The sequence below is a fragment of the Girardinichthys multiradiatus genome, chromosome 3, assembly GCF_021462225.1.
Source record: "Girardinichthys multiradiatus isolate DD_20200921_A chromosome 3, DD_fGirMul_XY1, whole genome shotgun sequence".
Classification (NCBI taxonomy): Eukaryota; Metazoa; Chordata; class Actinopteri; order Cyprinodontiformes; family Goodeidae; genus Girardinichthys; species Girardinichthys multiradiatus.
Window position 1 is genome coordinate 10,744,889 of NC_061796.1, and position 144,179 is coordinate 10,889,067.

General features: G+C 38.3%; 1 protein-coding gene and 1 pseudogene across 1 annotated transcript; both read left to right on the top strand.

Annotated features, from left to right (window-relative positions):
• The first annotated feature begins 7,967 nt into the window (after positions 1–7,967).
• Positions 7,968–86,489, top strand: LOC124865581 (annotated as a pseudogene).
• A 1,233-nt stretch (positions 86,490–87,722) lies between these two features.
• irx1a (iroquois homeobox 1a) lies at positions 87,723–92,189 on the top strand. Its single transcript, XM_047359143.1, has 4 exons — positions 87,723–88,362; positions 89,392–90,487; positions 90,766–90,832; positions 91,661–92,189. Exons 1-4 carry the CDS (start codon positions 88,117–88,119, stop codon positions 91,734–91,736), a joined length of 1,485 nt encoding a protein of 494 aa, XP_047215099.1. The 5' UTR covers positions 87,723–88,116; the 3' UTR covers positions 91,737–92,189.
• Positions 92,190–144,179: the final 51,990 nt, after the last annotated feature.

Sequence of the window (144,179 nt, forward strand, 5' to 3'; positions counted from 1 at the left end):
TGCAGACTCTTTGGTATTTTTGAATCTTTCTTCCTGAAAGTCAGAGATACATATAGAAAACGCAGTCTGCTGTTTAAATGCAGTCATATTAAATAAATTAGGATATTTAAAAACTGTCCATCCATTTCAGAAGCTTAATTTACTAGTTTAAACCCTTTACATAGATTAATTACCAACACATTGATGTTTTCAAGCCTTTATTACACTTGCAGCTAATGAAAACATGACATTTAAAATTAGAATATTACATCAGACCAATAAAAATAAATAATACAGATAATTTGGGTTTAATGAAATGTGTGTTTTATACCTGCTCAAAGGTTGTTATTTAAAAAAAGTTACTTTTAATGTAACAAACCTCTAATTTACTGAATATGATTCTAGTTATCATGGGAAAAAATCCAAACAAACTGAGTTCATGAAACATAAATGAAGACAGATCTGTGGTGGTGTTTTTCAACAAGCAATGGGCTGGGCATCTGTAGTTCTACATTACCAGTTTGCCCAACTCAACCTGGTCGTATCTCTATGATTGAGGCTTTTGGTATGCTGGCAGTATCCAGGCTGCAATCAACATCTGCTAATTTCTGTCTATTAACCGTATTGTCGTAACACACGATCACGATGTTTTGTTTGTACGGCGGAACGGAGACTTATGACCCTAATCCATCATCTGCTTGTCATATTTTTTGCGTTGTCTGTGCAGTTCCCTGCTGCCCAAAGCGAGCACATTACAAGGCCCAGTTTAAGTTATTGGCCAGCTGCTACAGCCGTGCCCAGCTGAAGAGGTCATTGTGTTTCTCTCAGTGTTTTTTTTCTCCCCACTTTCCTCCCAGAATATCACACTATAGCACAGCAATGCCAAGGATAATACAAACCGTATGTCCTGTGAAGCTATCGTTTGCATGCTCCGTGGCTGAATATTTTAGCAGGCACCACATCCTTCTCCTTTCACATAGACAAATGGATAGAGTGAAAACTGAAGTCTTCTTCACTGCTTTTGGGTTGGAGCAAGTCTTATTTAAATTCATACTATATTGGTTTAACTACAGACAACTTCTGCCACGCAGACATGCACAGGCACAACATACATACATGGAACCAATTTTACAATTTCATGCACACACAAGTATCATGCAGTAGCTCGGAAATTTCATATTACATTTGCTAATGGTGTGTTTTGTTTTGTTTGTCACTGTTGCTGTTTCCTTCACTCCCAATACCCAATTTTAATTTTCCTTTTTGTACTTCCAATCTGTCTTTGTCCAGTTTGCTGTCTTAACCAGATACAGCCTGTTGTGCAACAGGGGGATAAACTCATTTTCCTTCTTTTAGAGAGACAATATGTTCATGACACTTCAAGGCAACCACTTCAACTGTTTCCCCAAGCATCCAGGACATTACATAAAATAAATAAATACATGAAATCAGATGTTTATAAAAAAAATAGTGAAATATTGATAATCAATTTTTTTTTTTTTTTACAATTATAGCAAAATATAATTTATTCAGAGCATTCAGCCCTGTACGCTGTCCTTTATACACCTCACCTATTCTGTAGAGCACATCTAACAATGCAAGGCAGCCAAACGAACATGCTGTTTGCCTGTTTGTGAGAGTAGTGGCCTTGTGATTAGACAGCAGGGCATTTGTGTTCCGGAGAGGCCACTAGTACCCTGGTTCAAATCCCACAGCCTGCCCTCTGGGACCCTGAGCAAGACCCTTAGCCCCTGAATGCTCCTTGGGCACCGCACAATGGCAGCCCACTGCTCCCTAAGGGACGGGTTAAATTCAAAGGACAATTTCGTTGGAATGTAGACTTGCAATGACAAATAATAAACATTTTAATTATAAGCTGCTAAGACAGGACACAGCAAACAAAAAATAAGAGAGTGCCTTTAAAATAATTTTTCAGTTATCTCCTTTTTTGTCATCCTTACCCCTTTTGTAAAACAAATCTGAAACTGACACTGCAAGGCTGTTAGAACCATCATAACATAAGAAAGAAATAAATAAAGAAAGAAAGAAAGAAAGAAAGAAAGAAGCATTAAAAGCTTTATCTGAAATATGTTTTGTACAAAATAGTAAAATGTTTAAAATTCATATTCTTCTGTATTATTTAATTAATTTGAAATATTCTGAAAATCTTTGTTATTGTCATTTTGAGACAGAAAATATTTTGTACAAATTAAACTGTGTTTTTCAACAACCATGTGATAAAACTGTAAATATGTGGTAAAAAAAACAAACAAAAAACAATTCATGATAAATATCCTGGGATTTCTGCCAATTGTAAGCAGCACAGACTCAAAACCTCTGCCCATTATGAAATGAATGGGTTTAGAATAAATGTCCTCTTGAGGACAGTCGATGCATATCACCGCAGAGAGCATTTCCTTTTCCCAGCTCGACATCGTGTTGATAGACAGAGGCAGTATTTCTTCTTGTTAAGAAAGGGCCTTGTTTACTCTGCAGGTAACGATCCAAATCCAGCAGACATTTGCCCCACAGGAAGGGGTGCGCTCACTCAAGTTTGTCATTTCATTTCTACTGTGAAATCCATTAAGTCCATACACTGCAGCTCCATTTTTTTATGCTTGTACAATATTTATCTTTCCTTTTTTTCAGAATCTTCTTCAAAGAACAAAAGTTTCCAATCATCGATTTACATGTTAAACCCCCTTGATGAGATCATTTGTTTCATAAATGTACATCACAGTAGAGGTATTTCCAAAGTACCACAGCAAGTACAGATTAAGCAATGCTGATGTTAAATCCACAAGTGTTTTACATGATAGCATTTGCCTCTCTGGGTAGAAATATTAATAAGATTTTCACACGTTACTCCCATTTGCAGTTTGGGTTATTTGTCTCTTTCGTGTTCCTTTTCCCTCCATCGGGCAGGTTTCTGGTTAGTCATGTGAAATTAATCTGAGGGAAAGTAAACAGTGGAGCCTAACAACCAATACAGTTAATTGTCTTAGTGCTTTTCTGGCTGGCCGCTTGCTAACAGCTGGTCGAACTGGCTCATGGCACCACTTCAGCCAGCCTTTGAGATAATAACTTTTGCATCTGCCAAAGAAGTGGCTGTTACTGCCCACAGAATTTACAACTCACAAGTGGAAACACAGACTCCGACAGAATTTTCTATGCACGGGTCTTTGAATTTTATTAATGTAATGCAAACATAGTCCTTCCAACGCATTAAATTGTTGATGCTATGTGAATACACTCTGGAATTGCAGATCCTCATTAACATTATTTGCATGTTAATCTGCATCTTTTTAATTAGTGATATTATTTATGCACATAATTTTCGCCTGGTGATGCCAAGTTGCAGGCACATTAATTAATCTACAGAGATGCCAAACAGTTTTTCCTCCACTTTTATTTGTCTACATCATGTTATCAATATAAGGGGAAGATGGCAGAAAACGGATCAAAATTGCCTAAAAAATGAATGAAAATAAAAAGAAAAGATAGACAAAAAGTCCTTTTTGTTTTCATAATTTATATTGTAATATCAGCCACATGTCACGTGAGGACCTTTTTCCCCTCTCTTCCCCTTCTCTTCCCTCTGAGATCGGTTATTCAGTTACACTACCTTGATGTATTATTAAAATCCATAATGGACTCCTGAGGCTTCCCTTGCTTCGCTTCTTCATTTACAGAACATAGTCAGTGTTATTCTAATATCTCTACAACACAGTCATGCATAGGCAATGAGACCCCAACCCCAACACCACCACATACCAGGCCTCCCCCATGAGATCATCCACCTCTCCACACAACGATCAGATAAATACTTCAACAAGATTCACAAAAAAGTCCCAAGATTAGAACCAAGTCATACTACTTGGAGCTAAGCAAAACAATACTTGCAGACTACTTTCTTTAAATCAATATTTTATAGATTTTAAAGATTGCCACTCATATTTTTTTATTTGTTTTTTATGTATGCATTCCAATATTAAAGTGTGACAAATGGTAGCACAATATTTCAACCTGGAAAGACTCACAAAGAGAAGACAGGGATGCAATTAGAAAAGTTTATTAGTATATGTTTATTTCTTTAACGCTCAGACCCCGGTGGAAGACACAAATGCTGAGGATGACATACGCTTGAATGAACATCTTAGGGTTAGAATTAAAGGTGTTTTCCCCCCTGGGATCCGATCATGGTGGTGGAGTGGAGGCCTGAGGAGATTTGGAAGGAGTTTGAAAGCCAGATGGTGAAGATGGGGCGGAGGAGGGTTAAAGTTCAGCTGAAGAACAGAGGGTTCCATGGATGAAGATCCTTGAAGGATGATTGGCCAGGGAGAAAAGCGGACTTGATGCTGATTGGTGGAGCAGAGCCGCATGGAGGAGTAATTAGACGAAGCTGGAGGTGATGGTGAGTCTTCCATGTTGAATTTTCGTTTAAACTCCATTAGTCATTAAATCATTTTAAAACTGTAACTTTTAAACTATTACTAAACCCTTATTTTACCCTTTAGATACAATTTGAAACATTTAACCATATGTATTTTTAAGGGGTAGGGCATCCCAGTTGTTTATGTGGAGTAGGGTGACCAGATGTCCTGATTTGCAGGTGTAAGCTGCAACAGTGGTGGGTCTGGAGGGAAAGATTGCGTTTTCAAAGTGAAAGTACAGACACTGCTTTATCCTTAGGGCAAAGGCAAGAACGTACATGTTAAGTAAATATTAAACGTTTGGTGCAAGTAGGCTACTTCTCTATGTAATTCCACTTTATGCAACTGGCTTGTGAAACCTTAGAAAAAACATCTAAATTCCTATTCCTACATATTTAAACCTAAACAAAAGTAACACAATAGTCACTTTCCCTGTTAACTAGTTACTTTTATAGTTGAATAACTCAGTTAGTAACTCAGTTACCTTTTGGGAGAATTAACTGGTAGCTATAACTAATTACTTTTTTAAAGTAATATGCCCAACACTGATAATAATTTAGTCTTAAATTCTGCTACTTGTATCTGAACCGGGAAAACATATTCGCATTTTCACTATAAATAGATTAGCGCATCATAGCCATTTTTTATGAATGCAAAATTGTACTTGGCCCCTGCTGTAGAATGTAGAACATAGGACTCTGGCGGGTTCAAAATAAAACTTTGTTGAGGAAATCATACAACTATAGATTGGAAAAGTATATTTAAAAAAAAAAAAAAAAGGTGTCATTAAAGTGTTCAATAATCTATTTCTTCTGTTTAAAATTACTCTCCTATTGAGTGTGGCCATTGGTCTATTGTGGATAATTAGAGGTGGAAGCTAAGTAGGGCTTAATTTCCTTAGCCGCTTCCGCATGGGATTGTGCAAAAGCAGCTTTTTAGACTCGTTTTAAAAAAGTTAATGAGCATTAACATTAGGGTGAACTTATTTGTATGTAAACCCCTTACTTTGTAGCTCTGTTAGCTCATTTTATGAGTTCCTTCAATACGAGAAGAAGGAAAGGTGGGTCAATAAATAAAGTGTTTGTGAAAATCATGTAAAAAGTACTTCTTAAATTCAGGTTACGCTATACTTTAAAAAAATAATTCATTCAATTTCCATACATCCTTAATCCTGTGGAGAGTCTTGGGAGGACTGGTTCAGCAGTAGGTGAGCTATCGAGTTGGTCTAAACCCTGGACAGATCGCTAGCTCATCACCAGGCTAAAAACAATGATAACACAAATAACCACTCACAAATAAGCAAATATGCACAATGTTGGACTGTGGTAGGAAACTGAAGCACACAGAAAAGCTCCTTGAATGCAGAGGGACATTATATTTTATTCTCCACAGAGAAAAGGCAGCATTTAAAGACGGAGCTTTGTTGCTTTAAGCCAACAGCACTATGCACTACATTTCTATATCTACGTTTTACACAGTATTCCATTAAAACTTTATAATATGTTTACTTAGACATTTAATTTGTGGCCTGGTGAGAATGTAAGTTTCAATTACAATTAGCAGACCTTTTAAAAAAAAGTCACCTTTGGGCTGATATTCACAAATTACTTAAAATGGATGCATAAATTTGGCTTCTGATATTTAATGGTCTCTAACAATAAATTTTAGATTTTACAGCATCTGAGATCTTGTAGCACAGGACGACAAAACACAATTTCCATGGTTGGATCAGTTTCAGAATGACCACAAAGTATTTGTTCATGGTTTGCATTATAAAATATGTAAACTGTAAAGTTAAAATGCCTTTTTGCAGTCATGAACCACTGTATTTATGAAAGAGGAAAGAAGAAATGTTAACCTTTGGAAGTCTAATGAAGTGACAACTTTAGGTCTTAACATGAATGATTACCCTGATCAAATCTCATCTCAGTCCCTCAATTCGTAACAGCTCCTCATCTTGCCAATGCATGTAGTTATGCTGTTATGATAATACCGGGACTAAGCTCTCAACTTCAAAAGGCATTTCTTTTGTGCAGTCAGTATCCAAAGACAATGAAGTTAGTGACAGCGCTGAGGCAAATCCTTCTGAGGGGTTTGTCTGGAATTTACAAGCTAACAATGCCAGTGGCACAACTGATACTGCAGGTAATTTGGCATATCATGTCCAGGAACCAGATACTTAGGAAGGAGAAATAAAAAAAAGACAGAGGGAAAGGAAGATATCTGGTGGGAAAAAGGCAGACTAAAATCTTGGCATTCCAGTGACCATTCACATGAAACCGATAAGTCTGAAAAGCCAAAGGACTCCCATTTTTCTTCCACTTGTCTCCACCCCAGAGGGGCTGATGAAAGTCTCTTTTGTCTCTCGAACGTCTGGCTGTTGTGTTAAATTGTGGTATAATTGATATGTGGTGAAGGTGTCTCATACCTGACTGTGATTTAAACAAAGATCAAACGTCATCACATAAATTGCTAAATAGCTACGGACAGGTGCAAGACTCCTACGCTTTTGCAACATGGAGTATGCGTGAGAAAAAAGCAAATGTGCTGATTTTTTCTACTGGCTTTGGAACTGTAGATCATGGCCCATTCAGAGTTTTAATCTTTTCCAATTGTCAAACTACTTACCGTATATTCTCTATGTATATTAACATTGTCATAAAAATATTGTCAGGCTGTGGAAAGTCTTTGAGGTTTCAATTATATCTTTCTAGTGTTCCCATTCAAGAATAGCTTTTCACCAAGTCCCGTCAAAATATCCCTGATGAATAATCAGTGTAGTCATATCAGCCTCATGACCTCAAAAGGTTCTGCACAATTTACGTTTGTCTAAGTACTGGTCAATACATTTGAAAGTTTCTCATACAGGAATGATCCTATCTTGCTAATTTAGGAATTCAGTCAATAAAATGATCCATGATCCATTGATAAATATGTGAAAACCCTCCTGTTGTCCTCGGGTCAAAATGACCTGTGTTAAAACCCTCCAAAAATCCACTAAATGCTATTTTTTTTTATTGAAATTTTATGACTTTTCCTAGATTGGCCCCAACAATAGAAAGAGTGAAATGTTGCTTTTATTCACATTTCCATATAAGCTGTACAAAAAAAGGTACAAAGGTGGTCTTCGGGTCAAAATGACCCGTGAGACAAATAGAGTTGAAATCAAGGTCACAGAGTTATTTACAAACAACAGAATGTTACAATGTTTTAGATGTGTCTTAGATCAATCAGTAGCAGAAGTAAACAAGGCAAATCAGGTGGTGTTCTCGCAGGCTTCAGAAGACCACTTGTTTATTTCCAGAGGTTATAAAGGTGCTGCAGATAACAGGACCCTGAATTCTGTCTGTGCTGAAGCCATGAGTGTGTGTTATATTGCTGAAGAAGCTGTAGAGCTGATTTTCTCATATGTGATTCAGAAGAGGAAGTGGAGGATGTATCCGAAGAAGAAGATGGGAAGGAACACAACCCAGAGCAAGATGAATCATCTTCAGAAGAAGAAGAAAACCCTGAAGCTGAAAGAGAGACTTTCCTTTCAAAAAATGGCAAAATAGCATGGTCCTCGGTCCTCAACTGCATATTACCAACACGGCAGGCATGCAGAACAAAAACATCATAAAAATGACCCCAGGACCCACAAGGTATGCCGTTTCTCATGCCCATGATATTGTCTCTACATTCTATCTGTTTATCACACCAGCAATAGAAAAAATAATCCTGGGAATGACTAATCTGGAGGGTTTTCGCAAATATGGAGACAGCTGGAAAAAGATGGATGAGATTGACCTGCAGGCCTACTTAGGGCTGTGCTAATCTTAGCAGGTGTATACAGGTCCCGAGGTGAGGCTGCAGGTAGTCTATGGGATGTTGAGAGTGGAAGGCCAATATTCCGAGCCACAATGCCACTCAAAGTCTTTCACACCTCCTCAAGACTGCTACGATTTGATGACCGTGAGTCAAGACCAGCAAGACGTGTGACAGACAAACTTGCAGCCATAAGAGAGGTATGGGACAAGTGAGTGGAGCGGCTGCCCTACCTCTACAATCCAGGGCCTGACATAACAGTGGATGAACAACTGGTTCCATTTAGATGTAATCTGTTTTCATATTTGTAATAAAAGTGATTTTCACTATTGATTTATTTGACTGTTTTCTGTGACACTGATACTAATCACTGATGCTAATGTCTTTTGTCCAAAGGTCGTCGTCCTTTCCGGCAGTATATGCCCAGCAAGCCAGCAAAATATGGGATCAAGTCATGGGTGGCTTGCGATGCCAAATCAAGCTATGCTTGGAAAATGCAAGTCTATACTGGGAAGCCGACCAGTGGATGCCCAGAGAAGAACCAGGGGATGCGAGTTGTGCTTGATGTGACAGAGGGACTGAGGGGTCACAATGTGACATGTGACAATTTCTTTACCTCTTATGAACTCGGACAGCAGGTCCTGAAGAGGAAGATCACCATGGTTGGTACAGTTCGAAAGAATAAGCCTGAGCTCCCACCTGCACTGCTTGCGTCAAAGGAGAGAGAGGTCTTCTCCTCAAAGTTTGCCTTCACGCCCAACACCACTCTAGTTTCCTACCTCCCAAAGAAACACAAGAATGTTGTTCTTCTGAGCACACTGCACACAGACGGTGACATTAGTGATCGTGAGGACAGGAAGCCATCCTAGACTACAACTGCAACAAAGGAGGTGTGGACAACCTGGATAAGGTGATTGGAACATATAGCTGCAGAGGAATGACTGCCCGCTGGCCCCTGGTCATCTTCCACAACATCATTGATGTTTCCTCCTACAATGCCTTTGTGATTTAGAGAGAGATCAACCCAACCTGGATGTCTCATAAGCAGAACAAGAGGAGGTTGTTCCTGGAGCAGCTAGGAAAGGCACTTGTAACTCCACTCATTGAAAGAAGGAAGCATGTCCCCCACACAGAACCCTCAGCAGCAGTTGTGAAAGCTATTCAGAGTGCAGGAGCTCGTGTCGTGATCAACCTGAGGATCCATCTACCACAGCCACTTCCCCAGCTAGGGCAAGTAAGAGGAAGAGATGTCAGTTCTGCCCTCAAAAGAAGGACTGTAAAACACATACTGTGTGCTGCAGGTGTAAGAAATATATCTGCAAGGGCTGTGCACTTGTATACTGCCCTACATGTGCTAATTAGTTGAATGGGTTATGTTATTTTTCATATTTTTGTATTATACATTGTCTTAAATTGTTCACTGGAGAAAAAAAAAGAAACTGAGTCATTGGGATGAATAAAAATGTATTCAAAACTCCTTTTTGCACATTTTGTTTTTCTTTTCTTAAGCTATAGAAATTCAAGTGAAGAGGGAAAACTCAAGTATTCACACATTTTGAGCTCAATGACAATATGCAAGATGAAATTTAGTGTTTAAAATTCAATTAAGCTGTTTATATTGGGGGTTTAGTGAAGACGGGTCATTTTGACCCAGAGGACACAGGGTGTATACAGAAAATGAGGACAACAGGAGGGTTAAATTCTAAAATATAAACCTGGGTTTTTATTTTTTAGACTGACTACACATTGAAACAATGAATGTGAAGATGCTTCGAAGATGTGTTTTTTTATTTTTTTATTTTTATTCTCTCAGTAGTAAACTGAAAGCAATTCAAATAGATAAAATACATTTATGCGATTGGATGTCTAAAATTATGTATCTTTGCGTTATCCCAAATACCCTTTTGATTGGTTGAGTAGCTCCTCATGATGAGTCTTTCCCCAGAAGCTACAACTTTTGGTGAGCTGTAATAATCTCATACTCAAACTGAGATAGGCGACGAACCTCTATCAGCAAGAAAAGTCTCTACCAACCAGAAGCCTCATAACCCTGTCAAGATTCTCAACTTTGCTTTCTTTTGTCTACTTTTTGTGGGACATTGCTGAAAAGATTGTTTGACTTTCCTCCACAGCTTTAATATAGTAACTCTGTTTAAGTGCATCAGCAGGTTCTGAATCTAAAGTTAGGAGCCTCCCAACATCCAAAAGCCACTACATGGAGATACCTTTATTGCTTGACTTTTTAAGAGCGACCTCTGAGTAGACAAAGCTATTGTTCAAGCAGAACAGCCAGCTGTCTCTGCAGATAAGAATAGACAGAGGCCACAAAACCAAGCAAAGAGATGATAAACTCCTGCATCCGACCTACAGCAGACACCCTTGTTTCCTGTTCTATTGGTTCTGGTGTAGGAAGCTGACAGATCAAAGGTAGTTTCAAAACTTTGAATTCCTCCTCTTTCCATTTCCCATTGTATTGTATATTAGGTAGCAGAACATGGAATTGTAAGCTGTAAAACTCCTTTCTTTAAGCTCCCAATAGACTGGTGAATTTAGGATTAAGTGTTCCCTCTTAGCTGTAGTATTATTCAGACTAGCTTGTATCTTTTAATTTCTTTCTTTTTACATAGTTAAGGGGACATGTGCTTTTAAATCCTTCCTTTCCACACTTAAATTATTCAGTTGTGGTCTATATACAGCAGAACTGCAATGCTTTGGTCTGAAATCCTTGTTATTGTAGCCCCACAGGCCTCTCTTTAACCCCTGCTCTGAGGTGCATCTGAGAACAACTAGTTTTGGCACGGTCTCTTTAAATGCTGTTGAGGTGCTTCACACCCGGCCCCCCTCCAGGTCAAGGTGTGCTCCACTTTAACCTGTTCGGCCATTTTTGTAGTTTGATAACAATCATCTACCGCTGGAGAAACAAGACAAAAACGGGAAACACAATGCAAAACTTTATATAATAATACAATTCAAAAAATGCAGTACAGTTATGTCCACAAGGAGCTAAAAACGAACAAACAGCACTAACATAAGCAGAAGGCACAGTGCTACTGCCATCAAAACAATGGCCAGGATGTCATATCAACGCACAAAAAATTAATGTCTAAAATAACGTTTGCTGTCATTTTAGCCTTATTTGCAGATTACCACTTTACTGTGTCCGTCATTTCCATAGGCACAAGGAACTGATCCATCAATCAGATGAAGTCTTTCAGCGAATCCTTCTTGATTCTAGTGAAGGTTGCTGAAGCACTTGTCCTTAAAGTGGAGAAATATGAATTTCTCCCCTCATGGGGGTACATTTCAATGAAAAATAAAATTTAACCAGGCACTTCGAAGAGGTTCTGATGCTGGTGGACGATGTAATGAATTGTGTGGGTTAATAAGCCCATCAACCCAACTGAACTCATCCTCTTTCACCGTGGGAATACTTGTTCTGGGACTACAAAATCACAGTGAGAAATAAATATGGCGGATACGTAAAACTGATCAGCTAGAAGTCCATGACCGCATTTAGTTGTTTTGCAGCAAACACTGTGACATAACAGTTGGAAAAACGTAACAGATTAAAGAGAAAACTGAACAGACTGAAAAATATGACCCAAGCAGAATATAAAGATATCTTTGCAACACCTGGATAGACAAAATTAACCTTTTTCCAAGTACATAACAAAATGTATTTAAAGGCTAAAAAAGTGGATTTTGCATGATATGTCCCCTGTAAGTCATTAGAAAATTGAAAGTTTGAGCAGAAAAAAGTTTAATGTTTTTACATTTTACGTTATTATAGTTTCAGGTAGCTTAGTAATGCTTTTTAAAATGCACTATAAATGAAAAAAAAATTACATAGATGCCACTTCGTCCAATACCAAAGTAAATATAAAGCCATTTGCAATTATTAAAGAAAATTATTGAAGAAATTGAAACCTCCCCTTTGAGTACTTTTAAATTTCTTCAGCAGATATTCTTGCAGTAATCATTGCTTTGGACATGAAGATGTCCTTTTGACCTTAGTGACAGACAGAAGTCTAGTCTCCACATTATGACTAACAGGCTTAATTTCCCATGTCAGGGGAGGGCTCTAAATAGGTTTTTAATCCTAAACTAACTGTGCTACACATTGCACATAGTGTTTAGGTGAAAAGTTCTTTCTACCACCCTATTATACTGAGGTAAGTTGGTCTGTAACCTGAATCACTGGAAAAATAATGCGCTAAGCCCCTGGTACTGTATAGGCGTTACACTGCAACAATGTGTTTCTTGTTTCTGTTGATGCCTCGGACTCCTCTTTGATGCGGCTCTGAAATGACTGAGTGCCATAGGCTATTTTCTCCCTGTTGGAGCAACTCAATAGCTGGTCTGTCTAGCCTGTTTGTTTTCAGCTAATTGACTCAAGATCTAATAAGTTAGTGATGATGTATGTCAAGTCACCCATGACCCCTGCTGAAGAAATATTATGTTGTACTAAAAGGAGTTCAGAGAAGAGGTAAGGTGCCTCTTTGTTAGCCCAGTCTCTGAGACAACTGCCTGGCTCAAATAATGATGAAATTAGACCACGAGAGAATAAAAATTGAGTCATTATGCAAAGCATTTAGAACTTGAAAAGGGAAACTTAAAAGTTTAGGTGGAGGATGGCAAAGCAGTTTGTCAATCTGTCATTACAGATTAAAAAGTAGTAAAATCGCAAGTGCTCATGACTTTTTTGTCTTTCAGCTTTAACTGTATTTATTTTCTCTTCTTTTTTTCTATTTACTCATTATATTTTGTTACCTTTGTTGAAAACTGTAATACATGGGCAGTTCTGGGTTTTCTAAGTGAGGTTATGTTAAAAAAGTTAAAAACAGTTAATATCTTAACAGCAGTATAATTCTCTTGACATTTTCTTTTAGGCCCTTTCCACAATAACCCTGATTTTTTTTCAAAACAGTATTGATGCTCCCTCTGCACCTCCTGTCCACACTTGAATAGTGTTTCAGTAAAAAATTAAATAAAAATAGACAGCGACACAGTTTTTATGTGTTGATCCACATTAGTGAATTTGTCCAGACTCTTTCTTCATTAAACTCAAGATGCCACTTGAAGAAGTTATTAGCAGTGATAAAATAATAGAGTGTCAAAAAATTAGCTTCAGTTCTTTAGGGACAATCTTTTCCTTAGATATGCTTTAACCATGCTCAGGATCTTCTTCTGGTCAATCCTGATGTCGTCAAAGACAAAAAGCAGACCTCTATTATCTTAACACAACTCCACTCTCAAAAACCTTAGTGCTAGGACTAGTGCTGATGCTATTTATTAACCTCTAAGCTATTGCTATGTTTGCATTGGATGGTTAATTAGAAAGAATCCAATGATTATTCACACAGTTTTGAAGGAAGAAGTTGGTGTACTGCCTGTTACCTTTTTAAGTGAAGTGAGACCTGAAAACAGAATACGTAAAACAGCAGTAGTATGATAGGTGTTTAACTGAACACTGTTTTATTAACCTTTAAACCATCATAATGTTTGCATTGAATAATAATCTACAGAGAAATCAACTGTTATTTTCACAGGAAATGGACATAGGAGGCAGTGCTTCCCAATGATCTTTCGGTGTGAATCACGGATTGAGAACGGTACATGGTAGTTTAGATTGCCTAACAGATAAGCAGGCATTGTAAAAATCCATAAAATAGCTTTCACCTTAAATTGCTATAGTTTTGATTTTTACATTACTTTGCTTCATTTTTCTATCAGATAGTTACTCTGACTGGATTCTGACAGTATGTCACAAATAAAGATCATTTAATAGCCCACTGCCTAATCCTTCCTTGTCTCTGTAAATAACTTTAGTTTTTACTTCCTTTTTTAACCCAGATTGTAATATAGTGTTTGCAAATGCATGGTAGCTACATAATCTGCAGGGGGGGGGGGGTTTTCAGCAAAAGTAAAACAATATAATCCCGTTGAATAAAGCATAACAAATGTTGTTGCTTCAAATTAAACCTACATTATGTACATGAAGTAGATATTTGACTTATAGTAAGAAATCATAAAACTTTACAGACTGTTGTTAATCAAGGGAAAACAAAACAAACACTGTGTAAAATGGTGCAATGGTTGATGTGCTGACCATGTGTGGCTTTTGCATTTTGATTGCATATATCTCTGTGGGAGTATTCATTTTTCCCTGGCCAAGTATCTATGATTCCCCACCTCCTCCTCTTTTATTTTCCGAAAGACAGACAGCAGTCCAAGCCAAAAAGCCATTTCACCTGCATTAATACACAATGAATAATTTATAAATCCCAATTATTTGGTATCATTTATGCAAGGAGTGTCACACAAGGCATACATAAAGCATTAAGGATGGTTAACCCGTAAAGGAATGGGAGACTAGGAGAAGAGTGGAAGGTCACACCTGAACGTCAGGTTGCTGTTAGTTTTTGTTTTGTCTTTTTTTTCTGCTCTACAGCAGCTCACTCAGGGTCCACAGTTCCGCATTGAGAAAGTAGCTCATCAGCAAGCACATATAATTTTCCACATTACTTAAAGTGTGAGTACAACTTCACACATAAAGCACTTCTCTGTAATATGACTACATTTTATAAGGAAAGAGAGAAATGTAAGAAGGAAGAAAGAGAATACATTAAAACATCAGCCATCTTTATAAATATCTTCTTTCTATATCGTTTTGCTATAAATTCAGATTCAAACTGCCCTTGCCTGACTACCACTACTCGATTTTGCTGTGATCTCCTTATCTAAACAAATGCAATTACTGTTGGGTTAGCAGTGGTGCTTCCCAGGAGATGGACTGTCCCCCCTTGTCGCTGACTATCTCCCCCCCTAATCCTGTCTTAGAAGGGTCTCTGTTAACAGGGATAAGGCATTGGCCTGGTATCCTAGGCTAGTAAGCTAAAGCTTATGTACAAAATGCTATTCAAGAGTCAGTGCCTGGAGCTATTGGAACTGCGTAGATGTCCATATCATTCAGCCAGCCTAAATACGCAGGAATTTAGCCATGGCTAAATCTTGCAGACTGACGTGGACATGTTCGCTGATAAGAACTGGGGCCTGATGCAGAAGTCTTATTTGGCATCAAATTGATGTGTTATAGAGTCTGGAACATGAAGATCTGTTCTTGTCCAATAACAAATCCATAAACTCTCCAGCAAACATGCTTCTACTGCTGAAATCCCCCTGCTTTACCCTGCTACCAATCATCTTGCTTATTCAATATAGGCCACTGCATCAACTGAGCTTATATATGTAATGCTACATACAGTATGTCTGCAACAATTTGCGCTCAAACTATTGTTTCTGCTTTTGTTGAAAGTTGGCCCTGTGTAAGCAAACGGAACACCATGCTTTGCTTATAGCATTGCATGAAAGTTAAGCGCATTGCAGTATATGAGTGCCTGTCTTTAACAGTTGGCTGAAAGTTAAATCATTATGGAAGGTCATATTATTGACCCTAAGCTTTTATGGCAAAGGAAAGAGCTTGACACAAAACCTCAGTCAATTTAGCCTTCCTGGTGTGAACAAAATACTTCTCAGTTTCACACATTTGGACGGATTAAGCTTTTAACACTTGGTGAAATCCAGCACTTATCCTACAAACACTTGGGAAGTATATGTAACAGTGGATCTATATTAAGTGTGACTGACCAAGCTCCTTGGGACCGGAAAAGGCAGCACATCTGTTCTACCGAGTAATGACTTTGAACAATAGTCACAGGCTTGGTTTTCAATGATAAATAGTCAGTAAATGACCAGTTTAAAATTTTAGCAATGGCTTCCTGCAAAATTCACAAGAAGGCAGTAAATCAACTTATTACTAAAGTCTGAGCATCACAAATGTAGCTGTAGTCTCTGAAACCACTTCTATAATGAAAGCCATGTAATTTGATACACTGAGCTCACCACCCATGTTGAAAGCAGCTATAATGTACCACAACAGACAGGAGCAGCTTTGTATGTTTGTCGCTCACATTCCTGCATATTTTATCACACACTCAGAGAGTGAATTAATATCACACTCTTTTGATGAGAGATGCAGCACAAACATTAGTGATACAGGGAGATAGGGAGATGGCCTGTAACATGCTGGCTGCATTTGTAGATATGTGACCTTCATTTGGTGTTTCACAGGGCTGGTAAATAATAACACCAAGAGTTAATGGATTTCATATGCTCTTCAGTCTCACTGCTGCAGTCACCTCATGCAACAGTGCATTCTGTCTCAACTGCGAGGAATGAGAGAAGTCTGCCAATCACCTTACATATCCTGCATTAAGGTTTAAATTAAATGTGGAAACATGCACACAAACATGGTCTAAAACTGAAACACCTGGTTTTAGACCACAATAATTTATTAGTATGGTGTAGGGCCTCCATTTACAGCCAATACAGCATCAATTTGTCTTGGGAATGACATATACAAGTCCTGCACAGTGGTCAGAGGGATTTTAAGCCATTCTTTTTGCAGGATAGTGGCCAGGTCACTACGTGATACTGGTGGAGGAAAACGTTTCCTGACTCGCTCCTCCAAAACACCCCAAAGTGGCTCAATATGTAGATCTGGTGACTGTGCAGGCCATGGGAGATGTTCAACTTCACTTTCATGTTCATCAAACCAATCTTTCACCAGTCTTGCTGTGTGTATTGGTACATTGTCATCCTGATACACGGCACCGCCTTCAGGATACAATGTTTGAACCATTGGATGCACATGGTCCTCAAGAATGGTTCGGTAGTCCTTGGCAGTGACGCGCCCATCTAGCACAAGTATTGGACCAAGGGAATGCCATGATATGGCAGCCCAAACCATCACTGATCCACCCCCATGCTTCACTCTGGGCATCCAACAGTCTGGGTGGTATGTTTCTTTGTGTTAAGGTTAGCCAGATATAGGACCCCAGAATGCAGACGAGCAGGCAGCATGATGGTAAGTGAAAAAAGGTTTAATTACGAAAACTCACATTCAGCAGGAGGCAGGAACAAAACAAACGGGCAGGCAAGACAGGCATGGCAAGATCAAAAAGACAAGACTAGGTTTGCGAACAAGACATGAGCATGAGAATGAGAAATGTTTCCGCGACGACTAACTGAACAGGTGTGTTTAAATGGAGCATGGTACAGGTGGAAAACAACACTAATTAACATGGTGCAGGTGAACTGAATAAACCTAATTGACAGACAGAACAAAATGTGGCTGCGGCAAAAACAGAGACTCTAATATACAAACAAAACATGAACAAGACTAAAACATGACCAGAAAAATAATAAACAAATGCATGATTCAAAATCTAAGAAGAATAATAACAAAAGAACGATTCAAAACATTAACTGTGAAAAACTTAAGAAAAAACCAGAAACCAAAAACCAAACAACCCCAAATCATAACACTTTGGGGCTTCTCCACACCATAACTCTCCCGGATGTGGGGAAAACAGTAAAGGTGGACTCATCAGAGAACAATACATGTTTCACATTGTCCACAGCCCAAGATTTGCGCTCCTTGCACCATTGAAAGCGACGTTTGGCATTGGCATGAGTGACCACAGGTTTGGCTATAGCAGCCCGGCCGTGTATATTGACCCTGTGGAGCTCCCGACGGACAGTTCTGGTGGAAACAGGAGAGTTGAGGTGCACATTTAATTCTGCCGTGATTTGGGCAGCCGTGGTTTTATGTTTTTTGGATACAATCCGGGTTAGCACCCGAACATCCCTTTCCTCTTGCGTCCATAGTTAATCCTGTTGGATGTGGTTCATCCTTCTTGGTGGTATGCTGACATTACCCTGGATACCGTGGTTGTTGATACATCACAAAGACTTGCTGTCTTGGTCACAGATGCGCCAGCAAGACGTGCACCAACAATTTGTCCTCTTTTGAACTCTGGTATGTCACCCATAATGTTGTGTGCATTTCAATATTTTGAGCAAAACTGTGCTCTCACCCTGCTAATTGAATCTTCACACTCTGCTCTTACTGGTGCAATGTGCAATCAATGAAGACTGGCTACCAGGCTGGTCCAATTTAGCCATGAAACCTCCCACACTAAAATGACAGGTGTTTCACTTTCATTGTCCAACCCCTGTATATGTATAAATTCACTGTTTACATTTCAGATCCGTATCTGTTAGAAAGAGTTGATCCAAGAGGCTTAAATAATTTTCCATTTGAGGACAAATTCACTAAAATGTTGGCATACAATTAACACAATTAGGACTTGTCAGTATAGATCAACTAAAATTAGGCAGCTTCTCTTTCTATCTCAATATTTTACCAATAGCTTTCTATAAGAAAGTTTAGCCTGTCAAAGCATCTAATTTGAATTTCAAATATTAAACTCATCCATTTTATTGGGTTTTTTCTCCCAGGCCTTAAAAACAGCAAATATCAAACCACTGTTTAAAAAGAATAATCTGAAAGTGTAATTTGCAATACTCCAGGCCCACTTTAAATCTCCCATTTACCAGTAAAGTTATTTAAAATAGCTTTGTTTCTAAATACCTTCTTAACATTGAAAAGCCGCAATGACGTCTTCCAGTCAGGTTTCTGTGCCACAGTACAAAGACTGCCCTTGACAAGGTGTTCAATGACATCTGGATAAATGCAGACTGTGAAAGAACCGCATTTCTGGTATTATTGGACTTCAGCGCAGCATTCAACACTGTTGATTATGGTATATTACCAGAGCGACTGGAGGGATGGGTCAGTCTTTCTGGTACAGCATTTGGCTGGTTTTAGTCTTACTTGAAGGACATGGACTTTTTTGTGTCAGTAGGTAACTTTGCATCAGACTTGACAAAACTATAAGTTACCATAACTACTCAGATGACTCAGAGCTCTAAATTACAATGTCACCAGGTGACTGTGAACCTATTCCCAGTTTTAAAGTCCTTACACTGACTCCCTGTATCTCAGATAATAGACTTATGCTTATGTTATTTCACTGAATGTCTTAGCATCACAATACCTTAAATATTTATTGCTGTTGTATCAACCTTCCAGACCACTCAGGTCTTCTGGTTCAAGTCTACTCTGCATCCCCAGAATCAGAACCAAACATGGTTAAGCAACTTGTGTTTCTTGTGCTCCACTAACCTGGAACAAACTTCCAGAAAACTGCCAAAATGCTTAATCCCCGAGTTATTAAAATTAAGATTAAACACCCAGTTGTTTAGAGTTGCTTTTGATTGTTCTGTTTGGAATATTTGGCATGTAGTCCATTTTTTCTGTACTTTCCTTTACTTCTCTTTATCGTGACACTGCTATGTAAAGCACTTTGAACTGCCTTGTTGCTGAAATGTGCTATACAAATAAACTTGCCTTGCCTTGACTATTGGAGCTACCAGTATAACATTGCTCTTCTTAATGTTTGCTACATGTTGGGTTGAGATTAAAATATAAATAATTATTTACTGATGATAAGGGCTACTCCACTAATGAATTGCATGTTTGTGGATGTAGCTATATGAATTTATAATGATATTCGTAAATCAATTTCTCTCATAACTTATCTCAAGAGTGAATATGTTCATTTTCAGTGATGCTACTGTATCCTACACTACAAAAAGCACAATGTTTCTGCATATTTCTCAAGATTCATGTATTTTTAGTGCAAAGATTAATACTTCAAATAAAAGTGAAAAGACTTATAAGAGACAACACAAACAGTAACAGCGAACAAACAAGCCAAACAACATTCTAATATACACATTACTTATTAAAGAAAAAATGATAATTAAGAAAATGAACACTCAAAAATATAATTTTAACATTTTTTACTCTGACTTAATTGTTTTACTCTTAACTTAAATTAGGAAAAGAGGAAAAGAGGTTGCCCCATTTTTAAAACTTGAATAGAATCTAGAATCTTTGGCATCAGGCATTGTCACCAGCACCAGAGAATATCCTCAGCAGAATACAACAAAGCCCCTTACTTGGGGTCTGAGAAACATGCTGTTTCATCTATCACAGAAGAGCTCTCAGGTCTTGTCTTTGCACAAACTGCTTTCATATCAGCATGAGGTCAGAGGGCAATGGATTTATGGATAATTCCAATTTGGATGATGACATATTGCTAACACGAGAAGTAAAGAAATATGAGTAACTTACACAGTTAAGCATCGCATGTCTCCATAAGGAGTGGAGTGCAATGCCGAAAAACAGGACATTTAGTTGAATCTGGGAACTGATCAACTCCCTTTCTTGGTCAAGATGCAAGCATATTGGACAGTTGTTTTATTTTGAACAATTTTATAGTGTGCCATCATTAAAACGTCTATCATGAGTTAGGATTTTTTGGTTTTGGTGCGCTACCCCAACATCGTATGTGCTCTCAATCTTGCCAACCCTTTGAAAACCTTCTACAGCTGCCCCTGGTGGTGGAAAACAGGGACTATGTACAGGTCCTTCTCAAAACATTAGCATATTGTGATGAAGTTCATTATTTTCCATAATGTCATGATGAAAATTTAACATTCATATATTTTAGATTCATTGCACACTAACTGAAATATTTCAAGTCTTTTATTGTCTTAATACAGATGATTTTGGCATACAGCTCATAAAAACCCAAAATTCCTATCTCACAAAATTAGCATATCATTAAAAGGGTCTCTAAATGAGCTATGAACCTAATCATCTGAATCAACGAGTTAACTCTAAACACCTGCAAAAGATTCCTGAGGCCTTTAAAACTCCCAGCCTGGTTCATCACTCAAAACCCCAATCATGGGTAAGACTGCCGACCTGACTGCTGTCCAGAAGGCCACTATTGACACCCTCAAGCAAGAGGGTAAGACACAGAAATAAATTTCTGAACGAATAGGCTGTTCCCAGAGTGCTGTATCAAGGCACCTCAGTGGGAAGTCTGTGGGAAGGAAAAAGTGTGGCAGAAAACGCTGCACAACGAGAAGAGGTGACCGGACCCTGAGGAAGATTGTGGAGAAGGGCCGATTCCAGACCTTGGGGGACCTGCGGAAGCAGTGGACTGAGTCTGGAGTAGAAACATCCAGAGCCACCGTGCACAGGCGTGTGCAGGAAATGGGCTACAGGTGCCGCATTCCCCAGACCTGGGCTACAGAGAAGCAGCACTGGACTGTTGCTCAGTGGTCCAAAGTACTTTTTTCGGATGAAAGCAAATTCTGCATGTCATTCGGAAATCAAGGTGCCAGAGACTGGAGGAAGACTGGGGAGAAGGAAATGCCAAAATGCCAGAAGTCCAGTGTCAAGTACCCACAGTCAGTGATGGTCTGGGGTGCCGTGTCAGCTGCTGGTGTTGGTCCACTGTGTTTTATCAAGGGCAGGGTCAATGCAGCTAGCTATCAGGAGATTTTGGAGCACTTCATGCTTCCATCTGCTGAAAAGCTTTATGGAGATGAAGATTTCATTTTTCAGCACGACCTGGCACCTGCTCACAGTACCAAAACCACTGGTAAATGGTTTACTGACCATGGTATCACTGTGCTCAATTGGCCTGCCAACTCTCCTGACCTGAACCCCATAGAGAATCTGTGGGATATTGTGAAGAGAACGTTGAGAGACTCAAGACCCAACACTCTGGATGAGCTAAAGGCCGCTATCGAAGCATCCTGGGCCTCCATAAGACCTCAGCAGTGCCACAGGCTGATTGCCTCCATGCCACGCCGCATTGAAGCAGTCATTTCTACAAAAGGATTCCCGACCAAGTATTGAGTGCATAACTGTACATGATTATTTGAAGGTTGACGTTTTTTGTATTAAAAACACTTTTCTTTTATTGGTCGGATGAAATATGCTAATTTTGTGAGATAGGAATTTTGGGTTTTCATGAGCTGTATGCCAAAATCATCCGTATTAAGACAATAAAAGACCTGAAATATTTCAGTTAATGTGCAATGAATCTAAAATATATGAATATTAAATTTTCATCATTACATTATAGAAAATAATGAACTTTATCACAATATGCTAATTTTTTGAGAAGGACCTGTATATATTCATGTACCAGATAAGCATTGTAAATGGACTTAATATGTGACTTGCAATGTGATTTACATCAGACAATGCAAATTATATACTATCGGATGGACAGCTTTGAACACAAAGTTTAACAAAGACATTAAAGATGGATAGCTGGGTTTTTGACTTAAGCTAAACTGCATCAATCTTTAAATGTAAGACTCAAATTCCAGTGCAGTTTCTGGATTTCCAGGCTATATTCCAGGCTATTTTTTTGTTTTTTTTTGTTTGATGCCAGCACAAAACTTGTAATCTGATAGGTTGATTAGGCAATTAGTTACTGTTTTTTTTATTTATAATTTAAGGAAGTTTTGTTTCAAAAGGACTTCTCTCAAAGCAACTTATTTTGGAGATACTGAGTGCCAGCATGTGTCTCATTGTGGTTAAGTGTTCCAGTTTCCTCCATCAGGCCAAAACCTTTTAACCTTTGCATGGCCTCTTCACATCTATTTCTCTCTTTCCCCTCTCCATCATATGCTGCCTCGGCCTGCTGCGCTGTAAGTGTATTCCACATCTGACTGAATTATTGCCTAGCTGTTAGTTTTTTGGCTGCCAGTCCTATTTGAGCTACATGAGATTTGCATTACACTCATTTCAGCCGCCTGCCAAAATATTTCACATTACTTTCAGCTGGACGTGTGAATTATTGTTCAAATTTGATGAGCTTAGTAATGCAAATAAAGGTCACATCAGAATTTCCAGATGTTTCTGTGTAGGCAGACTTGAGTACATTTGAAAAACAGGGATCCTGTTCAAACAGCAATGTGTTGTGATTCTGCCGAACTAAACTCATCTGTCAAAATGTGTGTTGTCGAATGGCCACTGAGAGGGAGAGAGAGAGAGGATTTGAATTGGAAGAGCCTCTGTCAAACCACAGTTTAGCTCTGTTTATCCCTTGTGTTTACATTCCCTGAAAAAGGTCGTTGATTTAAAAAAAAAAAAAAAAAAAAGCGAAACACTCAAACCTGCTCAGAGCGGAGCCTCTTTATCTCGTCCCAACATTCCAGTGGGGCTTGAGTGGAGTAGCAGGCAGAAAACTAGCAAGACACAAGTAGGGAGGGGAGGGAGGCAGGCATAAAATCTGCATGCTGGAAGAAACAAGATGGACATAAAAGATGGACTAAATTGCAGAGAGGACTTTTCTTGTCAAAGGCTAATGGAAACATTTCCACACAACACAGAGAGGGAATGGAGGCTTCATTATCACAGCAAAGCAGACTGAGCTGGCAGTCATTCTAGAGAAGAGCTGAGATGTGCACAGTGGCCCAGCTTAGTGCCCTCAGCCAGACCCTCAGGCCTCTACCTGAATAATCTGTGTCAACAGGTTCCAGAATGCCCATAAGAATCATACAAACAGAAAAATACAAAATAATTATCCTCCTGTTTTATTATTGTTTTCCTACTTTTTTTTATTCTTCACTTGAACCTTTTAATTAAGCAACAACCCCCATAAAACTGAAGATTTCTATAGACTATTGACAGCTCATGTGCTGTTTGCCAAGGGGGGTTTGTAGGAAAATGTCAAAGTAAAACCCCCTGCTTTGATTTAAATCTCACCTTGTGCCCTCTAACCCCTAACCCTCAAAATTACAAATACAGACAATAAAGTACCTTGCATAGTTATTATTATGCTTTCAGTTATAGTCATGTAGGATTTAATGAGATGGCCTAACACAAAGTAACACAAGTGTGAAATGGACAGAAAAGGAACCAGGGTTTTCTCAATTAGTCGACACCAAAAATCTAGAAATTGTGCTTTGCATTTGTATTGAGCCCCCTTTACTCTGACACCAATAAATAGACAATCCAGAGACCCATATGACCTTCAGAAACCTGATTAGTAAATAGAGTCCACCTGTGTGTAAATAAATCTCAGTTACCAGTTGTTCTGTGAAAGACTCAGAGATCTGTCAGATAAGGTTATTGAACAACCAGTATCACTGGGACCAAGAAACATTTCAGACAGGTGAGGGATAAAGCAGCGGGGACATTTTATTATGGGTTAGGTTATATAACAATAGTCAAATATCAATTAACTCTTGGTATTATGGCAAACCAACCAAGACATTGCCATTTGCCTAAATTAATGGACTGTGCATAGAGAACATCAAGCAGAGAAGCAACCAAAAAGCCCATGATAACTCTAGAGGAGCCACAGAGATCCACAGCTCAGGTGGGAGGAGACGAGACCGAAATATAAATTTTTTGTCTTTGATGCATAAATGTTATTTTTGGCTTAGATCCAAGAGTGTGCATCACTCTGAACACATCATCAACATGGGGAATAATATGGGAGCATCACTGTTGTGGGAATAGTTTCCCTCAAAAGAAACAAGGAAACTGTTCAATGTTGAAGGTAAGCTGGATGGAGCTAAATACAGGACAGTTCTGGAAGACTTGAGACTGGGATGGAGCTGCATTGATGCAAAATATACACCCAGAGCTAAAATGGAATGTTTTAGATGAAAGCACATTTATGTATTAAAACTCGCAGTAGTCAGTAGTCAAAGTATTTCTATCTAAGGAAACCTAGCAGATTGCATTCAGTCAGTGACTTGCATCATTCACTCCTCCTGGATGAGCATGTAGCAACAGTGGACAGTCGCTTGTATAGACTTTACAGCAATCTCTCATACTGAGCATGTATGTAGCAACAGTGGAGAGGAAAACCCCCTTTTAACATGACAAAACCTCCAACAGAGCCAAGCTCAGTGTGAGCGTCCATCTGCCATGACTGACTGGGATTTTAGAGACATAGAAGCACTGATATAGGAGTACTTTCAATGTGAAAGAAAAGTAAAACTTTATTGATAGTAGCTCCTTCAGTGGCTTCATCTAGGAGAGAAAGACGGCTAAACTAATTAACTCTAAGCCAGTTTTCAAATCTAGAGTATGAAAGAGCACATACAGTTAGTCACGGTAAAAGCTCAGCCAGAAGCTATGTCTAGGAGAGATAGGGTTAAACACTGAAATGGACCCTGCCCAAATTCAACCAAGCTTGTTCTATAGTGGACGGGCAAACATTTCAGTCTGAGGACGTGCATAGCTGGTTGACACATTCTACCAATCTACTTTTTAGATCCACCTGATTACAAGTTTACATTGCACTTTTTAAAATTTTTATTCTAAAGAATATTGACAGTTAAGTCACAGTTATGAGCTTCCAATGTGCCATAAATAGGAAAATATTGAAGAGGTAATAATATTTTAGCAATTAACAGACAAAGGCAAATATAAAATAAACTTATAATCTTGCAGAAAAAAAAAAAATATGTGGAATCAAGTTCAGTTTCTGTTTATTGTCAATATTTGTACTGGCTGAGCCAAACTTGCTAAACTTACACCAGAGCTATGTCAAAGTGAATATACTGATTTTTCCACACCAAAACCCATGTCCCATGAGGCCCAAGAGAGATTGATTTGATGGTAGCATTTTTACTGACAATTGCTCAAGGCAAACTTCGGTTTGTGTGCTCTCTGACACCTTACATAGCCTGAGGATGCCACGGAGCCACACAGACTATTAGGGCCAAGCTGGATTCATCGTTTCCTGATAAGTAACCGGGAGAGAAAAAATGTGGAGATAAAAGAAGGTGATGAAGGACAAGATGACTTCTCAAATCTCTGGCTGCCATTTCATGTCGAAAAGAACCATGGCACACTCACGAATTAAATGGGATGCACTCCAATAAGAAAAAAGAGAGCAGACTATATCGTGCCCTATAATCAAAAACAATCTGCATGCAAAATGGTAAACAACCAAGTTCAATGAGAGAAATGAAGGAGAAGCCAATCTGACGACTTGTTCATCTCATGTGCCAGTCTTCCTCTGGAAATCATCCATTTATAATAAGGCCAGTTAATAAATGTTTTAGTAAAAATATTGCATAATTCATTTTGGCAGGCCTAGTTTTAATTGACTTATTGCTGAATTGTTCTGAAGATCAAAAGCATGATTAAAGCAATGTATATATTAATGCTGTGAGGTTTTTCCCCTAACACCATGTTTCAAAGAACATGAGAGAAGAAATACGTTGCGAAATGTGATCAATTATTCATCAAGATAATCAGTTAAGTGATAGATAGAAAGATCAGCTTTGACAATGGTGATGTAAATGGTCCATGTTTATGAAGCACTTTTCTAGTTTTGTTGACCACTCAAAGCGCGTTCAAAATATTTAGTCTCTGAAGTGTTGTTACACAGTCTTTTTAAGGCTATACAGAGACACTAATCACTGGATAGGCAGGCATACTTGGGAAGAGTGTCTGGACCAAGGGCACCTACTGCTTTTCCCCTGAATCACACCCTAGACAATCAAATTTTTAAGGAAAACATTAAAAATATGCACATTTTAGATAGGTATTTTAAATTGTAAATATATTAATCAACGATGGATAAATTCTGACATTGACTATTTCCTTTGGTAATAAATCCAACCAAGAAATTGTTTCAGATTGATCTGAAGGTGTTCAGAAAGCTATTTTTATTATTATTTTTCAATATCCAGCAAATAATGATATTTTTGGGTAGGTTTTTGAAGAATAAAACACTTCCTAGCTGAAAAAAACCTTCTTATGCTTTTCTTACAAATCAGTTCTTAGTTTTTGCTTCTTCTTAACATAGCAGGCAAAAATGGATGACTTTGTAAAAGAAAGAGATAAGGTGCAGGTTTGAAACTAACACTAAGGAGGACCACTGCAGTACAGTAACAACTGCAGTTATAAAACTATATCCTAATTAATCAGGTTTGCTGGGTATTTGAAATAATCTTGTTGTTTTAAAAGTATATTAAGATGCTTAATATACTTGTACAAATGTTAAATGTATGTTATTGTGACAATATTTTGTGCATCCATTTGATTAATAATATTAATACATGTTGTGTGTAAAGTTTCAGTCAATATAAAACAGAATAGACAGAACCTAAGCAACTTATTTCAGTGGATAATTTATATAATTTGAGTGAAGTGGTCATAGCAATGAGTTAAAATTAAATTTTGGGGAGAAAATAAATGTTAAACATTGGTTGAAATTTAATAAGTCAAAATGTATTTGGTTGTTAGACATATATATTTTTCTATTTAGAAATATTGGTTTTATTCTATCAAACAAGCTGTATGAAAAACACTACATCAGTGTTATTAGTTAATTTCTAATAGTTAGCTTTGCAAGAGCAGCAGCTCCAGAAATGTCAAAAATGCTTCATAAATATTGAACAACTAAGAAAGATTCAAATTTTTATACAGCACCAATTTCAGATGTGCTTCTCTTAAAATTTATTAATAAAAGGATATATTCACGGAAGTAGTCATAGAAGTGCTTTACAGTTTTTTCTTTAAAAATGCAACTGTGTTATGGAGCAGCAAAAACTGATAAGAAAACATTCACACTTCACAGACAATTTGACACCTAATTATACTAGTCTCTAAAAAGGTCTGTGTGTGTGTGTGTGTGTGTGTGTGTGTGTGTGTGTGTGTGTGTGTGTGTTCACTCTGAGTTCACACAGTCTCACAGCTATAATTATCTTGTCTTAGTATCTGACAGTATTTTGTTTGACCTAGATACTGTGGGGATTCCACACGTCCTCCAACAGCTTACATATGAACTGGTAGCTTTTTCTATTAATCTTACAAAAGACTTGACATTACCTCACAGGTTTAGCTTTAACAGGTTTTTGTCAGTGTCTGACATGCCACTTTGTCCTGAACTTGCTTGTAATTTCTCAAAAGTGGTTGCATCACTGAGCACTTTTGGTTTGAAGGTTTTGATTTATTTGAATTTGAGGCAATGTTTTTGTCAAAAAGTCATCACCTGAAATTGCAAATTCTGCCTTGTCTGTTGCTGTGCTGCTTTTCTGATTACCTTCAGGAGGCAGGGCCAGCTCAAGGTTGACTTAGGCTCAAAGCAGCATTTACCTTGTGAACTTACCTTGCAGATAAGATACTACAGAACTACTTTTTATGTGTTTGCTTATAGAGAATTTTACTCATGAGCCACCAATGCACTCTCCGAATAAACTGAAAATAATTTCAGTCAATTTACAATATTGTTGAAATAAGAAACATTTAAAATGAAATATTTGTGAATGTTGAAAGCAGAAAATAAACTGTGAATTTTGGGTTAACTTCAGACTTATTCATTCCCTCTGACAAGTACATATGGATAATCGTTGATTACTTGCTGAGATTTATTTGCAAACAGTTACAGTCAGAATAAAATGTGATCGCAGGTCATTAGGAAGCAATAGAAAGAACGATTAAACTGCAGTCGTAGCAAAGCTTATACTTCTACTACCAAAACAATCAAACATTTAATGCATGCTATATTAATGGATATGACAGCAATAACTATGCAGGAACCTTCATCTTTTATCTTTTAATATCCTATACATACATTTTGTAATGACAGCATATAGCTGTTGTGACTAAATAAAGTGTATTTTAAATTTTCTACCCATTTTGTCCAATTAATTCAAAGAAAAATATTTTGTTTTCTGTATTCATTTACTTCTCGAACAAATAATATTTACCCAAGGAGGCAAATGGGGTGGTGGTATATAGCTGACTACAACACAGATAGGTGATTAAAAGGCATGATTGTCGTTAGACATTAACTACCTTTACATAAAATGTCCTGTCTGGAAATTAATACCTTATAAGGATTTTTTGTGGAGTTGTTTTCCTTTTTTACTTTCATACTTTCATACTACTTATGAGCAAACACTGAAATCAAAAGGTATTTTCATCTGAATCTGTTGCAGCATTATAACCATCACTTGGTCCCATTAATCCCATATCAGGAGACAGAGGTAACATTTCCAAGAGGGTAACCCAGGCATCCATCTCCCCAATGACAATGGGTTACTTCCTCTGTATTGGTGCTCAGTCACTGCCTCTAGCAGAGGAGTTCAAGTGTCAAGGTGTCTTCTTCAGCACTGATGGTTGGATGGATTGGTAGATGGATAGTGGATCTGGGGGCCTCGTCTGCCGTAATGAGGGCAATGATAAGGTCTGTTGTAGTGAAGAAAAAAACTAAGCCAAAAAAAAAGGCATTGATTGATCTGTCCATCCATCCTCACCTATGGTCATGAGATAGGTATCATGGTTACAAGAAGGAGATGCTGGATACAAGCAGTTTAACTGAGCTTTTGCATTAGGTGGCTGGTCTACGCCTTAGAGATAGCATAAGGAGCTTTCTTACTATGGGATTAGCCCTAAGAAGAGCCACTGCTCTTTCGAAATGGGAGAGTCATCTGAGGTGTTTGGGGCATTTGATCAGAATGCCTAGGCGGGACTCCCTTTAGAGGTTTTGTGGGCATGTCCCACTGGGAGGAGAGCCCAGGGCAGACCAAGAACTGGCTAGAGAGATTAAATGAAGAAATTAATTTGGTGATTGACAAAATAACATGTTAATATATAACTCACCAGTACTCAACTGCTGGAGCTTGAAATTCACCATATTTTGCTGAATACCTGGCTGTATTTATGTAAGGATTATAGACTGCTCAAAAAAATAAAGGGAACACTCAAATAACACATCCTAGATCTGAATGAATGAAATATTCTTTTTGAATACTTTGTTCTGTACAAAGTTGAATGTGCTGACAACAAAATCAAACAAAAATCATCAGTGGAAATCAAATTTATTAACCAATGGAGGCCTGGATTTGGAGTCACACACAAAATGAAAGTGGAAAAACACACTACAGGCTGATACAACTTTGATGTAATGTCCTTAAAACAAGTTAAAATGAGGCTCAGTATTGTGTGTGGCCTCTACGTGCCTGTATGACCTCCCTACACCGCCAGGGCATACACCTGATGAGACGGCAGATGGTCTCCTGAGGGATCTCCTCCCAGACCTGGACTAAAGGATCCGTCAACTTCTGGACAGTCTGTGGTGCAACGTGATGTTGGTGGATGAAGGGAGACATGATGTTCCAGATGTGCTCAGTCGAATTCAGGTCTGGGGAACGGGTGGGCCAGTCCATAGCTTCAATGTCTTCATCTTGCAGGAACTGCTGACACACTCAAGCCACATGAAGTCTAGCATTGTCTTGCATTAGGAGGAACCCAGGGCCAACCGCACCAGCATATGGTCTCACAAGGGGTCTGAGGATCTCATCTCGATACCTAATGGAAGTCAGGCTACCTCTGGCGAGCACATGGAGGGCCATGCGGCCTTCCAAAGAAATGCCACCCCACATCATTACTGACCCACTGCCAAACCGGTCATGCTGAAGGATGTTGCAGGCAGCAGATCGCTGTCCACGGTGTCTCCAGACTCTGTCACGTCTGTCACATGTGCTCAGTGTGAACCTGCTTTCATCTGTGAAAAGCACAGGGTGCCAGTGGCGAATTTGCCAATCCTGGTGTTCTCTGGCAAATGCCAAGCGTCCTGCACGGTGTTGGGCTGTGAGCACAACCCCCATTTGTGGACGTCGTGCTCTCATACCATCCTCATGGGGTCGGTTTTTAACCGTTTGTGCAGACACATGCACATTTGTGGCCTGCTGGAGGTCATTTTGCAGGGCTCTGGCAGTGCTCCTCCTGTTCCTCCTTGCACAAAGGCGGAGGTAGCGGTCCTGCTGCTGGGTTGTTGCCCTCCTACGGCCTCCTCCACGTCTCCTGGTGTACTGGCCTGTCTCCTGGTAGCGCCTCCAGGCTCTGGACACTACGCTGACAGACACAGCAAACCTTGCCACAGCTCGCATTGATGTGCCATTCTGGATGAGCTGCACTACCTGAGCCACTTGTGTGGGTTGTCTCATGCTACCACGAGTGTGAAAGCACCACCAACATTCAAAAGTGACCAAAACATCAGCCAGAAAGCATAGGTACTGAGAAATGGTCTGCGGTAATAGTAATGATAATAATCACATTTTGTACATTAACCTGAGTTAATTTTATTTAATGTTTTCATATTTTACCACACATTTTAACAAAATTGTGATAATATTCAGAAATATGATAAATGTGTACACAATAATTGTGAAATAACATTTTCATTTATTTAATCTTTATTTAAGTTACTGTAAATCTACTGTCATGGTTGTGTACACTGCTACAGTGGCTTCTGCTCTTTTGTACATAGCCCCCTCTCTGGAGGTGGATGGGGGTTGTTAGGGACTGGGTTCGGGGCGGGGGGGCGGGAGCTGGGCCGGGGTCACCCGGGTCTGGGCAGTACCGGCGCTGTCTGCCTGCCTCTGCCCCAGGAGGGAAGGCGACCACCTCCTCTGTCTGGGGGTTGTCTGGTTGCCCCGAGGGGGTACCGGAGCCTGGACCTGGGAGTATAGAGTATGCATGGGGAGTGTGAGTGAGTGTATGACGCCCATTGTTGTTTATCCTTACGTTGGGTGTGAGTGATTTTGTGTGTATGCATGAGGGTGGGAGTGGGTGATTGTGAGTGTGTGTGCCTGTTTTTTTTTTGTGACAGGTTGGGTCTTGAACTGCTCCCTCTCCTGGATCAGCTTCCTCCCCGCCACACCGCCTGCCGGGGGTTGGAGTCTCTGCCCGCTGGTGTACTTGTGGTTCTCGGTGTCCGCGGCCAGGGGCTGGCTCACTCCTGGTGGCTGCTTGCCGGGGCCTGGCCCCCTGGGCTCTGTCGGGCCTCTGCTTGGGGGGTGGTGTGTCCCGGGTCTTGGGCCTCTGGGTCCATGGCTGGATCTGCTCGGGTGTGGACGGCTGCCGGCGGGGCCTGTGGACTTGTCGCTGCAGCTCCCTGGGGCTTCTGCACTGTCGTTGCTGGGTGGTTCCCCTGGGACTCTCCACTGCTCTTCTCTGGGGGGGTTGCGGTTGTCCCGGCGGTGGTTCTCCTGGGGTTCCTGTGCTTTGGGGGGCCTTTAGATGTCTGTGGCTCGGATCTCCTCAGTGTCCGTCCAAGGACCATGGGGCAGGCCTGTGGGTCCTCACTATTGCATATTTTTGTGGAGAAATCTTGTATACAGGAGCGCGTCCACACCCATACTCGCAGGTGTTGAGCTTCAGTTGTTGACAGATACACAGATGTTCTATTTTGGGCTGTACCTCTCACTAAGTACATTTTACATTCAGAATTACCGTGGACTATTTTGTTAAAAAAAAAAAAAAAAAAAAAGAAGCCACTGCTACAGTCAACAAAGCAAGCATGGACAAAAGAAAGCACTCGACAGGAGGGCTACACCTTTCAAAATGTGATGCAGATTACGCTTGCTGCAAGGTCGGCAGCAGGAATTCTTCTAATCTGAGGACACATCTTGTTAAGCGCAAGATTTTTCTCAAGGCTGAAGAGTGCACAAATTTCAACAACCTCAGATCAATGGATACAACTACTGCATTTGGCCCTGTTCGCATCCGTTAGCTAATCGTTGTCTGTAGCCAGCAACATAGGTTAGGCAGCCGCATCATCATCTTTGTCTGCTCCAGGTAAATAAGCCTAGTGTTTAAGATGACGTTGGCTTGGTACTGAAAATAGGTACAGACACCAATTCCTGGCAGGTGTGTCGCCCATCTGTCCGGCTGTCCCTCCTAGGGTGGCAAAAATGTGCAAAACGGCCTGGTTCTACTTCTTATCTCTCTCAGTCGATTATCCATTTTAATAGCCATGGAAACTAGTTTGTCTAAAGTCTCTGGATTATCCATTATTGTAAGTTTATCTTTTATAGCATGGCATGATAATCTGCACTCTTGAGTACACTAGAATTCCACCCTGAAGAGGCTAGGGTACGAAATTCAATGGAGAACTCAGCCACAGGCCTTTGTCCCTGTTTTATCTTCCAAAGGCCAGAAGTTATGGAATCTATATTGTTGTTTTGGTCTAATGTGGCTCTAAACTCTTGAAAAGAGCAACCAAAATTAGGATAGTCCCGAAAATGAGCCTCGGCCCATTTAAGGGCTTTGCCCGATAAGAGGCCTAATATGTAGGAAATCTTGAGTCATCAGTGGGAAGCGAAGGTGCAGAGCAGTTGAAAATTAAAGAACATTGTAGCAAAAATCCACCACACTGGTCCAACTCACCCGTACATTTCTCTGGAGTAGGGGAACTGGCGTCATGGTAGGCTGTTGGTGGTGAAGTGGCTGGTGTCAGGGCTCTGGGGAGCTCTGGTGGTGGAGAAGTGGAAATGGAGGATTGAAAGTTCAACAGAAGGGTTGTGATATGATCCAGATGCTGATTGGTGGATTGTTGTTGTTATCTTTGTGGGTCTTGAGTTGAATATTCTGTTCAGAAAGGGTTCTCCTGAGAGTGTCGGCAGGGTCAGAATGGCTTGACTGTTCTGTCATAGTTTTGTTTAAATGTCTGATGCACATGCACACTCTAAGGCACTGGGGAGGTTTACTGAATACAGTGAATAATTGGTTAATGAGATTTTGATCTAGACCGGGTTCTTTACAGGGAAAATAGACTGCAAAGTCACTGGCGAAGACAGGAGATGTGAGCGGGAGTAAAATGATCAGAGAATGAAGGAAGGAGACTAATGCAGGCTTACTGGTGGCAGTACATCATGATGCCTAGGGAATGAGCAGAATCCGGGGGTTTGGCTTAAGTTTGTGTGAAATGGACTTGAAGGATGGAGAAACAGGAGGACCTTGGGTTGAGTGTCAGGGGCGAAAAAGTTGCACAGAGGATAGGGAAATTAAGAGCCTTGCCGTTGCCAGCCATGGATGAGTTTATCTAGAAGATCTTGCTAGGAGGCAGATGGCTTGTGACTTGAGGTCCACGGGTACTCATCAGACTAAGATGATGCAAAAGGAAACACAAGGAGACTCAGGAGGCTTGGTTTACCACTGTAGGTTAACAGTCAAGCGGCAAAGGACTGGCAGCCAGCTCCTCATATACTCCTCCAAACAAGCTTGATTCTGAACAGGTGTGCAGTAGCACACCTGCAGCACTTAGGCCTCCAACGCTCCCATGCACAGGTGGAAGCACGCCTTCCAGTGGAGAACCTAGGGGCTCCAATAGATAAACACACACACACAGAACACAACCCCCTGGTTCCCTGACATCTGCAAAGGAAATGGCAAACAAATTAACTTTCTTTTGTTTTTTCTCTTTTGCTTAGATTAGATAGTGACCTGAAGTGTTAGATGTGCTCAGTGAGTGGAGACTAGCAACCATTGCGGTGACAGACATGACACTGTCCATAGTGTACATTGCATGGTAAAAAGAAAACGTCTTTTGTTAGGTAGTTATGATGGCTCAGTAGTAAAGTCATTCAGTTTCATTCTGTTTCTACAAGTAAAGTGCAAATTAATCAGTTTGTTCTAATTGTTGCTCAATTATTGTCATATGTCCTACAATGCACAGTACTGACTCAGTCTCTTGGGTTCTTTTAGTAGCTAACTGCTTGACTGGTGTTATATAAAATAAAGATGGGCCAAACATTGATGGACCAGTTTTAAATATTCTGGTCTAAGTGTGCAGCTTTGGTGGAAGATTCCACACATGCACACAACAAGCACATACAAACGCACACACACTGGGAGTCTCCTAGTGTATTGTTCTGACCTCAGGCCATCCTTCATACACTGTTACTGACCTTTGAGTAATGAAAGGGAAAACAGCCTGTGCCCTGAATAGCTCACAGCCTACAACCTTCACAACACATATATTTGCACACAAATGAATACATGCCTTCCTGCACTCATGCATCAACTTATGAATGGAATCTTACACACTCATAAACAGAAACGATGCATTAAGAGAAACTTTGTCGTGCAAGAGGTTGCTGGGGGCTGGAATGAAACATAAGGTGATATATTATTGGGGGACCTCAGATAAACTGCAAGACAGAGAAAAAAAAACCAAGAAGTTTCATCCACATTCTCCTTTTGTTTTCTTATCATAGATCCTAATACAGTTTCATTTGAGCGGGGAGCTGGAACTTGCTGCGAGATACCAGAACGGATGTTAAGTGGAGCGGTAAATTCCATCCACAATTTGATAGGTTTCTTTGTTTCCTCTGTGATTTCAGTACAATAGATTAAAATGAAGTGTGTGCGAAGTGTGCTGCCATGCCAGATGTTGTTATTGTTCAACGCAATTAAGATTAGTATCAGTAACCAATGTGACACATTAAGGTAACATTTACTTCCATGCTGCAATATACCTGTGCATGTGAGAGCATTGGTTCGTGTGTACACATTGAACCCTTTGAGCCTTCTAAAGCCTATTTGTGGTCAGTGAGTGATCCCATAATGAATACAGCGTGTCAAAACCTTTCACTTAAGCACATGGGTGTACAGGTCTCTTTCTAGTTCACTCTTCTGTTTTATCTTACAGTTCCTTCAGTGTTTTCATGACTTTCTGTCCTATTAAATTTAAGTTTCCAGCTTCTTTCACCTATCTAGGTTGCACAAGGAAAAAACAAAATCATCTACCATCAATTTGTGTCTCGTTTCCACAGCGGATAACTAACTGGCTTCCTCACTCAGACAAACTGCTTGATAATGGAATCATCTCGATTCAATTAGTGATATAACTCTCTCAGCAACCCAAAACACACACAGACACACACAAACACACACACACACACATTCTCCAAACTCTTTGTCTTTTTCTCTTCCGCAGCTCTAATGCAGCGAGACACTCTTAATGTTGACAATGGCAGTAGATGCTGATTTCTTCTTTTTTGTTTCCTCTTATTCTCTCTTTGTCATTAATCAGTGGTGAAGGAGAGGGAGGGAGAATGAGAGAGACACAAGTGGAACAGAAGAGAGCGAGAGAGAGAGATCTGTAGTTTGGTCGGTCAGCCGCACCGGAGTGAGTAATTAACTGGCATTAACTCATTAAACTGTCCCAGATGTGGCCATGAATATCTGAGTGGCGGGGAGACAGAAGAGAGAAGTGAGAGAGAGAGTCCAGGTCTCCCCATCCTGCTGACAGCAGAAGAGACAGATAAAAAGAAGAATGTGTGCACTGGAGTTATTTGTGTGTAACTGTGTACTTTATGGTGAGTGTGCTGTGGTGTGTATTACTTTGAGCTGAAGTGCCTGACTCAGAGGAAAGAAAGAGTTGGGAGAACAGGGTGTGTCTGTGTGTTGACATTCGTTCTTAAAAAAGTTCACACTGTGGATGATCCAGGTGAGAGACTGTTAAAAACCTCATACACCGTGTTTCACACTTAAGTAAGTCGATCCCATACAATATGACAAGGAAATGATAACTTGGATTTTGTAGTAAAATTAGAGCTTTTTTCTCTCGTTTGAATGTTACATTGAGATCTTTACATTTCTGCGCTTATAGCATCAATTTTACATGCATTAACTCAATCATAAGGGTGAAGCTTTGGAGTTAGCATGCTAATGTAAGGGAATCTAATGCGATTACAGGCAGAGATGGTCTCAAACAAACATATTATTGTATTTTCTTTCTCAGTTTTTTTATTGTCTGTGAAATATTGGATTATATAAACATTTTCTGTGCTGAAACCACATGATAGATTAAGAGGAATAGATCACAATGAGATGAACAACTACCACTCAGAGGCATAAACTTTGAATTTTGAAAGTGTGTTATATTAGCTGTTTTATAAATTATCCAACTGGGATCAGCCAGTGTTGGTTTCATACATTATAGTGCCCTGTGTGTGCCCTTCTTCAACTAGAGCACCACTCAGGTTCTCTAGTTGAAGCCTGGGAGCTTGATGGTTTTGCATAGCTGTTCCCGGAACTGCAAAGATGTCAGTTGCCTTCTTCAGCATCATTACCCAGCCATGGCCCACTTTGTTTTTTACTGTGCATAACACAAAGACAGTGCACCACCTATTGACAGGGGTGCAAAGAAGTAATAAAAAAAAAAATCATAATTTTCAAAAGTGAAACCGTTTTAAAAAATATATATTTTAGGTGCTCATGCCACCCCCTAACATATGGGCACCCTGGCCAAAGAGCCATATCCCCCAAATCAGAACACACCATTACTAATTACAATATCTGTAGCAGAATACAGAGATTGATGTTTTTCCCAGACTTTTTTCTGCACTCAATAGGAAGTTTATCCATCAAATGTTCAAACTGTTCCTAAGTACAGTTCTTATAACTGTACTATAAAGTGTAATTTCAAGCGTAATCCCTTTTTGCCATCTTAATGAAAACAAAGCTGTGTTATCTTTCATTCTCTCGTCCTGCATTCTTACATTCTTATAATTTATTCTGTTTTGATGGATTTAAAGGCCTAATTAAACCATACCAATTTATATCTTTAGTTGAGTATCTTGCCATGTGAAGCACTTTTTTTGTATTATTAAAATGGAACACTGTAAATGAAAATGATCTCGTTCATACAGCCAGAGAAATACTCCCAGCCATCTGAAAAGTTTGAATTATGGGATTAAATGTAATACCTTTTATCACATATAGGTAACCAATGAGTTTTCATCTTTAAATTAGGAAAAAGTCTCCCTTGTCACTATACTCTAGTGTTCATGCAATTATGTATATAAAAGATAACCAGGTTGTTAAAAAGAAAATAGAGTTTTGAATTTGAGCAACAGTGAAGTGAACTCTCTATTAGGTTCTCACTCTTGGTTATAAAAGAGCCACTTAAAACAAAAGGTCCTTAAAAATAAATAACTATCAAACAAGGACTTAAATCAGTATCAATTACTCATCATCTTGGATAGAATTGTGAACGTATAAATAAATACAGATTTACACCATACCACATGTGAATCCACTTGCCTATCTTTAGAATGTATTTGTGAAATTTTTTGTCACTAGCATTTGCTTATGCATCTGTTTTCCTTGTGACAAACCCTTCAGGGCAGATATTTGAGCTCACTCAGATTAGATTGATTATCTTCATCAGAGTGAGTTGAAGCATAGAAAGAAGAAAACATAGGCGGTCTTATAAAATATAAAGGAGTTCATGTCGTTGCTAACAATGCCATTTTTATCTCTGTTTTTATGCTATTGTTTCATACCGACTAATAAAATCCTTGCTAGTCACTTAAACATGCACAAACACACCACTTAGCAGTTATTTTGAACCACATGGCTTTTGGCACTGTCAGATCTGCTATGTGTAAAAGTGATTGAATAGAAAGGACTTACATTAACATTACAAATCTAACAACTGGTTGTTAAGCAAGGTAAAATATGTAAAACATGTGCCAGTGTAGGCGAAGAAACACCTTTGAAATCTGAAACAACAGCTTCATAAACTGTCTTTCAGAATAATTTCTCTGAGTTTTTTTTACCTGACAAAGTATTGTTTTTCTTTTTGTTTACAGAGGGTTGGTTTTCTAGATGCCTGTTAAGAGTGCTTATGCGTGCACTTGTTTTAGGCATTAAATTAGAAAGATGCAGAAAGTGTGCTGCTATCATCTGGCAATATTTAAATTTAGCCCTGTGATCACACTCATAAACAACAAGACAAGCACTGTGAAAACTGACAAAAATAAAAACAACACAACTTTGAGATTTCAATTTTAATCAAGTGTAAACACCTCAGCTATTATACTTAATACAGATAATCATTTATTTTCCATCTATGCCACTAACAGTCTGCTAATTTTAACTTGTTAAATGGCTTATAGAAAGAAACAACTATAAATTGTTCAAGTAACAGCTGCTTATTTAAAAATGAATGGTACATGAAAACAATTACTTCAACACCTTTCTCTTTACATAGCTGAAACTCCCTAATGCCTGAAAAGCAAAAAAACAAAAAAACAAATAGAGATTATTCATTTTGCTGCTTGAGATCTGCCCCAGAACAATTTCATTTGCATTTATCCAGTGTCAGGCACTGAAAGAGGGAGAGAGGAGCTCTCATCTCAAATGATGCATGGTTGACACACTGTGAGTGATAAAAGTAATCACTCTAGATGCCATCTTTGAAATCAGTGTGTGTGTGCAATGATGCATGCACAGCAAATGCAGGTTGCCATTCAGGATATAAGGTGGATGTCTTTGCAGCAACTTTACTTCTCTCTGTGTGTATGCATAATTGTGTAAACATACCTAAAGCTGCATGTCCGTTTGAGCGTGCTTGCATGTGGGCATAACTGTGTCTGTAAAATGCCTTGCAATGAGTCTGCATGAGCATGTGGCTGCGTGTGCACTCGTACCTTTTGTGTGTTTGACGGCATCTTATTAAAGTGTCATTTAGACAGACACCTCTCAGAGTCTGGCCCCGGGCAACCTGATAGATTGTAATCATGCACTAAATTACTACTTTCCAAAGTAGTAATCACAGGTTTTGTGTGTGTGTGTGTGTGTGTGTGTGTGTGTGTGTGTGTTCAGCAAGAGGCAGACAAAGAACTTCATCAATGTTTGGCATGTGCCTGTTTTGATTCAGGTATATGTGACAGTCCAAACTGATTCATCACTGTTCATCTTATACAACCATCAAATACATTCAGAGCTAAATAATTCCAATTGGAATTATTTTCAAACTTTCAAGGTAACAATGCTGTTCCTCTTTAGGTGGTTGAACCAAACTTGGATGATGACCAGAGGTAGTTAAGAAGCAAATAATTTATCCACTAATGTCTTTGATGCAATTCACTGTGTCCAACAAAGTAAAATATAAAATAATGTGTTGATTACTTAAAACTATGTATTTAATGGTAGCTTAAGTTGTTTTTGACTTTGAACAACTTATTTTAGGATATGACATTTAGAAAGGATTTTTAAATTATAGAACTAAGAGGATTTAAAAATGTATGGGCCTGAGTATCCACCTTGTTTCTGGAATCAATGTTTAGATTGCAAAAGGCAATATAATCTTTACAGATCTTTAGCTATGTTGCTATCTTTTTTCCTGCTTTCATTTTATGTCTGCAAAGTAAAAAAAATTTTACCTACAGTATGTGTGTACGTAGATATCTTTTATTTAGATGAGTCATAAATATAAATATTCATAGAAATGTCCAGTCCCACAGTCCCATATTATTTATGTACAACCTAATATTTAATCTTGTTTCCATTAAGTGTGCTTCTGATTCCTATTTGGGCCCAATGACTCTCAGTGAAAAATACCTTATGAACCTTATCAAAATAACTCTAAATGACCTCCTGCTGATAGGTGATGTTAATCAGAGACAAATTCTTTAAATCATTAGTTGACAAAGCAGTTATAAAATATTCCCAAGGCGGGTATAAATAGATGCATAATAGGTACAAAATATCATACCTTTTTGAATCTTAAAAAATACAAGATCACAAAAACTGCAAAAATATAATATAATGCCACATTAATTTTGCAACCTAAACATTTTTCATACTGACACTAATGCTTTAAAACATGTAAATTGTTGCTGCATTTGCTCCTGTGTTTTCAGTGAGATGACAATCTTTAAAACTTTTTTCCCAAAGAGAAGACTGTATCACATATTCTAACACGACGACACATATGACGAATAACCATGCAGACACATTAAGGGTCATTAAAGCAGCTGAATTACCTATAATCCCTGTTTTTGAACTACGAGAGGAAGTTGCAGTACCTGAAAAGAACTGAAGTATGCATGAGGAAACATGCAAACTCCAAGCAATCATTTTTGCTGCCATAATACTTCCAAATGTGCCGCCGTCCAGCTCAAAGATTAAAGATGTATTTTTAATGAAAATAATCATATAACAATCTACTTTGCCGACCACCGCTTCATATGACCTGGTTTGTTCGTGTGGAAGAAACCAAAACAACACTAGTTGCCCAGTTTTGAATGATTTTCCAACCATCCTAATGGTGAAACTTGATTGTGGTAGCATCCTGCTGTGGTGATGCTTTTTTCAGCAGGGTGCAGAAAACTAGTCAGGAAAGGACAGGCCACCACATTACAACTGTGACCATGTGCATAAAAGGTTAGCTGTTCAGTGGAAACTTTAGATAAGCATAAAGAAAAAAAAAAAACAAGCCATAGCTGTTTAGCGAAAAGTACTTTTTATGCTAAGGAAATATATTTTGACATGTTTATGATCATTCACTGAACTTGCATAGTTAGTTCAGCTTTTCTTTGGTATTCAATTCCAATTTGCATTGATATGGACTGAAACATATTTTTATTTTTAAATGGAGAAAAACACCTATTCCCAACACTATCCAGAGTGGTCTAGTTTACACCTTAGCCTCTGTGCTCATTGTCTGCAAAATGTTTTCCAAGGTTGTTTCAGAATTGCTTCAGCAATGGCTGGAAACTCAAAAAACAGTTGAGATTGTAGTGTTCCACTTTTAGTGTTCTAGAAAGAAGAACTATTATTCCCAATGTTTTGATATCTGCTTGTGTAAATGTTCTGTCTAAAGGTGCACCAGGTGTTGAAACCCCATGAGGGCCATAACAGAAAATTAATATTCCCAAACTAGTTTCAAACTAAAGTAAAATAAAATAAAAACCAAACAACCTTTGATGTATTGGTGATGACGTCATTGTCTGGCAACACATTGCCTCGTTGAATTGTGACTCCAAACTACTTAAGCTCGCTATCTCAGATGCACTTGCATAACTTGACTATTTTAAGATACAGAGAACATACACACTTAGCAACACACACATGACAATTACAAGCATTAATGTGCACTCGTCCTGCGCCTGAGAAGCATGCAGCTTCTAAATCTCTCTTGACCTTTTGCAAAGCACACGATGACAAGAACTGTCTTTCCTTTTAACCCTCTTGCCCTGTTCTTCTGCAGTTATCACTTCCCTCTCAGACTTTGCCCAGATTATGTCTCTTCACAGCTCAGGCACTCTAAGCAGAATGTCGGCTGAAGAAAAGGGACAAAATAAACCTGTGGGAGTTTGTTTTTCTGACATATGAGTCATGACACTTGAGATTACAGACTTGAGTAATAAGTCATAAATATATTGAAACAAACCATTTAAAGGGCACATTTGCATTCTGGTTGCATTGTGTTATACAAAAAAAAAATGCTGATGCCATTGATTTAGCACAACATGGACATTAATGAAGGTTGCAAATGTTATCATTATTTCTTGGAGCTAACACTTTTTCTGCTCCTCCTCCCACTTAAAAACCTATACGGCCCTTAATTTCCTCCAGCCTTTTCCGTTTTGGCCTGTGAGGTGGTAACTTGATTGGTCAGCTGTGCTCCTTTCCTGTCTGATGATTGGATTTGGTTCTCATGTGTCCAGAGCACCACCCCTCGACGCTGGGATGGAGTAGATTAACTAGATTTTCTGTTTCTCCGTGCTTTCTATATCCCCCTCCGTCCCTAGCACTGTTATTGGAAGAAAGTGATAATTCCACTGCACTTCAAACACAGCCCCCTAACTAAGACTCAGCTTAAGTCTCCTCCATGGAAAAAGCTGCCTGCCTGTGCACAGATGTCTCTGATTAAACTGTATCTCAGAGAGAGAAAAAGAGAGAGTCAAAGCTCACCCCACTTCCCCTCCCCTCTTTAGTGCTCCCCTCATGTCTATCTGTCTCTCTGTTAGCTTGCTAAACTGGCTGTTGCCAAAAGAGCCTTAGGCAACGAATAAATTGCTTTGGTTTCGGCAGGCAGAGAAGTTGGCTGAGACAAGCTGAATCAGTGCATTAGATGCGAGAGCCCCCTCATAGACTGGAAGTTAGCCTTTAGCGCAATCATTGACCGTGAGTGATGATTATGTCTAATTGAAGGAGACTTTCGCTACCTGTAACAGAGCTGGGGGGCCCTGAGCATATTGGACAGATGAAAACAGACAGGGAGAAAGAGCAGGGTGTGAGTTACAGAAGATGATGGTGAGAAAGAGGCTAGAGAGGAATAGAGGAAATAGAAGTGGGAAGAGAATAACTGAAGGGAAGATTGATAAGGATGCTTAAATAACAGGAAACAGGAGAAAGAGCCATAGTGCCTTGCTCAAGCTTACCCCTTGAACCTTTTTACATTTTTGTCACTTTAAAAGCACAATCTTTAATGTAACCATTCTATTGTAGCTTTGGCTGTATGCGTATGAGCATTGTTCTGCTAAAGCTGAACCTTAACATTCCTAATACTTTTCCATCCTCTGACAGGTTTTCTTCAAGGATTGCTTGCTTTTAGGTCCATCCATCTTACCATCAACTCTGACCAGCTTCCCTGTTGCTGGTGAATTAAAGCTTCTCCACAGCATGATGCTGTCATCACCACATGTCACCCTGGGGACAGTGTGTCCAGGGGAATGTGCAAGGTTAATTTTCAGCTATTGATGACTTCGCAACTTCTCTCTGACCTTTCTGGTGTGTTTCTTGATCTTCATGATGCTTTTTTGTTCAATAATGTTCTCTAACAAACCTCTTGAGGCCTTTGTTGAAAAACTGTACTTATCCCCAAATGAAACAATGCAGATGAATATAAGTGATTTCTGTTTGGAAACAGTGGTAAAGTGCATACTTTTTGCACTTTGCAATTATGCACTACTTTTTGTTGGTCTATCAGATAAATGATCAAAAAATACATTGGAATTTGTGATTATAATGTAAAATGTAAAAACATCCATGGGTTATAAATACTTTTACACAGCTCTGTATGTATCAAGAAATGTTGGAACCTATAGTACAATTTAACCAAGCTGTGATGCTCGAATTCCAATATGTGCAAGTGAGTGGGCCTGTAAATGGTTGACTTTGAGTATTTGTATAATTAGTTGAAACATATTGGAGACTTTAAATTTGCATCTGGTTAAAATCTATTTTTAACAAGGAAAATGCATGCAAAAATTAGTGCTAACAAACAGATTTCCAGTCTGTCCTATTGCCTTTCAAGTCATTCCCAGAACCCATAAAATGTGTGCAGTTATGCCGACTGGACTGGAGCTTTAGGTACAATCTGCGATAGCTTCTGGGCAATTTAGAGGCAAAACAAATCTGTGTTCATTGTGGATTGGAAGGAAAAACACTTTCTCCAAACCTAAGTACGTGGAAATAGTAAAATATTGAGCCATTTTTTTCAGGCAAATGTTAGAGTCTTTGTAAGTGGATACATGTGAGATCCAAGCACAGAAAAGCATGTTTGAGAGATGCATGTGAATAGAGGTGAACATCGATGTGGTTGCATGTTTGCATTTGCTTTTGGGACCGTCCATGTGCATCTGTGTGCAGGAATGAGCGATTGAGCAAAGTAGATGAGTGCCAATGACAAAAAACAGATACACACCCCCTCTCCACTATTTCCCTTCATTTCCACATGGCACTGGAATAACCTGGCATAAACAGCAGCCACGGGAGTCGCTTCAGATCATCTAGTAAGGTATTGGATTGCGGCGGCTGCCTTTTGCGATAACCTGGCAAGGTCCAAATTCATTAGGGCAAAATTTGGCACTGACTGCATAGCTGTAGTGCCCACAGCATTTGGCCCTGCTGCGCTGTGGTGCACTGGGCTGAGCTGAGCAGCGATTTGCTGGATCCAGAGAGAGCCATTAGCGGCTGCTTGTGATGATGTGGATGCTACAGTGTCAAACACAGACATTTTCCTTTGAGTGATTTGGGCCGTATCCCTTTTCACACAATTGATAGAATTATAAAAAAAAAAGGTAAGCAGACAGAGAGAAGCAAAAGTGAAAGTGAGATATACAGGGGTTGGACAATGAAACTGAAACACCTGTAATTTTAGTGTGGGAGGTTTCATGGCTAAATTGGACCAGCCTAGTAGCCAGTCTTCATTGATTGCACATTGCACCAGTAAGAGCAGAGTGTGAAGGTTCAATTAGCAGGGTAAGAGCACAGTTTTGCTCAAAATATTGAAATGCACACAACATTATGGGTGACATACCAGAGTTCAAAAGAGGATAAATTGTTGGTGCACGTCTTGCTGGCGCATCTGTGACCAAGACAGCAAGTCTTTGTGATGTATCAACAGCCACGGTATCCAGGGTAATGTCAGCATACCACCAAGAAGGACGGCCCACATCCAACAGGATTAACTGTGGACCCAAGAGGAAGCTGTCTGAAAGGGATGTTCGGGTGCTAACCCGGATTGTATCCAAAAACCATAAAACCACGGCTGCCCAAATCACGGCAGAATTAAATGTGCACCTCAACTCTCCTGTTTCCACCAGAACTGTCCGTCGGGAGCTCCACAGGGTCAATATACACGGCCGGGCTGCTATAGCCAAACCTTTGGTCACTCATGCCAATGCCAAACGTCAATTTCAATGGTGCAAGGAGCGCAAATCTTGGGCTGTGGACAATGTGAAACATGTATTGTTCCCTGATGAGTCCACCTTTACTGTTTTCCCCACATCTGGGAGAGTCATGGTGTGGAGAAGCCCCAAAGAAGTGTACCACCCAGAATGTTGAATGCCCAGAGTGAAGCATGGGGGTGGATCAGTGATGGTTTGGTCTGCCATATCATGGCATTCCCTTGGCCCAATACTTGTGCTAGATGGGCGCGTCACTGCCAAGGACTACCGAACCATTCTTGAGGACCATGTGCATCCAATGGTTCAAACATTGTATCCTGAAGGCGGTGCCCTGTATCAGGATGACAATGTACCAATACACACAGCAAGACTGGTGAAAGATTGGTTTGATGAACATGAAAGTGAAGTTGAACATCTCCCATGGCCTGCACAGTCACCAGATCTAAATATTATTGAGCCACTTTGGGGTGTTTTGGAGGAGCGAGTCAGGAAACGTTTTCCTCCACCAGTATCACGTAGTGACCTGGCCACTATCCTGCAAGAAGAATGGCTTAAAATCCCTCTGACCACTGTGCAGGACTTGTATATATCATTCCCAAGACAAATTGATGCTGTATTGGCCGCAAAAGGAGGCCCTACACCATACTAATAAATTGTTGTGGTCTAAATCCAGGTGTTTCAGTTTCATTGTCCAACCCCTGTAGGTTGATCAGAAAGGATTAATTTTCAAGTGTAGCTTTGTTTACCATCCATGTATGGCAATTTCTTCACTTCCAACTTTCAGTTCTTGCCCTTAACCAATCTACTTTATACCAAGATTTCAAAACGATTCATATGAATTTGTTTTTCTTTCTAATTAGTTATTTTAATCAAAAATGTTGATGAACGGACATTGAAATGCTCAAAAGCCAAAGTGTGTAATTTAATGGTTAATATTGTTTTCTGAGGACTTTCTTATCTGTTTATTTTGGTTCTGATCCCTATTTGGTACAGTTGAGTCCTGTAAAATCTGGCAAATTATGACCCTAATCAAACCAGAATAGCTTTTGGATATGTTCTTTTGGACCATATCTTTTAATTTTGTCAAAAAATGACATTTCCCTACAATTCAATATAAGCAAAATACAGAAAATTACTTTAACACATCAGTTATCAGAGAGGGCAAGAAATATCTGCCGGTGGGTAAGAATTACCACATTGTCAGTACAAAAATGTGGCAGACAGCTGTGTTACGTACCTGTTAAAGTGGGGTACAAAATGACAAAACTACAAAATGAAGGGAATAAATGACTGCAAGTTAGTCTTGTTTTGAGTGTTTTGTTTTGTTTTTACATTAAAATAGCCATACCTTCACCTACTCCTTGTACTACTTACTTGGAGACTTCGAAGAGCAATATCAAGTTTTGATATAAAAGGAGAAAATGAGAACATAAACACATGGAGTGCCATCTTTTACAGGAGACATGATGAACATCAAGGGCTAAAAGTGGTTGTTGATTAGGTTAAAAAAATGCTGCTATTAGACTTGTAGTTTGTATGTCAGATTAACTATTCATACAAAGCAGTAGTGTTAAAGTAATGCATATTATTTGTATCACTCATCCTCTTTGTTACTTACCTTTTACATTTTTAAGGTACATAAATAATATTTTTAAAAAATGTACGATCTTCAGTATTGTGAAATTACACAGACTTTGTGAGGCATACCAATTAAACAATGGAGCAAGATGGCACAATGGTTGAGGGTGCCTATCTCCACTCATTGATTTCAGTATTTGGCTATAGAGTGACATCTGTACATTACACATGCCATTCAGCTGCACAATACAAGCACCTGGCTTCATACTTACCCAAAATGTAAAGCCTATCAAACTCCATTAACAGTTTTGTTTTTAGTTCTGTCCCATTTACAAGTCATATATTATGTCTGGTGACTTTCACAAACACAATCTATTACCCCTTGGTATTTATCCTTTGCAAGGATAAATACCAGATGGTTTACAGGTGTATTGCTGGTCTCCATGTCTGCAAAGTTTGTGTAAAGGTATTCAGGTCTCTCAGGCTTTCAAGACCTTCAAAGAAATTCATATGTCCTGCAAAAATCATCTTTAATCAAACAATTTCCATGCAAAATAATGGTAACCTGTAGACATGCTAATGTAACAGTGCAAACAGGCTATGTTAAAATTCAAATGTGACCATGCTAAATACATAACAAACATGATCTCATCAAACAAATGAAGGAAAAAACACACACAAAAGTATGTAAAAAGAGATGGTTATTATTCATTTCTATGAAACTTTGCATGAATAGAGATTTTATGCAAGTTTCCTGAGATAACGTATTGTGTTTTTAGTCCAGCCATGACAACTGCAGGTCTCTGTCATGAAAAATACTTACTCTACATAATGTAACCACAAAGCACTGTGAATTACTAAACCTTTTAATAAAGGACAGCTCAGTCAAACCATCTACAACAGCAGCTAAGTAGAGATCAAACAAAACGTTTTGCACTCAGTGCATTCCACTTAACAGCTTACTCAAACATCCATGTAACCACATCCTTTGCTGCGGAAAGCATGTGATGACCAACAAAACTGCTGTAGCCTTAGCTGTTTTATTTTATTGTCACAGCCTAGATCAATTAATAGTTTTCCAAAAAGCAAAAAAGAACAGAAGTGGTGATCAGATTCTCATGCTACTGTATGTGAGCTCACCCAGTCTTCACTGACACTGATTGGATCTTAAACAAAACAAATTACTCTTGATCTATATTGGTTTTGTTTTGATATACATTCTGTTAGTTATTGTTAACATATTTGTCTAGAGTTTTACTTTGTCAGGATTTTAGTGTTCACATTAGTTTTTATTTTTAACTTAAATCAAGCTGTAAATTGTCGAAGTTTTCTTGTTCAAGCATGTAATTATGTTAAAACTAATACCGGAAATTCCTCTTCACAAAAGTGTCAGAATGCATGTTTGTTCAACAGGCCTACTCAGGGCATTTATTTAAACTAAGCACAGTTATTTCTTTCTAACGTTTTTACTTTTCTACTTCTTTTTCACAAGTTAAATATTTTTGCCACAAGAACTTTTAAATTTTATCCAGTTTTTACTAAGTTTACAATATGTAACTTGTGACACTTGTGAGCAATCGAACATGCATGAAAACCATGACAAATATAAACAGAGGCGTACATCGTAAAGTGCGGAGGTCTGACGTAGACACCTACACCTAAAATAATACGTGCAAGTGCAATGAACCGAAATGCCACCACACACTTTTCAGTCTGCCATCCCACACATATAGTTCATACATAATCGTGGATGCCAACAAAGAGAGCCCGTCCGACATACACCAGGCACAGGGCTCCAGTAGAACGGTGTTAACTAAATTATATTTCCACATCATGATTCCTGTAAAAATCTCCGTCAGTAAGTTGGTGTGATCAGGCAAAATATTCACAGTATCTTATGTTAGTATTTGACAGCCATATACTCTAGGTACCTTGTGTGCCTGCATAGACTTGAGTAAACGTGCAAATACAGTGTACGATTGCATTCCATTCATTCAATCTCTTTCTGCTCTAGAGTGCAGCATGGCCATAAACAGGGGGCACCTCTCCTATTTGATAACAGATAGGCTCCCAAAGGATCGGCCATTATTCCTTTGCATTTCACGGAGCAAATGAACTTGACAGATGGCTGTGTCACCAAAACCCTTGACAACCAACCTGATTATGCAGAAAACAATACAATAGAATAGAGCCGAGGAATCATTACCAGAGGAAGGGACTCTGAGCTCCAGAGCACACTCCAACGCTGCACCCACAGTTGAAGACAATGCAGCGCAACCCAACAAAATTACACTTGTGAAATTGAACAGCAAGAATGAGTTTAACATAAACTGGGTTACGATCATGCAATCTGTCATCAGGCTAAAGCGATTGTCTAGGGCTGCTTGCATGGCATATGAACTCATCCGTCATCTTCGGCTGTATAAATGGCTCAGGTTTTAAACTTCAGAAAATTACTGAATGAGGCAAGGCTCCCCTTCTGCCTCTATATACATCATGAGTTTTTTAAGACAAATGTTTTGTTTTATGCCATGTACACACACACACATACACATGCACACACACACATACACACACATAACACATACACACACACATTATAAATATATATATATATATATATATATATATATATATATAGAGAGAGAGAGAGAGAGAGATTAGAAGCTTTAAAATTCACATAAATTACAAAGTTTTTAATGAAAACACTCATGTAAAATACTTTGAATACACTGAAAACAGCCCTCAGATTTTGTCCCAGAGCACAGTATGCATTTCTGACAGTGAACAGTGATTTTGTGTGCCTGGATACGTTTGCTATCATGCAGTGAAACCTTGCACCTTTTCTTTAAGAGTATCACATTCTCAGCCTTTTTATTTACAACTAGCCTTATCCCACCTGGTAAACTCGGTGTCATTCCTGACAATTACAGGTCCTTCTCAAAATATTAGCATATTGTGATAAAGTTCATTATTTTCCATAATGTCATGATGAAAATTTAACATTCATATATTTTAGATTCATTGCACACTAACTGAAATATTTCAGGTCTTTTATTGTCTTAATACGGATGATTTTGGCATACAGCTCATAAAAACCCAAAATTCCCATCTCACAAAATTAGCATATTTCATCCGACCAATAAAAGAAAAGTGTTTTTAATACAAAAAACGTCAACCTTCAAATAATCATGTACAGTTATGCACTCAATACTTGGTCGGGAATCCTTTTGCAGAAATGACTGCTTCAATGCGGCGTGGCATGGAGGCAATCAGCCTGTGGCACTGCTGAGGTCTTATGGAGGCCCAGGATGCTTCGATAGCGGGCTTTAGCTCATCCAGAGTGTTGGGTCTTGAGTCTCTCAACGTTCTCTTCACAATATCTCACAGATTCTCTATGGGGTTCAGGTCAGGAGAGTTGGCAGGCCAATTGAGCACAGTGATACCATGGTCAGTAAACCATTTACTAGTGGTTTTGGCATTGTGAGCAGGTGCCAGGTCGTGCTGAAAAATGAAATCTTCATCTCCATAAAGCTTTTCAGCAGATGGAAGCATGAAGTGCTCCAAAATCTCCTGATAGCTAGCTGCATTGACCCTGCCCTTGATAAAACACAGTGGACCAACACCAGCAGCTGACACGGCACCCCAGACCATCACTGACTGTGGGTACTTGACACTGGACTTCTGGCATTTTGGCATTTCCTTCTCCCCAGTCTTCCTCCAGTCTCTGGCACCTTGATTTCCGAATGACATGCAAAATTTGCTTTCATCCGAAAAAAGTACTTTGGACCACTGAGCAACAGTCCAGTGCTGCTTCTCTGTAGCCCAGGTCAGGCGCTTCTGCCGCTGTTTCTGATTCAAAAGTGGCTTGACCTGGGGAATGCGGCACCTGTAGCCCATTTCCTGCACACGCCTGTGCACGGTGGCTCTGGATGTTTCTATTCCAGACTCAGTCCACTGCTTCCACAGGTCCCCTAAGGTCTGGAATCGGCCCTTCTCCACAATCTCCCTCAGGGTCCGGTCACCTCTTCTCGTTGTGCAGCGTTTTCTGTCACACTTTTTCCTTCCCACAGACTTCCCACTGAAGTGCCTTGATACAGCACTCTGGGAACAGCCTATTCGTTCAGAAATGTATTTCTGTTTCTTACCCTCTTGCTTGAGGGTGTCAATAGTGGCCTTCTGGACAGCAGTCAGGTCGGCAGTCTTACCCATGATTGGGGTTTTGAGTGATGAACCAGGCTGGGAGTTTTAAAGGCCTCAGGAATCTTTTGCAGGTGTTTAGAGTTAACTCGTTGATTCAGATGATTAGGTTCATAGCTCGTTTGGAGACCCTTTTAATGATATGCTAATTTTGTGAGATAGGAATTTTGAGTTTTCATGAGCTGTATGCCAAAATCATCCGTATTAAGACAATAAAAGACATGAAATATTTCAGTTAGTGTGCAATGAATCTAAAATATATGAATGTTAAATTTTCATCATGACATTATGGAAAATAATGAACTTTATCACAATATGCTGTAATCTAAGTTCCATCAGCTTGCTGAAAATTTTTTTAATCTAAATAAATAGCATTTGCATCATAATATTAAACCAGCTTTTTTGTATAAATGCTAAACAAAATACATGTTCCAGACTTCAGTTAATTCAAAATGCAGCAGTCATACCTATCTAACCCAGTGCAACAGAAGAGAATAAGATGAGAACACATAACCCCAGGTTTAGCTCCACCTCATTATGAAAAAAAATAAAGAACTTACTTTAAGATTCTATTGATCAGTTTTAAGGCAGGTCTGAGGCTGGGTCCTGAATATATCAATGACTCTTAAACCCCATAAACCTGGATATATTCTGATATCCTCCAGTGTGTCCCAGTTGGAGATTCCAAGATCTAGATTAAAATCAGGGGGGTGAGCAGACTATTCCTGTCACGGCAATTTCACAAATTCCAGAGTGATCTGTAAAATGCAATCAAGACTGTCATATTTCTTATTTCTTCCCTTATAAATCTCTTTAAAAAAAGAAATGTTTTAAAACCTACTTACCTTTTGATGGGTAACATTTTCATCCTAAAACTGACATTATTTTATATTATCAATGTGCATGAGTCTTTAATTTATCTCCAGTTTAATTATGGGCCTATCTCTAAACGTCCTTTTATTGCTAAATTACAGCAGCTTTTGTGCTCAATGACTTTAACATATTGGAAACATTGTAATTTGTTATTTTTTTGTGGAGATCGCCTTACTCCTCAGGGTATCTAATGCTAATGACTTGTTGAAAAGAGATGTGGAAAAAATCTACAGTCTTATTGATGCTATGATTAGGTTGAATCTTTGACAGTGTGGATCAATCAGTGTTACTTCAGACACAGATTTGGTGGATAGGCATATCTATTGCAGCTATGAATTGGTTGGATTCTTATTTAGCAGAAATTAGAAGAAATTCTGTCCTGAAAAGAAACTTAAAAATCATCTTTGGTATATTGTAAACATGGAGTTCTACAGGGTTATATCCTTGGCCCTATTTTATTTGTTTCCCTTTTGTCATTATCCATTACATTGTTCAGTGATATCACAGCTGTGATGACATTATTTTCAAACCCCAGTGTAATGACACAGTTTGAATCGTACATAATTATTTGTAACATATAAAACGCTACTTGTTTGATAGTTTTGTACAGTTGAATGAGGAGAAAACTGAGGTTTTTATTTGTGATCAGGATTGCTTGGTCTTGCAGAAAGTTGGACACCTGTGTTCACTTCCACTCATTTAACCCATTGTTGGTACTAGCTTTTAATGTTAATACATTTGAACCATATGTCAAAAATGTCATCTATGCTTGTTTTTTTTATTAGTTAAGAAATATTGGAAAACTGAACACTGTTCTGTCTTGTGCTAAAATTGAGATTGTTTTTCATGCTTGATCACCTACAGCTTGTAAAAAAGGCAGCTGTTACGCTTCTACTTAGATCCTCCGAGTTTAATCTCACTAAATCAAGGCTAAAAACTAAAGATAATAGATCCCCATTTTAATAATGTTAGACAATAAAATTTACAAATATATTTTATGTGGACACTTCATGAAAATACTACTGTGTAAAACTGCAATCATATACTTTAACAATATCTGCAATATTACTATTTTAATTAACAACTTCAACAGTGAAATGGCAACTGAGAACTTATTCATGTTAACTTTGGGATTTGTTTGAGAAACATTCTTTTCTAGGGTGTAATGACAATATATCATATGTCTGTGAATTTTAAAATAAAAAAATGTTTGAATGTTTATTTTGCTTATTCAAGAGGGAACATTAGAGGAACAATAACCCTAAAGGAATATATATACTTTATACCAGATTGTTCTAAGAGCTCATTTTCAGCTGTGGTCCCTGTCATACAAAAACATATATTACACGAAGGACTGTACAAAAAATAATACTTTGCACATACAGTATACAATCATGACATTTTACATTACTTAATAGGTGTCCAATTTGACAAAAAGAAAATATAAAAACCATAACAATAATAAACATATTGCTACAACCTCCTCTTCATATAACCCACTACCCACCCTGCTACCTTCAGAACCAATGTCATAAAATGTGACTATCTTCTCCTCTTGATATAGGAAAACATTTTCAATGATCAAATCAGTGCAGGAATATCTGTTTTAAAAAAATGTGTTATGTTTCTATGCAAAATGTTTTTAAATGTCTTATTTTTTTTTTTATTCTGATGGAAGTTTGTTCTATTCTGTTAACTTTTAATATAAGATATAAGTATAACATATTGTATTTGGTGAGAATTTGAATTTGATGATGTCCGGGATTTCCTTTTCAGGGTCATGAGTGTATGCTCGTAAAGTAGATCCAATGGTTTAATAGTTGTCTTATTTACCTGTGATCAACATAATATATTGAAAAAGATGTGAGATAGAATCATTGCATTTGTATAGGTTTGGCTTCTTTTGTTGTCAAAGGGCTTCCTATACACCCAAAGTTAGATAAATTGTATGTTAGAACATTGCAAACTTGTTAAATATGTTTTAAAGCTGAGTACAGAGTCTAAACTAATTATAAGGTGCGTATGCTCATTAAGATGTCAGTTGCACTGAGGTGAATTTTGTGTTTTGTTTTTGGTTGACAAAAGCATTGTTTCTCTTTTCCAAATATTTAAAGTCAAACAGGAATCACTCAACCATTTTGCAATTGTATTCATTGCCACTGATACTGATACACAAATTTGTAATGCAGCTTTTCAGTGGATAAAAATAAAAGTTGAATAAAAATCTCACTCTGCTGTATAAGTGGACAGAAGAAGAAACACTGTGAGAAAGCAAATTAGTTACGGAAACAGGAATAAGAAAAAAAGTCTTTAAATGACTTCGATCTCTAGTGTGATAAATCACAGAGGTGCAAATCCCTTTTTAGCTAATTGCTACCAGCATGTGAGATTTCTCCCCTTCTCCTCCTCCATGTTCAATATCAATTTTCAAAGCCAGCAGAGAGAGATAGCCTCGGTCTGTTCCCCTGAGTCTTGCCAGAGGCCTCGCTGATAAAAACTGCACTAACAGCACTTAGCCATTTCAGAGATGAGGCGAACAGACACACAAACACACCGACTCTCTTATTCACAGCTGTGTGCGGTAATGAAGGAGAAAAGATGGGCCAATCGAAGTGAAACAGGGAACAGGCTGGTGTCATCTGCTCTGTGACCTTCTGAGAAGGCTGTGTGTGCACATGTGTATGTGTGTGTACGTGTGTGTGTGAGCTCTCCTCAAGAAGTCTGGAGGTCAGACCTGTGCTCACTGAGGGGAATTAACATTTGTCTGCTTTGCTAAGGACAGGCTGTCCCCTTTGGAGAATGTAGGAGAGGTGTGCATTTTCAATGAGTAGTTAAGGGACAGGTTGGTCTATACAGCTAGTTTAAGGCATATGAATCAGTTTTATTCAAGCATATATTGTTTTACAAAATATCAAACTTTTTAGATAGACATGCTTAAAATTATTGGTCAGCATCTTCAATCACATGGCGATATAGAGTGTAGGGAGAGTAGGGAACCTAAAACGCATTTTTTACATGCTGTATCAAGATGTTAAAGTTACAATAGCATTTTTTTTAACATGTAAGTAAAACTGGGTCAATTATAACAGAAGGGAAGTGATATGTATTGATTGTACAGTATAATATATTTATGTCTGTATGACAGCTTCAAGTAGTTGCTTGCCCTTGACCATCTTAAAAAGGATAGTGGGGGGTGGGTCCCCAGGAGGTGGGGTGGGTGCCTAGGGAGGTGGGGTGGGATATAGTTTACGGCAGAAGTCCCCTGAAGTCCCCAGACACCTTCAGCTCCAATCCAGCACTAGTTGGATTGAGAATTTAAGATCCACCTCCACCTCAAAATCTATCATGGAAAAGTGTGAACCTGATGTACTGCAGTCAATAACAATAGACATACATACGTGTCCCTGTATGTGTGTTTGTGTTGCCAAGTAGTATTAAACTTTCTAAGGAAAAGTGAAATTACATAAACAAATTCACTTAAACCAGAATTGCAAGATCAGAAGACACTCAATTTTGAGGGTTTTCAGGGTAGATTGTAGTAAAGGCCTACTTGTTTAGATAAATAAATTACATGAATCTTCAGTCATACAGAAAAACGAGGACACTAAATATTCAGTCCTTGCAAAAAAAATGTCCACATGCCATTGTCTAATAGTTTTTTATATTTATTTCTGGAAAATGTGATTTCATTGCAAGTTAGCACCAAACATTATGCCAGATTTCAAAAGAATTGTTTATTCTGAGCAAAGAATTGGGACACCCAACGCAGTAACAACAACTGCTACTGCCTTTAGCTGAAATAAGTTTATTGGAATTCTTCTTGTGGCCATGTACCTGTCTCTAAAGAACTGTTGCCCTTGTTTTCTCTTCATTGCCATCATGTTTTCTTAGAGAGCAAAGCATTCCTCCTTGCACAGGTTAAACTTGTGCTGTATATTGCACAGACATACACTTTCATGTCAACAGTAGCAAGAGGCTTCTTAAGGTCCCAGGATGACATTTTAGGGCTTTGGAGACTTCTTTTAACATCTTGCCCTCTGCTTTCATGGTGAACTTTCTTGGATGACCAGAGCTGGGCATGTTGGTAGCCACTCTATATACTCCACTTGTGGAATATTTTCCTGACAATGTAATGGTCGATTTTTAGTTCTTTACCCTTTAATCCCTTACTTATCATGGTGGTCACTCTCACTTCGACAGTAAGGACACCAAACAAAATGTGGTCTGTGGTTTATACATGGTAAACCTCCTTCAGAAAGTTGAGGAATGATGTTTTAATTGCGTACGTAATGTTATAGGAATGTGTGTAATTTAAGCCACTTTAAAGGGAAATAAATGTGGGAGTGTCCTAATTTTTTTCTCTGCAGAAAATGTTTAAGGTAAAGGTATTTTTTCAGGTATTACTGTTTATTTATTTGTCATAAATTTCTCAGTATCCTTAAAATTATAAATATCCTTATGTCCAAATGTGTTAGAAAACACAGGCAATTGAACAGCTATGTGTAATCAAAACTGTATTTGTTGTTACAGTACAAGTAGAAGCCTACTTCTATCATCAGTCAACAATAGCAACATCTAGATGCCTTGTAGGTCATTAATTGCTAGTAAAAAAAAACTTAAATAAACTATTAAAAGGAACATTCATTATGTTTGTTTTTTTGTTTGAAAACAAATGTGTTTCTTTTCTGGTTGGTAAAATGATTTACCAATGGGCTCCAGCTTTAACATTAATCAACAAACTGTGTGGCACCTGTTTTCTTTTTTTTTTTCTTTTCTTTTATCTACATTGGCAAAGTAATTTTTAAATCTATTTGTTTAGGCTTCCATCCTCACGCATACATGCTTTAACACAAATTATACATTGTATTTATTATACAATTACTAGTCCTTTATTAGAATATAATCTACAAATAGTTTTGATTATACTAATTTGACCTAAAGACATATTGATTTATTATGTTGAATTTTACAAGGACTGCAGCAAAACAAGCAAATAGCATGATTGTTCTGTTAGCAGAAGGCTTTTGACAATTGTCAAGCAGGTAATCAGACTAATGACAGTAACTGCATATTGTATAGTGGTCTTAGCAATGTGAGAATCTCTTAAGTTAAATGCAATGATGAAAGTATTCACTTTCTTTTTTGTTGATAATTTATTGTTTGTTACTGCTGGGCATTTACACACACAAAAAAGGTGAACAAAAAATACGGACTGTTCTTTTTCAAGGGTGTAATAATTACTTACTAGTTCAGTCAATTAAAAGAATAAATGATGAATGCATTTGAATTTAGACAGTGAAACAATTTTCAACAGTTTTGAGTTCCTGTCAGGCAGAAATGTGTTGGTGGTTACCAGGTTGTTCCTAACATCTATCTAGTTTCCTTCCATCTGAGGGTAAAGGTTTGAGTTTTGAGTCAGATTGCTGAAACCTGGACATAACTGGGTATTTTAAGAGGTAAGTGATCACAAAGAGACATCAAAACCTGTAAAAGAATGGACAAAACATGCTAACTTTAAGCTTCTTGAATAGCCTTCCCAAAGCTCCTTCAGCCCCTTCAAGCTTTTCATTTCAACAGTGGATACAAGGGGGCTTATTTCACCAACTCTGCTCCATGATAATTCAAAAAGCTTTCAAGGAGCCACAGTGGAGAGAGGTTTGAGAGAAATGTGGCCTCTACCCTACTCCCTTTAACCTTCTGCTCACTTTTTACTCTAATCTGATTTCTGGTAGACATCTTTGATCTAGGTCTGGGCCAAAGGAAAGCATACAGCAGAAGCCTTGCCTTTACAGATCAACTGAGTATGGAGATTAGTAGGCTTTCCTTACAGCTTTAGTGACTGATACCTGATTAGGGCCCAGAGTCAACCAATTGTCTTACTGCTGGCTATCAATCCTAGCATTTGGTCTGATGCAAGGGCAGGATGGTGGTGGGGGCGGTGGGGTGGGGTGTGTGTGTGTGTGTGTGGGGGGAGGGGGGTGAAGAAGGGATTCGGTTGGAAGGGTGGTTATATTGAGGAAAGTGGGATGGAAAATGAAGGTTGAAACCGTAATGGATACTCCTTTTATCCCACCCTAATAAGAAGATTAGGCCTTTGGATTTCATATTAGCTGTGATCTCTGGGCATTTGGTGGTCCATACAGCTGTTTTTTTCTCTTCTTTGCCATCTCATTTCTTTCTTTCTCCCTCTATTGGAATATTCTATGACACTTTATCACTGGGTCAGACTAAATATCCATCATCCAGTCCTCATTACAAAAGCACACTATAATGCTCAACATCTGTTTCAACTTAGTGAAAAGTTTGTTCCTCCTAAACCTTCACGTACGTAGTTTTATTAAGAGATTGCAATTTCTATTTGATTTATGTGAGGATATTTTCCAATCCATCCATTTTTGTTGGAAAGACCCTCCACTCTTGTGATCCCAGTCAATTATAACACAAATCAAGTTTTGAGTCTTCCTTGCTTTTCGTACCAGTTACAAACCAAGTTCTGTGAAAACCTTCCCCTAACTTAAAGTCAAATAAAGAATTAAAGACATGTTCTTCAAAAAGCAGAGTTCTCTAAAACATAGTTGGCAAAAAGGCCTACAAAATGAGATAACATTTTGACATCCTGGTCCTCTCCAGGGGCGCCGCTGTGTCTCTAACCAACATCCGTAGCTAACAGTGTGCCTTGGAAAATTATTCAATACTAAACTTAAACAGATTTTATTACAATTTCTTTTAAACTTTTTATGGCACTAGAGGCCTTTATTTTTTGTTATTTCTAGTAGACAGATAGGAAGTGGGATGGAGAGAGGGGGAAGCCATGCAGCATAGGTCTCCGAGGTTTGGAATCTGACCCGGGATGGCTACGTTGAGGACTGAGACCTCCATATATGCGCTCCGTGCTCTACCACTAATATATAGATATAAAAACTGCCTGGCCAAAAAAAAGTTGCCACCAAAAAAAAATGTTCAAACACATATTTTAAGACCGCCTTTAGCTTTGTTTACGGCACGCATGCGCTGTGACATTGTTTTGATAAGCTTCTGCAGTGTCACAAGATTTATTTCCACCCAGTGTTGCATTAATTTTTCACCAAGATCTTGCACTGATGATGGTAGAGTCTGACCGCTGCACAAAGCCTTCTCCAGCACATCCCCAAGATTCTCAATGGGGTTAAGGTCTGGACTCTGTGGTGGCCAATCCATGTGTGAGAATGATGTCTCATGCTCCTTGAACCACTCTTTCACAATTTGAGCCCGATGAATCCTGGCATTGTCATCTTTGAATATGCCTGTGCCATCAGGGAAGAAAAATCGATTGATGGAATAACCTGGTCATTCAGTATATTCAGGTAGTCAGCTGACCTCATTCTTTGAACACATACTGTTACTGAACCCAGACCTGACCACCTGCAGCAACCCCAGATCATAGCACTGCCCCCACAGGCTTGTACAGTAGGCACTAGGCATGATGGGTGCATCACTTCACCTGACTCCCTTCTTACCCTGATGCGCCCATCACTCTGGAACAGGGTAAATCTGGCCTCATCAGACCATATGACCTTCTTCCATTGCTCCAGAGTCCATTCTTTATGCTCCCTAGCAAATTGAAGGCTTTTTTTCCAGTTAGCCTCACTGTTTAGTGGTTTTCTTGAGGCTACAAAGCTGTTCAGTCTTCATCCCATTAGTTCTCTTCGCATTGTTTGTGTGTAAATGCTCTTACTTTCACTATTAAACATAGCCCGGAGTTCTACTGTTGTTTTTCTTCGATTTGATTTCACCAAACATTTAAGTGATCACCGATCACGATCATTCAGGATTTTTTTCCGGCCACATTTCTTTCTCGAAGACGATGAGTCCCCACTATCCTTCCGGTTTTTAATAATGCGTTGGACAGTTCTTAACCCAAGTTTGGTAGTTTCTGCAATCTCCTTAGATGTTTTCTCTGCTTGATGCATGCCGATGATTTGACCCTTCTAAAACAGACTGACTTATTTTCCACGACCACGGGCTGTGTCTTTCGACATAGTTGTTTAAGAAACGAGAAGCAACTCATTGCACCAGTTGGGGTTAAATAACTTGTTGCCAGCTGAAACATAATCACCTATGCAGTAATTATCCAATGGGAGGCTCGTACCTATTTGCTTAGTTAAATCCAGATGGTGACTTTTTTTTGGCAAGACAGTGTATATCTTTATATACATATATAATACATGCATGTGATGTGATGGAATAAATTGTGAAGCTGGGGCAACAAAGAAGGAATTAAGGGGTAAAAGAAGAAAAATAAGAGAAAAGGTGAAAAAAGTACTTTAAGGTACAATAAAAACACATTTTAAAAACCCTCAAAAGCCTTATTATCCTAAAAGCTCCATCTCTTTATGAGGATACATTTTATCTACTTAGGATTTCTCACTCTTTGTTCCACAATGCATGGCATACCATCATTTAATCTGCATGTAGATGAAAGGAGAGGCTCAGACATCCTGCTTACATGGCTGCATAAATAAACCTTATTAGAGTGCTGCTGAACCTCTGGATAGGAATTTAATAAATAAAAGGTGAAAATTAGCTCTGTATGCACATTACATTTTTTTTAGAGAAATTATGCCTGGAGGAATTAACTAATGCAGGTGATTAATCTCTCATTATCTGAACTTTCATCCCAAAGTTATTTATTAAAGTAGCCTATTTGTCTGCTTAAATTTTAGTTCTACATGGTAGAGTCTAACTAACTTGTTAAGTTGTTTTGAATGTTTTTCTTCTTTAATGATGGTTGTGTGTGCACTGCTTGAATTTGCTTGCTTTATGTATCGCTTCTTTGTCTCCCCTTGGCTAATTTGCATGTGGTACTGGCACGACTGATCAAGAAAAAAAGTTAGTATAGCTCAATACTAAATACAGTTCTGCAGTTGTGAATTCATCCCCAGCAGCAGTGGTCTTATATTCATTAGGTGGGTGCATGCATTGCTACTGTTCTTCTTTTTCTAGCTTTCTCTCATCTTTATCCCACTGTTTGCAGAATTGATCGTTAATGCTAAAAGCGTAATATTTCTGGGCCAAAGAGACCCCACTCACATGCACCCCCATTCCCAACCTCCAAACAGAGTAAAATTAGCAGACCATCAAGTCAACAAAGCCTGACTAGAATAAAAACAAAAGAGTCTGTCCACTAAGACTCTTGTAAATGTCATGCCATCTAGAGGTGTGATGATACATCTAGCTCACAAGATAAGATGATATTGGGCTCTCTAAAGTGGTGAGATAAGATTTTAGGACTATTTTGGAGAAAACTAATAGTCACAGACTGTGATTTGTGAGACTGTTTGTGTTTTAAATAATTTTATCATTGAAGAATATTGTAGTCAAAGTTTTGACTTTGTTTTGACTTGAAATGTCATGATTTGTGGGATTCTTGTTCAGTTAGTGACTGTGTTTATGAGTTTTAGTTTATTCTTGGGATTGGTATATTTATTGTTTAATCGTGTTGTGTTTTGTTATTTCCCCATTCCCCATATTTTCCCCATGTTGCCTATTTAGTTCTGATTCTAATCATTTTCCAGTAAATTTGTGCTTTCCACCTATTATTAATAATCTGCCTTTTTAATTGATCCACTTTCGATGTGGCAATGTGTCCTGATGTTCTTATTTTCTGAAATACCCACTTAATTCTATGACAAGATTTAATTGGATGTACCCCTTCCAAAAAAATCCATTTTTGTCACATCTGTCCACAAATTCAAATTTTTTTTTTTTTTTGGCAAATGTGAGATGGGCCTTTGTGGTGTTTTTGTTCAGCTATGGTGTTTTGCTTAGAACTCTCCGGATCCCATGTTGTTAAACACTAGCCTCATAAATCGCTTGTTGAGGCATCATGATGATCCCTCACCTCAGACATACTGAAATATAAGTGAAATAGGAAAATTACAAGTTACTGGAGTTAAAGCACTTATCAGTCAGACAATGAAAAAAGCAAGAAGAGGAGGAGAGAATGGGAGCAGCAGTAAAAGCTTCTCATGGATGGACATGAGAAGACAAGAGTCTAATGTTGATTTCACAATAAGAGATTTTGCCTAAAACCGCTGATAATCGCACAATCTAAACCTGTCTTTGGATCTTGGAGTGATGTGTTGCTTTTTTTTTACTGTTTGTCCTACTTCATGTTGTCAGACAGGCTCTATTCAAGTGTTTTTTTAATGATTAAGTAGTAATTACTTTTTTGCAGTGGCAGGTTGGTTTGTTTTTTTTCCCTTTAATGAATAAAATTATAATTGAAAACTGGCTTTTGTATTTACTTATCTTATCTTATTTATCTAATGTTAAGACTTGTTTGTTAAAATTTGATGGTCTGAAGCATTTGTGGGACAACAAAGCAAAAACAGAAGACATCTCTGAGGTGTACAGGACTGTATTGATGAATATAGCCAAGTACTAATTCAAAATAAATAATTTGTACTGGCAAAGGGCATTCAGATTGGCGCCTTTTTGTGTAATTTAGATATCCATAGCATGGGACAGGATGAAACTAACACATCCTTTGTTATTTTCAAACTCTATTAATAATCTATGATCTCCCTGTGCTTCGTGCCTTTGGACTGGTTGTCGGCTGTTTACACAAACTGACGAGGGCACCAAAAGAAGGCATGCTACAATTTTTGAAAACTATTTTAGCCCCCAGTAGACATGGTGAAAATGGTATTTATTAATTGGATGGTATTCAGGCTCTGTTTACATATTTCATATTCATTTATTATGTTTTCTTTGCATGGCCATGGAAAGGCACTTGACTGACACAAATGCATTATTCTATTTATGTGTTATGTCCCGTGGGGCTGTTAATTATTTGTTTTTCTTGAGTGTAGAAATTTAAAGGAAATACATCACAAGTCCAACATGCAAAGGATGATGAATGATTTTCCCCTTTTTTTCTTGCCTCCCTTTATGCTTCCCTTTCCTCATTTCTTCCCATATTCATTTGTGCTCAAAGAAAATCAAACCATGGTACAGCTGAATACATTAATTTAAAGAAGAGTTAAAAAGAAGTCGCATTAGACAGTCGAAAGTATTCAGTTTGTCCTTTTAGGTCAGTCAACAGTCTAATCATTTGCTGGCAAAGGGAGCACTTAGTTTTGTCAATAGATTCCACACTGAAATTCATCATTTTGAAGGCAAATATGGAGCAACAAAATGCAAAGCTTAGAGCTATTTATTATGCCATTTATTATTCTAAAGTAATAAACCTGGAAATATGAGATTTCTATTTAGGTGTCAGAAGCATTTTAGTTGAAGGGTGACTGACATTTTGCTCTGGCTGACAAGCGTTGATGTGACTAGTCATATTTACTTCACTGCTTGAGAGAGCATTATACTACATGGTGAACATGCAAATGTACTCTTTGTCTGGGAACTATGGTAGCCCTTTTGACCTTTGCATACTAAGAACTATAAGAATTCAGAACTTTCTCTGAAAAGCTGAAACATTAAACTTTTGAATCTTACAAACATCTCATGATTCACATGTATAAATACCTTTATTTCCAAAAGGTCTCCAGTGAGCTTACTGTTAATGCGATTAAATACATCAAATACTGAATTAAGTACTAAACAAGTACCCCTGTTAACCTGGTGCTTGTTGTTTCATCTGCCAAGGTTGGAGTTAAGAAAAACAAATACTGAGGAAAAAAACTAAATCTTCAATTTAGTGAACATAATCTGAGCGATTATTGGAAATGACAGTTGAACCAAGTGAAATTGTATTCCCAATTGTAAACCAAATTGCTATGAGGACAACATAATTTCCTTGTGCTGGGGCCATACTAATTTCACATCAAAACATTGGTAAATGTGTTTAAAAGCCATAATAGCATATTACCATGCAGTCTTCCTTCACCCTCACACGTGGACCCTATTAATCTGGGACTTCGATTTGCATGTAAATGTGGTCATCTTTCATATCATCAAAACACATGACTTATACACCATTGGTGGGCCAGCGAGCTGTGTTTGTGCAACAACACCAAATATTCTCACCTGCAAGCTTGGTTTAGAATATATGCAAGTGCCTCTTTTATATGCAAAGGCTATTACTGATTCATATTGGTGTGTTTGCATGTGATTCCCTACTATGCGTGAATATGTACTTTTTGTAGAGACAGATATGTGTTTAGGAATGTTGGTGCAAGAGAGTTTGGAATTGCAATAACGCATTGAAGTTTGATGTGCAATTACTGGAAATATATTTGGAATTTTCACAGAGGTCAGACTAACAAGGCAAAAAGGGTGACAAGATAGAAGAGATAAAAAAGGAAAGACACATCAATATTGCATGTCTGTTTGCATCAATGTGTGAGGACCTTAGTGAAGCAACATTGTCTACTATGTTTCCAGGGGCTAGAAAGGCTAAGACCTCCTTCCAGCAACATGTTTAACCAAAAAAGGAAGTGATGTATGTTCCTTTATTAATAAAAGCATCAAAATGTGTTGCAAGCTTGCTTTTTACCTTTTTTCACATTAGTAGTTTTGAAAGTTTTATCCCAAACATGGCAGATTGGAACTTGGGACTCTCTGTATGGCCTTTACTTCTCCTGGTCCCTGCTACAATGTCAGGGACAATTTTTGTCATACAGATTATTTTACCTGCTGTCATTATCAAACGATTTCCATGTTATTAATGTGTTCACAATTAAGATTTTAAACACATAACTTTGCAAGTCCTCCAAAATTTCCATGGGCCTCCTGACTGCTTCTCTAATTAATGCTCTCCTTGAACAACCTCTGGCAATGTCTTTTTAGGATTGCAGTTGTGCCATACTCTTTCTAGTTTTGGAAGATAGATTTAAGCAGTGCTCTGTAATCTTCCTTATCTTCCTGTAATCTATTCCTTATTTAACCCTCTAAACAACTTCATCCCTGACCTGTCTGCTAAGTTGCTTGGTCCTCATGATGTTGTTTGTTCACTGATGTTCTCTTGCAATCCTCCACTGGTGGACTCTATTTAGTTATTTAGGTGACTTCTAAAGTCTGCTGGTGGCACTGGATTTGGTCTGAAAATATATGTATTCCACACTTTTCAGATATTTATATGTAAAACATTCTCAAAACCATGTATCCGTGTATCCGTCAATCATATACAACCCCGATAAAACACATGTGATAGATTGTGGCAAATTTCAAGGACTAAGTATATTTTAACAAATACAAGCTGATTGCATAAAACACAGAATAGCACTTGGCTTGGTCGGCACTTCTATAGGTCGAATATTGAGAGGTAGAAACCCTCTCAATCATTTTTTTTATCAGCCATTACACATAACTGAGAGAAGGTTGCACACTTGGAGGAGACATAAGATGCAGGCTTCACAGGAAAAAGATATAAACCTTGCAAAAAACAAACTCTGACAAGAGCAGCTCTAATTAATAGTTATGTCTGGATGTGAAGTAAGAAAGCTAACCGCTGCACCACTGAGGCACTCAACATGATTCACAGAAATTTAAATATGCTAATTTGTATGCTAATGAGAAAATGTCACTGAATTTCAATAGTATTAAACTCTCTTAATAAATGTTGAAAATATATTAGAAAAAAGTTAGAGAGTATATACAACTGGTATATTAACTTTATTTTGAATTGAATATGAAATTAAAATCACTGACCAATTAACTGAAGGTTTAAGGGTCTGTTTTTCTACAAATCCAAACTAACTTATATACACTGTATATTTCATATATCACTTAATTAGCATATTGATTATCAAACTATCTGTAAAAAAATAAAAATAAGTGTAATGATTTAGAAGAAATGTTTTAGAATTGCTGTGGATTTGTATGAACAATGTTGACCTTAGGGATGCTGATCCCTACCCAACATCTTTTATTTTTGTGCAATTGAATAGGATGCCAAAACTGTTTTGGGGAGTAAGAGAAAAACACAGTGGCACAGAAAAAAAGGATGTGGGGAAAAAAAAGGTGGAGACAGCTCTCACTAAGGAGGCAAACCCTCTTTCCATCATTATACCGCAAAATATCATTTGACTGGCTGCTCTGCGGCAGGGGCCCCTGGTGGCTGCAGAGTTCTGTCGCCGTGCTAAGAAGGGAAACAGCTTTTCACTTTTTCTGTCAAAACTAGCTTTGCACAAATGGTATCACTTTAAATGCCATGACAGTAGAAGGTGGAAGGGAGTGTGATGGGCCTAAGGGTATACTTAGACCCCATATGCTAGTGACACTGATACAAGTGTAATTCTAGACTATTAGAGTGACACAGGAGATTCTTCCAACCCCTTACCACACACGCACACGCACACCCACACACATAAAACCGAGAACACGAAGCAGCTGAGGGGGTTATGTGGAACAGGCTGTCATGCCATGAAAATTTAAGAAATTCTTTAACCTGGCCTTACCTGATGAATATTTTATAATGCCAAAATGATTTATTAACTTCAGACAGGTACCGCTCAGTAGGGCCAGGTAGAGCCACGGGGACAACAATAGGGTAAGACCCACAGGGTGCTGGATCGATCAAAAGGCAGAGGGAAAAGACTGATTTATAGCATATTTTACTGAGAATATTTCCTCTGAAAATTTTTCCTGTACTTCCCCTGGAAGTAGGTTGAGGAACAAAAATTGGTTCTTATACATACATGTGCAGTGGAAAGATTGTTAAAACTGGCTTAAAGACACAACTCTTTCTTTTTGTCTTGAATTCACACAATGACAGAATATGTTTGGCTGCAATCAACAAAAGCTTGAAGACTTAGACATACAAATCACACTTTATTAACGCTAGAAAAATATTCCTCTTGTAGTATATGGCTCTATAAATTGGAAAATAAAAAATATATAAATGCATTCCCAGTAGGATATTTGCTTTATTTGTAGCCTTCTCTTTAATATTTGCTTAAAATACCAAATGGTAAACCATTTCAAGAACAGCTTGATCATATTTATCATTAATCCCATCTCTTTCACTGCTCATGATTGCCAGAGACACAGTTTGCTCAACAATGTCACAAAGGTCACCAAGCTGTGAAGAAGAATAATATGGCAGTTACACACTGAATACTTCAAAGAATAACAGTTTGAAGAAGAAATAAGGGATGCCTAAAGGTGGAGAATGTGACAGTTGAAGTAAAGGTTTAAAAAAGGAGAAAGGGAAGAGAGAAGAATGTATCCAACCAGAGAGGGAGTTAGAGCCCTATGAACAAATAAATTAGAACGAAAGTGAGAACCATCAAAACTGGAGCGAGAGTGAGGGAGCGGTGAAGCAGATAGGGCTCTTGGGAGTCAGTGAAAGAACAAAAGCGGCCCTTCTGCTAATTGACTGCAGAATTAGCCCCAGCTCCCCCAGTGGGACTGTGGTGAGGCAGTGGCAGATGGAGTCAGACTGGACATGAGAGCAGAAAAAAGACTAAAACCTGCCGTGAAGCTGCCCACAATGGTGGGTCGCAACACCGCAACAAGCTCCTTGTTTAACAGGGCTTGGCCAAGCGGTGAAAAAGGGCTGGGAGGGCTGTAGAGGATTACAGAAGGTCAGTCAGGGTGGCTGGAGCTACTGGATGTAGAAGAGGGGAGGAGATATGACAGGGAGTGAAGAATAACATGCTTTAATTTGTTTATTTTATATGTGCTTATTTTACTGTCTTAGGTTGTGTTTTTTTGTACTATTAAATGTGAACGTGCAGTGAATTTTAATCATACAGTGAATTTCAAAAGTAATACTCTTTTAAATTTTCCACATTTTATCAGATTACAACTACAAACATCTACATATTTTACTCAGATTTTAGTTGATAGACCAACATAGTAGCATCTAATTGTTTAGAGGGAGGGAAAAGAAACATGGTTTTTAGGATTTTTGCAAATAAATATCTGAATAGTGTGGTGTGAAGGTATGAGACACTTGTTAGTGAAGAAACACCTTCATGAAAACCAAGGAACCCATCAGAGATGTCAGGGATGACGTTGTAGAGTCAGTTTAAAGCTGGGTTAGATTTTAAAACAAGCCTAAAATATCTCACAAAGCACCGTTCAATCCATCATCTAAAGTTAAAAAGGGAATGGCCAAACTCCAATCCCAGTAGTACAACACCATCCACCTGAATGAACAGGCAAGGTAAGGAGAGCAGTAACCAGAGAAACACAGAAGTAGCCGCCCCAGCAAAGGAAGACCAAGAGTCACCTCTGCTGCAGACGATAAGTTTATCCGAGTCACCAGCCTCAGAAATCCCAGGTTAACAGCAGCTCAGATTAGAGAACAGGTCAATGCCACACAGAGTTCTAGTAGCAGACACATCTCTAGAACAACTGTTAAGAGGAGACTGTGTGAATCAGCCCATCATGGTACAATAGCTGCTAGGAAACCACTGCTGAGGACAGACAACAAGCAGAAAAGACTTATTTGGGCTAAAGAACACAAGGACTGGACATTAGACCAGTGGAAATCTGTGCTTTGGTCTGATGAGTCCAAGTTTGAGATCTTTGGTTCCAACCACCGTGTCTTTGTGCGGCCCAGAAGAGGTGAACGGATGGACTCTACATGCCTGGTTCCCACCATGAAGCATGGAGGAGGAGGTGTGATGGTGTGGGGTGCTTTGCTGGTGACACTGTTGGGGATTTATTCAAAATTGAAGGCATACTGAACCAGCATGGCTATCACAACATCTTGCAGCGGCATGCTATTCCATCCGGTTTGCATTTAGTTGGACCATCATTTATTTTTCAACAGGACAATGACCCCAAACACACCTCCAGGCTGTGTAAGGGCAATTTGACCAAGAAGGAGAGTGATGGGGTGCTGCGCCAGATGACCTGGCCTCCACAGTCACCGGACCTGAACCCAATTGAGATGGTTTGGGGTGAGCTGGACCGCAGAGTGAAGGTAAAAGGGCCAACAAGTGCTAAGCATCTCTGGGAACTCCTTCAAGACTGTTGGAAAACCATTTCAGGTGACTACCTCTTGAAGCTCATCAACAGACTGCCAAGAGTGTGCGGACCAGTAATCAAAGCAAAAGGTGGCTACTTTGAAGAACCTAGAATATAAGACATATTTTCAGCTGTTTCACACTTTTTTGTTCAGTATATAATTCCACATGTGTTAATTCATAGTTTTGATGCCTTCAGTGTGAAGCTACAATATTCATAGTCATGAAAATAAGGAAAACTCTTTGAATGAGAAGGTGTGTCCAAACCTTTGGTCTGTACTGTATACATGCCAAAATTTCAAATATTTTATTTGAAAACCAATCAATAATTTTGCTTCCATTTCAAAATGATGCACTATTTTGTGTTTGTATGTCACATAAAATCCCACATATATAGACTTGTGTCTGTGGTTGTGTGTAATGAGACAAAATTAGAAATACTAAGAGAGTGCAAATACTTTTGCAAGGCACCATATAATACATAGCTGATCAATATGGAAGCTAAAAGTATGTAAAATAAATGTAAAAAAAGAAAAAGAAACATGAGCAGATATTCACTTGTTTGCCAGGGATGGGGGCTTAGGTCTGACAATCCATGTCCAGGCTGGCGTTCAGCTCAACCAACTTTGTACATGCTTGCTTATTGCTTTCTGTGCATGAACCCACAACAGCAGTCATTTTTACATTTTCTGCCCACATATGTCTGATGTTGTCCTAAACCTGTTTTTATTAAAAGTGTAAGCTGAAAATGTGAGTCAGTCAGTCATTTTCTATACTGCCTCTTCCATAGTGGGGTGCCTATCTCCAGCGGTCTACAGGCAAGAGGCGGGGTACATCCTGGACAGGTCCCCAGTCCATCGCAGGGCAACACAGACACACACAGGACACACAACCATGCACACACCCAGTCAGACCTAAGAGCATTTTTAGGGAAACCAATTAACCTGACAGTCTGTGGGGTGTGGGAGGAAGCCGGAGTACCTGGAAAGAACCCATGCATGCACAGGGAGAACATGCAAACTCCATGCAGACTCCCAGTGAGGAGTCGAACCCAGGACCTCCTGGCTGCAAGGCAACAGCACTAACAACCGTGCAGCTCACTTTAGCAATATTTTTAATATTGTTATTTTGAAATATGGTGTCACTGCAGATGTTATCACTACCTGCAGGTTCAGTAGTATTACAGCTTGAGTTGATTTAGTCTAACATGAATACATTTTCTGGGTATGTATTGAAATCAGCTTTTGACAAGCTGTTTAATTCATGTTAAGCAGCCATTATATTTGAGATAATCATACAGTTTGTTCTAACATTTCAATGAGTATATGGAAGTATTTTCATGGATACGCTGGAGTCACTGTTGTAGGGATCAGCTTCTCTGAATATCTTTTCCAAACCTTTAAAGATTGTTCTTGATATTTATTCTAGATATTTTAAGGATATTTTCTTGGATCATGACCTATAACTGAAAAAAACATAAACCATTGCAACAGTCAGTCATTGTGAAAAAAATAGCAAATTCCAAAAAATATTTATAAATTTCCCCATCATTCATGTTGAGTTTCAGAACTTAAATAAGTTATTAAAATCAGAATCAGTAAGCCCACAGTTGCTAGGTTCCAAAAAAACTTGTGCATGACAGCAATACAAACACACTCACACCATACCACCCTGAATAACCAAGTAACTGTTCCTACTATGAAGTTGAATTGCACTGCTCAAAGCCCTTTTTGAAAGTGCCAAAAGCAGCCATCCCTTTTCTAGGGATTACTCTAAGGAACGTATTTACTGTTTCTCTCTCTCATATAAAGGCTGTATGGAAATCAGAGGACTACAGACACCACTCATGGGCTGTTTTGAAATTCAAAGAAGCTGGGGAGTAAAACTATATTGTCCTTTTGAGGATGCGAGAGGATGCTTTCCATTCTGTCCTGCACCATGACTGTCATAGTAATCTGATATGACAAATTCACATACAGTGGATTAGCCGCCGGTGGTGAAAGCCAGACCGGTTAATATTTGTTGATGTTGCTTTTATCCAGGAGGTCTGGTATCCCTGGGCTGTTTGATGGGGGAAAGGAAAGGAAAGGAAAGGAAAGAAAAGGAAAGGAAAGGAAAGGAAAGGAAAGGAAAGGAAAGGAAAGGAAAGGAAAGGAAAGGAAAGGAAAGGAAAGGAAAGGAAAGGAAAGGAAAGGAAAGGAAAGGAAAGGAAAGGAAAGGAAAGGAAAGGAAAGGAAATTAAAGGAAAGACTGGCTTATTTTCTGGCTACCAAGAAAGGTAAGAATATCTGTGGGCTAGTGAGTCTGCTCATCACTTTATACACTGTCAAAATATTTGATGTTCTCGGACCCTTGATGTTGGGGGCTATGAAAAATGCTTAGCCCAATTTAAGCTTCTCTCAAAAAAGGGCTAACAACTGTAATTAAATCATTAAATTCTTGTCTACGCTTCACAGAGCATAGAGAAAATTAACTTCCCACCAACCTCATTTTCTACTTGAACATGAAATAATGATTTTTTTTTTTTCAGGCTCATATAATTACAAAGCTAACATCTGATAGAGTCAGCATCCAGGGGGGATTATCACATGCATGAGTATTAGACCTCATTACCAGCTTGACTGCAAAATTATTACATCTTGTAATTGGATGGCGAGATTTATACACAGATTGGCTGGGTTTCTGTAAGATTGTAATTACAAGCTTCATTGGTTTGCTACTTATCGGAACTTCACAGAGAAAACAACTGGTAAAATGAAATGAGCATTTCATTAACCTATCGCCTTATCAGGGGAAAAACCTGTGTAACGTTCATGTATGCATTAACATAAATAGGATCATTCATTCTGCCGCCAGATAGCCTGGGCTGGAGTTCTACAAAAAAAATAAATAAATTAAGGGAGGGATGGTAGAAGGAAACAGTGAGGTGGTGCTGATATATATGTCAGTGCAGTTGGGGTAGGAAGGGAGAAGGTTAGTGACAATATTAATTTATTTTGACAGAGTTTATTTAACCTTCATAATCCTTTTTGAGACAGAGAGGAAGGACAGGGGAGGAATGGATAGCAGGGGGGATGCAAAGGATGAGAGAAAAAAGGGGAAAAATAACAATAAATTAGTTGTCTAACGTTACAAGGGATGAACTCAATATATCTATTACTTAAAGACTAACTGACTGTGAAAGTGCTCATTTCACGAGAGACGAGGCATTGAGCTGGCGGGGGACTCCTGGGGCCTCTGAGGTAGCTGCTCCTTCCTTCTCTTCCAGCTTTCTCTCTCTCTGTCTCTCTGCTTTGATGTTCCTCCTTTCACCATTAACAAACTCTGGCCATGTTGCTGTCTTGCTCAAACACAACAGCAGGTGCAGATTGGATGCCCACATAAATAACCTCCTCCACACAATGACAAGATGGGATCGATCCAGATTTTGATGGGTGCTGCTCCTCATACAAAAGGTGTGTGTGTGTGTGTGTGTGTGTATGTGTGCATTAAGATGAGGTGAGGAGAAAACCAATGGGGACGAGTGAGATGGGATGGGGGAAAGAGTGATGGGAAAGAGGGTGGGGTGTGTATAAAGTGGTTCAATTACATGGCGAACACTATTTCGCTCTTCTTAACAAGAGATTTCATGGTGTGGACCAATGTTTGGCAGAAACAGCTGAGTGCCACTAATGCTAAAGCATTACACTCCACCAGGTCAGCTGGACTCTTTTGAGATGGGAGTCAGTTGTTATTGAACCTCATTGTCCAGACTGGTTGCTTTTTCAGCTGGGATCAATGATGCTTCAACCACTGGGCGTGATATAGAGAACCATGCAGTAACCTGCCACTCAATCTTTGGGACATAGTCACTTGAAACACAAGAGTGAACCCACGTTCTTTCAGAGCTTTGTCGAGTTATCGTTGTCAAGGAGTTCCCCTGGCCATTATTATATATTTCTTCAATGATTATTTCAATTTTCACCCAACACACTGCACTTTAAGTCACAGCATGGCCAAAAAGTTTCAAAGCATTTTATGTTCATGAGATTTCCCTTTAATTAAAAGTATCCTATTTAATCACTGTACTTTTTATAATCAGGCGCACATTAACTTAGCAGTACTAATCCCAGATTTGCTGTCCTATCTAAAGACAACAAATATAAAGATACTCCTCTCTAATTGTGCTTGTAGAGATGTTAAGCATACATGCCAAGTGACAAATGTTTGGAGACAAGTAAACCTTTTTAAATTCCTGGAAATAACATGTTTTAAAGGAACAGGCTATAAAATCATCAGGTTCCTTTTTTTATTTTTGTAATATTTTAGAGTAGTCATTTTTTATAAACAGTATTACCTCAGTAAATAAAGCTTTCAACACCCTGTGATGATGACAGACTTTTCAGATGTTAGTAAACAGGGTTTGTTGTGTTATCAAAAAATTATTATGAATGTCAGTTTTACTTTGAAGTTTAAATATCCAAGTTTCAAGTTTTTCAAAAGTAACTGTAAGGTCCCCATGAATACAAAATATCAAAATACAAGCGGTATAGACCAAGGTTTTTTAACAACCCCGATCTTAAGATCCAATGCGCATAAACAGTATAACTTAGTGACAAGTGAAGTAAGAAGAAAAAAAAAAAAAAAAAATGGTTGTTTGCAGCTCTCACAATTTGTATCTAATCAAGTTTTTTTACCTACTTCTTTACTGATCACGCTACAGTGTCAGAAAGTCTAAAATACATAGAAATCCATTGTTGACATCTTGTATTCATAATAATAATGAGCAATTAACTCTGTTTTTTTTTTTCTTCTTTCGCTAAATGGAGCATATTTAAGTTGGGTTTGATGTCTTTTTTAGTTTACTGACTTAGACACAATATAAGTAGTTGTTATGTTGGGTGTTAATGACTCCAGCAGATGATAGATTTATCTTCAGCTCTTTAATGAAGTGCACACATAACTTTAATACATACTCCAGCACCACGGACCTAACAGCTTCTCTCACCGGAACTAAGTGTCCTTCAAAATAAACCACATAGACTGTCTGCCTAGATTCTATCACAGTAGCCACCATCCATTGTGCCAAGTTTACTGCTGTTAACTGTTAAATTTCTACAGTGAGTCCTTTTTTCCACCTTTCCTCTCTTTTGAGAGGTTTCTGATTATTCTAAAAGCAGTGTGTTAGTATAAAGAATATTTTTAGCTGCTGGTGCTTGTTAACTCTACTTTACAGCTAATGAATGTAACTTGCAAGTATTTTTATAACAAAATGTATTTATTCTCCCCTAACTCTAAAGGCACCCCAAACACTGCCAGTTGTTGTTGTACCACAGCTTGAGAAGCATATTTTTGGAGCAGAGTCCATCACAGTTTGACAACAATGTGTCCTGACAAGCAGTGTTGCTTTACTTTGCCTCCAACCTCTAAGGGGCATCAAGGAGAATTGGGGAAGAGAGCATTGGAGGATGAAATATTAGTAACTCCTAATAGTTCATTTTGTAATGTTTAGAATGACTTAAAAGTAGAGACATACTAGATTAATTTACTAAACTTTCTATAAATAAAATGCAAACCATAATAATTTTGATATATATTTCAACATTAATACTTGCACTGCAATTTTTAATCGATGTATAGTCTCATAAAAACATTTTCAACAAACTTCTTATTTAAAAATAATGTGTATGCATATGTTTGAGTCCAGTTTAAAAGCCGAGTGAATATATTCTGTATAATGCAAAGGCATTAGATGCTTGAAACTGCAACAAAATGGAAAATCATTGCAAAAATTTAAAATGACTGTCTTTGGGTCCAGAAACATTAAAATGACAAAATGTGTGCTTTAGAGAGTTTAAATGTCATTTATATATCCTTTACCTTAATGTCTTTACAAATACAATTTTAAAATGTGAGCCATACATTTATATTTAGTCTCTGCTATTTTGATACCCCTTAACAAAATTCAGTACAATTAATTACTTTTTTAAGTAACTTAAATAGTATGTGAATGAGTGTGTGCTTGATTGTTTGTGTGTTGCTCTGCGATGGATTAGCGACCTGTCCAGGATGTACCCCGCCTCCCAGCCATAGACTGCTGGAGATAGGCATCATCTTTCCCGTGACCCACTATGGAAGAACCGTTAATAATTGACTGACTCACTGAACTTAAAAAGTGAATAATATGCAAAGAGTAATACACAGTAGCAAACTTATCAATAATCGGCTGTCCACTTAAACTGGAAAGGGTGTACATTGAGTCCATTTGCCGTTTACCACTAACCATTTGGGAAACTCAGCAAATGTGGAGGAACGTGCTCTGATCAAATGGGCCAACTAAAATTTTTTAAGGGCCTAGCGTGGCAGAAAACTAACACTACACATCACCACCAACTCTAATACAAAACGTTGCGGTGGCAGCATCATGCTATAAGAAGCTTAGCATGATGCTGTGTGCTGTTTTCTCTCATTTTATAAAATCTTATCAAAACAAGCTCAATGAGTAAACTGTACTCATACAAAGTGTTGTACTGAAAAAATAAAAACTGTTACAGTTTGTCTTTGATTCTTTAATGATTTAAGTGAATCTCCAACAATCATCAAATAAGTCAGCTATAACTTGTATACTCTGTAATTTCTGCTGAAGCTTGTACTGGTGTTTGATATGGTTGTCAAAACAAAGAAAATAAGATATCAGATGATTTGCTTTGCGCAATCACACAGAATGATTATCTGTTTTGTAAAGAGTAACATAACAGAGCAGTGCCTTGCAAACACTTTTAAAACCCTACCTCTTTCAGGTGTTTCCACTCTAACAGCACCCTCCTCTCTGCAGATCACTGTGTCTACAACTTAAGTCTCTCCAGGAGTTGTACATCTCCAGGATCTGGAGACATGCTGCCAGAACTGCAGCCAACTCCTCTCACCCTGGACACACCCTCTTTCTGTACTTCCCCTCCATCAGAAGGTTCCAGTCCATCATGCCACCACAACAGTTAGCCGGCTGAACAGTAATCCAGGTCCTCCCAGGTGAATACCCCCCCTCCCCACACACAAACACATACCATCAATTTTGTCATTTCTTCCTGTCATATTATACTTTTTAATGTAATGTGAGTTTATATATTTTTTAATTCTATATAGGATTACGTTATTTATCTTTTGATTTGAACCTTTGCTGTGTTTGCATCTGACACCATGACAAATTCCTAGTGCTGTAGGTGTTCTGTTCTGCACCTGGCAATAAAGTTCTATTTGATTCTGATTCTATAAAATATGGTTAATTTTGCCTTTGGAAACAGTGCATTACAAAAGTGCTATTCCCCTTTTTGTTTTTATTTTGTAGTTGCAACGTTTTCACAAAGTCACATATACAAATTTTGTGTATTGTATTGGGATTTTTTTGTGATCCAAAGTAACACATAATTGTAAACTGGAAGGAATTTCTCTATCAATAAAAATCTGAAAAGTGTGACCTACATGCAGTGAGTATTCAAACCATTTCTCTCTAATACCCAGTGCAACAAAATTCAAGCTTTTGTCACAAGCCATATTGGTGAAACTTTTATTTTCTAAAATGCACCCCTTAAACAACATAGAGATTTCTACCAAATGTCCCACAACAAACTGCACATAAAATATTTATGCTTCTGCTCAGCAAATATAGCACATACATTAACTGATTTTTCTTTATTACTTTCTAGTATTTTGTGTATAGTGTTCACAACCAATTAAGCTCTCCAGGAAGTTGAACCCCACCGCAACTTAACCAGAGTCAGTCTGATCATTGATCAAGGTAATAGAAGTGCTGGTGAGAGCGAGAGGCCGAGGCATCCTGGAGAGCATGTCCAGCACAATAAAAACAGCAGGTTTTAACTACACTCAATAGTTAGAACAAAGATGCACCAAAGCAAAAAGCAGCAAACACGATAGCACATGAAAAGGACACTCTCATTAAAATTCCATTTGTCATGCTGTCTGTTGATCATTTTATCTCTAAGTCTTTACTTCACACCATTATCAAAGGATGTAATTTCAGAAGAATACTTCAGTGTAAAAAGTATTTTTCTTCTCCATAGGGCCGTTCCTTAAAATTCAATTAACTCTCTTCATAAATAAATGTGGGAATTGCATCATCTGAAAGCAGATTTTCATGCTCCCGTTTATTGCTTTGCCATTTCTGAAGCAGCAAATCAACATCTGAAATGGGAGAGTAACTCTTATGAATATTTTTGGAGCTTTCAAACTAATCTCTTGAGTCTTATGCGTTCAGATTTAGCATAAAATTATAGGTGGGACAAAGTGAGTTATCACTGCTCTCTTTGTCCAAAGTCCTTATTTTTTTGTACTTCTCGCACATTTATTGTGCTTAGCATACATCTGCAACTGAAACGTGCAGATATGCACGTCGAGTATACACTGGGAGTCTGTGGCTTATACTGCCTGCTGGCTGACTGGAATTTGATTTATTATTCATGGAGAAGTTAAATACCCAGTAATGGAATTAGTTTGTGAATTGCCAAATTGGTTAATTTGCTTATATGCAGTTTTTGCTATGGTGATCAAATGTCTGCTGACTTGTGCATTCTTTGCAAATCCAGATGTAACTGTCTTTAAGATAAAAGTAAGCTATTAAAGGTGAAATTAATCTGAACCTCTGGAATAAAAAAGTTGCTATTTTTTCATCTTGAAAGTGATTGAAATTTTCCTTGAGGTGTCTAACTGTAGCTGCATACAGTTGTGCTTCTAATTCCATTTGTCCCATAAACATACTTTCATGATTATACAAATGCTAATCCTCTTAGGTGAGCAGTAAAACACTCAGCTTAAAGCAGTTAAAACCATTTAAAGGCAACTAAATGCTACATCCTCCTCCTCCTTCTCTCCCTCTCGCTGCATCCCTCAGTGTTTCTGTCTTCTTGGCTAGCTATAGCTATTCATTAGCTCCAGCCCCTATGGCAATGAGAGTCTTTAACCTCCATTAGATCTAATGTTGATATGTTTCCCCAGCAAAGAGCCAAAACAATTAACACCCCTTCTCACATTTCTTTCCCCTCAGCCCCTAACCACATCAGAATCTGGGCCCACCCGTTCATTACCCACCCTTGAGAATGCCCCTGGGAGGAAAGAAGTCAGATCCTTGGCTGTTCTCTTTTGTATGGTATGCAGTTAGAAACCGGAAGGAGTTGATACAAACTTGTCAACAATAATAATTCCGTCCACAACATTGCTGCAATGTTTCTTTTTCTTTTAAATGTGACACGTAATCTTGACAGTATGAAGTATTACTTATTTTGCCTGTTGTATAGCCACATCAATAGTAAAGGTAACATCAGAAATTCAACTGAAATGATTTAAAGTAAAAGGGGAAAACTTTTATGTTATATGAAGTTATATCAAAAGATGCACATTTTCAAACTAAAAGAAACAATCAACCAGAGGTTGGATTAAGTCATGATTTTGGAAGTCAAAAGTTAATTTTAAGATTTTCCACTGGAGTCAGGTTCCAAGTAAAGACATGAGTCTAAAGTCAAAAACGAGATAGTCCAGAGACAAGTTCCAAGTCTTAAACTTTGAATTCTAGTCATAACCAAATAATTTGACCAAACATTCTATCTAATTCCTTTATACTAATAGTTTCCAATAATTTTGGATGTGACTTCATTGTTGTCAGAAGTTTAAGAAACTTAATGCTGAGGTTGCATTTCCCACTGAATATTAACTCATAACAACAACATTAAGATTTGAATACTTCCGGATTTTTTTATTGTACTTAAACTGTTTTAAAAGGATGCTATTCAAAGAAAGAACATTCTATATAAGACTATTGTTACTTATTGTGAGACTGTATGTAAGTCAGTCATTTTCTACTGCTTATTCCATAGTGTGTCGCGGGGAAGCTGGTGCCTATCTCCAGCAGTCTTTGGGCGAGAGGCGGGGTACATCCTGGACAGGTCGCCAGTCCATCGCAGGGCAACACACAAACAACCATGCACACACTCATTCATACACCTAAGGGCAATTTTGAGTTACCAATTAACCTAACAGGCATGTCTTTGGACTGTGGGAGGAAGCCAGAGTACCTGGTGAGAACCCACGCATTCACGGGGAGAACATGCAAACTCCATGCAGAAAGACCCCAGGCCAGGAATCAAACCCAGGACCTTCTTGCTGCAAGGCAACAGTGCTACCAACTGCGCCAACGTACAGCCCAGATAATAAATGTTTTCTAGAAAATAGTTCGCGTTACTGACCTTTTTTGCATTAATTTTAACAAATGTATGTAATGCTTATCGGTTGTGAGGCTTTGACTGTTTGGACAAAACAAGTGAATGTTTTGACATTTTGACATGACATTTTTACTGGATAACCTTTATGAGTTGTACTATTTTGGATGTTTTCTTTTTTTTTTTTTTTCAAAGACAAAGTATTGTCTCTACCTTGCAAATTTTGCAGACAAATGAAAAAAATCTTAGGTAACCATTTTCTCCTAATGGTGCAAAGTAACATCGCAGTATTTTTTCATGGTTCTCTTCTGCATCAGCACTATGTCTGTTACGTTTCTGGATAGTGTGTGTAAACTGGCCAGAAATTAGTGGTTAATGGTGGTTAATTCAAGAAATGTGTAGTATATGGAGGAAGATATCAAGTATGTTCAAGTTAAAATGCTAATGTCCAAGTGAAATCAAGTCATTGGTGTTAAACCTTGAATTGAAGCCGAAATCTATAGTCTGACTCGAGTCAAAGTCATGTGATTCGAGTCCATCCCCCTGCAGTTAGAAATAGTCACAAAATTAACCGAATTATTGAATGGATGCTGGGTACTGTTTGTTTAACTGTAGGCATCAGGCTGCATGGTTGGATTTAGGTAGCTCGGTTTGGTTGTAGGTTTTACTTGAAAATAATTTTTAGGATTCCTGGGGCATTAAAAATACTTCTGTGAGACGGAGCATGGTTTAGCAGGCACCACATATATGAAGGCTGTTTTTCAACACAGCTGTCCATTGTTGAAATCCCAACTTCAGGATCTTTGCTGCAGGACTTCCCCATTCTCTCTCTGACCATTGCATGTCTGATAACTGTGAATAAAGACACTAGCGTCACAAAATCTCATTTGATCCTAATCTTGACCTCAACAGCTACGGGCCAGTAGCCCTCACCTTAAATCTGATGAAGACCCTTGCAAAGTTGGAGCTCAGCCATCTTCACCCACTGGTGAGGTCTTTGTTGGATCCACTGCAGTTTGCCTACCATCCTGCCATTGGGGTGGATGATGACATCATCTACCTCCTGCACCGAGCTCTGACCCACCTGGAGAATCTTGTATGCATTTAGGAGCATGTTCCTTGATTTCCAGTGCTGTTAACACCATCCATCCTGGACTACTGCGGGACAAGCTGGAGATGTCAGAGGGGTACCACCATCTGTTCCAGTGGATACTGAACTGCCTCACTGGCCACCAAGGTATGTGAGGACATGGGGCTGTGTCTCTGACTGGCTGGTCCACGGTATAGGGTCCCGCAGGGCACCGTTCATGTTCATCTTCTGAACTGCACACTTCTCCATAAACTCCCCAGCTTGCCACCTACAAAAGTTCTTTCATGAGTGCCCCAGACGGCCTCATCACAGGTGAGAATGACGACAGTTCTTTTACTGTACAGTCTACTCTTACTTTATGATTTTACAGTTGTTGTGCCCCAGCCATAGGATGAAACATGAGCTCAACAGTACATAAGCAAAGAAACTGGTTAAAACTCAGAATCCTTATATGCACCACATTAACCTAACTGGGAAGGAGAAGTCACAGCTGGAATCCCCGTGATGTCATGGAGCCACTAACAAAACACTTCTCCCTTTTTCTTTACCTGCGGTATTTCACCTAATTGCATCTGGAAGGCATGAAACTACTTGAATGTCTTTGTAACTGGCTGGCGGGCGAGACTCTACTTCGAAGAATCGTTGGATTCAAAGTTGACTACGGTCTCATGTTCATGAATCAGTCAATCACAGAACAACTAAAAGTTAAGTTATGATCTGCTGTTCTTATATTCAGTGATCATGTCATGGCACAATTAAGACAAATTGTCTTAAACCTTTCTTTCTGAGCTTCTGCAGAAAATAATCTGAACCAGAGATTTCCCCAGATGAGACGGTCTCTAATCATGTAAAGTGAAGTGGCTTCCTTCTTCCACTACCCTGAGAGAGGACAGCAAAGGAACCGTAGCATAGCACGCCTTCCTGAGCTGCTATGGAGAGCAGTTTTCTTTGTTCATTGCCTTCGCCTTGCAACTCAACGCCCTTCTGATCTACCACATAAGAGGTGGTCTCATTGGACAGAGAAAATTAGTTTAGGATGAAACAATCTAAATATTATTTATTTTGTGGTGCGGTGTTTTACTTTTGTATGTGGTGTTAAAAGTTAGATAGCCTGCTGGGACTCAAATGTTGAGTTGTGTATTAAATTTACGACAAATTTTATTTCAACCCAGATGTGACTTCAGCTTCATGAAAGTTGTTTGGCTAATGTTTCCTGATCAGGTGATGCCCTGATATGTTAGTCTGACTAAAATTCCATATTCCATATTACAGCTTTATTGGTCACTTTGTTGATGACTGATAAATGTTATATTATAATTAATAATAACAGATAATAGCCAAATAATCATAATTGCTCAACAGTTTGTTTTTGTTTTTTTTTTACATTTGTGAATACCTTTATGCTTCTACTTGCCTTTTATGTTGCTGCTGACACATCTGGATTTCCCCCCTGTGGGGAAATATAAGATATTTATATTCAATTTAAGAAATACTTACCTCTTAAGCATTATTGTGAATACAGTGGTTTTCAAAAGAGATTAAAAGTGTCAGTGTTTTTTGTCACTTTTTATTTTGTGATGATTTCATAAGATCATAGTAATACATTAGAAGTCACACTGTCTGGCCCGGAGGTCCAAAAGAGAAAATTAATTATTTTAATATTTCAAATTATTTAAATTTAAAACCAACATGAATTATAAAAAATAAGATAACACCTTAAAAATTATAACTAACTTACTTTATAAGTTACCCAAGTTCAATATAACTTTGTCTACCTAAGCTGATGTTTTTCCACTGTGGCATGTGGCACGGATAGCTAACTAGACAAAACATTCAAACTGTAAACAGTAAGCTTGGTAACAGTTCCTGTTAAAAAAAATCAGTCAAGTTTAAGCCACACCTCTTCACAGTTACACTTTCCCATGATAGAGTTAGTTAAGGAAACTGTAACATTTTGATTTGAATTGGCCAAACATATAATAAGGCAGTTTCAGAAACAAAAACATCTTTTTTTTTTCTTTGTAATAAAGAGTTGATGAGAGAATGCATAATCAAATAAACTACACATTTCATTTCTAACTAAAGGTAATTTAGAACATTTTAAGAGGTTTGAAGAGATGCTAAAATGTTGTGCTTCACTGGAAGTGGACCTCCAAATAAAATTCTGCATAGCAACACATTCAAGTCAAGTCAAGTTTATTTATATAGCGCTTTTCAGCAACAAGGGCCTCAAAGCGCTGTACATGTGGAAAAACATTACAATGATACAGAAAATCAAACACAGAAAAACAAATCAAATGACACTAATAATCCTGAGGAGTTTACTGGTAAGAGCTGGTTCTAATCCAATCTTTCTAATAGAGGTAATTAGCTCATTAAGTCCTCTGTGGTAAGGAATTCATCCTGTGCTAGAAGAAAAATTATAATATTAATTATTGAGGTTGCTGGTATGAGGCAGTTGTGGTCCCATCATTCAAATAAGCTGGGTCACTGGTATAAAACTGTTTTAGTCCAAATTTTTTAAATACTAATAATGTTTGGCTGTCACTGGTATGATATAGTTGTAATACAATCCTTAATCTAAAAAGGACCTCAGAAGACTCTGCACAGCACTTTGGCTGTTAGTTCAAAAGAATAATCTAAATTTACTGGGTGACCAAACATACCCACTCTATGATTATTTTCCTGTAGGCACAGTTAAGAGTCAGTGGTTGAGCATTCCCATATGTTTTTTTGTGAATACATAACTTAAAAAAAAAACAAATACAATTTCTGCAGTGCTATGTTTAAAGTACTACATCCATTACTTCACATGCATACAAGATTTCTTAAGATGACAAGACAACAAGTACAATATTTATTTACCGAAAACCATTTAGTTTCTTAAAAACAACATTTTGGCTGCATTTGGTCTTACTTTTGAAATATTTATTCAATTTTATGTTTTTGATCAACATATAAAATGGTGCTATTTTTGGAAACAATGGACAACATCATCTCCACAATTATGCATATACATGTTTTTAACATTATAAATCAAATTCTAGGCAGACCAATATAGAAACAGGATAGATGATCATGACTATCTTTGTAGATTAGTTGTATTTGTGGACCTGTGTATTTGTAGCAGAACCTAACTGTACAAATGTCATGGCAAGGATTTAAGCCCAGAAAGCAATTGTCTTGTGGAACTAATGAACAACACTCAAATATTTAGCTATTAAGTGCAGACATCTTGACCTTTTTAGACATAGAGCCCTTTTATTATCCAGGAAATTCCTATTTTCCTTACCTATAGGTGTGGTGCAGTTATCTATGTATCAAGTATCTCACAATAACACCAGTGGTCCTTTAACTCACAGCAGAATAACTCAGTTGCTCCAATGCAGTTCAGTGAGTACAAGAGAACCAATGTGTAAATGCCAGTGTGTTCTTGAGATAGATAACATAGAGAGAAGTTGAGATGATCCATGAATATTATTGATATACATCTAATCTCTTCCCCTACAGGGACAAAAAAAGAGTTTTGGTCTCAACACTTAATTTCGATAATCTGCAGGAAAAAGTACAAAAGGAACATTCTACAGATTCTTAACCTTTCCTCAACTTTGGCACTCCCAGAGGCAGGAAAGGAGTATCTTTCACCACAGTTATTAGTTCACAAAGACACCCCTGACCTCTGCGGTGGTAGCCAACTGTCAACATAACCCATGTTATTGTAATGCAGGTTCACTCTCTTTGACTTCTGCTGGTCTACCTGTTGGCCAGGATCCTGCATACCTGAGTGTGTATGTGTACTGCAGATTTTAATTAAACTACACTGAGCTACACTATCACTATTATAGCTACACTATGTGCCTTTAAAACTCTATATAACACAACCTTGTCTATTATAAGACCAGTGAATATTATAAGCAATCATAAGCAAATAGCTGCAGCTGTCATTTTAATAAACCTAACTATTCACTTAAAATATTAATGTTTTTGCTACATATCATTAGTCTGATAGCATAATTGTCTGAGTCATTTTTGAATGTTTTTGGAAAACAAGAAAAAAACTTTTGATATTATAACTATTGATATTATTACAGAAAGCCAACATTAGGCTTTTGCAACTATGCTATAGGGCTTCGATATGCCACTTGATGTTTCTTATTTATTGTCTTTACATATTTATGAAATGTGGGATAATTTTTACAAAAAAATGATACTTTCCATTGGTTTATTCCATTGGCTTTCTTTTTAATAACCAATGTACACAGTTGGAAAACACAGTTGGATTTCCACTGCATGATTTCACAAAATACAAAATTGTCCAAATTGCATGCTAAAGAAAGAAAGCTGCCAATTCTGTTTTGTGTTTATTTCAGTTGATGACACCACAAGAGCCACAAGAACTGAATGAACATCTGGCTTTAGACACCATTATGGCAGATGAGCGACTTTTGACGGTCTTGACATAGATTCTAAAACATTTGAGTCAGATATACTCAAAGAGCTCCTATTAGTTGTCTCACATATTATGTGATGTCATCAGAGGCACTTGTGCATGGAACCTTTTCTTTGAGAAGGCAGACTTTGATGTAATTAAGTAATGTGTTTTAACAAATTAGTTAAAAAAATATTGAAAAACTGACCACGAAATGTTGTTCTATCGGTGATAAACTAAAATTAAAGAGAGTTTGACTAATTTTACATAAACGTCTGCCAAGTATCTTGAACATGTAAGCCTGATATATAGTTTTGAACTGTTACAGGTTTTTAACTTAGAGAACCTTGTTATATATAACTACCCATATATATTTGTGTAATTTTCCTATATCTTTGCAGAGCAGTTTTTTTCTGTATCTATCTTAAATCTGCAGACCCAAATTTAGTGTTTAAATTATTCAGTGTGAGATTTGAGCAAAGAGAGATGTTTGAATCCAAAGTAACTGAGTTCTGTGTGTTTTCTTCCAGGGATGCTAATTGCGCAGTGTCTGTTATGTTTATATATACAACTAAAATAGATTTAACATATAAAAATTAAAATATCAGAGCACAGAACCAGTCTAAAGTACAAACTTACTAATCAGCTGCCTTTTTTCTCCAAACCAATAGGGGGCGCCAGTAGCACTTGAATTCTAATTTTGGATTAGCTCATTTAAAAGATGTTAAATTGTTTTATTTTTTATACCAAATTTGGTTTTTGATTAAAACTAATATAAATACAAATGCCCTACTACTACTTTGTTATCATAAGTGCTTTGATTGATATCAAAAATGCATCCAGTTTTAGAATTTGTAGTATGAAACCGGTTCTGTTAAATTCACATTGCACAAACAATCACGGATTGACAATATTAAACAGAGTGTTGATTACTGATGATTGGTGATTGTTTGTGGTTTGATTGGAAGTGGGGCCTCCCAATAAATGTTTTGTTCAAGGCCCCATATAATCTAGGACAGTCACTGTTAAAGTGCGATTGTTTATTATGCATTTTCAACACAGGCAAACCGGATATAACATATTATTTAATGCGGGACACTCAGTGTGTTAAATAAAAACACACATCTACTATCTGGGTGAGTTATTACAATGTGGCTATTAAGGCATAGCGGCTTATGAAGAGGCTCCTGTAGATTAACATGATAAACCTATCTGATAAGATAACCTCGGGGATTTTTTCTTTTCGTTCTTTTTTTTCTTTTTTAAACAAGAGGAGGAGAGTATTCAATAATCGTTTAAACTGCGTGTAAGGGAGCACGTGTGCGCGCACACGGAACACAGAGGCAGAGAGGCTGCAGACTGTGAGCGTCCATCTGTTCCAGGGCTCCACGAGACGTGGACGGATTTTATTTTCTTCTTTATTTTTTATTGGACTACATGGAAATTAGAATGACGTTTTCTCAACTTTTTCTCTTATTTCTAGGTTGAAAGTTGAGATCTCTGTTAGAATACAAGTTTGAAACTTAGCAGCTCAGTTAACGGTGATAGTTTAAATGGCTCAATATTTATAAACCCGTATTTCATAATTTTACATAAAAGGGATCTGCTTTTACAAAGTACTCCTAATATTATTTTTTATTATTATCAGCAATTATTATTATTATTATTATTCCAGTCGCTTTTTGGCTAATTTCTCTTTAATTTCCGTTTAGAGATATTTCCTGTCTCCTCACTTCCTTCCACCACAACCATCATATTCAGCCCCCCCCCCCCCGCACATATTTCCAGCGGGTTATCACTGTTGCCATTCCTCCCCTTCCTTTCTTGATGTGCTACCCAGATTACCATCAGTGCCCCTCAGATATTTTTAACAGATCTTCGCCGCTCGGCAATATCCACTCGGAGCCATCTGGTGCTGATCAGAATCTGACTGACTTCTCGGGCTTCAGTCGTTAAAGGCATTAAATCTAGATGTACAGAACAGCGCCTTTGACTCGGGAGGTGGGCGATAGGAGAATCGAATCAAATATATATAAAAAAGCAGAACAGTTATAATAGTGTGAACACTTCCAGTCCCGTGCGTGTGTGCGCCACACGGCTCTGGCAATGACAGGAGTGGACAGCAAAGCAGAGGTTTCCGTTTTAAGAGGTGGAAATTGGATAAGCAGTTTAAAAAGAGGTGACCAAAGCTGAAGATCGGATTTTATTTTTCATTTTTTTCAGCTCAGTGGAAATGTATTTTTGTAAAGCCAATAACAGAAAAAAAGTTAGAAGTAGGACAAGCTGTTGTAAATATATTATTTCCCACCTCATTTTGAATTAAATAAGACACAAACAATTTCGTTGCGCGCAACAGAGGTCTTGCAAAAGAAAAAAAAGAAGAAATCATTCCATCTCTGTTTGCCTTCTCTCTGGCTTGTCCACGTTCCTTTTCACACAAAGCTGGAAGACGTGAAGTGGCTCTGTTGTTACAAAGGACAGCAACAATATGGTCTGAGTCCACACACACACACAAAGACACACGGCAGAGGAAAGAAAAAAAGTTCGATGGGGGGATGGGGAGGTTTTAGCTGATTAATCCTTTATGAGCAAATCAAAGAACACAAAACATGAGTCAATAATAGCATCTATAATTAATGGAGGAATTTGGATGGGTGTTTCTAGCTTTGAGTTTTCGTGAAAACTGTACTTTTTATTATGATTTGATATCTGAAAAACTCCCAACAAGGGAACAAGTTCTACAAGAGTTAAATAGAAAAACTGCGAGAATTTCAAACCCAAGAGGAATTTTTAGAGGAAAAATTTCGTGAGAATAATTAGATAAAGGCATCATGAGTCCGCATTACCGAGCACTAATTCCTCTGTGGAGCAGCTTTCCCTTCTTTAATTACAATTTAAATCTATTCAAAGTAAGTTCCTTCTTCTGACGGGTTTACTTCCCCCTGTGTCGGACAGCTGTAAAATCGTGTAGACAGGTTGTCATACAACAATCAAAGCCTTCAGTGAATGGACTCTAATGCTTGAACATTTAACATACAATAAGTCCAAACACGGAGAGCGAGAGAGAGAGAAAGAGAGAGAGAGAGAGAGAGAGAGAGTCAGAGAGGGGGCGAGGGAGGAAGAGGGAGGCCCCAGCCAATGTGCTCCACTCTATATTCACAATATCCACATTGCTCCAAACGAGGAGGAGCTTGCCGACTCAAGTAGGGGATGCCAATCAAAGCATCAACTTCAAATTGTATCTGAGAGATCAGCCTGGAAGACCTCAGGGCCAGGCGCGTCAGTCGGAGCGCAATTGTTGATCAGATCACATCCAGCGGACTCTGCAGCAAGAAAAAAAGAAAGAGAGGAAGCCGAGATTTTAGAGTGGTTTGCTTTGACTGCTCACCTCTGTATGTCTGTAGCAGTCGAGGTTTAGACTGAAAACATTTCCATTGTTACTCCTACTGGTTCTTTCACTTTTGGTGTTGTCCTCTTCTTGTACACTTTTTTGAGCACCGTTTTCTTTTTCTTTTTTTTTCTTTTTTTTACTTTTTGTTTTGGTCGAAGGAGCTGTGAAACAAAAGAAATCCGGCGGTTGGAGATGTCTTTCCCACAGTTAGGCTACCCGCAGTATCTAAGTGCCTCCCAGGCGGTGTACGGGAGCGAGAGACCGGGAGTGCTTACGCCTTCATCCCGGGGAGGGAGCACAGAAATCGGTGGAAGTCCGTCTGCCACAGCGGCGGCGGCCGTCACGTCGGTCCTGGGCATGTACGCAAACCCGTACGCACACAACTACAGCGCATTCTTACCTTACACCAGCGCGGATCTGGCTCTCTTCTCACAAATGGTAAGAGTCAGTTATTTGTTTTTGTGCTGTGCTTATTGAAGAGTGTGCAAAGATTTCCAATTTAAAGCAGAATTATGCCATATATACCTTAAAATGCTTTTTTAAACGCCTACCTGGTTTTGGTGAATGGTACAAAAGTAACAGATGGAAACATATAAAACAATGCGGAAGAGTGCAATCATTGATGAAAAGCAAGTTAGCGAAACTAGAAAAGAGAAAAGGGGAAAAAAAACACAGATAACATTTTGGGCGCATCTAAAAAAGTTTCTAATCCCTCGGTTTTGGTTAGATGACTGTTGACAAAAGTATATGTGTTCCAAAATTCAGAATCTGAAACTATCAATATGTAAAATGTTTATTTAAGTTATATATTCAAGGATCCCGCTTAGATTTTAACTTTGTTTCCAGAACTGTCAGTTTGTTACGTCTCATAAGGCACCTGGCGATAATAGGTCATTTGGAGAGTGTTAATGTGCTGGTTAATGAATGTATTATAGGCCCAAACGCACAGAGTGCTACAGCTAAATAGCAATCGCAACTATATTGTAAATCCATTGGCATGTTTAAAGGAAGCAAAAAACTCACCGTAGGTAAATTTGGACGATTAAAATTATAACCATGACAGACTGAGAAAACTTAACTCAGACGTAAACGTCTTTCCCCAGTAGAAGAAAGTTTTGCGCTCTTGTAAAAAAAAAAAAAACTTTTTCCCTTAGCCTACTTATTTGACATCCCATTTTGAAATTTGCATGAACGATTATTTCTGGTAAAGGGGAAATAAAGTATTTCAAAGACCAGTGGTGCGGACACAAGGCCTGTAGTATGTGGCAGGCTGCAAGTTTAGAAGGTTATTTGCGGAAAGCGTTGCGTCAGGTGCATCTGGAACTCTTTGATTTTCTTAGACAAATTTCTTTCGAATGCATGCAAGGGCGGTGGGAAATCAGAACTAATGTGCACTACAGTTGTTAATATGCAAAATGACTGAAAAAAGACATGTTATCCTTAATTTTTTTTTTCTCTCTTTTCAAGGGCTCCCAGTATGAGCTTAAGGACAGTCCTGGTGTGCACCCCGCCACTTTCGCGGCCCACACGTCCCCAGCATTTTACCCATACGGCCAGTTCCAGTACGGGGACCCCGCCAGGCCCAAGAACGCCACCCGGGAGAGCACCAGCACTCTGAAAGCCTGGCTCAACGAGCACCGGAAGAACCCGTACCCCACCAAAGGCGAGAAGATCATGCTGGCCATCATCACCAAAATGACGCTGACGCAGGTCTCCACCTGGTTCGCCAACGCCAGGAGGAGGCTCAAGAAGGAGAACAAGGTGACTTGGGGGAGCAGGAGCAAGGAGGACGGGGAGGACGGAAACCTTTTCGGCAGCGGAGACGAGGCAGAGAAGAACGAAGACGAGGAGGAGATCGATTTGGAGAGCATAGATATAGACAAGATCGACGAGAACGACGGGGATCAAAGCAACGAGGATGATGACGACAAGTGCACAGAGGGAAGCAGGGAGCACAGGGGCGGCGTGGGCGCGCCCGGAGACTTGGACAGCTTGGAGAAAAGACGGGCCTTCGCCCTGCAGGCCCACGAGGCCTTTGAGAAATCTAAGAGTGCGATGTCGGTTCACGCAGGGGGCAAGGAGAACTCAGACGGCAACAACAACACCACACGAGTTCTGTCCCCCGACAGACCTGGGAGTTTCCCCCTTCCCTCTAACAATAAACCCAAAATCTGGTCGCTGGCGGAGACCGCAACCAGCCCCGACAGTTCATCTCAGAAACCTTCCTCCCCTTGTACGCCAGGGGCCAACACCACTCACCCATCAGCGCCCCATCACCAGATCCAAGCCCACCCGGCCTTTCTCCCCAGTCACGGACTGTACACTTGCCAGATCGGGAAGTTCCACAACTGGACGAACGGGGCTTTCCTGGGCCAGAACTCCCTGCTGAACGTCAGGTCGTTCCTGGGAGTAAACCAGCACCATCACCACCCTCACAGCAACCATCCCCTGTCGGCCCAGCATCAACAGCCGACTTCAGTCGTGGTGTCGCCGGTTACAGCCTCAGCAGCGCTCAGCAATGACAGCAAGGCCCCAGCAGACACCCACAGTCCCAAACATATAGGTAGGATGGCAGAGAGGTGGGCATGGAAGGATTAGGAGTTCAGAGTTAAGCATGTTTACTCGTGTTCTATGGTTTTAAGAGACCAGTGATTATAATATCAAAGCTCTGCGCACGCACATGCACGGATAAATAATTTACACTTTTATTTCCCCCTGCATGAACAACTCACCTTAAAGTCAGCAAAACCAACTCTAAATTGTAGAAAAAAAATAACAACATAACCTATTTTTTTCCACGTGGTGATAACTGCTTGTGTTTTGCCTTGTTTCCCCTTTTAGAGCACGAAAGATCTGATTCACCTCCAACACAGATCATGAAGTCCTCATTTCGTCCTATTCATGACAGGTGAGACAACTTAGGACTCTTTTTACTTCTTTGTTGTTTTTATGAGTATTTATTTCTCAACTTCAAACTTGTACAATTATTGCATCAGTAAGAAATTCGCAGTGATTTAGAGCAGAGTTTTGCTTCAGTTGTTGACAACACTGACTAGAAAATAGTTAATATTTAAATACAAAACAAATTAGAATGATTTATTATTAACTTATAACTAATATATTTCGTATACCAATGCTAAGTTTGGGAAATAATTTAAATATTTGTGCTAAATGATTTTTTTCCCCCTTTTTTAACAGCTCTTTAATTACTGATTTTTTTTTTATCTTCAACGTAAGGCGATAACAGCAAGAGAAAGCACAGATAACATTAAAAAAAAGCAGTTTGTTTTAAGGGTGACAGGGGTCTTGACTTCCATCCCACACCCCCTTTAATTCCTCCCCTCTGGGGAGAGTGTGGCTACTTATCAAGCCACCGAGTAAAACGGGCTCTGTCTGGGTTGTGTGCTTTCCCTAAAGACCCCTGGGAGGCCCGGAGCCCAAGGGAAGAGGGAAAAAAGAAGTAGTTTACCACTGCTTCAAGTTTTCACAGTAGAATGAATTGTAAATAATAATAAAATATGTATTTTTTATTCATTTAAATCACAGATTAATATATATTTTTGTTTGTTTTTAAGAAATATTTTTATAGTAAAGCAACGAGGAATTAAAATATGCAGTCTGGATTCCTGTTCCCTAATCAAAACCTTTCAGTGAGACACTTGAGATGCATATTGAAACCCGCTGTCCAAACACGGCGGGGGTATTTATCTGCCTCTCTGTATTATTCTTTATCCAGATCCTCTCTGCCTTCCAGCGCCAGGAGTCCCCAAGACGCCACGCAACGGGTCCTCACTGCTCTCTCCTCGGCTTGATCAAGACATTTGATTTTGTTTCCCGTGCTTGGACAAAAAAGAAAGAAAAAAAAAAGAGAAAAGAGACTTTACGCTCCGCAGAAAGGACAATAAGAAATAAAATTGCAGTGTAGCATTGAGTCGGTACAGAACAAATGGCGTAATTTGGTAATATCCTGTGGATGGATGGATTACTTCCTCTATTGTTGTGTAGCCTATACTCGCGCCTATAATGTTACTCTCTCTCTTCCACTTTGCCCAGACTGGCTGGGACATTTTGGTAGGCTTTTTTTACTTTATTATTATTATTATAATATTATTATTATAATTATAATTATTTGTCTTCATTCTGTGTTTTTTTTTTGGTGTCTTTTGTTTAATGTAAATACCAAGTGATTTAAATTTGTAAATAGAAAACATTGAAGGAATTTGTCCAGATCGTATATTTTGCTTAATAAACTAATTGAATTATTATTATTATTTTTATTATTATTATTATTCAACTGCGTATAGGTCTTTTCTATTATTATTTATTTAAAACAGAGTGGGGACGCATTAAAAAAAAAAAAAAAAACGGTATTGGCAGACCGCAGGCAAGCAAGCTTAATTTTATTCAAGTTTGGAAGGAAAGCAGCGTGGATGCATTGAGGTGCTAATAATTGTCCAGATGGTTGCTGGTGACAGAAAATGGACAGGAGCAGCTGGGAACGTCATTAAGTAATAATATGGGAACGCCCAGCCCAAACAAAATCAAATGGTTAAAATCTAATCTGTCAGAGGGAGAAGTCGATTCGTAGATAAATTATTAATATTTTCTCTTTTTCGGTGGGGAAGGTGTGTGTGGGGGGTTGACGGCTGACATATAGTAGGGACCTTGCTGTTTTTTGAGGCCCTGTCTGTTCCGAAGCTGATAATAATCATTAGCCTATAAAAGCAGTTTTTTTTTTTTTTTTTTGCCGTTCAGTGTGTAACTAAAAGCAGATATTGATTTAACTCAGATGAAAGCGCAATGGTTTGCTCTAACTGGAATAATGAAGTCAGCAGCACTGTTTTTGTTTGTTAGCAAAATAATCCATTATAATTTTGTCTGAGAATGTTAAAATTAAAATCATAAACAAAATTTATATTTTTTACTATTTCTTAGAGTTCAGACTTTTTAAAACATTAATGTGAGCATTTTATTGTCTCCAATGCATGGGGAAATAACAAAAACTTCAATTTTAAAATATAGTGTTAGTTGGAAAATTATTAGTTAATTAAATCTGAACAGTTTTGTAATAATAAGCTTTAAAGTCATTTATTCCGAAGGATTTAAGAATGGAGCGGTCTTAAACCTGTAGAGTTAATGCGTATCTGTTTTGCAATATCACAGCGACCTCTATAGGCGAGGGATAGACTGGTCAGAGCTGAGGCCGTTTTTACTCTTACATATTTAAAATACACATTTAAAGGATTAAAGAAAAAGGCTAAATATACTAGTTTCATTGGGACAAAGTTATACATAAATAATATGGCAAAAAGTTTAAGTATATGTACTTAAATAACACCGAGCTGATCCAAAGTAAAAAAAAAAAAAAAAAAGAATTTCTCTTAAGTGGAATGAATCATTTACAGTTTATTACATGAATTGTTGTTATAATATACTATCTGTATTTACAAAGTACTTTGTATGACCATAATTTGTATAAATGAAAGTAATTTTCTATTTGTTTTGGTAAATGTTTATTAGAGTTCGTCAGTGTGGCAAAGAAAGACGTCTGTGCACATAAATCTGTCACTTAAATGGCCGTTCTTAACAGCGGAGGTCCTTGATGAACCATTAACAAAGGTCATTAAACCTGTTTGTTCTGTTCAATAGGCTCAGCCTGCTTTAGCAGAACTTTACTCACAAAATCGCTACCAATACTAATAGTAAACAAACGCATTTCGCATACTAAATGCGTTTTTCTCAGGCTATCTTTGCTTATTTCCAGATCTTGCAAACGTGACATAAAAATGTATGATTTTTCTCCCGTCTGATGCATTAGATCACTGTGTAAAATTTTAAACTAGCCAGCAAACATTCATGAGAAACCATGCAAATTTCATCCTAAAACGATGATCACTACAGTATTACGGCGAAAGGCAGGTGTAACCCCCCACCCCCACCCACCCACCCACACACACACACATTTCATTCACACATGACAGCCGCTTGGCTTTTAAGGGGGGGGGGCTAAAATTAAATAACCTCTCCGTGTCCCATTTATTCCTTTTGTATCGAAACAGCGTGAGGTTGGGGGGCTAAGGCGGTAGCTGCAGGCCATAATATTGTGCTTCCGTAATAAAAACAAAATTATTCATTTAGTAAGTGGATATACCGTGGACTGTCTAATGGCTAATGAACGCAGTTCAGTTTGATAATTAGGCTGTCACTTCAAGCCATTTTTATTCCCGGATGCTCCGGGCCACGATGCAGGGAGAGAGAGTGTGTGTGTGTGTGTTTTAATTCATTAAAAGTAAATATATAGATGGAGAATAAAGCTCTTTGGGATTACACATAGACAACACATTGTCTGATTTTAAAAGACCTACTTCTTAAGCAGCTACTACTGTTATGTTGAAAATATATTTGCTCTATATTAGGTTTGATATGGAGAGTTGCTTTATCTTATCAGTGTATTTTCTTGGCTTGTCTTTATCAAATGAGCCCATTAAAACAATGCAAATATAGTAATCATATAACTACAATTCCAAGCAAAAACTTTAATTATTGGTTAACTCTCACAATTTATTCAAATTAAATAATCTTTAATAATTTAGAAAAAAAGGCAAATATAAAAAACAATTTTTGACAAAATGTTAAATGCCTAATAAAATAAATAAAACCAAGTTAAATATCTATATATTTCCTTTTTTCAAAAACTTGTTTGCAACAAACATTATGACTGTGAATGTTTCACTGTTTAAACTATTTCTACACCACTGGTTCCAAGACATCATTAAATGTTTAATTTACATTAATATATATATATATATATATATATATATATATATATATATATATATATATATTAAATGCCAAAAAGACAGTACATCCCACCTACTATAAATGACTGATATGATGAAGTAGCTCATTTCATCACAAACTTCATTTTTACAGAACTATCTGTTTTTATATGAGGCTCTGTGTGTAGTGTTTGTTTTATAGCAAAAATCACAGCACATTTGGAAAACTTTGTTGAAGGTTTTATCATTGTAACAATCAATATCACCTAATATGGTGATGAATTTTTAGTTCCATATCGCCCACCACTAACTTAAAGTTTGAACCGAACCTTCTCAAGAGTCATGCAAATATAAACTCATGCAAAAGCAATAAGTTGTTGATCCTAAAACAGTTTAGCTTTCTGACAAGTCCATTGCTCACTATAATGCTGCGGTCTTTTGTTGCCAAACAACAAGATTCCCCTTTGCAGCAGAGACATGTCACGCTGGGGCAATCCATTCAGTTTTGTGGTGAACTGGGCATTGTGACACTCCGTGTGTGTGTGCATGTGTAACAGGACAGGAGTTGGAGAGGCAAGTTAGGTGAGGTGATCGTGCAGGGAGGAAAGTTTATCATTGTCTTCTCATTTTTGATAGAGGCAGGTCATTCTTCCAACAGACTTGACCCTTTAGTTTTCCAAATACCTGAGTGTCTTTGCCTCTTTCTGCCCCGTCACACTCTTCATTTACCAATCTGTTTTCTTTCAAAATCTCCGCTTTCTTTTCTCAAAGATGCCCACCCATATCTGTGCCCCTATAATCCATTAATTTAGCTTCGTGAGCACAGCTCAGGCTGGGAAATGACACAATAGCCATCCAGAGAGGACTAAATGCCCCCTGACACCACCCTCAAGGTCTACGTTTGGGGGGAAACACAAAACAACAAGCGTCAACAACTCAGTGGAGCCCGGAAGCAGCAGAGAACCACAACAGGGGCTACCTTCAAACCATGCCACACCATGTTTAGCTGACTAGTTGTGTCTTGTTACTTGTTTTCAGCAACACAATGGGCAGTGAAAGGGACAGATGCCTTGGTCATGGGGCTTTCATTGCCAGAGCAGTAGATTGCTGTAAGACAGGGTTCTTGCCACAGGAAGAGGTTGCAACATTTGGTTGGGAAAGTGAGGGGGCAAAGGGAGGGGGTTTGCTCTCTGAGATAAATGAGCTGGTAGTTTCCTGATGACTGCCTGACTGTCTGACTGACAGATTGCTGGTTGAGCAGCAACTCATGACAACTCAACAACCCATTCAGACCCCTGCTGACGCAATGACAAACTTGGCCGGGCTTCTAGACGTACGAGAAGTAAACATGGACTTTCGCTCATGTTTGCCTGGTTCTCTTTCATTTGGCCACTCAAAGCGACATTCTTGTGTTTTGATCGGGCAAGAAAGAGAGGAAGCAATAAAGCAAAAAGCTGCCTTCTAAAGTTTTTCTGTTTCTCTGCAAAACATTTTTCTCTGACTCTGAGTGAGGAACACAGGAAAAAAAATCTCTTTTCACGCCTTTGCTATGAGGACAATATGCTTATTTGGATGTAACTCAAAGCCCCCCATGCCAAATAGTGGGGCACTAATTAGGCTGGCCTAATCCTGGAATATTATCCTCAAATCTGATATATCCTGGTTGAAATGTTCTATTTTAGGAGACCTCAACTGAACAAGAAGGTTCATTATTATCTTCTTGTTTGCTACATGTTTGTTGATCAAAGTTATTTCCATGTCTGTTGCTGTTTAAAGTGCATTGACAGAGTCCAATATACACACAGAAGTTCTCTAGTTGTGCTTCTGTTCAATTAATGACTCCATAAGCCAATTAAAGCTGGTCTGCCTTGAGTCTCCTGAAATACTGGTACATTTTTACTCTACCACAACAGCACTATATTTAGGGAAGAATGCTGTACGATCTTTTCCTCTCTCTTTAACACACCCACACTCCTCTCTGTATCTCAAGCACACAGAAGCCCGAGAACGGGTGAGCGCATTCCTCATACAGGCTGTTGGAGGATCAGAAATATTTTGCCTTAATTATCCTTCAGTATGGATCATGTTCTTCAGGAGGGACTAGTAATGATGGGGTTATTTATAGTCATTCATTCTCACTCTAATTATACACTCCTCAAAATTGGGGTTTTCTTATATTTTCTTATATGCTCGAAAACGTAAATTAAACAGACAGCACTGTTGTTAAGATCCCTTTGAAGTGAATCCCCTCTCCACACACAATTTGATGGAAAAGTTTTATTTCCTGCAACACTGTGTGTCTTCGTTAGCACACAGTTTGCTTCCCAGCTGTAGCTGAACAGGGTTCCCTTAGAATCAACTTGATAGAAAATGGTGATATGGCACTAAATTACTCTCGATGAACTATATGACTTTTTTCAAATTGCTCTTTAAATGTAAGTGTTTTTTGGATTGTCTTAATTTGTATTAAAAAGAATGATTATCATAACAATATGATACATTTAGAGTGCCATACAAAAGTATTCATGCAAACTGAAAAAGTTCATTTAGAGAACATACCTACAACTTTCAAGATGTCCATCTTTTTATTGTGAAGCAAACAACAAATAGGACAAAATAACAGAAAAAATCATCAGCATGCCTAACTGTTCAGCCCCTTTAAAGTCAGTACTTTGTAGAGCCACCTTTTACCTCTTGTAGCAATTACAGCTGCAAGTTGTTTTGGATAAGTTTCTGAACTTGCCACATCTTGCCACTGGGATTTCTGCCCATTTCACAAGATAAATCTCCTCCAGCTCCTTCATGTTGGATGGTTTTTCCTTGTGAATATTGATCTTAAAGTCTCGTCACAGATTCTCGTTTGGATTGAGGTCTGGACTTTGACAAGGCCATTTCAACACATTTAACTGTTTCCCCTTAAACCGCTCAAGGTATATTTTAGGGGTATACTTCAGGTCATTGTTCTGCTGGAAGGTCACAGGCAGACGGACAGAGGTTTTGCTCAAGGATATCTCAGTATTTAGTAACATCCATGCTTCCCTTGACTCAGACTGGTTTTCCAGTCCCAGCTGCTGAAAAAACTCCCCCCCCCGCATGATGCTGCCACCCCCATGTTTCACTGTGGGGATGGTGGGGTAATGGGATGTGTTGGGCTTGCACCAAACATATAATTTGTCTTGGTGGCCGAAAAGTCAAATATTAGTCTTATCTGACCAGGACACCTTCCCTCATACATTTGGGAAGTCGCCCACATGCCTTTTGGCAAACTCAAAATGTGCCTTCCTATTTTTAACACTAACTAATGGATTTTTTTCTGGCCACTGTTCCATAAAGCCCAGCTCTATGCAGTGTATGGCTTATTTTGGTCCTATGGACAGATACTCAAGTTTCTGCTGTGGAACTCTGAAACTTAATGCCCTCCTTGCCTGATCTGTGAGATTTAGTGGCGACCCTTTCTCGACAGGTTTGTTGTGGTATCATGTGCTTTCCATGAAAAGAGGATGGATTTGATGGTGCACCAGGGGGACATAAAAGATTTGGGTATTTTTTTTATAACCCCACCCTGACTTGTACTTTTCAATAACTATGTCCCTGACTTGTTTGGAGAACTCCTTGGTCTTCATGGTGTAATGCTTAATGGTGTTGCAGCCTCTGGGGCATTCAGAAAAAGTATGTTTATAATGACAGACCATGTGACACTTAGATTGCACATAGGTGGACTTCATTTAACCAGTTATGTGACTTTTGATGGTAATTTGTTGCATTAGAACTTTCTAGGGGCTTTAGAGCAAAGAGGATGGATACATATGCACATGCCAATTTTCAGTTCAGTTTTTATTCTTTTTTTAAATATATTTTTCTCATTTTACTAAGCTAGACTATTTTGTGCATGTCATCATATAAATATGTAACAAAAAGAGGAAAAAAACCAAGGAGAATCAATACTTTTACAAGTATTCACTCTCCTTATTCACTTTTACAAGTATAGGCTGAGATCTTTGCCCATTATTCTTTGTGAAATACTGGGTCTGGTTGGATTCAGACTTTACTCTGATTTAGGTCTGGACTTTGGACCATTGTAACACATGATTATACTCTAATCTAAGCTTTTTCACTGTACCTGGAACTGAATGTTTTGGGCTGTTAGATACTGCTACATACTGGAAGGTAAACCTACATTCCATTGTCATGTCTTTTGTAACATCTAACAGTATTTTTTTATGGGGTTGTATTAAGCTTTTTATATCATTGCATCAACTCTTCCCTGCCACTTCTGCAAAAAAAAAAGTATCCCCACAACATGATGTTGCCACCACCATGTTTCATTGTGGGGATGGTGGGTTCAAGGTGTTTTCCAGCAAACATAGGTTTTCAAATGGAAGTGCAAAAGTTCAATTTTGGTATCAACACAATTACCTTACATGGCTTTTGGGAAACTGCATCCAGGATTTCTTATGGGTTTCTTTCAACAATAGCTTTCTTCTTACCACTCTTGCACAAAGGCCTAATTTGCATAGTGGATAGTTGCCCTGTAAAAAAAAAAAAAAAAATTCTTCCACTTGAGCTCAAAAGTTCAACTGATATGAATACTTTTTAAAAGCACTGTAAACCAGCCAGTCCAAACCTCAAAACAACTATCATTACAGTTTTCACCTTCTTGGTTCTAGTGCATTTGTTATTCTGTTTCAAATGATACAGTGCAGGTTGATATCATAAGAAGGCCATAGACCTTGTGCCCACCTCTTTTTCTCCTCGCACAAATATTTCCTCAGCTACAGATAATAAAGTCTGATTTCCATGTCTTCTTTTCTGATGTGATGCCATTGTGGCTTGGGCTAATTCCAGGGGGCTGTACAAAGGGAAGCACAGCCATCTGAAGTGTCATACTGCAGCTGTGGCTGGAGGACAGAAATTTCCATTTAGTAGAGGATGCTTGTTTCTCTCTCTCTCACTCGTGCTTTCAGAACACTCCCAGCACATGTAACAGAGAGGAATATCAAAAGCAACACACAATTTTCCTTTGTTTTAAAGTGAAATCTTTACTTTCTTTCTCCAGCAGTCACTGTCTGCTCATGACCTTCTTGGCTAATTCCATTGTATTCTTTTAAAAGCCTTGTTAGGGCTGTAAAATAATGTATATTATTAACTTCTGTTAATAAGTTGATAATGTGTCATTTTCATTTGCAATTGCTGAACAAGCGCAGCCAAGATTAGTGACACCATCAGCACGTCTCATAACCCATTATCAATAATTTATATTTAAGACGTGGTACACCCTTCATCCCCATGCCGAAAGGAGACAATTACAATGTCAAAGGCTGTCACCTAGAATACAGTGGACAGTGCATTCAATGCCGGCTCACCTGCCAAAGCTGAAACAGAATAGGAGCCAAACAAGAACACAATGTGTTGGAACTATCACTTCACATCCATGCAAAGCTGAACTAAACAGCCAGAATACCTTGCAGTGATACATTTGCCCTCTGCTTGAACTGGAGGCTGTTTTTTTAACACATGCAGTGCTTTTCTGTGATGCCTTATGTTGTAAAACCAAGGACAGAGAAAGAGAATGGTGAGAGTTTCAACATAACCCGACTCTGTGAAATATTAACATGAAAGCTATTCACCAAAACAGCATACAAAACACTTGGGTCTTGTTCCTGGTTAATGTCCATTCAGTATTTTTTTTTTTTGAGGGCTGACCAAGTAATGCACCAATTAACTTCAAGAGACAGGTATAAACAGCAAAAAAATGTATAACTTTAAACTTCACTTGAAAAAACTTGAGTTGTACACAAACTTCCTGGCTTTGTTCAATTGATTTTGATAAAACAATAAACTGCCAACAAAGCAATCGATAAAAAGGTTTCCAGCCTAATGACAACAAAATTAACAAATTAAAAAGCATACAAAAAAACAGTACACTCTAAAAAGTGTTGGGTGACAAACAGCTCACTTGGGGTAATTTTAATTTAGGCTAACCCTGTCCTGAGTGGACCAATTCAATCCTTGTTTGATTTAACAGAACAGGGTTGGGTTGTTTGATTAACCCAATTGGTTAGGTTTTCAACTCAAAATGTGACTAAGGTCTAGGATTAGGGGTACCAAGGAGTGTGTTGATGAAAATCATTACCTGAATTACTCAAAAAGAGGGGATACATCCAGCTCATGATACAAAGCGATACAGAAATAGTTTTTAGAAATAACATCTTAGCAATATTTTGAGAAGCCTTTTAATGCCTTTTTTATGTTTTTACAAATAAGATTTTACAAATCATGAACAATGTTGAGAATCTGTTATCTGTCTAGAATTTTCCAGTCCATATAGTCGTATTATTAGGTCCATATAGTGTCATATGAAGTTGGTGTTTTGTATGATCAGTGTGCAAGCAGTAGCTTTTGAGCCACATGGTGAGTATAAACATTTAACAAATAAAGTGTTTCACTTTTAGCAGTGAACAACACGACACATGCGCAGAATGACTGAGATGGAGCAGTCTAGGCGTAACAAACGGGAGGATCCAGTGGCGAGCAATGAAAACCACTACGTTTAAATGTGAACGCAGGGTGGATAATAGACCAAGACAAGCTAATCAGATATAATGTGGAGCAGTTTGTGTTGGGGAAAATGCAGGGGGAAGCTAATTAACACATATTAGTGGGAAGGGAGAGATCAAGGGAAGTAACAGAAATATCAAAACACAAAAATTGACCACGAACCTCATCTAATAATAATGGCAACTAAACAGGGAAGTTCAAAGAAACAGACAACAAACACCCAAAGCAGGGAATCATGACATATAGCAGTTTGTATACCTGTCTTATTTAGAAGTGGTCCTAATGCTCTCAAAAATTGTAATTCTAGTATTTTTAAGTTTTTACAAGTAATAAAAAGGTTTAATAATCTTAATTTGTGTTTTAGAGCACATTCACACTGCTGGTCTGGTCCAGGGATTGGTGCAGGTTCGGTAAAAGTCAGAAAATTCACACCATGTTGGCCCGGTTTCTTTCACACAGAGATATTTTAGACTGAACCAAACAAAGTCATGCATTTGCAACAAATTGTTTCAAGGGGAACGTTTGTGCTGATCAAGAAAAAAAAAAGCACAAAGAAAATGTCCGTTGGGTTGTCTGTTCCTACTTTGTTGTTCAAATGTAGTTGTGGTCCTGCACCTCTTCACTACTTCACCTACACCCACAAAATATTTTCAAACTCTTTTGTCTTTTTCTTCTTCTACTCAAATACGCTGCTTTTACATCACATCCTGTCTTCCTGCATTTGGTATGCTGGCCCGGCATAGATTCACTGCAAGCAAACCGCTCCAGGATTTGTATAAACCAAACTTGCCAAGATCAGCAGTTGTGATCGTTAGGATTAATTGGAATGTATGTACCTGTCTGTTGTGAAGTGCCTTGAGACAACATGTGTTGTGAATTGGCGCTATATAAATAAAACTGAATTGAATTGAATTGATTGTGCCAGGATAGATCTCTCGTCAGTTTCAGGATCCAGGATGGATTCACACCCACATGATTCACACCAGAAACCAGACTCTGGCACAGTAGAAAGCATTCCAAAGGGTTGGTGTGATAGCACTGTTAAATAATGTCTGTTCAGTGTAGAATTATCCAGTTCAGGTTTAAATAGATTAATTATTTCAGATTTTAAATGAGGGATGAAAAAATATAGTCCAGATTCATTAGAAATATGTGAAATAACTGCCGGGTCGGCCGTCCCCGGCGGATCCGGCAATCAGCAGGCCGGCGACGTGGGAGAAGACGATCAGCAGGTCGGCGACGTAGGAGCCGATGATCTGACGGCCGGGGGAGGGACCAGGAGAACCTACAGTGGAGCTCAGAGGCGCGGTGCAGAGACCGCCGGGACCTTTGACGTGGCCGTGGAGATCTGCGGCGGAGCCGCCGAGACACAGCAGGCGGAGAGGGTGCGTCCTCGCATCCCTCAGGGACAGGAACGGGAAATGGAGACAGTTCCTCCACGAACTCCTCCGGAACAGGAACCAGGGATGGAGGTAGTTCGTCCTCGGAGCCCTCCAGGACAGGACCGGGAACAGGAGCAGGGAGTGGAGGCAGTCCATCCACGAGCCCCTCACGGACAGGAACAGAGTGTGAGGGTGGCTCGGCTTGGGACCCCTCCGGACCAGGACCAGGAACAGGATTGGGGTGTGGAGGCGGTTCATCTAAGAACCCCTCCAGAACAGAACCAGAAACAGGATCGGGGTGTGGAGGTGGTTAATTCATGAACACCTCCGGAACTGGACCAGGAACAGGATTATGAGTCGGGAGCAGCGGCGATGGCTGATCAGGAGCGCAGCCATGAGCCGGAAAACTGTGTCGAGCTTCGGTGGAGGGGCGGGTGGAGGAGGGAGCGGGAGATCTCCTCATAGTTGCGGCAATTTCCTCTAGGGCCCTTTGTCGCTCGGCCTCGATGGTGTGGTGGATCCGAGGATCAGGAAAAAAAATCCTTCCTCACCTTCAGCCAGTCTTGAAGGCTGCCAGCTATTTCCAGCCTTCTCCATGGTGAGCTGGGAGAGGTCACCAGGTGAGAAAATAATTTGACCAGAATCTCGCTCCTCTTGAATTCCCTCTCCATTCCTCCTGCTTCATCCCACTGGCTGGTTCCTTCTGTCATAATGTGGGTTTCTGTTGGAGCAATATGCTGGGAAGAACTCCTGAAGCTCGACGTTTGCAGGTAAGATGACATTTTATTGCTCATGGCTGGACACGGACAGGGTACCAGGCAAGCACACAAACACAAACAACACATAAGGAACCAGCGGGGAACAAAGGAAACAAACGGGCTTAAATAGAAAACTGAACAGCAGGGGGAACCAATGACAAACGTGACAAGACAATCAGGGCAAAACACAGAACAGGTGTGGGGTTGGGGTGCAGGGAGACAGAAAACAAAGACTAGACCAGGTCAAATAACAAAACACAAACTCAAGAATTTAAAACACAAGCGGGTATGACACATTTATAATAAACAGCTATTTAAACTGTTGGAGGTTCACCATTATAATAGAATAGAATGTGCTTTATTGACCAGATAAAATACCGAACTTGACTCCTTAGCATAAAGCAAAACCCATCAATGGCTGACAGTAATATGCATGCCCATTGATGACCAGAGTACGTTACACACATTAGGGCAACAGGGACCAACATGAAACAGTGAGTTGTCTACACTAACTATGTTAACTTGATGTGAAATTAAGCTAATTAGTGAATAATTCAGTGGGTTGTCATTAACAAAATCCACTGACATTATAATTATTGTACAGCATAATTTTACAATCTAATCATTTCTTATTTCATCCTGTGGAAAACGTTTACTAGAGTCTGATCGGGTTCTTGTAATTCTCTGTTAAGAATGATAATGTAATAATGTCTAGTATCATTCCAAACTAAACTTTGTCACAATTTTCAACCCAAAGTTAAAGCTACATAACTTCTGTCCCACCAGTATAAACCCATCCCTTCATGTTAAATAAATATTCCATCTGTTTTTTTTGTTATTTTTTGGCTTGTATTTTTTTCTTTAGTACTGAACATTTAATCGATACATTAAAATAAACATCTTTAGTTGCTTTGTTAATATACTCACGCAATACTCCTGTTGAGATTTGCATCGGAAAGTAATATACATTTTTGTTGTGGCGTTGATTCCTAAAACCAATAACAACCAACTATGAGCACTTTTTTCTCTTTCCCAGAAAGCTCATTCCACAAGCTAGAAAATGTCCTGAGATCAACCTACATCGAGACAAAAAAAAAAAACAGAAAAAGAAAAAGTTCTGGATGGGCATACAATATGCATGAGCCTTCTTATTGAGACCATGTGAAGCGCATGAACAAAGCATTTTTTTGTTTTATTTCCTTTTCTTTTTTTCAAGGCAAATCATGTTCACATCAAAGTTTAAAAATACACATGCATATCTTGAGGAAATGCCATCACATTTTCCCTATGATCTGTCTGGGCACATCTGTGGCAAATACAGTTAAGCATTTGGTCAGCTCACTTTCAACCGCTTTATCTCTGCTTCGGTCTGTGGAAGCATTGGCAGTGGCCTCTAGGCTACAAACGAGGTACAAAAACACAGAATACATATACACAGATGCATATTAATGTATTCTATTGTGAATGTAAAGCTGGGCCTTTCAAGGAATAGCATTTGTAGTTATTTACATCCAAACTATAAAAAGAAAGAATGTTTTCCATAGGATTTAATTTTGGTAAAATTTGATTTTGTTGTTAATATATACATTAGTGCATATTATGTCTCTCTATATATTTTTACAATCATAACTCATTTTAAGCAAAATGCAGCTTAACCACAGGGCCTCTTTGCAGGAGGAAAAAATATTGTTGGCCTATATGTTCCCCTGCCTTTTAACTAAGTTTAATGCAGTGCAGCCTTTTAAAATATGTATCAAAGCTGTTCAAATGCCAGCAATGGGTATGTGGCAGGCAGGCAGGAGTGGCAGTAGCTTGGACCATTGGAGTTCTTCCAACTCATAAGTCCTCAGCAAGCCATCCCCTGCTTGTTATTGGCTTGCCCAGCCTTGCAATCAGAAGTACTGCAGTCAGGAATGGAAAGATAGATGACTAGATAAGGGAAAGAAAAGGACAAGACAGGAAGTGTTTTGGTTCTTTCTCTTTGAGTATGGTCTGTCCTTTGACTGCCCTGCTGCCCTGGTCACCTTGCCTGCCATTTTTCTCCTTACCCTCATCTTCCCCTGTGTGCATGGGAGTATGCTTGCTGGGAAAATCTTCATGAACTCCAGGGTCTAATACCGGTGATGGGACTGCTCTAAGAACACACCACCTTAACAGCTGTGTGTACAGGCTCTGTCCAAGATAAAGCCCTTGGAAGAGGCAGGACTTTACACCATAGGGTGAGTCTTTATGAAAGACCCTTCTGTGTGACGGCCGCCGCTGAAACTGTTCATTGGCAGCTTCTGAAGTTCCGTATATGTGTCCTTCTTAATCCAGGCCCAAGCAAAAGCAGCAGGGAAAACCAAACATTTATCCATCACCCAGATCCCAAACTCACTCTCTGGTCCTTCAACTTTATTTATTATTAGTACAGAACATGATTACATGATTACATAGCCTACTTTTATTGAATGCAAAACAAATAAATTTTATTCCCAAGGATTTATCTATTTATATTTCCAAAGTTGTGAAAAACATAATTTTTGTTTTACTTAAAAAGCAGTGAATTACGATATCTTTGGCTCCAAACAGTTACACAGACAGATGGAACCGTGTACAACAATCCACATCTGCCTCATGTTCATCTGCTCCAATTTGATGCTCTACAGGAGGAAAACAAACACACCAGCTTAGCTAAACACCCCAGGACGCCATTTCCTCCTCAGCTGTGTTTTCTTTTGTGTGTAAGTGTGAGGTAGCATTGTTAGATTACCTGGTGCGGTCTTTGTGATGTTTAGCAACTCCTAGAGTGAGTTGCTAAACACACTATGTGGTGGTCAAATAGTGCTTCTATCTCTGTGATTAACATTTACGATTTAATGTTACGTGTTTTGTTTCCTACCCTAAATACAACCAAGAGGCAAACTTTATCAAAAAATCTTTTCTTTTTTCTATCCGTGTTGAGATTGAATTTCTGTGAAATCTTATTCAATACTTAATTTAACAATAAATAGGTTAAATATATATTGTCTCCCTGTCCCAAAACACACTTCTATAAAATATGAATTTATGAAAATCAAACAAACTAAAAGCACACTATTAAAGCAGTTCTCACATCAGATTTGAGAAATGAACCCCCTGTTCTAATCTTAAGGCTTGAGCATTGGAGATAATGCAATCCATTGACTTCCTATCTGTCTTGGACTAAATTGTCACTTGAGAATATTGGGATCTTTTTTTATTTAATTGGCTAACTTTGGCTTGATTTAGGTTATGTGATTTGGATATAAACTGGATGTTTGCTTTTATGAGAAATTTTCTTGACATCACTTTTCCTGGTAATCCCTGTTTTATTATAAAAATGTCAAACCTCAATTGCAGAATTCAAGTTACATATCTGTGAAGGTAAACCACTGCCAAATGTGTATTTGTTTATTGGTTTGGAAAGCTTACAACTGTTCATATTGGTAGACTGATTGCAGGTAATAAAAAATATTTTTTCAGTTATTTCAACTATTTGTTGGAAGCTCAAACCCATCAGCAACAGAAGTGTGTTTTGTCATTTAGCAAATAAGCTAACATTTGAAAGAGGAAGATATGAACCTAAATTTGGCTCACATGATTTATTTTGTGTATGAGAAAAGAACACCCATACATTTAGTTAGAATATAGGCATCCAAATAACTTGGATTATTAATTCATATAAATCTCATGTTTTCCAATGTTTTCAGTGCAAATGTGCACAAAACTTTGTTGATATTCTGCCAATGTAAAAAAAAAATAATTTAGCAATTGCGGTGTTTTTGTTAAATAAGAAATAAAATTAAAATTACACGTGAAAAAGTTTGTTCACATGATGCCTCATTAAAAAACATGGCGGCAAGGGATGTAAGCTCTTGCAAACAACAGTAAACACTTGTAAATGTTTGCATATCTTTGCTTTTTGGAATCTAAATTGCTGGTAATGCCCCTGTCCCAAAATACATTTAAAAAATACTCCATCTCCTGGTGAATACAAACATGTCACCCCATCATCCTCCTAGTACTTCCTGTCATCTTCTTCGTCTTTTTCGCCAGTAGTGGTACTACTGGTACTCCGGATGTTGATCACGAGACCCGTGTGATGCGAAAGAAGTGTTTCCATTGCAGTTTTGTGAAATACACCAATTTTGATACGGCCAAAAAACCACCTTGTCCAAGCGTTAAACTTTTTATCGAAAAACAGGAGTTTTTCCAAAATTACTGTTTCCATTAAGCAGATGTTTTTTCATAATTACAATTTGCGCAATTTGATGGTCAATGGAAATGCAGCAAAAATGGCAAGACGCTTATGTGTTATGCATCTTTGTCTTACCATTTTTTTTAAAAAGCCATATACGGTCACATCAAAATTATTTTCTCCTGATGCATAATCAAAAAAACAAAAACGTCAGCAAGAATTTTTGAAAATTTCTGATATACTATCTTCATAAGATTCAAATCACTATTTTACTTTTTTTAAAGATTTCTTTTGCGGCAGCAGTGGACTTTATTTTTCAATTATTTTTTGACAGTAGTTGGTGGTGGAGAGAGTGGGGAAGACAGGCGGCAAATGTTGCCGAGGCCAGGACTCAAACCTGGGACAGCCGCGATGAGGACTAAGGCATCCATATCTGGGTCGCACGCTCAACCCCTACACCACCAGCGCTGCACCCAATCACTAACTATTTTTATTAGAAAAACATTCAATATTGTGAGTGTCTTAGCAGAGTGTCACAGAAGCAGCATCTTAAAGAATTCCACAGTTAAAGTAAAGTTTAAGTTTGTAGTTTCAGCAAAAATAAAGCTCCTTGGCCACAGCTTTTTGTTATGGCTAAATTAGGGGGAAAATTATTTGAAAAAGTTATGACTTGAGGAAAAAAAGCATCTTTCTTCAAGTCAGAATCTGAGTTGGTACAGTTGAAAACAGATGTTGAATGCCTTCCAAAAACTACAACCTCTGCAACTTTATGTTTGAGCAAAATCTTTCACTGTCAAAGCCTCTTTTTCTCGTGCTTTCTTCACTTTTTATGTATCAATACTATGTTTTTTAGCGGTTATAGACATAAAGTAAGTTTGATTTTACCAGCTCTAAAGACAATAGTTTTCTGTGTTCTCAACGAATCAGTGAGCTGGTTTTGTTTTTCAAAATTTATTTGAAATAACCATCTAAATATTTTGAGCTTATTGTCGGAAGTGCAGTGATTTATGAATAAGTTTCATTTAATTAAAAAGGGAAAACCTTTCCATTTGGATTGGAAGACTCAATATTACTTCCTTTCAGAAACATTATCTATGTTTACACATTTATGAAAGTCAGATATTATATTTTTGGGTGGCATTGTCTTTCCTAATACAGTCGAGAAGCCCAAAAATAAGTAGCACAATGTAGGTTTTTCAACATAAGTGTTCAAAATCACATTATTAGGTCTAAATACAATATGCTACAAGAATATGTATCTGGTGCTGACTGAAGGTTTACTAACGTAAAAACCAACTCATGACCTTTTGCACTCAGCAGATGACATATGACAAATTGATTTACTTGCCCTACATCCCACTCCAGCCTTTGCAACACATGATGCACACATGAAAGATCTACTAAAACTCAGCCATAAGCACACATGGATGATGCATATGACTAGAGACAAACTGAGGAGTGATTTCATCAAAACAGATGTAACTTTTTTTGAGCGTTGAATTAAAAATAAGAAAGTTAAATACAGAAAAGGCAAAACTATGTTAAAATGTAAGGAGAAAAATTGTTGCATAATGAGATAAGGAGAAAATTAAGAAAAAAAAAGCAAAGAGAGGAAGAGACAACGGAGGCTTTGGAGCGGATGAGCAACCCATAAGGTTGCCAGATGAGCTTCAGCTTAACCACAATCCTCAAAACAGAGACAAACATACGCCAGTGTCTCCTGTATGCCTTCCACAGACGCCCCTAAACGATAGTAAACATTAGTTTTCAAGAGAGGGGGGTGGGGTTCCATGGCCAATTCAGCAAACTGAATCACACTGCATAAGTAGTGGTGCTGCATAATCTCCTACAGATAATGTTTGGTTCTTTAATACCAGAACTGTCCCATAGCATAAAGGAATATGCAGCTGCTTAGTGCACCCATTCTACATGGGGGCCCCAAGATCACCTCCATTTGAAGGGCATACAATTATAATTTTCACTTTTTTCATTTTTCCTTTTCAACTGTAGTGATATTACGTTTGGAATTCTGAACTTGGGAATCAGTGCCAAACACAATAGCCACCCAAGATAAAAGTAGTGATAGTAAAATCTCCATCTGCAGTTTGAGCTCATCAAGTGAAGATTTATATGGCTATTTATCCAATGAGGAGCAGGAAGTGAGGGAAAATGTCTGAGTGAAGGACCTGGGGACGTAACAAGCTGACAATCTACAGAGGGGTTTAAAAGCATTCTGTGGTGAGCCTGTGATTCATCACAGTAGGGATTGGTCACTTGTTACTAAATCTGTAAATCAAAACACTAAAGTTTTAGCAACATTTAGCTGGATGGTGCAATTTCTGCTGTGCTTCCAACCAGCCCTTTTGCTCTAATGCACAAGGACTTCAGCCCTGCCATTTCTCCAAACAACTGTCTTACCAAATTACTTAATATTGGGAAGCTGTGCAGCCATTCATTAAGTCTCACACTCTCCACATAGTCAGTTCATAATTTACTTGTGTCCAGGTTTAAATGCCCAACAGTAATGTGGATGTTAATACATTTTTCTATGGGCACCATATGTCACACCAAACAAACTATAACTCCATCTAGAGTTAATTTTCTCGAACCAGTATGTTGTTTACCTTTAAAAAGTAACTTTAAGCTAATGTTACAAATGTGGTAGATGTAATAATAGAATACTCAGCAGAGATCTGAAGTCAATGTCTCTTTGTCATTTTGTTTGTGTGGCTCCGACACAGATGAAAAATATATCATTTAACTGGTGGGGTGCCGCTCCATCCATCCCAGTTGTTGTGTCCTTGAACAAGTCACTTCACCTGCCTCATCTGCTGATGGTTGTCAGAGCTCAGTGGCACCAATTGTATAGCAGCCTCACTTCTGTAGCCTACTGCTGTCAGTGTGTAAATGGGTGTATGAATGGGTGGATGATGGATTGTAGTGTAGCACTGTGGGATCCTCAGACTGGATAAAGTGCTCTACAAGTGCAGGTAAAAAAAATACATAATGCCTTTTATATCAGTAAACAATGTATTTTTCTAACCAATAAACTTTTTGCTCACAAACAACACCTGCAGTCAGCCATGGCATTGTAGTTGTTGACTCCACTTGAGCTATCTATTGTAGCTGGTGCATAAACTGTGTTTGTGCCCTTATTGCTTAACGTTCGGTTGTTCCGTTCCTAAACTCCATCATCCCACTTGTTGAATAATCATAAGACAAAAAGTATTTTCAATGGAGAGAGAGTTTTTCCTCGGTGAGAAGACATTCATTCTTCCTACCTATGTTAATTTCCAGCTCACCCATATGTCTTACATCAGTGCTTTTCAAGCAAAAGAGACCACTATAGTTTCTCCACACATCCATTTGACAAATTACATTTAAAAAGACCTTCAAGAAAAATATTCATTCATTGATTTCAGTGAGAGATTTGCTGATTGTGCAAGTCCAGACAACACATCATTTTCCATTCCTAGTAGTTTCCTCCTTGTTTTAATCGGTGTGACTCAGAAGGTTTTTGGTTTCAAAAAGGTACATTTTAAAATTACTTATTTGTTATAAAGAACTATGCAAAGGCCAATGGTTATGTTTTGTGTTTCATACTTTTCATATTTTTAGGCTCTAAAATGTAATGATACGTGCCTTTCCAAATTTTACAGTTGGTCTCCAAGCAAGTCACATTTTATACACACAGATCATCCAAATGAGTTGTGTTGCTTAAGATTATGGTCTTATCTATAAGTGGGCCATAATCACGTTTTGCTCAAGCCCCTGTACAACCTTTGGCCGGCTCTTGTAGATATGTTACTGAGGACTGAATCAACTTGTAACTGTGAAAGCCTGAAATGTTGCAAATCTGGTCAGCATTGCATGCTTTTGGCTTCACTGAAGGTGCATCGGTTTTATTTCTTTGTCATCATTGAAGATAAGATCCGACAAATTATCAAAGTAACCATGATAAACATCTGCTTAGCTTGAAAATGGGCCAATAGCAGTCCTTTTGGAAAGTACTTTCTAAGTTTGGGTTATGTCTTGCCTCATTTGCGCCCAAGCAAATAATTAAGGTCTGTGTAAATAATGTAACTCACAAAACTAAGGATATATTGTGCTCCTGTCCATCCTAAAACATTATGTTTGTCTCTTAAAGTAAAGATTTAGTATATACTATTCCCACTGGCATAGGTGTTTATATCTTATGTGCAATTCTGGGCTTGAGGTTAACTCTATGAAGAACTCCACATTGCTCTGAATCAGCTAATTATTTACTGGATGTGACACCAAACAAATCTAACCTCTCTGAGTTTACATTAAACAGGCCACATCTCTGGCATGCATCACAGGTGAAACATTGCATATGTCACACAAAGTGCACCTCCCTCTGTGGCTTGTTTGCATCCCTCCAGGACCACTTTTCCTTGTTTGAAGTCTCATTTATTTCACCTACAAATCAGCTTCAGAACTGATTAGGGTTTTTCTGCACATACCCACCGCGTGGTGTTAGTTTTACACGGACATTTGGAGGCTAGCTCCACCTCGACTGAGCCATTAAAGACATAGCACGTCTTGACATTATTACCATTTCCAAACCGCCCCAAAGGAATACAAAAGGAAGCAAAATGTAAACAAACCAGACATCAGAGACATTTGATTCAAAGTCTTATGTGCACTTTTCTAAGGTTGCTTGAAAATGGAAACCTGGTGTTTGTTTAGTTTTGAGTCCCCAGAGATGGGGAGCATTTGGCCTCTAAGCATTAATTGGTGAACCAGCTGAATGTCCACAGCTGGTTAAGGTCTTTAAAGAAATGTAACGAACCCTAAAAAGTAAATATAAAATTTAATGTGCACTGCGGCTGTTCATTTTATGTCATGCCATAACATAAACCGTAGGGTACTTGAAAGGAATACTATGGATTTTTTCAAGTGAGGTTTTGTGAAGAAATTTTTACTAAAGCCCCCTTACCTATAATATCTGTCATATCAGAGTGAACTCTCAGAAAAGCGATAATTAAGAGGTAAAATAGGCATCTACAATGTGCTAAAATAGCATTGTATACCATCAATGTAAACAATTTCAATTAAATTTTTACAGATTTATAAAATTAGTTAAAGTGTCTTCCAAAAATATTCATAGCCTTTCTACATTTCTACATTATATGTTTCCAATATAAATTTTTACATAGATTTTATGCATTGAGTAATTGTAAAATGAAAGGAAAATGACACATAGTTTTCAAAAATGTAAAAAACTATAAATTTAAAGAGATTTCACTGCAAATAAAACTCTTTAGACGTATCTCTACCAGCTTTGCACATTTAAAGACATAACTATATGCTCATTCTTCTTCGCAAAAACAATTACATTTAAGATAAATTTAAGGATAGACTTTATCTGTGAGCCCTAAATGTATAGATTTAGGTCTGGACTTTGACTGGTCCATTCTAACACATGGATATATTGATCTAAACCAGGAGTACACAACTCCAGTCATTGAGAGCTACTATACTGCAGCTTTTATATGCATTCCTCCTCCAATACACCTGAGTGAATGAATAGCTTGTTACCAGACCTCTGCAGACCTGAATGAGGGGAGGGAATTCAGCCATTGATTTAGGTGTGCTGGAGAAGGGTTGCATCCAAATGTTGCAGGACAGCAGCTCTCGAGGAATGCAGTTAGGCACCCCAATCTAAACCAAATCATTGTAGTTCTGGCTTTGCATTTTGGGTCCACGACATGCTGGGTAAGCCTTTGCCCCAGACTCAAACCTTTTGGAGTCTCTAAGAGGTTTTCTTTAAGGATGACCCTGTAATTAGTTCCACCCATCTTCTCATCAACTCTGACCAGTTTTCCCATCCCTGCTGAAGAAAAAAACAGAAAACAGAAAAAACAGAAAGATGCTACCTCCACCATGTTTCACAGTGGTGATGTTGTGTTCAGTGTTAGTTTTCCAACACACATAGGGCTTTGCATGCAGGTCAAATTTACATTTTGGTCTAATGTCATCAGAGTAACATCTTCCACATGTTTGCTGTGTCCCAAACATAGCTTTTGGCAAACTTCATATGGGACTTGTTACTCTTCCATAAAGCCAAGGATTGTTGAGTGTACAATTAATTGTTGTCTTGTCAGCACACTTCCTAAGTTTGGGATGTCAGCAGCTCCTCCAGAGTTACTATTGACTTGTAGTGTGCAATCCTGATTATTGCTCTATGAGCTTTTCAGTTTTGGTAGACAGCCATGTTTTGGTAGATTTGCAGTTTTGCCATACTCTTTCCATTTTTTCATGATAGATTGAACAGTACTCCATGATATGTTTACAGCTGGGAGGCGTATTTACATTGAAAGCCTGCTTAAAGCTTCTCTACAAGGTTATCACTGACTTGTCGGGTGTGTTTCTTGGTTGCCTTTGTTCTCCAATTTTCTGTAACATACGTCTGAGGTAACAACTGTTTTTATACCTAAATCAAATTGCACACAGGTGGACACAATTCATGAATTAGATTATCCTCTGACGGTTTTGGTTGTATTGGATTTTGTTTAGGTGCATGAGAGTAAACAAGACTCAAATCACATGCACGCAAAACTTGTCAGATTTTTATTTGTAAGAACATTTTAAAAATCTTGCTCTGCACAATTATGCAATACTTTGTGTTAGTCTATCCCAGATGATACATCAAAGTATGTGTGCAACACAGACCAGCTTTTAGCCTTCTACCACTTTGAGGATTTATTCACTTTTCTACAAAGTGCATTGTGATCTGTTTGTAGAGTACAGAACTGTTATTAAAAATAATCTCACAGAACTTTATTAAATAAACAAAACAAAAACCCTTTAAGGATCAGGGTTTGAAAAGCTGCCCATCCCAGTGACCTCATGACTCACATTCTGATTAAAATCATCCCTCTCCAGACAAGAGGCAATACTTGAATTAAAGAACCATCTAATTAGATTGCACCCTTTAGGTGTGATGCTGAACAGAATTTCTCATGTATTTTTCTTGTTTCCATTTATATTATTTAGGGTCCAGATTTATTTTGCTAAGCAACACATCCATGGCGAGTGAGATCAGGTTTATCAGTAGAATTTGTCACGTATGTTTACAAAAAATAAAGAAACCTGTTATTAGGTCATTCTAAGTAACCTTGGGGGAAAGAAATTAATATCATAAAGTATTCAAGAACGTCAACAGCTAGAGATTGAGACCGTCTGGAAGAGCAGCCTGTCTAAACAATGAGAACATTGTTATTTTCGTAAACCTGTTGACACAAGTCATTGAAGACCGTATTATATGCCAGACAGCTGTTTCGACATGAGCTCAAGGGAAGGAATAGCAAAAAGAAAGAATGGGGAGAAAAAAGAAATTAATGTGTAAAAGCCTGACTGAAGTATGATTACATTATCCAATGTCAGAGGCAGTAAACTGTAATCAAACAATTACATGAGAACAATTTACTGGGTGGCTACTGCTGCACCCAGTCAGCTGTGGTCTTAGGCGGATTCTTGCAACAATTACCATTAGAAGCCAATATGATCAAGTTTCATGTTTTGACCCATAAATATAAACAAACTAACATTTTAGAATGTATGAAAGGGAGATAAATTCCCAGGAGCTAAAGGGAGTGTGAGCGTAAGGCTATATGGGACAAATTTGTAATTTGTGCATTTAAGTTTGCTGGTTGGTGAGTGGTCTTCATGGAGGGAGAAGGATGTGTGAGACTGACAAATCCTTTGTTTGCCTTTAAAGAAAAAAGGAGAAAAAAATGAAGAAAGGCAGCAAAGGAAGCAAATGTTCCCCTCTCTTGGCAGCTCCTCTCTGCCCAACAGACATGCTTTGGGGGGGCTTGCATCGGTGACATTCTGGTAGAGAATCAGAGTCGTATTCATCCGAGCACGCTACATAGAGCCTCTGTGGCCAATCTACATTGGGGGGCCCTAGGACAGGAAGTTTTGCCGCTGAAAGCTTGAGACAGCATAGCTCTTCAGCATCTCTCTTTCTTCTACAAACACACACACACACACACACACACGCACGCACACAGACTGAGTGAAAAGACAGACTGGTTTCCCACAGGGCAGGGCTGAAAGCTACACCATGTTCAGCTGGTACAACATGATGAAAGTGAACTGGAACACATTGTGCTGGACTGCGACCGAAGGGACATCGGCTCTGTGGTGATCTTTTTTAAGCATGAAGACATTTTTAGTGTTAGTGTTAGTGTGTGTGTGTATGTGTGTGTGTGCATGTGTGTGTATCGGTGTGCTTGAACCATATAATATCAACCAAAGAAATTGTCAATATTGTTACATTGTAAACATTTATCGAATTGCTGACTAAAAGTTGTGAAACAACTCTCATAATTGATGTCTATCGTATCCCAGTACTGAGTTATAAAGTGTTCAACAAGGGAAATTTTGTTGTAGGACAGATATTTAAAAATCAAAACATATATAAAACTTTCAACCATATATTAACTTATATATGTTAAAGTGTGTTTATGGGTTTTTTGGCATGTTTTAATGTTAATTAACAACTTTAACAATAGTATAAAAATATATATTTTTTTTAATTGTGGCCCATAGGCTTTTTTAAAAGTATGTGTATTATAGGTCCTTAATAAACCTTGACTCAACCGATGCCTGTTGTTGATGTGGTGTGTATGATCGTGTCAGTGGCAGCAACAGAAAGGCACTCTGATAGCTTAAAAAAAATAAATTTAGAGACGTTTTTGGTCTGCAGGACTTGCAAAACTGCAGAAACTTATTTTAGTTTCTTTGTAGTTTTGCTATAAGAAAACTAAATATTGTTTTGAAACTAAAAGAAGTAAATAGCTTGAAAACCTTGCAGCAGCAGTAATTGTTAAATTAATCCATAATAGGGAAAGAATGCATGTTTTTATACAAATACCTGAAATAAATGCATAAGATACAGTATCTGGTGCATATGAAATTGCTGATATAGCAACATCTGGCTATTCCCATCAGTCTGTTTTTCACCCTTTACAATGACATTGATAGTTAAAGTGAACCTTTAACTGTCTACTCCTAATAATTATCATGCTCCTGGTCTTTCTGTTTCTTGTGACATGTGAGCACTAAACAATACAGACAAATGTTCATGTAGGAAAAAAAACACCACTCATCCAATTGTACTGTATTCAAAGGAAAGTGTTATTTTGTCCGCACACAATAGAACACTGAAAAATGTTGCCAAATAGCCAAATTATCAAAAAGTTATATCAAAACAGAGGGTATGCGAACAGCCTTCCGCTTATACCAACTGTGCCAAAATGAAAACTTTATCATCATGCTCAAGACAAGAGATTAATTAAGGCTGTACCTGTTGGTTAGATCTATCTTTTGAAAGCAACATTTATCTGGGGCAATGCATTGACAGAGCATTACCATATGTTTCTTAACACAGTTACCATGGCATGAAGCTAAATATTGTTGCTGTTTAGCAGAGATACTTGGTGGGAAAAACAATTGTGGCTCTCAGGTAAACTGGAGAGACAGAATCGTCACTATACACAATCACAATCCTAATGTGGACCATATAATACTGATGGAACTTAGTATATTATTTTTTTACATAAGCATAGTAAATCCCTATTCTAAAATGACTGAAATTTGTAGCAGAAATAATTTAAATCTCAATCTGGATGTTCATAAAACTAATAAATAAAAAGCACAAGTGATGGCCTATAATTATATTATTTAAAATATTATGGAATCAAAAGTATCCAGAGTACTTTTACATACAAAAACTTAACAATTGTGCAGACCCCCCACCCACATTAACAGGCTTTGTGTTGGCCTTGTTTTGCACAATATTTTGTGTGTTAGGGTCAAAGGCGACCTCTTGACACAGGGAGTTTAAACATGCTAATGAGGGCTGATCTCTAACCTCGTGGCTAAGTGCATATGGCGAGCACAGGCTCTGTCCTGGTGGGATCAACATAACAATCATTGGACTAAGAGTCCAATGACTTTTTTTTTCAGTCAGAAACCTTAAAACACACATTGAAGAAAAAGTCAAAAAATGTAAGTTAGAAAGAAAACATAAAGAATTTTTGACAACTGACCAGAGGTATGAGCTTTTAAAAGTATTTTTAATCTTAAGACTTTTTTAATGTAATAAATTACATTGATTGACAATATTAGACTAGTCATTATATTTATAAATTAATAATACTTGGACATTCTAAATCTCAATGTTTTTAATCTGAAATAATGTGTTATACATATATATATATATATATATATATATATATATATATATTATTTTTTTTTTATTATTATTATTATTTTTTTTTTTTTTTTTTTTTCTGAAAGTGCACTTTTTCATTCCCTTTGAGGGCACACTGATACACAACGCAGAGAAAATCATACGCTTTGGAAAAGTTGAGGCTTTGAAAACTCACTCTTCTCAGCCAAACTTCTTATACATATTTGCAAGAAAATCAAAGAGTATTTGTGTGGCTGGTCCTAATCCTTTTCTCCAGCACATAAAGGATGTACCTTTAAACTGGCTTTCACTTCTCTGACAACCATGCAAATTGGTGAGAGGTAGGATGCCATCTCAGTGACATTGTTTGTTAGAATAACACAGCGCAGGGGAAAAGGTCCCGTCTCAGGCATTCCACTGAAGCCCTCCCCTCTGTGAAGCTGCCTGATGAATTGTCACAAGCTTGTTATTTGCCATTAGTTTCTACCATTTCTTCCTTCTGTTGGGCTAAACTAATTCAGTATTTTTGGGGAGGGGATGTAATCTCTTTGAATGCCTCAGGAGGTTTGGAGGAACTTTTCTGCTTTATTTTATTCCTTCCTCTTTAAAACCTTCCACATAGTGTTATACCTGACCCAATTCACTTACACAGTTTCTTAAATTTGTTATTGTCTTAAGATTTTCTTTTTTTTTTTTTCTTTTCTGAATACTTCTTCCTAAGTGAAGTTATATAAAGGGATAGTTCAGGTTTTGAAACAAGTTTGTATTGAAAAGTTGTAAGCATTTCCAATTTTACCTGTAGGAGATTACTCTCTTGGCAACTTCATTTAGTTTAAATCCAGATTAGTTGGTAGGAGTTGGAGTTGGTGGTAGTTAGTAGGAGTTTGAGGCTAGCAGCTAGCACGTGGAGACCCAAGACCAAAGTAAACTACTACCTTTTTAAAACAACTCTAATCTAATAAATGTCACAGCGATTTATTTAAATGTTATTTTACTGACTATTATACTGCAATCAAGTTAGCAATGTGCAGTTAATTACACAGAACCTAATGATTATTTTCATTAGAAATGGATGTGTGCTACTAATGATCTTCATGCGGAAAATAGGAGCTGAGATTGGAACTTCTAAAGCATTTCCAGTTGGACTTATTGTCTGATTTAAAAAGTATCGCAGAGTAAAATGCCAAAATAGTACAGTGCTCTAAATGAACACTATTTAACTGTCTGATGTTATTCTCTGACCAGAAATAAAACCTCCCAGCCGTCTTCATTTGAGAAACTGATGATTATTTCCATAAAAACCTGTGATAGAGGGAGGCTGAGATAGAAGACAGTGCCCCAGCAATAATCTACCTGTGTGAAACATGTTTTAAGAACAGAAGATGTGAAGATTTTCTGATCAGAGTAACCTTCTGAGGTTAAAATAAAGTGGTGTAAAATGTATTAAAAAGGATTTTTTTGAACTGCAATAATATTGTTACATTTTACACTACTTTAATTTATTACCAGGTAGTTACTCTTAACATATTTCCACTCTGAGTACACGCTTCATGGAAGATCATTAGTGGCGCTTTACTTCCTACATCCATTTCTTGTGTGAATATTCATTAGCCTCTTTGTAAATAAATGCGTGCTGTAAACATGACAATGGTTTATAAAACCTGAGATTGAATCAGTTTTAAGATGGTAGAAGTCCGTTCTGATCTTAAAGAAACTGGTACCTTTATCCACTGGAATACACAAATGTGCATTTATGGCAAATGAAGATGCAAAGAGACTTATCGACTGAAAGGAAAGATATTACCAATTTATAATCCTTTAACAGAACCTTACTTCAAAAATGTTGAACTATCCCTTTAACATGCTATATATATTCCCACTTTCCTTTATGCTTGTTACCTTGAAAGATACGAATGAGATGACCACTAGCCATCCATTAGGATTACAAGTAGCACTTCAGTCAGCCTTGAAATTATTTCGGATATACTAAAAATCACTTTTTAACACAAGTTGTTTTCTGCTGAGCAAAAACAAAATGTTTCTTTACTGTAGTGTCTGCATACATTTAAACATATACAAAAACATTCGTATTAAATTGTAGGTGAAATAGAGGGAAAACATTCACAAACAAGACGTTTTTCAGATTAAAGTTTAATTTCCATATCTTTTCTCCAGTGTGTCAAAATTAACTACATTTCTATGACTTCTTTTCATTGTACATGTGCACGCCAACTGATCTCTAAAATGGCACCAATCGGAAGTCAGAATTTTAAAAGAGTCTGAATCGTGCTCAGATCAGAGCAGGCCACAGCTAACAGCTCCTATCCTTTTGATAGCAGTGTGACTAAGAGTTTAATTTGGGAGCAACAATTACTTCAAAGAGAGATGTGAGCATTTTCCTGCTTATTTGCACCCCCAGTGGGGCCCATACATTATATTGTAACCATGTCCTGGTCGTCTGCTCATGCACTAATGGCGTCCTGATTGCCTAATTTCTCATGTCAGCAACTTCTTCTGGGGAGAGAGAAAATGACAATTATGAAACAATTGAACATGACTGCAATGGGAATGGTTAGTGCAGCAGCAGGCAACCCAAACTCCATCTCAGTTTAGGCTGGTTTAAATCAAGAAATACTTTTTTTTTTCTTCTTTTAAGTTCATCTTAAGGACACATCATGAAGTGAGTGGGATATGCCAGCGGTAAGCAGTCACAGAGGGAACGCCACAACTCTGAGCTAATTAAAAACATTTAGACACTCGACAGCAAATGGGTGGATTCATGGGTGGTTTGGGTTGTTTGACAAAGCATGTGGTTGTTTGTGTGTGCGTGTCACTCCTTACATTTTGCTTTTTTATTTACTGCCATCATCTTGGTTCATTTAAAAATTATTTAAACTTACATACAACTCTATAACAGACATTTACAGTTCCATGGCATTTTTTATATTTTTTTTTATCAACTGCATGAAACAAAATTTTAACTGATTGTAAAAATATGATGTAAAATCTATTATTTTTTACCTGTACTTTTTCCTAGTACAACATGTCAGCTCTTATTTTCAAATAGTTTTTCTCTGTGCTGTTTTGATTGTTTTGTACCTGACCTTTACAGGCAAGAAAAGGAGCCATTTGTTTTGTATGTGCTTTGACCATATATTTTAAAAGTAAGTTTTCTTTAAGGAATGGTTTTATGGCTTTGATAAATAATACCTACAAGCAGATCCTAAATTTGGTTTGATCAGGGATCGTAATTTAAACAAATAAAGTTGATGGTAGTCTTGCTCTTTCAAGGGTTCAGTGGGTGTGGGTGGGGTACACGCTGAAGGGGATGCCAGTTCATCATAGGGTAACACAGAGACACAAAGAACAAACATACATTCATACCTAAGGGAAATCCAGAGAGGACCAGTCAACTTATGATGCATATATTTGGAGGAAGCCAGAGTACCCGGACAGGACCCAGGCACGCACAGGGTGAACATGCAGACTCCATGCAGAAAGAGCCAAGGCTGGGATTCAAACCTGAGACCTTCTTGTTGCAAGACAGCCTTGCTAACAAATTTTCTGCTGTGCACAGGAAAAGGAAAATGATAAAGGGATATTTTTTTACACATAAAAACCTGAAAATTGTGGTGTGCATTTGTTTTTAGTCTGTTTACTTTTACATCCCTAAATAAACTCCAGGGCAAACAACTGCCTCAAAACTTAACTGTTTAGTAAATAGAGTGGACCTGTGTGCAATTTAATCTCATCATATATACCGCTATTTTGCAAAGGGCTCAGAGTGAACAAACAAAATCACCAAAACCATGGAACATACCAGACAGATCAGACTTAACATTGTTGAGAATTTTAAAGCAGGATAAATAAAACAAGATCATAAACTTTGAACATCTTATTTTCCATTAACTTTCTGAAAATGGAAACAGTATTTCACAGCTGTAAACCGACTAGAACATTGTCATTTACCTAAACTGACCTACGGTAAGTCTAGAGGAGCTGCAGAGAAGAGCTCAGGTGAGTAAAACTGTCAACATTTAAAAGAAGTATAAGAGGTCCTGTTTGTAATTTCCCACAAGCCATGTAAGGAACATTGCAAACTAGTGGAAGAAGATGCTCTGGTCAGATGAGATCAAATTGAACTTTTGATCTGCCTACACACAGTATGCTTATTAACTAATTGCATTTGTATTCAGCTCCCGTGATCTAAAGCTTTTTAGGGCCACCTTTCCATTACTTGCAATTATAGCTGCAATATTTGGTTGTTTGTCCTGTGTGTCTCTGTGTTGCCCTGTTTCCTCTCAGGGTGTGCTCTGCACCTCACTCATTGAAACCTTGAGCCTGAGCTATTTTGCAAAGAAGAATGGGCAAAACTTTAAGTCTTCGATTTTCTGGTTGATACCACAAAAGACTTGCAGATTAAATTGCAGCGAAAGATGGTCCTATACAGTGTTGGGTCAAGGGAGTTGTCAAAGGAAGTATATTTTCCACACATGAGATTTTTATTTGTAAAAACGTTTGAAAACAATTAACAAAAAACTTTGTTTTAAAGTTGCTAAATTTGCTGAATTTATCTCTGTATAATTTCTTCTTTGTGGAGTTTTCTCCGGTAAACAGTGCAGATTATTTATAGATGTAAGCACGCAATATTAAACACACCTGGAAGAACAGCAGAATAGAAAGTCCCATAAGTTTCTTTTAACAGCTGGACAGATGTATTATCTGTTTGCAAGCTCTATATGAATTATGTTGTGTTATGTTGGGCTATTTGTCATAAGAAAACACTTCCCTTTGTTCAAACAAATCTGTCAGTGCTGCAGGCCCAGCACAGGGGACTATGAGAATTCTGGTTTATTTTACCTCTGGACAAATAAACTGGAATGCTGACTAATAACTTGGCTAGAATGTAACTAGAGCTTAACTCTCAGCTCAGTGTGATGTTAAGCATAATGAATTTTGCAGACCTCACTGTATACAATGCCAAGAACTGTAACTGAACATTGTTATTAGTAGAAGACATGAGATGTTACTAATATATAAATTACTGTCATATATTAGCTTAATGAGGTACAGAGGTTTTCTCACATTTTTAAAGTACCAATGTTAATTTTGAGAACTATGAATATAGGTTAAACACAGAACATCTTTGGCTTAATTTTTCATTTGGTGGATACCAGCAATTGTGAAGAGTCCAAACATTACCCAAGACCTGGAACACTGAACAAGTCAGTCCTTGCTGAAGTGATTAACTCCATGTGGAAAACTCAGACATACACGGAGATACACTATATTGCCAAAGGTATTAGTCTGTCTACTTTTACATGCATATGAACTTTGATGACATCCCATACTTAATCTATAAAGTCCAATTTGTTGCATGACCCACTGTTGTCAGCAGTGGCAACTTTAACTATTCTGTAAACATCTTCCACTAGGTTTAGAAGTGTATTCATAGTTAGATGAGAAAACCTGGATTGCAGCCTCCACTCTAATTCATCCCAAAGGTGTTCAAGAAGGTTGAGGTCAGGACTCAGGTGCAGGCAGGTGAAGTTTCTCAACACCAAACTTTATACACCTGCAGCCATGGAAGTGATTGTAATACCAGAATTCATGGATTTGGTATATAAATTGTGTATATAAATTTGGAATAGTTTACAATTTTATATTTAGTGGAATTGATCATGCAAACATCATATTTTCCAACAAGCTGTCAGTCCATCATATTTAAAAAATGCTAAAAGCTAGTACTAGCTTGGCAACAAACTGCATAACCCCTGGGTTGGAGTTTCTACTCCAGGCTTTATACAGGAAGTTCCTCCTATAAGACAAACCACCATTAATGGAAACTCCATCAACATAGCAAAATTCACACAATTAAAAAACTGAATATTTATCAATACCCAAATCTATATACACAACTATGGTTAAATTAAATTGTTTGGTTGCTTATAAATGCTTTTGTTCTTTTATGAAAATGATTTGACTAACACAAACACCCCTATCCAGTACATTACAAATGAAACATCCCATAAGCAGCTTTTTAAATAAGGCTTTGACGCCTGCTACTCTGGTTTGACTGGTTGGAAAAAACCTAAAGGTATAATAGAAACAAACAGCATATAGTCAGTCATTTTCTATACTACTTTTTCCATAGTGGTTCGTAGGGAAGCTGGTGCCTATCTCCAGCAGTCTATGGGCGGGAGGCGGAGTACACCCTGGACAGGTCGCCAGTCCATCGCAGGGCAACACAGACAGCATATAATACCTGGTAATCCCTCATATTAACATCAAGTAACAAGCAAAATCATCGCATTCACAGTAGAGTACAGCACAAACCAAGCAACACAATTCTGTAAGGCAAAATAGAAATAGAAGAAAAATAGAATTTTGAAAAAAGTCAAACTAATATCAGACCCTGGGTCTGGGTTGCTTGTAGAAGGCAGACAGTGGCACTTTGTCACACTAGGCTGCTGTTTATTATAACATTGTCTGGTTAGCCAAAACTTTTACCTAGCTGATTTTGATGTTACTGTGTCTTGTTGCAATTCAGGTCCAGTTTATTTTATTTTGTTTATTTTATAATATTATTTGTTGAGCCATAGTAAGGAATTTAATTGATGAAGTTTAATTTAAAATCTCTTATAAAATTACAGTGCTCATTATGCTTTACTGTCATTGCGAGGTTAATAAAATAGATTTTCAATAATCAACTGTTATAGTCCTGGGACCTTGTCTAGAAAACTGAACATGAACCTGTGAACATGAAGTTTAACAAAATCTAATAATTACTTTTGTTTATTGCTTGATGAAATAATAATAATAATAATTCAAGCTTTTACTGATATGGAACCAGATATAGTTGTACTCTGATAGAATTGAGGCTTGGGTAAATTATCTTGATAAACATTTAAAATAAAAAATGTATAAAAACACAATTAATTCTATTAATAAAACAGCAAATGATTCATAAACCCCCATGTTATAAGGGAAAGAATAGCCACAATGCATGGCTGTCCTGCCTGTCTATTGCTTAGAGCAGAAGACGCAGCACGGACACTCAGTGTCCCAGCAGGCTGTAGCTGTCAGGCTTTCCAGTGAGTCGACAGCCACAGTGATAAGACCACTTTAAAGGAGAAAAGCCCGCCTATCCTCCTCTTTAAGAGGAAATCTGCTTAAAATACCATGTCTTGTATTTCGCCTATGGAGGGTACGATCATCCGAGCCTGGTTTAAGGGTAATCAACTCAATGCTGTGGCTGTCTTGCTTAGTTCGTGGCCCAGTAACTGGCACAAGCCAACAAAACCCAGAAAGGTTGTCGCTGTTTCTGTCAAGCCATGGCCTACATATATCTTCCTTGATGCCATCAACACTGAAGAAGGAAAAATGCGCTTCACATCAAATGCCATAAAAAAAAAAGAAAGCAGTTAAATGAGTGTTTTGAGCCATACAGTCATTTTTGCTTCCCAAAGCGATATTGTCCTTCATTCAAAACTTCCCATACATATTTATACAAAGGAAACTTTTTCAGAATAATAGCAACAAGAACTTAAACCTGACAATGAGATCAAAGTTGTGAGGATCAAAAGAATGCCAGAGGTGAAGGATGAAGGACACTAGATAGGTTACAGTTTGACAGAGCATCTCAGTCCTATGAAATTGTGCTGTGCTGGCAGTGTACAGTGAAACTGACCAACTCTCCTGGGCCTTCTGTTTCTACCCCATCCCTCTGTGACCCAGTTCCCCTGAGGTTTACAACTGCCTGTCAAAGTTTTGCAAAAAGCATCAAAGAATGGGAAAAGATTTCTACATCGGAAATACCCTTTATACAATCACCCCAGCCGTAGGTATCTGTTTTGCTTGGAGCTGCAGAATTGGGGCATCGTTGTGATGAGGACGTGTGGAGGTCAACACTTCGGTGAAAAAAATGACAGATGCAGTAGCACAGTATAAATTCGCAATGGCATCCACAGCCTCAACTGTCAGCAACATCAGAGGGCATTAGGGGGGATCCCGCCTGCAAAAACAAGGGGGTAAAACGAAAGGAGGAGAAAGACAGCGGAGTTCGTAACAGTGTCTATTACGCTGCAGAAGAATTTGCCTGGGAGCTCGGCTTGACAGATTAGCCCGGCGCTCAGATGGGGCAGTGCACTGATGAAACAAGAGCTACTTTTATGAGGTACGTAACACAAGCCAGGGGTAGCCACAGCAAGGCCAGGTAAGCGATCTCTTGATGAAAGTGAGGGCACTGCTCCGCCTTTCATGTTTCCATAGGTTTTATTTGGAGCATGCATAGACGGGACTGCAGACAGAAATGACAGACAATTAAGATTGCACAAAGGCAAGGGAAATTCAGTATCAGGCTACATGACCCCTGCTTGCCGGCAGTATTTCAATGCATATGGCTGCCTTTTGTAATGAAATTCTTAGGGAAAACCAGTGTGTGTGTCAGTGAGAGAAAAAGAGAAGAAGGAAAAAAGGGTCTGAAGTTCCAGCGATGGGTAAAACATGCCGTTATATATACCTGGCATATTCCAGTTTCTAAACCCACCTTCATGCATCAAAGAGCCAAAGCAATAGACGGGTGTGGGGATTAATGTGGAAATAAACCTTGGGCTTTCTACATATCAAAGACCAGATAAGCTTATGAAGTTTAATTCATATGTTTTATACCGGTGAAAAACGGCCATTTGTGATGACGGCTAGGCTGTCCCAGCGGAATGATAGCACGGCGATAACGATCCGGCGCCAACACTTCAACTGAATCCATTTCTAAGGAGAAAGGAACAGCTCTGAGAAATATAAATTAACCTCACCTCACTGAGAGTGAGAAAAGTGGGGGATTCTCCCATGAATGTCCACTGACAGGGATTTCTTCATCCCAATAACTAAGACATCTAGTTTGAGCCAATAAGGAACGATACCACAGACAAGCAGTCTGTAGCTCCAGACAGAAAAGAGCATTTTTTTTTTTGGGGCAAGAGATGTCTAAATCTGAAAATGGATTTTAAATTTCCAGCGTAATATCAAGGGCGAGCAGGTGAGCTTCCTGGGTTTTCATTCTGCAGACACCTAATCTTGATCTGCCTGCACATGTGGAGGAGGGAATGAAGTCAGACAGCACAGAAAATGTGCCCATATTGAAAAAGAGTCAGAACAAGCTTGGCAGATGTTTAATTTTTTTTATCAGAAAGTTCTCAGCTGGACATTAGCAAGCGTAAGAAAACTATGGTTTAGCTTGTCCACAGTGGGTTTTTTTCACATACAGATTACTTTTTTTCAAAGCAAAGTATCTAAAACCTAAGACCTTAATCCCATTTTACTTCTTATTTTCTCATTATTAGTAACAACTAAACAGTTCTGACCTTTTAAGCAACAGGACATATGACACAAGTGCTGTTGTTGATTATCATAGAACTAGAATTAGAACTAGAATATAATTATCAAGTTCATATAAACCATTTGTACACAAAAAGCTGCCACAGTCAATTACAAAGTGGTGAGGGCATCTCACTTTGTGAGAAAGTGAGATTTCTAAGTGTTGTTGGCCAGACCAACAATAAGTCTTCATTGGGCAACTCCATCACTGTCGATGAAAGTGTGAATCAGAATGTATTCTTATTTTCTTTTTCAGCCACTTTTAAACTTAATACTGGATCTCAATATAAATATGTTTCGTCTTATTCACAGCTTTATCCAGGATAGAATTTTACCCAGAAGGTTTTACAGGATTGTTTCCTTTAATGAGGCCCTGGAAAAGCTTATTTTCCCATCTGTGGCCTCTCTCATTCCCATTCAGCTAATCAAATTACACGGCATCTTTAATCTTGCCTTATGAGCCAGTTTATTAACTTAAATTCTTCAAACCCTGCAGCAGTGAGTGGGTGAGATTCAAAGAGATCTATATGCAGTGCAGCGAAGCGCTTTGACAGTCAGGCGCAGAGATGATGACACCTCTGATGAATTTTTCACCACAAACAGTACTCAACCGATATTTACTCTCAAATGGATGTGTATACACATTTCTAACTGACAGTATACAAATCATAAAACAGGCTTTATTAATTTTTCCCAAAACAGTGACGTGGTCACGATTACAGTCTGCAGACAGTGTCTCCTCCAGCCCTGTAGGGCGGAGTTATTAATGAATGCAACCATTCTGCCAATCTGTTAATCGTAACCATTTTGAACCACATCATATATCAAACCACTTCACTCAGACAGCCAGTCGGCAAAACCAATCTATCAACCAGTCAGGCAATGCGGCAACAAGCCAACCAGCAGTAAAACAACTGATCAGGCTATAAGGTTATGACTTAATCCACTGCTCGATTTGCACTCAGCTAGCTAGATGGTCTGGTTGTCAAAGACAACAAGGCCAATCCAACATTGCCAAAGTCTAGCATGTCTGTGTATCAATTCAGCCTGCAAGTCTATTGCCCGGCCAAAGCAGCCTGCTTGGCCAGAGTCTTGTGGAAAACAAGTAGTATGTAATTTGAACACCATAAACACAATATGACACTCGACATTTGGTTGAGCAAGATTGATCGTGCACATTCATGGCTACTTAGTTAATATACTGCTGTGACCCAAAGTTCACTTCATTCCATCAGGAACTGATTGTGTGATACTCCTCCTTGTACAATTAACATTATTGTTTGCATAATATTTCTTTCCTACTTTTGCACCAGTGATGACCCAAACCATTGACTTCTAATCCAAAAACAAATGAAATTGAGAAAGCAAATGTCTATTAAACAGATTTAGGCTAGGAATATAGTTTGTCCAGTGTGGAACTTCACAGAATGAAATATGATAGTATGATCATTATTATGTCCAAACAATTCAAAATAAATGCTAATGCTATTATTAAAAATGTCTGTTTAATACTATAATAATTCAATGTAGTCTAAGCAAAATAAATTGTATTATTTTACCCGAATGATTCATCTTGAGAATGTTTTTTACTTTTATGTTAGAGATTTTTTAATCCTGACAAAACATGTTCCACATCACAAATTAAGTAGATAAGAAACATCCTATTAGTATATTTTATCTGTGTCACAAAAATATATGATTTTACAACATACACAGTTGGAACATATGCTGCATAAAGACACATGGCCATTTTTCTTATTGTCTAACAATAAATCAAATAAAACGTGTACTTACTGTAAGTCACTTTGGATTACTGAAATATTTAGCTAAATTCCAGAACAACGATTTTTGTATTTGGCAATTTTAGAAGTTTACACATACTGAGAATACTATAGCTTTTAACAATTTGAAAAAGCCAATATGAAGGTGCCATGACTTTGTAAGCTTCAGATTTGTTAGTTTTTTCACAACATTCGAGTTACAAAGAGGCACACCTGATGATGTCTCTTAGGGCACACCTCAAAACATTATATCTGTCATGTATATTTGTCTTGGACAAATCAAAACAAACCAGCCAACATATTAGGAATATCATGAATTGTGGTCTGGTTCATCCTTGAATACAATTTCCACGTACCTGAAGGTGCCATATTAATTTTTTTAAAATTATTTTATTCCAGTATAATTGCATAAAATTAGGCTGGACATGAGAATGTCCAGCCATAATTTCATCCAAGAAGGACATGAGTTCTGCAGTGTAGAGATTCTAATTTGCTTTGTGGTACAAACAGCTTTTATTCTCGGTAATCAAAGCAGAAATGGACAGAGAAAACAGGGTGTAGGCTTCGGGGGTTCATCAAAGGTCAGTTAATCAACCCCAGACATATGTGTCATGGACTAACCTTATATGGAGCGTTAGCTCTACCGCTATCCCACTTGCCACCCCCTTTGTCCCAGAGACAAATGTGTTTTGGCAGCTAATGTGCATATCAACCCAAAACAAAAGCAACATACATTCTGTAGATGCTGGCTGAAGGTGGTAAGAGTTTCATTAACCACAGTGAAACAGCCTACAAACCTATTAATCAACTCAGGGAGAATAGGCCAAAGTTCTGTCAATTTTTGCAATTTTGAGAACCAAAATGTTTCATCCAAATCACACAGTTTAAAAAGTAACTTAACCAAATAGTAAGCAAATATATACTACTGGTCAAAGGTTTTAGATACATGTTCTCACTTAATGGGCCCCTTTATTGAGTATGACTACTTACACTGTAGATTCTCACCAAAGGCAACGAAATTGTGAACACACATGGAATTATATAGTAAACAAAATGTGTAAAATAACTATGAACATTTTTACAGTTTAGATTATTCAAAATAGACCCTTTGCTTTGATGACTGCTTTGCTCTCTTTGGCATTATCTCTTTGGTTCATTGAGAGACGGCCAAAGGTTAATATTTCAGTCATCACAGCTAAGAGCGGCTACTTTAAGGAATCTAAAATATAAAACGTATTTAAAGTTATTTTACAAGTTTTTGTTTACTACATAATTTCATAGGTGTTCATTCACAGTTTTGATGCCTTCAGTGAGAATGTAAATAGTCATAGACTTAAAGAAAACCATTAAATGAGAAAGTGAGCTTGTGCCTATCTCCAGCAGTCTATGGGCGAGAGGCAGGGTACACCCTGGACAGGTCGCCAGACCATCGCAGGGCAACACACAAACAACCAAGCACACACTCATTCACACACCTAAGGGCAATTTAGAGAGACCAATTAACATAATAGGCATGTCTTTGGACTGTGGGAGGAAGCCGGAGTACCCAGTGAGAACCCACGCATGCACGGGGAGAACATGCAAACTCCATGCAGAAAGAGCTCCAGTCGGGAATCAAACCTAGGACCTTCTTGCTGCAAGGCAACAGTGCTACCAAGTGCGCCAACGTGCAGCCCTCGCCACCGTGAAGCCCTAGATGTAATGTTTTTAAATAAAATTAAAATGCAGTTATAGGATATAAAATGAGTGCCATACCTTGTTTGTAACATTAGTTTAAACATTTTACTATTTTTCAAGTTAGCTATAGTGTAATGGATGGAGGGAAGGTCAGCCCTGATTATTCTCTCTGCATTCCTGATTATTTGTTGCAGTCTGGACCTGTCCTGTTTTTTGGATGAGCCAAACCACACTGAGATGGATAAACTTCAACATTTGAGAAAAGTTGTAAGAAATTCATTATACAAAAATATATAATAATAATCATACTAAAAAGAATTCTGGTATTTAGTTAAAAAATTATTTTGGTTCTCCTAACTGATCTAATGCTGGAAAGGTTTAGTCTGTTTAAACATGTGTCGATTTATACGCTGTATGTGAAATCTGGTTTCAACTGTATAGCAATATTACTGTGCCAGTAATTGTGGAACATGATGGAGTCACATAGTTTAAAAACAGATTGTGAACATATGAACCTTCTACTGTGAAAAAAACTTCTCTCACATATGAGCTCAGCGCTATGATACACTGGCATTAGATTTATTCAGAAATAAGAAAACACTTTATTCCATATGTCCTGTCTCTCTGTCACTGGCTTCAAGGGCTTCCGCTAAATAAAATTAGCATGCAGTATAAATTTCTTAAAGTCGTCTGGCCAGTGCACACTTGTAGAACATGCAGAACAGCAGCTGTATATGCTGTACACCTCCTAAGTGTGCTGAAACCTAAATTTTCCAGAGCCATTTTTGTTACTTGATAAAATATATGAGAAACTTCCAAAATACTAAATTATGTTAGCATACTTTAAAGTATTTTACAAACACGCTAACCTGGTATGGACAAAACAAGTGTTTAAATTGTGTTTGGATACAGAGATGTAGAATTATTATTTAATTTCCAACTGGCTGCTATTCTTGGTTATCTGTCAGCACAGAGACATTTGATAACAATCTCTTAGAAAGGTAAAGCAAGATTTTGAATTGTCTGATGTTTTTAAATAAAGCATAAATTCTGAGAAAGGTAAATGAATACTTCATTGTGGCTTATTTTGTTGTCAACACACAACAAATATTCACAACACAGACTGAAATGGCAGAACAACCGTTTGAGCTCCCTCCACATCGCTCAACACCCTTACTTACTGAGGCTAGCAACAGCAAGGGTAAAATCACCTTGAGACCTCAAGACACAGCAGGTTGTACCATATGTAATTCATTTATTTGGTTATTTGGTCATTTCTGCTGGTTCCTTAATGTGAACCAACTCGAGCTACTCTTTGCAAGTTCTGCTAAGGAGGCCAGGCACATCTAGTTACAAAGCTGGGCTCATTTATCAATTTGTACAAGTAGAAGACTGAAGGAAGGGATTAGGTTGTTGACCCCAGTATTCCAAAAAGATATATATCTCGAGGGTGGGAAGACACCTGTTAGATTTGGTCAATGTAAGTTACTTGGTAACCAAAGCCAGCTTGGCCATGTCGCTGTCGATCTTTCTGTAAAAGAATATCATTTTGACAGAATCAAGAGGAAATAAATCTTTGCCTACAATGAAGGTGGAATATCAACAACATTGACATTTTTTTTTGGGACTGTAATGTCATCTAAACCCCATTCCTTTCTCTCATGTGTGCATCAGTCTGCAAATGTGTGTCCAAAATATACCTGTACTTCACCGTTGACCCAAGGTATTTTTCCCACAATGTCATTTGAGAGCAGCCTGGAAAGACTATCACTATGCTGTTGATATGACAAATATAGAGCTGAGCCTTGAGAATGCAGTGTAAAGGTCAAGCAGAATATAGCCAATAAGACTATACGGTGTACATTAAATGCTTTAAAGCTGTGGTATGGATAGTAACATGTTACCAAAGCTGTTGCTTCAACTGTTAAGCTAATTCTGATCTCTCCTTTGAGGAGAATGATGACCTTTGAGAAAATAAGTTTCGAATGGACAAAGGTCCACTTGTTTTTAAATGACTTTACCAGATCTCAATATTTTATTTATGGTATATTGTTAAAACTGTCTAAGGTATATACCTATATATATATATATAAAAACCATCTAATTTTCAACTCTATGTTAAGAGAGGTACCTCTGAACTTTGCAGTGAGGTTCTGTTAAAAGACTGTGAGCAGTTTAGATTAGTTTGTCTAGTTCAAGAGAATCCGACACCATAGCAGACTTGTACCATCAACTCCAATCTCAAAATCAATGTATGGTTTAATGCTTATATTATTTGATGAAGCTTTAAATTGTTGAGGCACCTGCATTCAGTGATTATTTACGCAGAAGCTCATGATTACTTACATGGAAAATGGAAGCAAGAGGTGTTGCATCACCAATAATCTTTTTGTGTTAAACACATACTGAGTTTTAAACATATAAAGCATTTCTGGTCAGAGTTATTACCTAAGAGTAGGGCTGCACAATGTCAGGAAAATGTATGATTGCAATTCTATTTCAAAAAATTGGGATGATGATGATGATGATAGTGATACAGTTAACCTATATTTGTCTAACTCTTTTCCTTCTTAACTATTAAACAATATCCCCACAATGCTCAGTGAGCTTCAGTATCTTAGCTATAATAAAATAAAGGTATTGTCTGGGTTTTAGAAGTAATCTGCCATTCAACTGGCTTAATTGTCATAGATATGAAAAGCAAGAACGCATGACACTTGAAATTTAGTGTGCTACCAAATATTGTGTCTAAGCAGTGATTTGGAATTGTGATATTGCACATACCGATATTTTGATGAGGAATGCTATTTAATATATTGTCCAGCTCTATCTTAGAGGAGGTTAATGAGGTAAAAATCAGGAAAAAGGTGTTCACTTAAGCCACATGATGTTTTTGCTTTTTATTTCACTTTTATATCAAACTGTTACTCTGATCAGAAATGCTTCACATGCTTTATTCTAATCATTGGCTTTTGTCTAAATAACTACTCAATGCATTATTTACTTTGGTTTAAAAGTTGACAAATTTGAATTTGTATAAACCACAAAAACATGTTTTTAACTATGACTTGTTTAAAGGCAGTACAAAAGTATTCATACACTTGGTGGATTTGGGTTTAAAGTATTCTTTAATTTTACAAACATGTTTCTTCTGAGTGGAGGTAATATTAAGTTTTAAAGTCACAGTCCCAACTCAACTCTAAAGGAGAATTTGTGGCAGGAGCTAAAGATTAAGGAAGGCCAGGAATTCTTCCAACCTCAAAGAGAAATCGTCAAAATACCAGTGGACAAATGCAAAAAGCTGGTACAGTTTTTATCGAAAGTATTTGATGGCTTTGCTGCCAATGAAGATGTTTACATGTATTACTGAGAATTTTTGACATGCTATTTTTTTTAATAAATGTAATTAAAAACAGATTGTTTTTATTTTAAAAAATATTTTCCTTTTAAATTGCTTTCTTATCTTTTTAGAGATCCCTCACTCATTTCCTATCAGAAACAACCTTCTTAGTTGAATAATAAGAAGCAAACAAATAAATGTATTTGTGCTGTGATTCAGTTTATCTGTAGAAGTCGTTTGTCTTGGTTTCTCAAAGAACTGATCTAAATCTTATAGCTAATCTGGATGTATAATAAATTAAAATGCCAAGAGAGTTATTTACCGCAGGTAAGATATTACTATAACTAATGATGAATAATTACATAATTAATAGAACCCCACCTCTGAAACTCAATAAATGATTTTAAATAAATCAAACAGATGGTCAAAAATACTTACATATATCATTTCTACCTGATTAAACAGATTATATGCAAGTAAAAAAAAACTAGCAAAAGGTTAAAATGTGGAAGTAAATATAAAACATATATTTACTTTAAAACACATAAAAAATGTACATTAGCGGCCAGACATCTAGTAAGAACTTTTTGAGATGAAGCTCTCACATATATTCATTTTTCAGGTAGGACCCTGTGTAGTATTTTTTAATCCAATGGGCCAGTCTATATTTGCAGTTCTCCTGCTATTTGTTCTTCATACAGGGTGTTTGTACACATGCTGAGTTAGTCACCTTCCCCTGAGGATTAGAATACCAACCAATTTACATTCTGCCCACAGCTTTTGAAATGATTCAATTTTGCTAATCTTGTTTAGCTTTAGAGTATGTTGCTTTGAGGCTGTATGGCATCCTTTTTCAATTGTGCATCCTTTGACTATATTTGCATATCTTTTTTTTTTTTACTGAAACTCAGGCGCAGGCTTTGCATTGCATCCAACTGAAAAACCCCAAAATCAGGAGCAATTCTCGGTCAGCCCGAAGACTCCATGTGTGATAGGAAGACATTGCCTGCTACTATGGTATCACAGAAATACTGAACCAGTTGATATTCAACATTAGGTTTGGTTTGGCTGTGAATAACCTATTAAGTGCCAAAGACATTTATTAACAAAGTTAGAAATTTAGATCAAAATTACCAAGTCTGGGCACCACCTGGTTTTCAGGAATTAATATCCAACAATAGATCTCAGTCTCTATCAGTTATTGTTTTATGAATACCTGCCTGGTGAGGTGTTTAAATGAAGGTGTGAATTCACACACTGGTGTTCTCAAAGCACCACACACATATACAGAATTACCACAAACAACTCCCCCCAAAAATATAAGAATTTCTTCACAAAATAATTCCACTTCAAGTTAAAATGCTTTAGTTAACCAACTCTTTAACTAGGCTAATAACATTCAACTTAACTACAAAGTTTAAATAAAAAAGAATTAAGAATACAAATAAACTATGAAAGGAAACAAAATATTATACAGAAACCAATAAATAAATAAAAATATGCACTGGGGTCATATTTCAGTGTATATGTGAATGTAATATGTATGCTTCTGATCCAAGGTTTGTTTTTTGAGGAATTTGGAGTGAGGCCAATTAACTGTAAAACTAATTATGGGACAGAAGTTGCTATATGTTAAAACAACCAGTTCACAATGCAAATCAGAAGAGAAAATAAAACATTATTCTAATAATAATGATGGAAGGCGTGACAATGCCACATCTGAAGCTATCAGCTCAGTTATCAACACAGCAAATAGCCATCCTCTTTTAGCAATGGCAGAGCTATTGGATTTTAGCTTTAACATTAGGAGTACCGGAGAAGCAATTTTGCAAGTTTTTAAGGACTAAGCATACATACCTAATGCAGGTTATTGAGAGGAAATGGAAACACAGATAAAATGGAGCAAACTCCTGTTTGCCCCGACCATCACTTTACATCACCTTAAAACACAAATCAAAACATATAACTAGTATCAAGGCTTGGAGGCCTGTTAGCGTTCAAGCAGTTTAAAAACCTTATCTTATTTTGGACTCCTTTAGGTCACACAATAAAAATTAACAATATTTAAGTGGTTTTATCCTAAACTAGTTTTCTCTGCCCAGATACCACCTCTTACATGAACCGTTCTGATGAACAGGAGGACAAGAGATCCAATGGAGGCAGTGAGTTGCATGGCGGTGCTCTCAGTACCAGATGGGAGGGGGAGCATGGCGTATGCACGAAGGCGTGCCGGGCTACAGTTTCTATTCTTTATTTGTTTAGGGAAGTGGAGGGGACAGTACTTTAACAGGGACACTGTCTCGTCCTAGAGAATCTTTGGCTCAGACTCTTTTCTGCACAAGCTCAGACAGAAAGATTAGGGCAAGTAGTATTATTTTTCGGCTAGGATACGGTCACCGGGTACACAAACAGCATAACATATTTTACGTTGTTTCTGAGATGCAGTCTTTTACTTGGCCATTAGGGTCCACACCTTCACATCTTCTATGTGGATTCCAGCTGTGAAACTCATCTTTCCTGGGAGCTGTGCATTCTGGGATTCAGAGTTTTTACTACTCTCTTTTCTGTGTTTAGTTCAGTCCCTGTTTCATCCCATGGCTGGAGCCTAACACAGTTATTACGCCAGTTTACTTTTCATTATAATCCACATAACCCTTCATCCTTAAAAAGCTGAAAGCAAGATTTAATGTTCAGTCAGTCAGTCATTTTCTACCGCTTATTCCATAGTGGGTCGCGGGAGAGCTGGTGCCTATCTCCAGCAGTCTATGGGCGAGAGGCAGGGTACACCCTGGACAGGTCGCCAGACCATCGCAGGGCAACACACAAACAACCAAGCACACACTCATTCATACACCTAAGGGCAATTTTGAGAGACCAATTAACATAATAGGCATGTCTTTGGACTGTGGGAGGAAGCCGGAGTACCCAGTGAGAACCCACGCATGCACGGGGAGAACATGCAAACTCCATGCAGAAAGAGCTCCAGTCGGGAATCAAACCTAGGACCTTCTTGCTGCAAGGCAACAGTGCTACCAAGTGCGCCAACGTGCAGCCCTTGCCACCGTGAAGCCCTAGATGTAATGTTTTTAAATAAAATTAAAATGCAGTTATAGGATATAAAATGAGTGCCATACCTTGTTTGTAACATTAGTTTAAACATTTTACTATTTTTCAAGTTAGCTATAGTGTAATGGATGGAGGGAAGGTCAGCCCTGATTATTCTCTCTGCATTCCTGATTATTTGTTGCAGTCTGGACCTGTCCTGTTTTTTGGATGAGCCAAACCACACTGAGATGGATAAACTTCAACATTTGAGAAAAGTTGTAAGAAATTCATTATACAAAAATATATAATAATAATCATACTAAAAATAATTCTGGTATTTAGTTAAAAAATTATTTTGGTTCTCCTAACTGATCTAATGCTGGAAAGGTTTAGTCTGTTTAAACATGTGTCGATTTATACGCTGTATGTGAAATCTGGTTTCAACTGTATAGCAATATTACTGTGCCAGTAATTGTGGAACATGATGGAGTCACATAGTTTAAAAACAGATTGTGAACATATGAACCTTCTACTGTGAAAAAAACTTCTCTCACATATGAGCTCAGCGCTATGATACACTGGCATTAGATTTATTCAGAAATAAGAAAACACTTTATTCCATATGTCCTGTCTCTCTGTCACTGGCTTCAAGGGCTTCCGCTAAATAAAATTAGCATGCAGTATAAATTTCTTAAAGTCGTCTGGCCAGTGCACACTTGTAGAACATGCAGAACAGCAGCTGTATATGCTGTACACCTCCTAAGTGTGCTGAAACCTAAATTTTCCAGAGCCATTTTTGTTACTTGATAAAATATATGAGAAACTTCCAAAATACTAAATTATGTTAGCGTACTTTAAAGTATTTTACAAACACGCTAACCTGGTATGGACAAAACAAGTGTTTAAATTGTGTTTGGATACAGAGATGTAGAATTATTATTTAATTTCCAACTGGCTGCTATTCTTGGTTATCTGTCAGCACAGAGACATTTGATAACAATCTCTTAGAAAGGTAAAGCAAGATTTTGAATTGTCTGATGTTTTTAAATAAAGCATAAATTCTGAGAAAGGTAAATGAATACTTCATTGTGGCTTATTTTGTTGTCAACACACAACAAATATTCACAACACAGACTGAAATGGCAGAACAACCGTTTGAGCTCCCTCCACATCGCTCAACACCCTTACTTACTGAGGCTAGCAACAGCAAGGGTAAAATCACCTTGAGACCTCAAGACACAGCAGGTTGTACCATATGTAATTCATTTATTTGGTTATTTGGTCATTTCTGCTGGTTCCTTAATGTGAACCAACTCGAGCTACTCTTTGCAAGTTCTGCTAAGGAGGCCAGGCACATCTAGTTACAAAGCTGGGCTCATTTATCAATTTGTACAAGTAGAAGACTGAAGGAAGGGATTAGGTTGTTGACCCCAGTATTCCAAAAAGATATATATCTCGAGGGTGGGAAGACACCTGTTAGATTTGGTCAATGTAAGTTACTTGGTAACCAAAGCCAGCTTGGCCATGTCGCTGTCGATCTTTCTGTAAAAGAATATCATTTTGACAGAATCAAGAGGAAATAAATCTTAAAAAGCTGAAAGCAAGATTTAATGTTCAGTCAGTCAGTCATTTTCTGCCGCTTATTCCATAGTGGGTCGCGGGGGAGCTTGTGCCTATCTCCAGCAGTCTATGGGCGAGAGGCAGGGTACACCCTGGACAGGTCGCCAGACCATCGCAGGGCAACACACAAACAACCAAGCACACACTCATTCATACACCTAAGGGCAATTTTGAGAGACCAATTAACATAATAGGCATGTCTTTGGACTGTGGGAGGAAGCCGGAGTACCCAGTGAGAACCCACACATGCACGGGGAGAACATGCAAACTCCATGCAGAAAGAGCTCCAGTCGGGAATCAGACCTAGGACCTTCTTGCTGCAAGGCAACAGTGCTACCAAGTGCGCCAACGTGCAGCCCTCGCCACCGTGCAGCCCTAGATGTAATGTTTTTAAATAAAATTAAAATGCAGTTATAGGATATAAAATGAGTGCCATACCTTGTTTGTAACATTAGTTTAAACATTTTACTATTTTTCAAGTTAGCTATAGTGTAATGGATGCAATATTTTTTCTTAAAATTATTATACCCAACACAGATTTTAAACATAATCTGTTGTAGAAAAAAAAAAAAACATCCACACTAATGTATTTTACTGGTTTGTGCTCACAGACCCAGGCTGGCTGATATTACCTGCAAGAGTTAATGTGCGCTGATCTGTAAAATAATTTTGAAGTGCTGAGAGGCTTTCCATTCCAAGAGGTCCCCAATGGATTGAGTGTTAAGTCCTCATGACACAATGAAGCAGAAGACATTTGTTTCCCAGATTTAGCCAGCAGGAAAGCAGCAGGCTAAATGGAACCAGATTTCCAATCTTATTTGCTTTAGTTAAGGAAGCTCTAACAATAAAAAATGCTTTCTTCTCTATGCTCTATGTATTGATATTACAGCAGCTTAACAGTTGCTTTCTGATTCAGATTTTGGTTTTGAAGGGATAAAATAAGATACACAAAATAAGATCAGAATGTTGCTTATGTGATAAATAATATTTTTAAATGTTAGGTTCAAAGAGCATAAACACTGTGTAACTGCGCTCCTCTCTAAGTATGAATATTGTTTCAGAAGCTTCAAAACAGAAAAAAAAGATTAATCTTCCTAAATCCAAAAGACCATCTTGATCTCAGAGCTTGGACGCTCTCTGTGAATCAAGTGAAAAAAAAATACAAGCTTTAAAAAAAGGACAAATATCGCTTTTCCATTCCCCCCCCCCCGTGAGATGTTTGTGATAAAGCGAAATGTCAGCAAAAATACTAAAGCAGCATGTCAGCAGAGCAGCTGACAGACGGGAGGGAAGAGGTAAAAATGTTCTATCATGTCCGACAAGGTGTTCTATTTGAGATTTAAAGATCATTGCCCAACTTTAAACATGTTTGTCACTTTTTACTCTGACGCAGAGAACTATCATGGGCTTCACAAGAACTTTATCTGCTCAGACTCAAGGTAAGGGAGAAAGGGGAGGGAAAAGAAAAAAAAAAAGTCCATTCCCATTTATCTTAGCCAGGTTCCCTTCAAAGGCAACAAATAAATTACAGTGTACATTTGATACAAATTGATTTCTTAACTCAAATAACAATGTTGTCCCCCCGGTCAGGGCCATGTGTCACTCAGTCGCCAGTCTGAGTGAAAGCCTCAATCTGTCTCTGTGATAGAAATAGGGCTGACACATCTCCACCAAGGAATGCTAATCACGCGGGCCTGGCCTGGCCCTTTGTGGGCAGGCCACGATAAGGAAAATCAGTTTCCCCTCCTGTCAGACAGTGGGGCCTGCGCCCTGATCGCTGTCTGGGAGGGAACAAGCCATGGGCCTGGAAGTTACTGTCCTACTTGTTTTGTTGTCTCGGTGTAGCTACATGACGGAGGATTGAGAAGGAGAGAGAGCTGAGAGCCAGGTAGGATGGTGTAAGCAGAGTTGGTTTTGTTTAAAGAAAGTGAAAAAAAACAGGAAAAGCGTAACAGCCAGATGGTGGAGGAGCTTGGTGAAAGACAGAAAGGCAAAGAAGAAAATGAAAGACAGAGATTGCGAGCAAGCAGGAAAAGGGGGAGACACAGGGAGGGAGAGATCAGAACAGATGCCATGGTTTTAAAGCCTCTGTGGCAGCTGGAGCATCAGAGATGGAGCTGGAGTGAACCCCACTGAATATCTTGAGCCGATCTTATCAACAACTGAGAGAAATGAGATATTGGCAGGAGCTGTTGAGTGCTCTCACAGCTGAGCAGGTTAATAGGGTTGGAAGGCAGGCCACAGGCTAATTGGATTTGCCGTGGCTTGATAAACAGTGGCAAGCCTTTTTTTGCCAGCCAAACACACAGGTCGTCTTCACCACCCCATTTCAGACCCCCCCCCCCAACTGCTTCTTTATTTTTTTTCTACATTCACTTCGTAAGCACAACAACGGGAGTTTAAAAAAAAAAAAAAGCTGATTTCTTCTTATTATCCCCAACAGGCCAGACCAAAGGGTAGTGCTTGTGTGTAGCACTATATGAAGAAGTGTGAAAGAGCAAGGGAGAGAGTTGACCATCTACTGATTTTAATCAAATACCATTTAACCTGTCTGACCTCCAACAGTCATCACACATGGCAAGATTAAGGTGGCTTGTTCTTCGTTCTTGTTTGCCATTAGAGCTGAGGGTGCAAAGAGGCTCTCTGTAAATGCTGTTATTTCAACACTTTTTCCCTTTAAAATAAATGCAGTTTTTCCACATGATCACCCTTTCAAATCTGTGATAAAAAGGAGCATTATTTATTCAACACGGATGAACTAGTAAAAGTGCTCTGTGTCCTAAGAAATTAGGAGAGAAATTAGACAATGTGTACTGCTTCATGTCCATATGAAATCTATTTTTATGTGCTTTTGGCATAACCTGCATGAAAATGTTTAAAAATCTGAGCAATGCATTCAAAATAATCTCGCCAGATTATTTATATTCACAAACCTATGCACAGCACCACACTTAAATCAAGGACCTCTCCTCCCACCTTTCTATTTTCAGCTTATCTGATCAACAGTACAACATCCACAAATCTTTGTTTGAGCCTGTAGGCTCATCTGATTCATGTATGTTACCACATCTGGTTTAATCATACACTGATAGGTGTCAGTGTATGATAGTGTATACTCAAACAAGCTCCTGGTCCATATATTTAACCAACATCCTGGGTTTATACTTTTGAAACAGATGTTAGGTAATTTTACGTTTTTTTGACACTGAGTCAAAAATTGTGACTGAGTTTTTTAGGTTAGAGAAGAAAATAGAAAACATCAGCGGGGTCTATCCACAGAAATTTTGCTTTTTCAAATTTAAAAGTGCAACAAGAGCCTTATGAAAGGGTGTCCGCTTTAACAAACCGTGTTTTGTTTAAACCAGGTTTCTGTTTGATATAATCTATAATCTAACAATCTATAATAATATTTAAAAGTAATACAGGTCCTTCTCAAAATATTAGCATATTGTGATAAAGTTCATTATTTTCCATAATGTCAAGATGAAAATTTAACATTCATATATTTTAGATTCATTGCACACTAACTGAAATATTTCAGGTCTTTTATTGTTTTAATATGGATGATTTTGGCATACCGCTCATGAAAACCCAAAATTCCTATCTCACAAAATTAGCATATCATTAAAAGGGTCTCTAAACGAGCTATGAACCTAATCATCTGAATCAACGAGTTAACTCTAAACACCTGCAAAAGATTTCTGAGGCCTTTAAAACTCCCAGCCTGGTTCATCACTCAAAACCCCAATCATGGGTAAGACTGCCGACCTGACTGCTGTCCAGAAGGCCACTATTGACACCCTCAAGCAAGAGGGTAAGACACAGAAAGAAATTTCTGAACGAATAGGCTGTTCCCAGAGTGCTGTATCAAGGCACCTCAGTGGGAAGTCTGTGGGAAGGAAAAAGAGTGGCAGAAAACGCTGCACAACGAGAAGAGGTGACCGGACCCTGAGGAAGATTGTGGAGAAGGGCCGATTCCAGACCTTGGGGGACCTGCGGAAGCAGTGGACTGAGTCTGGAGTAGAAACATCCAGAGCCACCGTGCACAGGCGTGTGCAGGAAATGGGCTACAGGTGCCGCATTCCCCAGGTCAAGCCACTTTTGAACCAGAAACAGCGGCAGAAGCGCCTAACCTGGGCTACAGAGAAGCAGCACTGGACTGTTGCTCAGTGGTCCAAAGTACCTTTTTCGGATGAAAGCAAATTCTGCATGTCATTCGGAAATCAAGGTGCCAGAGTCTGGAGGAAGACTGGAGAGAAGGAAATGCCAAAATGCCAGAAGTCCAGTGTCAAGTACCCACAGTCATTGATGGTCTGGGGTGCCGTGTCAGCTGCTGGTGTTGGTCCACTGTGTTTTATCAAGGGCAGGGTCAATGCAGCTAGCTATCAGGAGATTTTGGAGCACTTCATGCTTCCATCTGCTGAAAAGCTTTATGGGGATGAAGATTTCATTTTTCAGCACGACCAGGCACCTGCTCACAGTGCCAAAACCACTGGTAAATGGTTTACTGACCATGGTATCACTGTGCTCAATTGGCCTGCCAACTCTCCTGACCTGAACCCCATAGAGAATCTGTGGGATATTGTGAAGAGAACGTTGAGAGACTCAAAACCCAACACTCTGGATGAGCTAAAGGCCGCTATCGAAGCATCCTGGGCCTCCATAAGACCTCAGCAGTGCCACAGGCTGATTGCCTCCATGCCACGCCGCATTGAAGCAGTCATTTCTGCAAAAGGATTCCCGACCAAGTATTGAGTGCATAACTGTACATGATTATTTGAAGGTTGACGTTTTTTGTATTAAAAACACTTTTCTTTTATTGGTCGGATGAAATATGCTAATTTTGTGAGATAGGAATTTTGGGTTTTCATGAGCTGTATGCCAAAATCATCCGTATTAAGACAATAAAAGACCTGAAATATTTCAGTTAGTGTGCAATGAATCTAAAATATATGAATGTTAAATTTTCATCATGACATTATGGAAAATAATTAACTTTATCACAATATGCTAATATTTTGAGAAGGACCTGTACAAGAATACTGTTGTGATGCTTCCCTTCACACCTGCTGAGAGGTTGAATTTTTATACTGACTCTAAATCCTGGGTGCTAATAGGCAGTCAGTGACTGTGTCAATATGCTGATACAGAAAATTAATTGATTGAAAGAAAAATCACACTTACAACATAATCCAAGTTAGGGGTCACTTTCTTCAAATAATTATTTGGTAGCCTTAATGATACATATTTTTCACTTTAACCAATTTTTTGGGATTAAAAATCCTAACACAGTATGCTAGGTCAAACCCATAACCCAGATGGGCCATCAATATTGGTCCCAAAGCTGGGTCCCACCTCCCACTTCAATGTGCCTTGCATTGAAGTGGAGAGTGGATTTCATGTGGTGGAATTATTTGTACTTAGAGTGTGAGGGCAGGGAGAAACGCATTACCCACCAAAATCTATTTACAAGGCAAGCGACTTTGAGGAACAAGCGTCACAGAAAGATTCAAAAAA

Excerpts from the sequence above, each read along its gene's own strand:
- irx1a (XM_047359143.1), top strand. The coding sequence starts at position 88,117 with ATGTCTTTCCCACAGTTAGGCTACCCGCAGTATCTAAGTGCCTCCCAG. Across the intron at positions 88,363-89,391 it reads TGGCTCTCTTCTCACAAATG|GGCTCCCAGTATGAGCTTAA; the intron begins GTAAGAGTCAGT and ends TCTCTTTTCAAG. Across the intron at positions 90,833-91,660 it reads TTTCGTCCTATTCATGACAG|ATCCTCTCTGCCTTCCAGCG; the intron begins GTGAGACAACTT and ends TTCTTTATCCAG.